The 142696-nt window shown below is 33.5% G+C and overlaps 2 protein-coding genes and 1 long non-coding RNA gene across 6 annotated transcripts; 2 read left to right on the top strand and 1 right to left on the bottom strand.

Annotated features, from left to right (window-relative positions):
* Nucleotides 1–33560: 33560 nt before the first annotated feature.
* On the bottom strand, nt 33561–65408 carry LOC127853186 (protein MFI-like). Of its 3 annotated transcripts, none has more exons than XM_052387450.1 (15): nt 65249–65408; nt 60615–60670; nt 57979–58067; nt 57642–57747; nt 54932–55029; nt 54081–54330; nt 52887–53033; nt 51243–51399; nt 50271–50404; nt 49147–49211; nt 48567–48640; nt 47741–47837; nt 46974–47029; nt 39732–39764; nt 33561–37640 (listed from the first exon to the last, which is right to left on the bottom strand). In XM_052387450.1, the coding sequence occupies exons 1-15, from the start codon at nt 65298–65300 to the stop codon at nt 37492–37494; spliced, it is 1563 nt and encodes a 520-aa protein (XP_052243410.1). In that variant the 5' UTR covers nt 65301–65408; the 3' UTR covers nt 33561–37491. The 3 variants fall into 3 exon arrangements, with proteins under 3 accessions (XP_052243410.1, XP_052243411.1, XP_052243412.1); XM_052387452.1 differs by lacking the exon at nt 39732–39764 and adding an exon at nt 43592–43614 and having other exon boundaries at nt 37598–37640; XM_052387451.1 differs by lacking the exon at nt 39732–39764.
* A 4784-nt stretch (nt 65409–70192) lies between these two features.
* LOC127852433 (uncharacterized) lies at nt 70193–98554 on the top strand. Its single transcript, XM_052386388.1, has 5 exons — nt 70193–70848; nt 79340–79472; nt 85122–85205; nt 87053–87073; nt 98541–98554. The coding sequence occupies exons 1-5, from the start codon at nt 70552–70554 to the stop codon at nt 98552–98554; spliced, it is 549 nt and encodes a 182-aa protein (XP_052242348.1). The 5' UTR covers nt 70193–70551.
* Nucleotides 98555–100791: 2237 nt separating this feature from the next.
* Nucleotides 100792–112816, top strand: LOC127854032 (uncharacterized). 2 transcript variants are annotated; one of them, XR_008036887.1, is made up of 4 exons: nt 100792–104816; nt 105380–105578; nt 107583–107674; nt 108127–112816. It is a non-coding gene; the product is annotated as an uncharacterized LOC127854032 (long non-coding RNA). The 2 variants fall into 2 exon arrangements; XR_008036886.1 differs by having other exon boundaries at nt 100795–104816; nt 105377–105578.
* Nucleotides 112817–142696: the final 29880 nt, after the last annotated feature.

The raw sequence follows: 142696 nt of genomic DNA on the forward strand, positions 1-142696 counted from the left end.
TAGCCGACAACAACCGATTAAGTGTTAAAATTCCCGGTACGTTTTAGTTATTTACACGTACCCAGGGTACGAGCCTTACTAAATGTATTATTATTATATATCACACGACTACAAGGTACCTTTATCTTGTTTTGTTTATCAACTGGAATTTATGATAAAATCCGGCTTTCTTTACTTTATTTTTCATTCATTGGATGATAAGCAATTGTTGACGTATCTCGTGGAAAATTATTTGAATCTTTGGATTTTAATGGCGACAAGCTGGAAGTGTCAATTTATTTTAAAAAACAAAATCTAAGATTTTAAGTTTTGTGTGGTTGTCATGCATAATTCAGTGTTTTCCAAACAAAATTTGAGTAGCCAGTTATATGGCCAGCAACAATGCAGTAAAACTAAAGCATTTGGACATTTTACTTGATATACATGGGGAAAGTAGTTGGCGTCTAGAGTAAATGTAACCGGCGAAATGGCCCGCTGCCGGTCTTACAGAGAACACTGATAATGGTAAACTAAATAAAAAAACTCGCTGCGACTGGATACGGGTTTGTAAAATTGTTTTTGGGTCTAATAATGGTTAGCATTCATAAACAAATGTTATTATAAGTATTGTGGTTTAAAATTCATTTTGAAATAGGATGGAAGAACAGAAAATGAAAGGGTATACAGGGATGAAAATTAGTGGTTTCCCTGAGCCCAGGACAAGTAGTTTTGCCTGGGCGTTCAATTTCCAAAGTTGATAGTCCGGCCGGGCCGGGCAACTTGTTTTTTTTTTAAGCTTAAAAACATTCAGTGCAAAAAATTGAATAACAATTGACCACAATGGATCACTACTAGTTAAATAACATTCATTATTTAGGAATAGGAAATAAAAAATTCAGGCTCATAATAAAACATCAAACATTGAGTAGTGCAATGTCAGCAAATTTATTTAATTATCTATTATTATAAAAGAAAAGTATACACTATACACATTACATATTCTGGGCTCGTTATTCTTTATCTGGGCAACCAAAATACTAAGATGGTTGCCTGTGCGGGCAACCAATAGTAATAATTTAGTTTTAATCAATGAATATCATGTAACTTTATTGTTATAAGCATTGCATTAAAGTTGTGATTGAGGTAAGCTGGTTGTTAATAATATAGTATTTACTTTTTAGCTCGACTATTATATATGAAATATATAAAGTGGAGCTATCCTACTCACCCCGGCATTGGCGTTAGCGTGCAATGTTATAGTTTGCGTACCACCCCAAAATATTTCCTATGTCCCTTGACATATTGCTTCCATATTTGCATATTTCTTAACCAACATGACCCTAACCTAAATACAAGTCTTGGCAGACAACTGTATCACTTGCCTTTATAAGAATTATGACACTTTTCCATGTAGAATATGCATATTATTGATAACTCTACAATGTTCGAAATTCGCACTAGCCTGGAGCTAGTTGATCTTGTTTCGGGCCACTGAATTTCAATGGGTACTAGCCCGATTGGGCTATTGATTTTTCGAACTTTTGAATTAAAAATGCTCAAAATATATTTTCATCCATCGTTTGAACCATACCTTAGAGGGTTATTTAGCTTCGTATCGCATTTCCTCACCCTTCCGATTATGTTGACATGACGAGAGTTTGAATGACATTTTTTTTTTGATACCGTGCAAATAAAATGCGGATCTACCCAGGTTGTTCAATTTGCTGTACTTTCAGAAAACCATACAAGTCTACAAATGTTTTAAATGTCCGCCATCTTGGATTTGTAATGATCTATTGACGAATTAACGCATTGCATATCATATTTTATAGAATATGTCAACCAAATTATATATTGATAGCGTAGTTGCTTGGTTACTTTTTTACTGGTTTCAGTTTTGGCAGTCAAACGTTATGCATATTTTATTCACGTGCAAGGACTTACATTGATTGTTTTTGGACAGTTGTTTCCGGATACGGTATTATCTGTCGATTTTAATTTATTTTCGACATTCTTGATAAAAAAATATCTAGAAATGATGAATACACATGCGATGTTACGGATGGTCTGGTGATAATTTTTCACATTGTACTCACCAGAATTGGACCTAGAAAGACTATAAAAAAAAACAGTAAGCTAGGGGGAGGAGACACTGCCCTCTATTCGCTTTATCATACGGCCTAAGACTTTCGGCTAAATGTTTCGGATTTCAAATTTGGGACAATTGACATCTAAAATTATTTACAGACTGGATATAAACCTTTGCATCTTGACTGCATGTAAGGTATTGATTGACGAATATCGTCATACATAAATATTATAATCGTATTGTGTCATTGAAATATTATAATAACATTTCCAGTTAATTGGGATCAACTGTTAGTTGCAATCCTCATCAATTACACCCTACCTGCATTAAAATCTACCCAGAACCGCAAAAATATAAACTTATTTTAAAAACTTGTGATAAACAGTTCGGGCTAGTAAACTTTGGTTCGGGCTAGTGAAAAATTCCATCTGGTAGCCCGAACGGGCTAGTGGTTTCAAAAGTGAAATTTGCACACTGACTCTTTGTTAAAGTGTGGCGTACCACCCCAAATATTTCCTATATCCCTTGATATATTGCTTTCATATCTTGAATAATGTTAACGTGCATATTTTGTATTAACGTCTTGTTATTGTAGTGTACATATTTTTCGAATTTCGGACAGTCCATTCATTGAGTATTATTGTTGTGGTTTTGTGAGTACTCTTCATGTAAAATACTGCTGTTTAGATGTTCATTTTTAGTCGTATATATATCAGGATTCAATACCTATACCTTAGTGATAATGGCAATCGGAAGAACATTTGTTCATTGTACTAGATAAAAGTAAACATTATATCTATTCATCTTATTGTTTATTGCAGTTTCAGTAATATTCTGTCTAAAAATGATTTCAACATGATATAATTATAAATCATGGCTAGGAAATGTGTATATATGAAGCAAAAATTAAAAATAGATGGTTCATTTTTTCACCATTTACATGTATGTATATTTATCTATGTATACATCTTTTGTTGTAAACAGTTATGCGACATGTTGGGAAACGCCCAGGACAAATATATCGACGTAATGATTTTTTCACTTATGTGGGTGTATGTTGGCTCCACTTCACACGATACAGTCATTGTAGTTTAATTGAAAAATGCATCTTACAATGTGAGATGAGTTCTGGGTTCAAGCCCCAGCAGTGGCCTATCAAGTGTGAAATACGGAGCCATTATGATTAAATATACACAGTTATCTTTTTAAACAATACCATTAAATATAAGGAATAATGTTAAAGGGGAATTGCTGCTTAGCTATTTTTGACATTGAATAACAGGGTTTATATACACCCCAAGGATAAATGCTTCTAAATTTGTAAAAAAAAACAAAAACAAGTCGAAGTGTGCAGAATATTAAACATTTGCAACTTTCTGATGTCTTAAAGTCATCAAATGCCACTTGAAGTTACTCTTTTTTTGTACAAAATACCCATTTTGTGCTGTCCATTATCGGTTAATGTTTTACGCTGTCAGGTCCAGAGCGCTCATTCTGTAGCATGTTTGGACCATAATCTATAATGCGACCAAGTTTCAGCAGATTCAGCCCAGTGGTTCTGATTTATATACGCTGTGCCTAGCTTTTATTGAGTATAAGTACTATTACTCACTGATTTATGCATATGAGCTTGGCTGTTTTCGAACAAAACCTGAGGTTTTGTCATAGCAAGCTCATTGTGTCATGAAGTGTCTTTTCGCCATCCGGCGTCCGCCATGCTAAAAACCTTAACATGAACCCATTGTACCCACATATTTTTTCGTACCCATTTTTTTCGTACCCAATATTTTTCGTAATCAAATGTTTTTCGTACCCAAATTTTTTTGTACCCATTTTTTTCCTACCAAATTTTTTTTTCGTACCCATTTTTTTCGTACCCATTTTTTTCGTACCCAAAATTTTTCGTACCCAATTTTTTTTTCGTACCCATTTATTTCGTACCCAATTTTTTTTCGAACGCAATTTTTTTTCGTACCCAACATGTTTTCGTACCCAAATTTTGTTTCGTACCCTTTTTTTTTTGTACCCCAACTTTTTCGTACCCACTCTTTTTTTACCCAATTTTTTTTCGTAACCCAAATTTTTTTCGTTCCCATTTTTTTACTACCCAAATTTTTCGCTACCCAAATTTTTTCATACCCAATTATTTTTTGGTGCCAATTTTTTCGTACCCAATTTTTTTTCGTAGCCAAACGTTTTTCGTACCCACATTTTTATATTCTTACCCATTTATTTTTTTCGTAATCAAATGTTTTTCGTACCCAATTTTTGGTCGAAATCGGTTTTCAATTTGATTTGATCTCCCCCCTCATTCCATCCCCGCGAAACCCTTAAGGTGTCGCAACTCTGGTACATGTATATACATTCTTCATCCAAATGTTAATATGGAATGAGTGCTGTATTGGACGTCATCATTGATGACGTTCAATCGAACGAATGATTAAAGGGGGCTAAAATTCGTTAAGCTCCAGCGTATAGCAGCGATTTGGGAGTCTTGAAAAACTTGTCTGTAACTTTTGCTGAAATTTGACATGTATATGGACCAGAACTCGATCTACACGATGGCGTATTCGTCATATCTGGGAAAAGTCCAGTTTTGATAAATTACGAAAAAGTGGTGTTTTTTATTGCGCAATCGCTATAAAATGAGTTCTCGCCGGAAGCGTTAATAGCGTTAATAGCAACCCAAACACAATTCAACCCAAGGAGGCAATTCACGCGATAGACACTTCAAATTTGATTTTAATTAATACATATTGCGATTTTATTCCCAAATTAATTAACAAGTTCATATTGTGTTTAACATACATAGCTGAACCCGTTTAGAAAAATATTAACAAAACAAACAAAAACAAACAACAGTTAAATTTCATTGATGTAAATATGGTAACCTGATTACATATCCACTAGCGTACACATGAAAAATAGTTCGCAAGTAAACAACAAACAATCAAATTTAAACGCAAATAAGCGAACAAAATATATAAAATAAATCCGAGAAATCGATACTTAAAACTACAATTTCTGCACTTAAAACATTTTTGAGAGTCATTAAAACACATAATTTCGGAAGTATACAACCAACATTCAAAATGGCTGCCAATGCGTTCGAAAAGAACGCGAGAAAGTATTTACAAAATAACATCATCAAAATAATTAAAGTGAACGCTACTTCGCCGTTTTTTAGATAAGTATACGATCTATTGAAAAACACTAGCATTTGACATAAACACACCCGTGGATATGGAAATAGACATCACGCGGCTCCCGCATTTTGCGCTGTGTACGGTTGTTCAGAAAACTTGGTAAGTGTCATTGTGTTCTTGAATTTGTCCGATGAGTTGAATTTTATATACCATTACCATACAAGAAAGTTTTCAAACACATTTATTTCTTACGAAACTTAACTTGAAAAATAAACAACACAAATATAAGTGGCACGAACTGATAGTGGAACGAAACGGCAATCAACCGTTAAAGTTCAAGGGCATAATTTGAATGGAAATACATGTGTTGAATATTGGATAAATTAATTGTTTTGCCGTTAAAAGGGTGAGTTTTTTTTGGTTTGGTTTGCTTATTTTTGTATCAAACACAAGTTTTATAGTTTGATTTCTGTACAACAGTTCAGTTAACGTTACATCTTGAATTTATAAATATCGAAATAGATGTCGGAGTTTGCACATTTCGGACGTTGCTATGCAAGTTAGTTCTCGATAGAATATACTGTTTTACCTTTTCGCATACAGTTGTGCAGCTGTTTTCCATGTAATGATGCAATGTTTTACGTCTGGAATACCCCCCTCGATGATAATAAATCATTAACTTCTCAAATTATAAGCATCGTCAACTTGACAAGGTTCTGTCAAGATTTAATTTTTTTATTTAATTAATAATTAGTAGAATATGTAAAGCTGAGTAACATTAATTCAGACTGATTTCTGATTAGGGCAGTGGTTCACCTGATTCTCTCATAGGTTGACCACACCACAATTTATAGCAGTACAAAAACAAATAGCTTGTAATTATAATTGATAAATGTGAATGTTTAATTTATTTGTTTGCAACAATTTGGAACCTTTTGGTTTGAGCATTGTAAGCCTAGTGTATAATTGCCCCTTTGTTCAGCACACATGAATTGATATGAAATACAGCTATATCTCGTGTGGCGTATTTTCATTTAAACTCTGGATTTTAATGACTACAAGTCAGTCGTGCAGTTAAATATGTTTTAAAGCATAGAAAGAATCCAAAATTATTTTGGATTTTGTGTTTGCCATGCATAATTTAAATTTTCATAGGAATAAAATAACTTACAGCCACAGGATTACGGCTTTGTTATGCTAAGCATCGTATACAAATGTAATTAAGAATTAGTGTGGTTGTAAATAAATTTTGAGAAATGGAACGCAAAAAAATCACAGAAAATGGAAGTGCGTGCATGTTACTGTATCTTGCAACTTTATTGTTTTTAGAATTGGATTAAAGTTTAAATTTAGGTAAGCGTGTTGCTTATACTAAATTTAGTTCTTTATGTCTCCTTTGCTCTAATATGGTATGAAATGCGTATCTTGTGTAACGTAATTTCATTAAAACTCTGGATTTTAATGACGACAAGTCAGACGTGTTATTTTATTTAACAGTAAAATATTTTTTAAAGCATCAAAAGATTGTAAAATATTTCCGATTGTATTTTTGTCATGCATAATTTAATCTTCCATAAGAATAAATAACTCGCTGCGTAAAGATTTCGGTTTCTTAATCATGTTTTAGGTAAGAATGGTTAGCATTTGATACACAAATTTAAAAAAAATAGTGTGGTTTTTAATAAATTTTGAGAAAGAGAAGGATGACCAAAATTGGAGGTTCATATCTTTGTAACTTTATTGTTTTGAGCAAAGGATTAAAGTTAAAATTGATGTACATGTAAGCGTGTCGTTAATACTAAATTTAGTTTTTTTATGACTCCTTCGCTTCTGTATATACAATGTATACACTACGAGACCCGTGATTGTTGCCTAATTTGCGGAGTCAAGGCGGACAGTTTGCTTTTTGAGTGGAAAATCACCGCGATTTCATGTGATTCGTCACATTTATATCGGTAAATATGTCTGAGAATTTCATTAACACAACCATATGACTACGCCATTTTTCAGAAGTGTAAAGAGTACAGTGCATAATGCGGGACGAGCGTATTTAAAAAGCTTATATCATATTTCTCGTAAATTACCAAATTATTTGTTTTGTCTAAATCAAATACCATGTTTGGCCAAGACTGTATACTGTCTAACTCCCCTTTCGGGTATTATTTGACAGGTAATAGATATGACAGATTACTCTGTAAGTATAATTGTGCACTCGAATTTTTTATGACAAGTTGAATTATTAGTATTGTATATACCATTTCCATGCGATAAATTTTAGAAACCCATTTATTTCTCACAAACTGGGGTTGAAAAGTAAACAACAACGGGGTTTGATTTTACATTCATGAGTTTTTTGGGGTGTTTAATACATGTATAGTCATTCAAATTACTAATGTTTGATAAGGTTTTATTAATTCTGGGTATAGTTAAAAATGTTCTGTCGGTTTAAAACCATGGCCGTTGAGGGCATAGCAGTTTTCTTTATATGGGCCAGTGGCTATAGTAAAATCTTGTTACCACTCTAGAAATCACATTTACTGTGCATCCTTCAAGAAACTTGGTCAGGTCATTTGTTCTAATGATGTCTTGTATAAATTAAATCTCAGCCAAGTTTGACACTGGGTCATTTGAGCTAACAAAATTGGTTAATATATTAAACAAACAAAAAGCATGTTTATACCACAGAAGTCACACTGTTAGTCTAATCTTCATCAACATCGGTATGCATATTTAACTTCAAAACAAATATTGGATCAGCGATTTCAATAGAAGCAGAATCCTGCGATTTGACGCGAGCAAATTAAAAATGACTCATTTTTGACGCAACCCTTTTTTCTGCCGTGCGTCATTTTGACGCATCAAAAATTTAACCCGAGGGTCAGTCAGTTAACATCTCCAGTTCCATGGTAATAAATCCGCCTGTGCTCCTAATCAAAATTAATGTTTCAGTATTTGAAACTCGGTCTATAATCGAGGGAATAGAGGTCTACCCCGGGCGTTGTTTTTTATACTCTCAAGTCATAATACTACACATAAACATTAAGAAAACACATTTTCTCAATTAGATATAAATTATCCGAGTAGAATTAAATTGCTACGTCTTGACCTTTGACATTGTAATTGGCGGACGTATTGTAAATTAACATTAAACCCGCGTTCAATTAAAAAATGGCGATTCAAACAACAACAACAATTCAAATTACAAGTAATGGTGATTCAATAATGGAGATAGCATTAACTGGATTTAACGAACATTAAATAAGGTTTCTTAAACCAGATAACAACAAGGAAATTTTGGATTATTAAAGTTAAACTACTACTGGTAAGGCATTCTTAAGTGTATATATTTCCGACATGTATAGTATTCGGATAAACAGCAATAGATATACATGCATTTAGATTGTGTTTTTGTACAAAAGCTATCATAGGGATGATGATAATATAACAAGGATAAATATGTGATGAAAAGGTGCTACAGGTACATATCTTAAATTACTTAAATGTGTTATGATGAAGTAGATTTTAATGAGCATTTATTGTTTTAACAAATAAACATAGTATACAGTAGTGATAGAAATAATAAAAGTTGTAAAATGAACATGTTTTGTTTTTGAAAAACTTAAAGTCGATATTGTTCGCACAAATTATTGATATTTTGTCCTTATCTTTGCGTACCAATTCATTAAAATATGCTGTGTTATGTATCATGGTATTTTTATTTAATAACGCAGTATAACTTTTTTAGATATTGTGTAACTCTTGGAGCATGTTTTTATCTAAAAAAATTGAATAATACAGACAAAAACACAATTAACGCACTTCAAAATTGACCCCAGAATTTTTCAATTTGACTCCTCAAAATTTCAGTCCAGGGGTCATTGACTCCTGGTTTTTATGGAATGAGTGCTATATTGACGTCATCATTTGATTTTAAATAGAAACAAATTCGTACCCATATTTCGTAACCATATTTTTTTCGTACCTATTTTTTTTTACCCATTTTTTCGTCCTTAAATTTTTTTCGTACCCACATTTTTTTTTCGTACCCATTTTGTTCGTACCCAAATGTTTTTTGTACCCTAATTTGTTCGTACACAATTCTTTTTTTTGTCCCCTTTTTTTTCGAACCCAAATGTTTTTCGTACCCATTTTTTTTTCGTACCCAATTTTTTTTTTGTACCCAAATTTTTTTGGTACCCAATTTTTTTTCGTACCCATTTTTTTTATACCCAAATGTTTTTCGTACCCAAATTTGTTCGTACCCAAAGTTTTTTTCGTACCCAAATTTTTTTCGTACCCATTTTTTCGTACCAAATGTGTCCGTTCCCAATTTTTGTCTTACTCAATTTTTTTTTCGTACCCATTTTTTTGGTTCCCAAATGGTTTTCGTACCCACATTTGTTCGTACCCAAACAATTGTTCGTACCCATCTTTTTCGTACCCAAATGTTTTTTGTACCCAAATTTTTTCGTACCCAAATTTTGTTTCGTACCCATTTTTTTCGTAGCCAAATTTGTTTCGTACCAAAACTTTTATTCGTACCCATTTCTTTTGTACCCAAATAGTTTTTTTCGTACCCTAATTTTTTTCGTTCCCTATATTTTTCGTATTCTAATTTGTTTTCGTAACCAAATTGTTTTTTTTTCCTACCCACATTTTTTTCATACCCATTTTTTTTTCGTACACAAAGTTGTTCGTACCCAAATTTTGTTCGTACCCATTTGTTCGTAGTCAATTTTTTTTCGTACCCGAATTTTTTCGTACCTAATTTTTTATCGAATGAGTGATGTATTGGACGTCATCATTGATGACGTTCAATCGAACGCATGATAAAGGGGGCTAAGTTTCGTTAAGCTGGCGCATATAGTCGCGATTTGGGTCTCTTGAAAACTGGCCGAACACGTTTGCTGAAATTTGACATGTATATGGACAAAAATGTGATCTACCTGTTGGCGTAGGCGTTATACCTGGGAAAAATCTAGTTTTCGAGTATTTTGTGTTTAAATATTTTTTCTGCGAAACACAACGCACGTAGATAAACATTGTGACGTAACGTCATGAAAAGCGCTTAGGCTAGCTTCCATCTTGTTAAGAAACAAAGAAACTAAGTTACGCGGTATTAATTCAATATATATACAGTTAGGCGTTAAATCTATAAACAACGACGTAATAATTGTGTTTAAATATCAATACGAAGTACACAAGCATGTCTTTTGTGCAGATCGAGTGTGGTTGTTTAGATATTCATGACATAAATCTATGTGTTATTGTGTGCGACGAGTTGAAGAAAGGTTTACACGGCGAGGCTTTCCGAGACGTGTCGGATAAATGTAAGTACACACTGGTATTAACATGGTATTCTATTTGTCGGATAATATCTTTAATATACGTGTGTTCTTATAAATATCCAATGTTATTCAAATTACAAATGCCTGATAACGTTTGATGAATTCGTTTTATCAATATGCATTAACATTCAAGGGGAATAATTTTATTGGAACGTGCGATTGAATGTGTGATGTTTGGATAATTAGTTGTTAAGCAATAAAAATGATAAGTATTCAGTTTGCTTTATCTCCTTTTCATTAAAAGCATTGTTTTACTGTTTTTTTTTCCTTAAAGTAAAACAGTTAAGTCGTCATTTTATCTTGACTTTAAGATATTGAAATAGAAGTCGGATATTTTATAATTCGGATGTTGCTACGCAAGTTAGTTGTCGACATAATATACTGATTTATTGTTTTCCTATGCAGTTGTGCAGCTGCATTGTAAGAAATGATGCGCTATTTAATTTATAAAATGTCTGCCTGTTCCTGATAATAATAAGTCTTTAACTTAACAAACCCGAGCAATGTCCATGGCCTGTCAAGATAATAAAAATATGTACAGCGGAGCAATATCAATGTCAGACTGATGTCTGGTTAGCGCAGTGATTTGTCCACCAGATTCTCACATAGGTTATTCCGGTTGTTAACACCACAATTTAACACTACATTTTTTTTATATAGCTGGTAATTACAATTGATAAATTTCATTGTTTTAATTAAATTGTTTGCACAAATTTGGACACTCATCATGTCTGGGATATGCTGGGTAAAATGGCCTTTGAATCAAAACAGACATCTTTAAATCTGCGATATGTAACAGTTTAAGTTTATGACGTGTAAAATACCAGTATATAAATCTGAAAATATCCCACTAAACTAGGATGTACACCCTCAGTAATTTTATACCATACAAGAGAGCGAAGATGTTATGAAATACCTATCTCGTGTGGCGTATTTTCATTTTAACTCTGGATTTTAATGATGACAAGTCGGATGTGCAGTGAGTTGAATATTTTTATACGTATATTGTGTGATGTAATCTCATTAAAACTCTAGATTTTAATAATAACAAGTCCAACACATTACATATAACAGTTAAATATTTTTTAACGAATCAAAAAAATAAAAAAGTTTACTGGTAAATAAAACTCCTAAATTCCGTATAAGGACTGTACGTTACCAGTGATTTTTTCTGCCCATAATTACAGCCTCTTACAGGCCATTTCCTAATGGCAAAAAGTAGCAATTTTTCCCAATCGGACATAAATTTCCCCCAAAATATGCAAAACTTTGCCAATAAACTAAATTATTGGTTTATTGAGTTTATTATACAGCAATTTAATTTCCCAGCACTTTATGATATAAATTTTAGAAATCGTGCATTTATAAATAATTTGTGAACTGTAATTTATAATCATTATCATAATTATAATGTTTACTTTTTCCCAATTGCATGGACTTTCTTGCTTTTTCCCAATCCATAAGGCACAGGCTGTAAAATATAAAGCGAAAAAAATCACTGGTTACAGCAATGTGTGAAACAACGTCATTAAAAACAAAAAAATATGTTTGACCACACTGGTGGGTAATTATGTTTACGAAAAATACAAACAATATAGATTTATGATATTACATGTTAGATTTTTATCACCCATAATCACTCATAAAGCTATTTTAATATTTATGTACAGTCAATCTTGTGGATGCGACCACTTGTATTAAGCGACCTTTGTCTTATGCGACCATTTTGAAATCCCACGGAGTTTTTTCGCTATATTATGATATTATATGAAGCGACTTTTGTCTTACGCGACCAGCGACCGCTAATTTTTGTGTATTTTGATCTTCGAATCTTGAATTAAGCGACCACTAGGAGGTAAAAGTGGTAAATCTATTTATCTTTCAGGAACAAATCCGTGTTAATTGTTTATCTAAGCCGATAAGATGTACTGTTACACCTCTGCTTTGTTTTCACACCAACCATACTGATTATGCTTTTTCTCATTGACTGGTTCTGACCGGTATTTTTGTAGACTGCGTATCAATTTATTGAGTTGAATATAGAGGAACGTATTACGCACAGTCTACAGCTTAAATAGTTAACTATGTGGAAAGTTAAGAGACAACACCGATTTTTCTCGAGTGAAGATAACAGGTGCAGAAACAATGCACTGTACGCGACAAACATTTCCTGAGAAGTGCGGAAAATAACCTATTAATCGGCAACATCTGTCGAAATCCGTACATTACCAATTTGTAATTATGCTAATTAGTAGATATTTGTTAGCCAATCACATTGTTATTTACTTAATAAATTTTCCAATCCTGTTTGTTTTGTTTTCAATTGACATGTTTTAATTTTTTCAGCTCATTATGTATCATAATCGAGTCAGATTTCCTTAAGCGTACATGCAGAAATTAAAATGTCAAAACAAAAAGTGTTAACGTTGAACGAGAAAATTCGGGTTTTGTAATTGTCAAAGAGGAAAAGTGCACGTAAAATCGCTGATGAGTTTGGAGTTGGTAAAACTCAAATTTAGAACATTCTTAAGCATAAAGCCAAGGTGCTTGAAGACGTGGAAAATAATGTGTCAGGTAAAGAAAATGCGAAAAATATTTCCTTTTCTATGTTGTTTTTGCAAATAAATATGTACACACAATTCATTATAATAAATGATAATTTGTAGTAAGTGAAAAAATAAAACACATTATAAGTAAAATATTGTTTATGTTTTGTGTTTATTTTCATTTTGTTATAAAAGTAAACATTCTTCCAGAATGGCCTTTTTTATTTAAAGACCATTTTTTAAGAGACCGCTTTTAATTACTCCCTTGAGTGGTCTCTTAATACAAGATTGACTGTACATGTACATGCTTAGACAGTTTGTTAAAGCCAGTGCCTTTTGGCTTCGGAAAATAAGCATGATAAACCAAAAAAATCAGGAAAAATAGCCTATACACCATACAATTGAGAAAAATGAAGAATAATTAATATGATTACAATAAAAATTGTTTTTAAGTGCATGTTTGAGTGCATTTTTAAATTTATAGTATAAAATGCTGCTTCAATTTCTTCTTACCTTTCATAGGTAAACAATGAAATATCATCTGCTAGTGCCAAATATGAATGGGAAAGCTGATTTATGGTCATATCGTAGCAAAAGTGAAGAAAATATGTGCATTAAATGAATGAATTCAGATTTTGTTATCTGGAATAGTTGTATTTCAAATAGATCCCCAACGGCCCAACCTATTATGGCTTAATAAGGGCTAAATTGCTTTGGGATTTAAAATCAAAAGGCATATTGAATGATCGTTTAGCGTTAATGTGCTACATGATGTCTGAATTCATCGCCAGGGACTCTGTGAGCCATTAACGCAACAATAGCTTGTGCGTATAGCATGATCATTTAAACAGAGCCCCATTCCACCAACATGGAATGGCGGACATATTTACAATATGGACATTGCAGCAGGCATTCAATTAAGCCAGCCTTCATATTTCATAAAATTATAAATATAACAAGCTTTATCGCTTCCTTTTATTCATAAAAAACACTTAAAATACATAAATGAATTTTTTTTTATCTATTTCTATTGGGTATTTTTACTTTTCAGGTAGCAGAATGTCTGCGGCTTATCCGAGGGCCAATTGATAAAAGTTGTTGATGCCAAAACAGGTAATAATAATAAATTATCAGGTACACAAGCAAATAAAAATATTTTTGATGCTAAAGGTGTGGAAGACTGTCAAATTCAGGTTTAGGGTCCCTAAAATCCTTATGGTCTTGTAATTCCTGATGCAGAATGTATTGATAGTGCTGAGTCCTGACACGTAAAGCTTGTGCTTTGTTCGCAGTGTTAGTTTGCTCTGAACAGGTTTACCCTTATTCCTGCCATTAATGCAGTCCCGCTGAGTTGATTTGCTACATGTACTTGTAAACCTACAATTAGCTTATTATCCCCACGCCTTTTAGCTCGTCCGTTGTGCGTTGCGCGGCGTCAACATTAGCCTTTTTAACTCTCCAGATGCCACATTTAATGTCCAATCTACATGAAATTTGGTCAGAAGATTGGTTTCAATGATATCTTGGAAGAGTTCGAAAATGGTTACGTTTGCTTGAAAAACATGGCTGCCAAGGGGCGGGGCATTTTTCCTTATATGGCTATATAAGGCTATAGTAAAATCTTGTTAACACTCTAGAGGCCACATTTATAGTCCGATCTTCATGAAACTCGGTCAGAAGATTCATCCCAAAAATATTTTGGATGAGTTCGAAAATGATGCCGGTTGGTTGAAAAATATGGCCGCCAGGTGGTGGGGCATTTTTTCTAATATGGCTTTAGTAAAACCTTGTTAACACTCTAGTGGCCACATTTACTTCGTATTTTTTTCGTACCCATTTTTTTCGTACTCAAATGTTTTTTGTACCCAAATTTATTTGTGCCCAAATTTTGTTTCGTACCCTTTTTTTTTTCGTACCCAAATTTGTTTCGTACCCAAACGTTTATTTGTACTCATTTTTTAGTACCCAAATAGTTTTTTCGTATCCTAATTTTTTTCGTTCCCTATATTTTTCATACTCTAATTTGTTTTGTAACCAAATTGGTTTTTTTCCTACCCAATTTTTTTCCTACCCATTTTTTTTCGTATACAAATTTGTTTGTACCCAAATTTTGTTCATACCCATTTGCTCGAAGTAAAAAAAATTCGTACCCGAATTTTTTCGTACCTTATTTTTTAATTTGTACCCATTTTTTCGTACCCAAATAGTTTTTCGTACCCTTATTTTTTTCGTACCCTTTTTTTTGTATGGAATGAGTGATGTATTGGACGTCATCATTGATGACGTTCAATCGAACGAATGATAAAGGGGGCTAAGTTTCGTTAAGCTGAGGCAAATCACTGCGATTTGAGTTTCTTGAAAACTGGCCGAACACGTTTGCTAAAATTTGACATGTATATGGACCAGAATGCGATCTACTTGTTGGCGTAGGCGTTATACCTGGCAAAAATCAAGTTTTCGAGTATTTTGTGTTTAAATACTTTTATGGGAAAGGGCACGCGCACAGATAAACATTGTGACGTCACTTCACAAACAGCGTTAGACATCCGCCATCTTGTAACGCGACAAAGAAACTCAGTGTTATTAGTTCAATAAGCACAGAAAATATGATTGTGTTTAATTATCATTAATACAAATGTCTATATTTTGTGCAGCGGATGTTTATTCAGACGGATACGACAGAATTACGTAAGTATCATTGTGTACTTTACAGTAGATTTTACTACGGAAGAAATTTATTATATCTCACTCAGTCACTGACAAAATGAGCTTGACACATAAACAACAACCGGATCGGATTTACATCCACATAATATTGTGCGAATCCGATGCAATTCAAATTACTAATGTTTGATAACGTTTGATGAATTCGTTATATCAATATGCATTAACTTTCAAGGGGAATAATTATAATTGAAATGTGCGATTCAATGACAGTGTTATATTGGGATAATTAGTCGTTTAGCCGTAACAGATAAGTATTTAGTTTGTTGTGTTTCATTTTCAACATAGTTTTACCGTTTTTTACTTAAAGTAAAACAGTTCAGTCGTCATTATATCTTGAATTTTAAATATTGAAATACATGTCGGATATTTCATATTTTCGGACGTTGCTACGTAAGCTAGTTGTCAACATAATTATTAAGATACATATTTACCTTTTACCATACAGTTGTGCAGCTGAAGTCTAATTAATGACGCGCTGTTTAATGTCAATAATGTTTTTCTGCCCGTGATGATAATAAGTCTTTAAATCAACAAACCCCAGCAATGTCAATGGTCTGTCAACATTAGAAAAATATTAGCTAAAGAAACTTCAGCGTACAATTTATATGGTATTGACATACCTGTTCTCTGAGGCCAACTCTGTATCTAAAGTCAACCAGAGTCGTAACATATTTATGTCACGCAATAAATCAAAGAATACTCATTTTCTTGGATACATTTCTACATATATTGGTGAATGAATATAAATTACTGCATCGAGGAATGTTTTAAGGTTTAAATGTTTCAAATGCATCTAACAATAGATGAAAATAACTCTCATCAGTCTGAAATTCACAATTTTGAAGCCATTGTCGCTTTGTCCAAGACTAGTTTTCATTTGGATACTGTCGGATCATCCTTGACATCTTTTGCTAATATTGTAAACATTGCCTTTGTTTTCTGAAATCTATTATTTGTGATTAACAACATACGTCTGGTGGATTATAAAACTGATTTCAGTGTGAATCGGGTAGTTTTAAATATTTACTTTGAGTTTGTATTTACACTACAATTTGTTAACAACACAAGCCAGAATATTCTAAAATACCGGGAAATGTCATTCTGAATTTGAAAACACTTGAGCACATGGTATACAAATAAACAAATACAAATTTTATTTTAAGTCAGTTTGTACATAACAAGTATAACATTAACATCTACATTTTCACAACAATAACACGTATACTGAAAGCGCTTGGACAAAGCGGAAAGAATCCGGGTATTTCGGACGAGGGTATTTCCGGGACAGATTTACTCAATATGCAAAGGAAAAATATGATATGCCTAATCGACAATTTCAATTGGGTTTCGGAACGCATGGTTTTATTTTTCTATGCGTAATCGGCAATTTTACATTGGGTATTTACACAAATGCGCACCTAATCTGTAGCTCTGTTACAGTAATCTGTGAAACAACGTCATTAATAAAACAAAAAATATGTTTGAACACAACGGTGGCTAATAATGTTTAGGAAAAATTACCAACAATATAGATTTATCTATAACATAACATGTTAGAATTTTATCATGCATTTATAATCACTCATAATGAGATTTCAATATACAGTTACATGCATAGACAGCTTTTTTAAGCCAGTGCCTTTTGAATTCAGAAAATAAGCAAGATAAACCATAAAATTGGGAAAAATAGATAGTAAACCATAAAATGGAGAAAAATGAGGCATTATTAATATGATTATAAATAACAGAATCACAATAATATTGTTTTTAAGTGCATGATTTAGTGCATTTTTAAATTTATATTATAAAATGCTGCTTGAATTTCTTTTTACCTTTCATATGTAAAAAAAGAAATATCATCTGCTAGTGCAAAATATGACTGGTCATTTCGTAGCAAAAGAGAAGAAAATAAGTGCATTAAATAAATGAATTAATATTTTTGTATCTGGAATAGTTGTATTTTAAATTGATCCTCCACCCTATTATGGCCGAATAAGGGCTAAATTGCTTTCCAACTTGAAATGAAAAGGCATATTGGTTGATCGTGTAGCGTTTATGTGCAAAATTTGAGGGCCAATTGATAAAGCTTGTTGATGCCAAAACAGGTAATAATAATAATTTATTATCAGGTACATGTACACAAGCAAATAAGTATATTTAACCCTTTCAGTGCGGGAACCGAATTTTAAAGGCCTTTGAAAACAGTTTGGATCCAGATGAGACGCCACACAACGTGGCGTCTCATCAGGATCCAAACTGTTTGCTATTCTGATAGTATTCTTTGATAAAAAATCGAAGAAAATGCTAATTTTAGAAATTCAGCAGACGACATTTTAGCAGACGACAAATTTCCCAGCATGCAAAGGGTTAAGATGCTTAAGGTGTGGAAGACTCATAATCAGGTTTGGTGTCCCTCAAACCCTAAGCGTCTTGTTATTTCTTATGCAGTTTGTATAGATAGTGCCACATCCTGACACGTAAAGCTTGTGCTTTGTTGGCAGCGTTAGTTGGCTGTTAACAGGTTCATTGTGGTTATCTCCACCATCAGTCTGTCCGTCTGTCCTAGCCACTATCTCTTACACCATAAGCACTAGAACCATGAAACTTAAACACATGGTAGCTATGAGCATTATGTGCGACCCTGCACTATTTGGAATTTTGATCTGACCCCTGACCTCGCAAACCAAATAATGTTTCTTTAAAAAAATCTATGGCGGTAAAAAGTTAATGTGCAACGTCGCGGAAAATATTATACTTGACGACGTCATACAATGATGCGACTTTTAACAATTTAAGATTTAAAATTAAATCACATTAATGATTTAACAATGAGTTTTGATAATATAAATGCCATTGAACAGAAAATTGACATAAATGTGACCATATATTAATATTTGTACAAAATAGCCGACAACAACCGATTAAGTGTTAAAATTCCCGGGTACGTTTTAGTATATTTACCGTACCCAGGGTACGAGCCTTACTAAATGTATTATTATTATATCTCACCGACTACAAGGTACCTTTATCTTGTTGTGTTTATCAACCTGGAATTTATGTAAAATCCGGCTTTCTTTACTTTTATTTTTCATTCATTTGATTAAGCAATTGTTGACGTATCTCGTGGAAAATTATTTGAATCTTTGGATTTTAATGGCGACAAGCTGGAAGTGTCAATTTATTTTAAAAACAAATCTAAGATTTTAAGTTTTGTGTGTTTGTCATGCATAATTCAGTGTTTTCCAAACAAATTTGAGTAGCCAGTTATATGGCCAGCAACAATGCAGTAAAACTAAAGCATTTGTGACATTTTACTTGATATACTTGGGGAAAGTAGTTGGCGTCTAGAGTAAATGTAACCGGCGAAATGGCCCGCTGCCGGTCTTACAGAGAACACTGATAATGGTAAACTAAATAAAAAAACTCGCTGCGACTGGATTACGGGTTTGTAAAATTGTTTTTTGGGTCATAATATGGTTAGCATTCAATACAAATGTTATTATAAAGTATTGTGGTTTAAAATTCATTTTGAGAATAGGATGGAAGAACAGAAAATGAAAGGGTATACAGGGATGAAAATTAGTGGTTTCCCGTGAGCCCAGGACAAGTAGTTTTGGCCTGGGCAGTTCAATTTCCAAAGTTGATAGTCCGGCCGGGCAACTTGTTTTTTTTAAGCTTAAAACAATTCAGTGCAATAAAAATTGAATAACAATTGACCACAATGGATCACTACTAGTTAAATAACATTCATTATTTAGGAATAGGAAATAATTAAATTCAGGCTCATAATAAAACATCAAACATTGAGTAGTGCAATGTCAGCAAATTTATTTAATTATCTATTATTTTATTAAAAGAAAGTATAATATACACATATACATATTTCTGGGCTCGTTATTCTTTATCTGGGCAACCAAAATACTAAAGATGGTTGCCTGTGCGGGCAACCAATAGTAATAAGTTAGTTTTAATCAATGAAATATCATTGTAACTTTATTGTTATAAGCATTGCATTAAAGTTGTGATTGAGGTAAGCTTGTTGTTAATAATATAGTATATTTACTTTTTAGCTCGACTATTATATATGAAATATATAAAGTGGAGCTATCCTACTCACCCCGGCATTGGCGTTAGCGTGCAAATGTTATAGTTTGCGTACCACCCCAAATATTTCCTATGTCCCTTGACATATTGCTTCCATATTTTGCATATTTCTTAACCAACATGACCCTAACCTAAATACAAGTCTTGGCAGACAACTGTATCACTTGCATTTTATAAGAATTATGACACTTTTTCCATGTAGAATATGCATATTATTGATAACTCTACAATGTTCGAAATTCGCACTAGCCTGGAGCTAGTTGATCTTGTTTCGGGCCACTGAATTTCAATGGGTACTAGCCCGATTGGGCTATTGATTTTTCGAACTTTTGAAATTAAAAATGCTCAAAAATATTATTTTCATCCATCGTTTGAACCATACCTTAGAGGGTTTATTTAGCTTCGTATCGCGTTTCCTCACCCTTCCGATTATGTTGACATGACGAGAGTTTGAATGACATTTTTTTTTTGATACCGTGCAAATAAAATGCGGATCTACCCAGGTTGTTCAATTTGCTGTACTTTCAGAAAACCATACAAGTCTACAAATGTTTTAAATGTCCGCCATCTTGGATTTGTAATGATCTATTGACGAATTAACGCATTGCAATATCATATTTTAATAGAATATGTCAACCAAATTATATATTGATAGCGTAGTTGCTTGGTTACTTTTTACTGGTTTTCAGTTTTGGCAGTCAAACGTTATGCATATTTTATTTCACGTGCAAGGACTTACATTGATTGTTTTTGGACAGTTGTTTCCGGATACGGTATTATCTGTCGATTTTAATTTATTTTCGACATTCTTGATAAAAAAATATCTAGAATGATGAATACACATGCGATGTTACGGATGGTCTGGTTGATAATTTTTCACATTGTACTCACCAGAATTGGACCTAGAAAGACTATAAAAAAAAACAGTAAGCTAGGGGGAGGAGACACTGCCCTCTATTCGCTTTATCATACGGCCTAAGACTTTCGGCTAAATGTTTCGGATTTCAAATTTGGGACAATTGACATCTAAAATTATTTACAGACTGGATATAAACCTTTGCATCTTGACTGCATGTAAGGTATTGATTGACGAATATCGTCATACATAAATATTATAATCGTATTGTGTCATTGAAATATTATAATAACATTTCCAGTTAATTGGGATCAACTGTTAGTTGCAATCCTCATCAATTACACCCTACCTGCATTAAAATCTACCCAGAACCGCAAAAATATAAACTTATTTTAAAAACTTGTGATAAACAGTTCGGGCTAGTAAACTTTGGTTCGGGCTAGTGAAAAATTCCATCTGGTAGCCCGAACGGGCTAGTGGTTTCAAAAGTGAAATTTGCACACTGACTCTTTGTTAAAGTGTGCGTACCACCCCAAATATTTCCTATATCCCTTGATATATTGCTTTCATATCTTGAATAATGTTAACGTGCATATTTTGTATTAACGTCTTGTTATTGTAGTGTACATATTTTTCGGATTTCGGACAGTCCATTCATTGAGTATTATTGTTGTGGTTTTGTGAGTACTCTTCATGTAAAATACTGCTGTTTAGATGTTCATTTTTAGTCGTATATATATCAGGATTCAATACCTATACCTTAGTGATAATGGCATCGGAAGAACATTTGTTCATTGTACTAGATAAAAGTAAACATTATATCTATTCATCTTATTGTTTATTGCAGTTTCAGTAATATTCTGTCTAAAAATGATTTCAACATGATATAATTATAAATCATGGCTAGGAAATGTGTATATATGAAGCAAAAATTAAAAATAGATGGTTCATTTTTTCACCATTTACATGTATGTATATTTATCTATGTATACATCTTTTGTTGTAAACAGTTATGCGACATGTTGGGAAACGCCCAGGACAAATATATCGACGTAATGATTTTTTCACTTATGTGGGTGTATGTTGGCTCCACTTCACACGATACAGTCATTGTAGTTTAATTGAAAAATGCATCTTACAATGTGAGATGAGTTCTGGGTTCAAGCCCCAGCAGTGGCCTATCAAGTGTGAAATACGGAGCCATTATGATTAAATATACACAGTTATCTTTTTAAACAATACCATTAAATATAAGGAATAATGTTAAAGGGGAATTGCTGCTTAGCTATTTTTGACATTGAATAACAGGGTTTATATACACCCCAAGGATAAATGCTTCTAAATTTGTAAAAAAAAACAAAAAACAAGTCGAAGTGTGCAGAATATTAAACATTTGCAACTTTCTGATGTCTAAAAGTCATCAAATGCCACTTGAAGTTTACTCTTTTTTTGTACAAAATAACCCATTTTGTGCTGTCCATTATCGGTTAATGTTTTACGCTGTCAGGTCCAGAAGCGCTCATTCTGTAGCATGTTTGGACCATAATCTATAATGCGACCAAGTTTCAGCAGATTCAGCCCAGTGGTTCTGATTTTATACGCTGTGCCTAGCTTTTATTGAGTATAAGTACTATTACTCACTGATTTATGCATATGAGCTTGGCTGTTTTCGAACAAAACCTGAGGTTTTGTCATAGCAAGCTCATTGTGTCATGAAGTGTCTTTTCGCCATCCGGCGTCCGCCATGCTAAAACCTTAACATGAACCCATTGTACCCACATATTTTTTCGTACCCATTTTTTTCGTACCCAAATATTTTTCGTAATCAAATGTTTTTCGTACCCAAATTTTTTTTGTACCCATTTTTTTCCTACCAAATTTTTTTTTCGTACCCATTTTTTTCGTAACCATTTTTTTTCGTACCCAAAATTTTTCGTACCCAATTTTTTTTTTCGTACCCATTTATTTCGTACCCAATTTTTTTTCGTACGCAATTTTTTTTCGTACCCACATGTTTTCGTACCCAAATTTTTTTTCGTACCCTTTTTTTTTGTACCCAAACTTTTTCGTACCCACTCTTTTTTTTACCCAATTTTTTTTCGTACCCAAATTTTTTTCGTTCCCATTTTTTTACTACCCAAATTTTTCGTACCCAAATTTTTTCATACCCAATTATTTTTTGGTGCCAATTTTTTTCGTACCCAATTTTTTTTCGTAGCCAAACGTTTTCGTACCCACATTTTTATATTCTTACCCATTTATTTTTTTCGTAATCAAATGTTTTTCGTACCCAATTTTTTGGTCGAAATCGGTTTTCAATTTGATTTGATCTCCCCACTCATTCCATCCCGCGAAACCCTTAAGGTGTCGCAACTCTGGTACCAAATACATGTATTATCCCTACTGGATATGAAACTGACTATTAACGTTACATTTTATTTATTACTTAAAACATTGGTTCTACATTAACAATCACATAAATCAGTGAAATATCTACTTCGTTTCCATCTTATAAGCCTGTCTGCTATAAAGGAGATAGTTGAAACTTGATGAATGAACGTCCTTCCCGCATGTATTTCCATTTTCTTTAAGTTTAATTGATCATTGGAACATACAGTGTTGACAAAAAGTAATTAACCGTTCCTGGACCACCAATGTTGTTGATCATTGCTGAAAAGATAATAAATATGCAGCATTTAAATTTGAATAACCATAATACATAATTTAGGTGATCACACAAAAAGTATATCATTTTCAGAATAGTAATTTTTGCATTTGGGACATAATATACTTTTTTGTTGTTTGTTTGAGGAAAACATCAATACTCGGTCATAAAATTTAAATATTCTGTCCTTGATTTCCATGCATTTACAACACAACTTTTTCCTTACATGGCGCATTTTCGGTATCGGGTCCGTTCGCCTTAGTTACACGTTTGCCCTGGGTCCGTTCGCCCTGGGTTCGTTCGCCCTATATTATCATTTCCATATCAGGGTATGAACACAATTTACACAATATAAAGTGCATCATTTATTATTTTATATATAAGCTGTATATATTAAATTTATAAATTATTTGTAAATTAATATGTGTATTATAATCATTAAGATTATGAGATTTTGAGTGTAACTTCTTGCGTTGTTTATGGTTCTTTCATTCAGCAATATATAACCATCGTCTGTCAGATTGTCTATATTCTTGTAATCTTGTTGATCCCTGCATAGGCAAATACATTCAAAATTCATATAAACATCATTAAATCTCAATAAAAAACATCATCAATATTCGATTTACTAAACTGATCAATTTCCAATAATTCTCGTGTGTATTGCGCTGTGTGAAGTAGCAACTGGCCTTTATTGATCGTTGTCGATTAATTAAGAGATTAAAGAGATAATCAGTCTGTGTTTATTGATTGATTGAGTGTCGTTTTAACCTAATTTAGTTAACATTGAGAACAATTACTAAATCATATAGAAATTAGTTATGTACAATATGATTATTAAGTTGAAACTATTATCCTAAAGAGTATACTAAATATTGATGCATGCATAAATCATGTTTATAAAACAGAACTGTTATTATTATTTTTTTTAGAAATTATCTTTAATATGATTATTAGCGTATGATTAAGTAAATAAACATAAATTATGTAAATGAAACAGAGCGGTATATTTTAAATTGTGTAGAAATTGGCCTCAAAGAAAATGTTCAATTATAATAAATACATTAAGGTATAAGATTATTATTATTTAATTATAAAAATATTAAAATGGTAAGCAGCGCAACTTAAAGGTCAATTTCGTAAATTATGTAAACGGTCTCCAAACGGAGAGATAAAATGTCAATTTATATTATAACCTTAGTGGATTTCGTCCGCCTTTTCAATTAAAAAGACCATTTATTGTATAAGCAAATCAAAAAGACCAATATATATGATAAATAACGTCTTCGGTAATAGGTTTCTCTTCCGCAATGAGGCCTATCATCAGGCCCGACGGAATGATGGTTTGCATTTCATATGCAAACAGTGTGAGGAAAGAAACTGGCCAGAAATCACCGACACCGATGCGGATGAAGATGAAAGAGCACTCACCAACACTGACAAACAATCGATGGGCAACTCAATTTACGAGAACGCTTCATTAATGATTATGAATTTCATAAAATGTGCTTAACTATATTATACTCGATTGCCATGTAAGATAATACACATATTTCCAGAATGCTAACAAGAGTTCCACATTCTGGCGGTGTAGCGTGCGAAGTAAAAAAAAGCGTTGTCACGCGACAGTCCTACAGAAAGGCAGTGACTTCCGTCTATGCTCCAATGCGCACGTGCACCCAGCTGACCCGAAGCTTCTTCTTCGAGCGAAGTCTTCCACCACTGTAAGTTATTGTAAATGAAACGTAATGTTTTAACATATTTAAATTATTCATTAAAACATGGAACGACAATTTCAGTTTTTATGGAATTTTTCGTTTAAATGATGTCTACAGTTAAGTTAAGGCGGAAAGTGTAGTCCCTGATTAGCCCGTGCGAACTGCACAGGCTAATCTGGGACGACACTTTACGCACATGCATAATTCCCAGTAAAGCATTATCGTATTTATGTTTTGTTATAGGTCAAACAGCGTATCAAGGAACAGCCTCATGACCGGGCAATAAAGGTGTAACATAAAGTTTTCTTTAATTATTATAATAAACAATTAGAGAAAATTACTGGTCTTTGACCGCTTTGTTACAAACACGCTTACACGTTAAAGAGCGCCGTCTTAATTTTTCACACATGTTGGCAAGTTTGTAGCCTAAGTTGGCATTTATATATTAAAATGTTTAAAAGATAACAAATTTCGTTATATTTATTGCTTACCTGCTTTGATAATAAAATTTAGGGCGAACGGACCCAGGGCGAACAGGATTTAGGGCGAACAGAAATTATGGCGAACGGACCCGGATTCCACATTTTCTTTTTCAAAATGAAAGCAAATATGAGCCTGATTATGTGGTAAAAATCACTGACAGGGTGCGTTTTTCCTACAAAATCTACTTTACTCCAATTATGAATAATGAAACTGTTATACTTGAAAAAAAAAAGCAAAATCTATGTACCTTCCTGTTCCGAGCTTTGACTTTGTGTTGATAGCAAAAAACGGCATTCCTTTCTTGAAAAGTTGAAGACTTTCTTTACGTGATGGGTTTTGCTGTACGATAACCCGTTCACATGACTACAGTCATCACACAAGCATAAATCCACTTTATCCCCTTTTACTTCTCACCAGCAATATAAAATGTTGTAAGTGACACGGGTTCTAAACGTTATTCTTCATAGTGGTCAAAGTTTTCAAGCGTTTCCAGGAATCGTTTTTTTTTTTTCATAAATATCAACACTGCCATGCATTAGTTGACGTTTATCATTAACTCCAGTCACATTAATATGAACAATAATAACACTTTCATTAATCTTTCTCTTTCAATATAGCAAATTGCTTTTTCTTTAAACGACCAATCTGTCAGGTACAATGTCGGCCATATTTGTTGTCTTTGTATTTAGCGGATGCTACATTTAGAATCTAGTATTTCATAGCGTATTTATAGAATATTAGTAGTTTTCAGCACATTCCCGGATAACGTTCGGATTGACGGATATGTACGAAAGAAGGAGATATTGCACAAAGTTCATTAGAGTGCTAATACCTTAAACAATGTATCAGAAAAAATTCTTCGTACTGTCTCCGTAGACACTCGTATATTTTCGGCCTAGACCGTCAAGTGAGGAACTTATTCTCGCATGAATATGCAAACAATAATAAAAACTATTCCGTACCCAATGTTTAGGAATTTTGCTTCAATAATATTTTTTTACACGTTTTATGACACTGTCATGTTATATAGTGATGTTCTGTATTCACAATGCGGGTTATTGAGAACTTCTTTGCAGGGACCTATTTGTTTGTAATCAAAGTCCCTCTTCTTTGATTGCGCATGAATGACCGCCAAGTGGTAAATCGGACTTTTCCAAATTCATTCATTCCTGGTTGTTTTGGCAGCCAGCCAAGTCAGCTTATCTCAAAAAACGGTCTAAGTACTATGGCCTAGGGGCTTCGCCCCAGGCCAAAAAGCAATTAAATGACAACCGTACGAGTTAGGTTTACGATCAATGGATAAAAGGGCACGATTTTGATTGATCCCAAATAATCCTGACTGGGTAGGACACTTGTTTGCTATTATGTCGCAAAACATTCATTGGTGCAAGTGTGTGGGTGAACGTGCAATGTCACTTCATGTTCATGCTTCGTATTTTCTTAAACATCTGTTCGTTGAGCATTTTAAGTTTTTATTTGTTTTGCAACTCAGGACTTGTATTCGACACTAATTGAAAAAAAGGAAGTATAATAAATGAAATGACCCCTCTCTCACAGAATATGTACGCCGCTGACTTCCTAAAACATCATAATCATCAGCGTCACCACCATCACCACAAAGGCCAGTATCATCGTTTAATATAGACTCTTTTACAATAATTGTTATTGTCACCAGGTTTATATAGAGAGATTTAAGTTTTATCAGTGTGTTGTTTAACATAACAGCCATAGTATGCAGCTTTGTTCTGAATTTTATAGTACAAGTATACATGAATCATACAATTAAGAAATTAATTAAACAAAATACATGTACATATAATACAAAACACTTGTATATAGCAAACAACTCATACATCTTAAAAGTTTTTATTCATTTTATCTAATAGCGTATGGGTAAGAGAATATACGTACATTTAACAAAATGCATGTGCATTGTGCACTTGCGTCAAACTGCGTACCTTTCATCTTACAGCCACATGTTCCCTTTTGAAGAACGGCGGTCCCTGCGTTTTCAGCGGAAATGTCTCATTGTTGACCTTCAATGCTATCAGTGCCTTTTTATGTATAGTTTATTAAGTGTTGATTTTAAACGATTCGCCTTCAAAATGAAAAATATTGCAAAACTAAACAATATTAAGAATACAAATTTAAAGATGAACGTTGTGTTTTAATATGTAAATTTCAACATCAAGTTATAAAGATGCCAGTAACAAATCGATGTTGATAAAGATCTACATCGAATTCATTATATAAACTTGAAATGTGGTCATTGCTAACACAAGACGGTTAACGAAAAGCCAACTACTGTTGCTGTTGTTGTTGTGTTTTTTTAACAAAATATTTACATTTATTGACTCTCGTTTAGTTAACTGTGCTTGTATGCTATGTACAGATACACGCTAGTTCAGCACAATAATACCATGCTTACTGAAGCTATTTTCTTTTTTTAGTAGCAGTGACCTTGACCATAAATGACATGATTGGTATTCAAATGTAATATGACCTGCGTCTTGCAAAATAGGTCTTATACCATATGTGACCATCGTAGCCTCAGACCAGCATGCGCATCCGCTCAATCAGGTCAGAAGATACGATGTCCGCTTTAAAGTCAAGCAAAGTTTAGAGGACATGATAGCTTAAGACCAGACTGCGTGGATGATTCTCTGGCTTCATATTTTATGGGGCACATTTTGACGGAGGTTATATATTAAACGACATGCGAAATTGTATTTATGTTAATTGCTTAAATCCTTCTGCGATGACATATAAGCATTGTCAATGTTGTTACAGTTGCTCCTCAATTCGCCTATGGCATTGTCTTCAAAGGTGTTTGTTTGTTTAACGATGGCATGTGGCGTTATGCTATGCACTTTAACTTGGCATCTTGCACCGAGGTATTGCGCAACATGCGCTTCTTGTGAGTCGAAGTCATCAACAACGCCGTAGGTAGTGACGTTGAGACTTATTACGTTAGGTTTGATTAAATGGTTGTTTGCATATATATGTTGCAAGTTGCTGGTGGCGAGGAAATACACATCACAGATATGCGAATGAAACATGGTGGTCGTATATAAGACTGACTGTGACACGGGTTGTTAAAATAATGAGTCTTTATGGTTTCACTGATCTTAAACCAGTTTGACTTTTTTTTCTAAACCCTTATGTACGAAGTTCATGGCGGGGCATACTGGAAACGGGGCATACTGGACGTCTGTCCGTCCGTCCTTCTGCCCGCCCGTCCATCGCAGACTATGCCCGAATGATAAAAAAAGAGCAAACGGCCCGGGGATGACAAGAGAGACATGTATAGCACAATAAAATTTTTATGGGTTAACACTAGTCAAAGAAATTTAATATTCGGTATGTACCATCGCAGTTTCGACTGCACAAAATTGAATCCAATCAAGTTATTGACTAAAAGATGACAGGATAAAACTGATAACGAAGTAGGTGTCACGAAGTTAACATTGAATTGTATAACCAATAACTTAGATAATAAATTTCATCCGAAACTTCTTGACCCAGAGGTTCAATATTTGGTTAGTAACATCACACTGCGGTGCGTCATAACATTCATGGAAATCATGTCTTGATAGTCAAAAGTAGCCGCAACCTTGGGGATCTAATGATTTATATACACTTGCATATAAAAGTTACTGTAAAATATCGAATTGCTCTGAAATTACAGTGTACTATTTGCTATGCAACATTGTAAATGGGGTCACGTACAAAGTGTTTACAAACCATGCTCCAGTTTCCAACACTGGCTAAGCCCAGAGGACAAGAGTTATTGCTAATGTCAACTTGGAACAAACTTCGACACGTTTCGTCGGAGGTTTTTTGTCATTATTGTGACAATCTCTGGTGTTTAATATATTCTGAAAAAGTAAAATATCTAGTCCTCAGCTGCTAATCGCATTATATATTCCTTATATTTTTTCGTTTTTTCATTTTTGTTTATTTTTTTTACTGGGACGGCTTTTCCAACACATATGGACCTCAAGCGGTAAAGGGGCGCTCCCGGAGGAACTTGTTAAGGAGACTTATGATGAGAGCTAAGATCTAGACAACAACGTTATTAGCGGTCACTTTCTAAGCCATGCCATTTGACTGATAATTAAGTGTACAGTTTCACTTTTCTCCGTGGCAGGAGTTCGGGTTGTCTATTGAAAACTGAAGGATTATTTAAAAAAAGAGATGTAAGGTACACGTTACGTTGTTGTTCGATGACGGCAGTATCAGATAAATATACATGTATAACAGTGTTCTATAATATACTTCTTTATTGCGTTTTGTTTCAGTGCCAGTGACAGTCCATTGTATTATTTGTAATCACGTGTTATTCCATAATATCTTACATTCACAATATATAAACATAAATACATGCTTACTCAATGGATCTCGGATTAAAGTAAAACCAACTCATTGCGATGAAATATGCGATATCGTGTTTTATATTTGATGTATACATTATTTCTTTTAAGTTTTTCAATTTGCATCTGAACGTTTATGCCTCGTGTAGATATGGTCAACTTGAGCATGTTATCGCACAAAACTGATACCGATTTGATCTGTTATTAAATATACCACGATAAATGAACGCAAAATGAATTTTGTTTTGGAATACACAACGGTAATCTTTTATTTTTAGCAAAATTTACACTTGAAAGGAAAAAAAGCTTAAATGCACGTTTGTCAATCATTGTTAAATTTTTCATTGAACCGTTAGTAGAGTAAACATTGATTTCGTCAGTGCGATGTGATTGATGTCTTACGAATTACTATTGCGGTTTGGTTTAAATTGAACAATATCCTCGTTCGATCGGTAAGCGAGATTTAAATGTGTGTTTTGCATAACAAAGCAATAAAACATAATCATCATTACAATTATTTAAAATTGTCTGACATTAACAAGAACAAATGTTGAAATTTTTCATTTATAATGATCAATTAATCATATAAATGGTTGACGTACGTAATAGACAAGACTTTGTGTCAGAAAATATTAAACGAATGCATTAATAAACCACGTTGAAAAAAGTATGTTCATTTGTTAAACATAGTAAGAAATAAGTTTAAGCATTTTGAAACTTAATGGTTATATAGAAAAGACATACTATACTGATGAATTTAATGTTATGGTTTAGGAAAGCTCGGCTGCGAAAGCTTGTGTGATTTTTGTTAGAGGTAACAGTGACCTTGACCTTTGACCTAGTGACCCAAAAATGGGTGTAGCGTGTAGAACTCATCAAGGTGCATCTACATATGAAGTTTCAAAGTTGTAGGTGGAAGTACTTTGATGTTACAGGAAAATGTCAAGGTTTTAGCACGGCGGACGCCGGACGACGAGCTGGTTATGACAATGCCTCGGGTTTTCTCCGAAAACAGCCGAGCTAAAAATTAAAGATATCGACTGCGTTACTGTTGATGTGTGTTTTAAAATTCAACGCGAACATATGCAATATTTCACAATCTATAAAGACAAAAACTAAAATCTGGAAATAAAACCTTATATTAATTAAAAAATCGCCACCCAACCTTGCTTTTTTTGTTAAAGGAATTTTCTCCGGTTTTTGGCCACATTATATAAAACATACAAATTGCAGAAATGTACAATTGTCAATATTGTTTGACAATTTTACAAGATTTGCATTTGATCACCCTATCGTACTGTGAATTGCATGCATGTATTGTCAATATAAACAAATATGTTTTAAAATATTGTTTTACGAATATAATTCTTTTAAAACACAATATATAACGTATGGCTACACATACGTATATGATGTCAATATACAACCAAAATAGGAACAACATGTTCGTGATATCTTATGTCAAATACCGTTTGTGAGTCGGGATTTAACGTTAATAAAAAATAGTGTTGTGCATTTGTGATTAAGCGTGATTACATGTATACGTGCCTCTGAACAGTAAAACTTGGTACGACATTCGAAGAGTGTTGTTTAGGATCACATATACATCGCTTTGCAAGATTGATACATTTCGTTTACATAGTAAAGTTTGTAAAGTAAGTGTACGCCTTGTATGAGTTTGGTATACAAGCATTACTGACAGCTTTCAACAGCGAAAAAAAAAGCTTTTGATTCATTTTCATTACCTTTTAATTTTAAAACAATATCACAAAATAATTGTGCAAACGACGAATATTTGCAAAAGCTATAAATAAATGGATAATGGTGGCAAAAGTAACGTTGAGTCGATGTTCTTGTTCTATGAATCTTTTACGTATCGCCTTCAAGTATTCCTTCTGTTACGATGACAATATAAACGTCAAATGTATGCATCTTTAATTACTTAAGAGTCCGTTGATTGATAGATGACACATATTCGCTTTATTGAAAATGATTAAACGAAATTTTAGAAAAATTAACCTTTTGTCGAAAATGCTTAAGTATGCAATTTGAGTTGAGCTTCAATACAACGCGAACTTACAAATATACATAAGCACGACCAAGTCGTTTAGAGCCTACAGAACTGGTCAAAAAGTAGTACACACGTTCTTGTAGTTAAAACACCCTAAAAGGTCCACACAAGGGCATGGATGAATTGTTCGTATCTATGTTGGATATTAGAAGAACAAAGGGTGAGATAATTCCTGTAACACTTCAATTAATCACCACGTCAGTGACTTCCATCAGCAGCTGTGTCAGCACAACCGTCAGCTTCCGCAACCTTCAAAACATGTGCACCAACGGACGGAACCACAATCCCCAGCACCATTATTATAACTACCTCATCCATAAACACCACTGCCACAACCACAGTCACCGATACTGAAAACGAGTATTTATTTTAGCATAATCGATGTCATTAAGAAAGTGTTCAACATTATGCCAATTATACATGAAAGTAAAATGTAAACTTGTTTATGAAACGTGATTAATGATCAATTATTAATAATTAATTTTAAAATAAAAGCAGCATCTAAATTTATAGGTTTTTAGAAGGCGCAACATTTAAATTCAAAAGTAGCTTAAATTACACAATCATACCGGAAACAATTATATTCGTATATTTGATTTATATATAAATAATTTAAAACAAATGGCATAACCACTAGGTCTACAAGAATTAGTAATTGATCAATCTGGTGTTGACGATTTGTTACGGAAGTAAACATAATGAATGTTTCAGGAAACAGTTCATTTAAGAATTGCATCATATTGCAAAGTTGAGTCTACTGTTTTTGTTTTTGCTATATTTTCAAGCACGTAGGCGTTCATTTTTTAGTAAATAATTGGAAAAGTACACAAACATCTGCATTTAGTAAAATATACACGTATCAAACAATTGTGTTTTTTTTTCAGAATATGTGGTAACATATGGGAAAAACATGTAAAGCGCCTTTTAACGCACCCGCGAGTATGAAAAGGGCGCTATATAAATGTGGTATAAAAAAATGTCAACTAAGAAACGTTTTTCAGTTTAAAAACCCCACTCAGTATCACGAGATTAGCGGAACTACATGCTGCACGCAGAAAACACACGAACAGACGGACATTAACTTCTGGCTCTAAATAATGTACGAAGAGTTTGAATGTGTTGAGGCCATTTACCACATCGATACGTTCTTAAAGCTTTAACCGAACAGAACATAATAGTTCATTCAGACTGAATCATGACAAGCTCTTTGTCACCGACACACGTGTTAGAAGCTATTCAAACGTGTGTGTTGAAAAAACAACAACACACATTCAAAGTTGTATCCGATGAAGAAATATATAGCCGCATACAAAATCTTTGTATTGCCATGCAAATTCATAAAATGTATATGTACACATGTTATCCCGGAATTTACTCAGATTACATTTTCCTTCGCGGGCGGGAAGGCAGGCATAAAAACTTAGTAGTACGTGACTATAAAAAAACAACAAAAAATATTCAACGATCGATATATTTAACAGAAATTCTTTAAACAACTCAATTCACATATATAACCAATTGCGAGTGAGCAAACACAATTTCAATGTCTATAAATTGTCGGAAATGCGTTTTTTAACAGTAAAAACACCCAAGTTATTCGAAGCGCAATATAAAACATAGGAAAACTATTTTTTTGATGACACGGGATCCAATTTGTATAATTTCTTGCTAATTGGCTTTTATTGCTATAGTATAGTATGATGATCCAAAAGTCATACTTGACATTATTAATAATTTTGTTTTGTTTCGGAGTTTCCGCCGTTTTTATATGAATGTCATTCGTATCAAGGCGGCCAGCTATTCCTCCCACGCCTTACCTCAGTATAACGTTTTCATTCTTATACTTTTGTACAAATTAAAAAATATCACAACCTTTCAATATAATTACATAAATGCTGAATTTCTATGACATACATGCTGGCCCTAATATACATAGCACACAATACTGAAATTATACAAAATAACGCTGTCTAGATTAACATATCAATAACTTATTATAACCTTCAAATTGCAATATCAGGGTACAGGATCACGTGACTTTGTTGGGTTCCCAATCAAACGTTAATGGATGTAAACAGCCCATAAATGCTGCTTTTTCCAAATAACTTTTATACAATTTTTCTTAAGAATTTCAACTGGTGCATACAAGGCAGATTTTTATGCTGCTTGTGGCAATGAGAAATACATCAGAATTACTTTATTTAACAAGCCTGTGTTCTTGTTAAAAAATCCCATGTAAACTGCACGATTATGCTTCACGCAACATGAAATTTTGTCACCATTTTCAGACGTATTCAATGATTCATTCTTATACCTGAAGATATCGGCATAAACTGCAATAAAAACTGTCTTTTATGCACCGAAGAGTTTTGAAAGTCTTTCAATAACTTGAGATTTTTACAAAAATAAAGTTCTTAACGGTGTTTTTACATTCTTACACACATCCAGCACTTGTGTTAATACCTGAAAACGCCGTTGATTCTGCACCCTGAATACGCGGTGCTACCCGTATACATTAAGAAGTAAAACTAACATTAAACCTTTTATAAATTCAGTTTAGAATAAAGAAACCCATAATTGAATTAACGTTAATGATTGGGAAAGAACAACATACAACGTAATCTTCTTACTGATCAGGGTCCTATACAAACAGTTTGTATCAGTCTATGTACTGATATAACAAAAACTCACTCATGATTATTTTAAACCAAGCTGCATTTTATATGCCACAATTCTAAACATTAACACCTGTTATTAAGACCCATGCCATATCTCTACATACTTCAACTATACATGTCTCACATACGCTGATGCCCATACAACACTTGTTTGACTTAGACCAATCCTCTATATATATTCTACAGTTGACAAACACACAAAGGGCCGTAATTTAGCCGAAATTATGATTGGTCGCAATCAAAATTCCGTTCTTTACAATCAAATACACTTTTTGAGGTCATTAAACTGTGGAAATACGAGGGAAATGCACCCAGAAGTTAAGGAGGGATTTAAAACACAACATTTTAAGTTGATTTATGTTCTACGGTGGACAAACAAACAAAGGTCCATAATTTTGCCAAAACTCGTCGTTGACTGGACACAAAAAAGGAAGATCGAACTTTGACCTTTAAGTATGACATATATCTTGAGTAAGCATTACTACTCAAGCCTTTTACACATCTGTTTAATTAACTTTGCCAAGTTTTACGAACATCCTTCAAAGAGAATTATGCAGCGGAAACAAAAATGGGACATTTGAAATTTAATTGTGACCTTGACTTGACCTAAAGTGACTCATGCCTTCTGCACATTGCTTTCTATGCCACACACGTTGAGGCAAGTTTGATGAAACCCCTAAAAGATAATAGAAGGCATGGAGAAAATGAAAATTGTTATGGAAAAAATTGTGACTGACTAACGGCTGTGCGAAGGGGGAAAAACATTAACTTAGATTAACTCCATTTCGATATAAATTAATGAAAGGATCATTTCACAGTTTCAAATTGGATTTCAAAATGGCACACCAAATATAATGATTGGTCCTCCAGCTGATTTTCTTTCGGGAGCAAAATCACAAAACAAATGGGCCTGAAAGGCCCAAAGTCGCTCACCTGAGATAACAAGATATTATTGGGACAAATCTTCTGACCAAGTTTCATGAAGATCGGAAAATAAATGTGGCCTCTAGAGTGTTAACAAAGTTTAACTATAGCAATATAAGGAAAAATGCCCCGCCCTCTGGCAGCTATGTTTTTCAACCAACCCGGCATCATTTTTGAACTCGTCCAAGATATCATTGGGACAAATCTTCTGAGCAAGTTTCATGAACATCGGACAGTAAATGTGGCCTCTAGAGTGTTAACAAGATTTTACTATAGCCATGTAAGGAAAATTGCCCCGCCCCTTGGAAGCCATGTTTTTCAAGCAAACATAATTATTTTCAAACTAATCCAAGATATCATTGAGAACAATCTTCTGACCAAATTTCATGAAGACTGGACAATAAATGTGGCTTCTAGAGTGTTAACAAGGTTTTCCTATAGCCATATATTGCCATATAAAATAAGGAAAAATGCCCCGCCCCCTGGTGGCCATGTTTTTAAAGCAACCAACAAAACCATTTTCGAACTCATCGAAGATATCATTGGGACAAATCTTCTTATTAAGTTTCATGATGATCGGAAAATAAATGTGACCTCTAGAGTGTTAACAAGTTTTTACTATAGCCATATAAGGAAAAATGCCCCGCCCCTGTGGTGGCCATGTTTTTCAACCAACCGGCATCATTTTTAAACTCGTCCAAGATATTATTGGGATGAATCTTCTGACCGAGTTTTATGAAGATCGGACTACAAATGTGGCCTCTAGAGTGTTAACAAGATTTTACTATAGCCATATAAGGAAAATGCCCCGCCCCTTGGCAGCCATGTTTTTCAATCAAACGTAGCCATTTTCGAACTCATCCAAAATATCAATAAGACAAATCTTCTGACCAAATTTCATAAAGATTGGACAATAAATGTGGCCTCTAGAGTGTAAACAAGGTTTTACTATAGCCATATAAGGAAAAATGCCCTGCCCCCTGGTGGCCATGTTTTTCAACCAACCAGCATCATTTTCGAACTCGTCCAAGATATTATTGAGATAAATCTTCTGACCAAGTTTCATGAAGATTGGACAATAAATGTGGCCTCTAGAATGTTAACAAGATTTTATTACAGCCATATATAGCCATATAAGGAAAAATGCCCCGCCCCTTGGCAGCCATGTTTTTCAAGCAAATGTTACCATTTTTGAACTCATCCAAGATATCATTTGGACAAATCTTCTGAGCAAGTTTCATGAAGATCGGAAAATAAATGTGGCCTCTAGAGTGTTACCAAGTTTTACTATTGCCATATAAGGAAAAATGCCCCGCCCCTGGTGGCCATGTTTTTCAACCAACCAGCATCATTTTCAAACTAATCCAAGATATTATTGGGATGGGTCTTCTGACCTAGTTTCATGAAGATCAAACAATAAATGTGGCCTCTAGAGTGTTAACAAGATTTTACTATAGCCATATATAGCCATATTAAGAAAAATGCCCCGCCCCTTGGCAGCCATGTTTTTCAAGCAAACGTTTCCATTTTCGAACTCATCCAAGATATCATTGAGACCAATCTTCTGACAAAATTTCATGAAGATTGGACAATAAATGTGCCCTTTAGAGAGTTAACAAGGCAAATGTTGACGCCGCACAATGCACAACGGACGACGGAAAAAGGCGATCACAAAAGCTCACCATGAGCACGTTGTGAGCTAAAAACATGACTGATATCTCTCATGGAGACACACAAAATATAAAGATTGGTTCCCAGCAATATTTTCCATTAAATGTCCCTTATCAGCTGACAGGCTGAAGCCGGGCACCAGTGCTGCTGATGCTGGAAACCGGAGTGTTCCGAGACTGCTGTGTGGACTGGTACCGGGATGCACCAGACAGAGAAAACTCGTACGGGTCTGCAGTGCTCGTCAGCAATCTCAGCTTGTCCTCTGTGGACATAGGAAAAGGGATGGCAATGAGAAGCTCATTCTGGGAAAACTGGGCTTAATGCATATGCATAAAATGTTGCCATAGATTAGATTGTGCAGAATGAACAGGCTAATCAGGGACGACACTTTACCCATTAAGGGATTTTTTTGTTTAAAGAAAGTCTTTTCATAGCTTATACTGGATATTCGCAAAGAAGGTACTTCCCTTAAACTTAAAATACCATAAAAGCAGAAAGTTTCGTCCCAGAACAGCCTGTGCAGACTGCACATGCTAATCTGGGACAACACTTACAGCACATGCATTTTAAGCCTGGTTTTCCCAGAAAAAGACCTCATTGGTTCTTCTTCAAATGTAGCATATGGCAAACAATTCTATGGTAATTACTTTTCTAATGTAGCATGTACCATTTGTTATGAAATAAGTAATTTTGTTATAAAGTGAAAATGTACACAATGTTTTGAAATACTTCCTGTTCAAATGAAGTATGTGAGAATATATTTTGAATAAGTACTTTTTATTGTAGTATTTAACAATATGTTTTGTTATAGTTCTTTTTTATTGTAGGATGTTTCGATATGTTTTGAAATAGTATCTTTTTATAAAGTATGCAACATTTTATTCCCAAAAAAGTCCTTTTCTAATGAAGTGTGACATTATCTTTTGAAATAGTTCCTTGTCTAATGAAGAATGTGAACACATTTAATTATATAGAAGAAAACATATAAGAATCTTATAAGATATTTTTTTATGTATACTTTCATAGAAAGCAAACCTGACATGATACAAATAATGCAAGATAATCTAAGGAAAAAAATCTTCCTTAACAAAAAGCATACTGTTTAGGTAATTTATTATCAAACAATAAACTTGATAATTAAACATTCTTAACACCTATTGTAATCCATATGTTCCATTACAGCAGCATACACATTCAAACACACACATTACTACAAGAAGTGCAGTTGATGAACACACGAAATGGTGTAGATACAAGAAAATCTACAAAGCATGTGAAACTGCTGCAAGACTCTACACTCATTGTATGTTTGAATTGCTGTTAAACTTGTGATTATTTTAAGAATGCACAAACAGTACATGACTAAACTGTTAAAAAAGTAATTCCATTTAGACTGTAAAAAATGTTGAGTGAATATAGAAAACTATACTTTATACATATAGACTTAATTTCGATGGAAAATGTTAGTGCATAAAAACACATTTCACATACAATTGATGCCAACAGCAAAGACATGTACACATGAAGTCAGAGCAGTTTCCTCTTTTATGTTCTTTTTTTTTTAAATATAAAATTTTTATGATCATTTATTTGTATTTATATCATAACATTGTAATCATTTACATATATCTCTTTTGTTATCCAACTCGTGCTGCAATTAAGAGAGAAATTATCAAGCAAGTGTAATACTCAGATACAAACAAGTTACTTCCCCTACTTTGTTAGTTACAGATTATTCGGCATTTAAGTGTTTCAACGAAGTCACTTAACTATAAATACCCAATTTGCTTACACAGCAGCCTGCGTATTTGTAAACTAACACAGAAAAGTATGTTAACTACAGCATAAGTAAAGACACTGGCAACACAATTAATTCAAACATGTACATTTATTTCATGCCATATTTCTGTACTTTATTGGCTCACAATGAACCTCCATCAAAACAATCTGTATATTACTTTTTACATAAAACATACCACAAACATGTTCAATGAAACAAGTAAAGATTCAAAGGTATGGATTTCTTTTTTTAAAACTTAATTTGAAACCTTATATCTATGCTACTAAAATATAGACAAAACAGCTGGTCATACCATTTTATTTTCATGACATAAACTTTGTTATTTAACAGATAATTATTTACTTAGTTTTTTCATTTAATTTTAATTCAAACAACTAAAGAAATATAAAAGTGAAACATATGCAAAATAGTCGTTGAAAATTGAATGTACATAAACATTTTTGTTTGCACAAAACAAACCTTGGCATGACCTGGCTTAAGAGATGTTTAAACAGGTATTGAGTGTTACATAATACCATTGCCCAACGTTGACTAACATAGTGTATTACAAACCTGTGACCACAGTGTACGATCGCTGGAAGAAACCTTTGAAAACACAACGATATTGTCACAAATAATACTTAGGGAGTTTTTTTGTATAAGAACATTATTCCATGAGTTCATATAAAATATGATCATTATGTTGATACAATTTAGAATTCCAGAGTCCAGAGCATTGAACAAAGAGTAAAAGACCATGATGTGTTTAATTAACTCATATGCCCATGGTGAAAGTCATGTCAGAATTAATTCATTGAACCATTTGAATAAGTCCAAGGGTAGGTCTATGTAAAGGTAAAAATGAGGTCAGGGGGTGAATATATGCTGATTGCTGAATTAAAAGATCAATGCTTTTAAGGAAAGAAGTATTGATGTCAAGCAAACGAGTACTTTTAAATAACCAATACTCTTGACCCTCTGAATAAGTTGAAGGTCAAAAGAAGGTCAATGTCAAAATCAAATTGAGGTAAGGTGAGTGTGTTGAGTGTTTATAGATGACATCCATCCAAGCATCAAGGCTTTGAAGTGAGGGATATTGATGTAAGACGAAACACGTCATGTGGGTTTACCAAAAATTTTGATCTTCTGTTTAGAAGGTCAATTTCAAGATCAAATTGACTTAAGATGACATGGATGTATTGATAGTGTTCAACGACATCATCCATTCAAGTATTAAAGATTTGTCGAAAGCATTTTTTAGTTCAAATGAAAAGTGTCACTTTGTGTTAACCTCGTAAAAACAGACATGACAAAAGGTAAAAAATGCATTGCCTGTCAAATGGCTATATGCCTTTTGGCATTACTAGATGCATAGGGGAATAAAAATGCATTTTGATATAATAAAAAGGTAGTGTAAGAATAATTATTTACATGTCTAAAATGTTTTCTGCTTAATCCAAATGGATTGAAAAAAGTCAAAATAGATGCCAATAAATCCACTTTTGTCTTAAAACTCCGCTCACATCACAAACAAGCTGTTCATGGCCATATTTGACTTTTGACCTTTACAGGTGACCTTGACCTTTCACACTATGAGGCAGGTGATACATGCAACTCTCAGTCTCATCATGGGAGTCATAATACTGAGGTTTAGACAGGTTTTGCTTACTCGCTATGGTGATCATGAGTAGTAAATTATTTTAAAACAGTATGATACCGGTAAATAACAAATTTCAGTCGAGACAAACTATTTAAGGAAAATATGACATTTCTACTTAAAGAGTGCAACCTTGACCTTTGAGGCTGGGAGACAAGTACTGCATGCGACAAGTAGTCTTATAATATTTAACATCTATGCAAAGTTGTTTCAAAATCCATAAATACATGGTAAATCTATGGCCGAAAACTTCAAACAGATGTACAGACAGACTGATAAACAAAGACAGACAGACGGACAGACAGTGTGACTGCAATATGCTGCCTTCTTCAAAAGGGGGTAAAAAAAAACATTAGAATTTAAAATATGGCGGCGAAGAAAACAAAAACATAGCATGACAAACATCATTTACAGTCTTCGAATTAGCCTATAAGCCCGAAGCCCGAGTCGATTCTTGGGCCGGTCGGTCGATCCTAAATGCTAATAAAATAGCCCGATCGGTCGATTAAATATTTGAGCGTCATATCAATAACCTGATTTATACGCGTTTTTAAGAAGCACGTTTAAATTTGCTATTTAAATGCCTAAAATGACGTTTTAAAGCATGCGGCCGCCATTTTTCTAAACTGTCGTGTAAGCATCCGGGTATGTTGCTATTTAAAGTAATGATGCAATTGACGCCCAACCAAGATGAGGTTATTCAAACTGAACATGTGTAGATCACGTTCCGGGATGTTCGCGCATCGGGCACTTCGTAATGTTTTAAAATAATGACCAATCTAGAAGCGTATTTAATTTGAGAAGCGTTTTCCGAAAATGTATTTATAATTCATGAAAAATGGACAAGTAATTTTTTCAATAAAAATTAAAGAGTCTGTAAGGGATATTGTACGCATTGGGTTAAAACAAATTGATACTTATTACAGGTAGGTTTCCATGTGTTTTAATCAATTATTTTTGCGCATTAGAATAAGTTTTTTTAATGTATTATTAATAATTGTAGTACTTTCGTTTATTCTGTAATCTCGTTCTGCTACGTGACCTATTTTGCTACTTATAATCTGTTTACAAATATACAATACTTTTCACGGTTGACACATGCTTATCAAAACATCGGGAGTAAATTAAAGAAGCAGACATTGTCACTTGTAGATTGGGCAATTAACACACCCAGTGGCCTTTTGTTCTGAAGTCACATGCCGACAATTCAGAAATTCACCGGCGATTGTCCTAGTAATAATACGATAATAATCTGTTATTTTAATAGGCTGATGTATTTTTGAAGTTTTTCGGATATTTTTTAAACATGATAATAATTCGCTTTAAAATAAAACAAAACACCGGTCAAACTGATTAATGGAATCATTGAATGAGAACATGTGTAATAATAAAGTTACAATAAACAGCATAATTATCTGGTGCATTTTGTATAAAATGCATTTCAAAAGGAAACATTATACCCTTTATTACTGTAATCACATGCATCTGTTTTTACTAATGGAAGTAGATTTTCTGATTGTTAATAACTATTTTGGTGTTCCTGGCCAAAAAAGTCATAAGATTTAAATTGACCTCCTCGGGCTATTGAACATGTCTTCGGGCTATTCAAAATTCCATCGTATTAGCCCGAAGGGCTATTTGGCTAAAATATTTAGCGTGAAGACTGATCATTTAGACTGTGTAACAGTAAGCAGCCAAAAACATAGCATGACAAACATCATTTAGACTGTGTAACAGTAAGCAGCCAATTCAAGACAGTCTGCTATATGCAGCATTCTGTAAACACAATGCACGGCCTCAAACCTCCCATTGGTGTTGTAGAGTCAGAGGCCGTATGCAGCCTATCCCATAGCTTGGTGTGAGGCATTGCTGGGTATATAACAATACAGATTTGTGTAGAGGCATTGCTAGGCATATAACAAGATAGATTTGTGTATCTCGGCTTCCTATGATGTATGTGCATTGTCACAAGTCAAATTTATCAAGATTTTGATTTTAAGAGAAAAAAAATATTAATACTTGAAGTATTTGTTTAATCTGATATTGAACATTAATATTTCTTTGCTCAATGAAATTTTAACATACAAATTATCATGAAAATGATCAACTTGATATTTATTTTGTGTAATATCTAAAATGGTGAAAGATCAAAAATAGAATAAACTACCAGTAACCATCTTGCAAGTAAGAAACCAAAGGTGTAATTTGGTGCTGAAAAGAATATTTCCATAATTATAAAAATGTTAACATTATAGGGGCAAAACTTTCCCACTATTTGGAAATTGAAAACAGAAAAAGTTACATCCCCTTTTCAGAGTAGCATTTGATTTTAATGTTCATACAAAATACTTAACTCAAGATCAAGAAAACTGAAAAAAGGTGGTTTGCAAATACAAATGAGCCACGCTCTGTGAAAATGGGGCTTCCTGCATGTGGAGACTGCACAGGCTTATCTGTGAAGACACATAATTCACATGCAAAGCCCTGTTTTCCCAGAGCACAGCTCATATGTAATGTAGGAATATGATTTGCAAATATATAATGAATTAAATAAATATTATAAAATCAGAAAATACTACAAACCCAGATACAAAAATATTTACTTTGACAAACAATTTAAATTCTTCATACTAATAACATAAATAAAACCCAGTGAGCTGTCAAAATCTTAAAATAAAATATTTGAAAATGACAAAATAATTCGTTTACAAACTGTGATGAAACAAATCATATCTACAAAATATTATGGCTACAAATAAGTTCTTTTTAAAAATACCTTTTAAAAGACAGTATATAAATCTGCAATAAAGCCTTCGATAATAAGTCATACTTCAATAACAAGATGTTTTTATGGGTATTATCTGAGAGCTACAGTTTCTACCACAAGTAAAAACACTCTTTGAATTTCATTTTTTTTCCCAACCATGCTGCAAGCGAACATTAATGAAGAAAGTATTCATTATTAACTTGTCTTACATTACTACGAACATTTTTTAATGAATGTTTCTTAACATATACAAGTAGCAAATTAATTTGTTTACAAAATAGTGAAACTCATGTCATTTTACAACAAAACATGTTACGCAAATTTTAATGAACTGTAAATATAGTGATGATTATGCAAATACAAATCGTATTTCCAACATTAAATGGGAAAAATATGTGCCTTGCTCTGGGGAAATTGGCTTACAGCAAGTGTTTAAAGTGTCGTCCCAGATAAGCTTATGCAGTCAGCACAGGCTAATCAGGGACAACTCTTTCTTTTTTTATAATAAAAATCCAGATTAGACTGAAAAAGTTGTCCTGTATTAGCTAGAGCAGACTGCTCTGGCTAAACTGGGACGACACGTTACGCACACGTATTTAACTCAGTTTTCCCAGAACAATGCTCATATAAACTTACAAACTTACAAAGACTAACAAAAGGTAAGGTAATCAAGTATGTTTGTCAAGGTGGGTGGGGTATGTAAGAAAAGTTCTAGAGACAAGAAACAGTATACTGCAGTAAGTAATTGCATAACACATTCCACGCGCATTTTTAAAAGAAATCTTTATTTTATATACCTTTTATAAGATAAGAGATAATAAAATAAAGCTTTTTTCCACCATCCTGATTATAAAAAAATAATATTTACATTGTTGGCTATACCACTCATAAACATATTGAGTCCTCTTATCACTAGCAAATGATAATTGACAATCAAATCAATCTTTGTTATGAAGTTATCTTATTATGATTCATTTCTAAAATTCAACCTACTATATGGTTCAGTCTGACAGACAGCACTATGTTTATTAATGTATAACCTCTTATTCCGATTTTTAATCTAGAATATTAAAACTATGACATGTTTGGACATGGTCTGCAATATGTGAGGATAGTGAATAAAATAAGTCAACTGATTTCCTTTTAAACATTTCAGATAAAATAATCCATTAACGATGGTAAACATACATTTGTTTCTGCTTCAACATCAACCTCCCCTAGCTCCCAATTTGTTGCCACTTTAAGAATTGACAGCTCCTATTTCTTATCTGACTCTAGATCTTTCCTTTATATGAGCCTTTTAAGAATTGACAACTCCTATTTCTTATCTGACTCTAGATCTTTCCTTTATATGAGCCTTTTAAGAATTGACAGCTCCTATTTCTTATCTGACTCTAGATCTTTCCTTTATATGAGCCTTTTAAGAATTGACAGCTCCTATTTCTTATCTGACTCTGGATCTTTCCTTTATATGAGCCTTTTAAGAATTGACAGCTCCTATTTCTTATCTGACTCTAGATCTTTCTTTTATATGAGCCGCGCTCTGGGAAAACTGAGCTTAATGGATGTGCATAATGTGTCATCAAAGATTAGCCTGACTTGAAAGGCTAATCAGCAGCAACCCTTTCCATCTACAGACTTGACAGGCATATCAGGGACAACACTTTCCATCTACAGACTTGACAGGCATATCAGGGACAACACTTTCCATCTACAGACTTGACAGGCATATCAGGGACAACACTTTCCATCTACAGACTTGACAGGCATATCAGGGACAACACTTTCCATCTACAGACTTGACAGGCATATCAGGGACAACACTTTCCATCTACAGACTTGACAGGCATATCAGGGACAACACTTTCCATCTACAGACTTGACAGGCATATCAGGGACAACACTTTCCATCTACAGACTTGACAGGCATATCAGGGACAACACTTTCCATCTACAGACTTGACAGGCATATCAGGGACAACACTTTCCATCTACAGACTTGACAGGCATATCAGGGACAACACTTTCCATCTACAGACTTGACAGGCATATCAGGGACAACACTTTCCATCTACAGACTTGACAGGCATATCAGGGACAACACTTTCCATCTACAGACTTGACAGGCATATCAGGGACAACACTTTCCATCTACAGACTTGACAGGCATATCAGGGACAACACTTTCCATCTACAGACTTGACAGGCATATCAGGGACAACACTTTCCATCTACAGACTTGACAGGCATATCAGGGACAACACTTTCCATCTACAGACTTGACAGGCATATCAGGGACAACACTTTCCATCTACAGACTTGACAGGCATATCAGGGACAACACTTTCCATCTACAGACTTGACAGGCATATCAGGGACAACACTTTCCATCTACAGACTTGACAGGCATATCAGGGACAACACTTTCCATCTACAGACTTGACAGGCATATCAGGGACAACACTTTCCATCTACAGACTTGACAGGCATATCAGGGACAACACTTTCCATCTACAGACTTGACAGGCATATCAGGGACAACACTTTCCATCTACAGACTTGACAGGCATATCAGGGACAACACTTTCCATCTACAGACTTGACAGGCATATCAGGGACAACACTTTCCATCTACAGACTTGACAGGCATATCAGGGACAAACACTTTCCATCTACAGACTTGACAGGCATATCAGGGACAACACTTTCCATCTACAGACTTGACAGGCATATCAGGGACAACACTTTCCATCTACAGACTTGACAGGCATATCAGGGACAACACTTTCCATCTACAGACTTGACAGGCATATCAGGGACAACACTTTCCATCTACAGACTTGACAGGCATATCAGGGACAACACTTTCCATCTACAGACTTGACAGGCATATCAGGGACAACACTTTCCATCTACAGACTTGACAGGCATATCAGGGACAACACTTTCCATCTACAGACTTGACAGGCATATCAGGGACAACACTTTCCATCTACAGACTTGACAGGCATATCAGGGACAACACTTTCCATCTACAGACTTGACAGGCATATCAGGGACAACACTTTCCATCTACAGACTTGACAGGCATATCAGGGACAACACTTTCCATCTACAGACTTGACAGGCATATCAGGGACAACACTTTCCATCTACAGACTTGACAGGCATATCAGGGACAACACTTTCCATCTACACTGGATTTTTGTTTAGAAGAGACCTCTTTTACACCAAAAAATTTCATAAAAGCAGCAAGTATCGTCCCTGAAAAGCTTGTGCATTCAGTACAAGCCAATCAGGGAGGACACTTTAAGCACAAGCATTAAACGCAATTTTCTTTAAGTGCGGCTCATATTATCTATGAAGGTCAAGGAAACATGAGGCAACCTACCGATTTGTTTCTCTGAGTGTGCACTTGTGGCCAGTTCCTTCCATCCACTCTGGTAGCTTCAAGGGACAAAAAATCATGGCTATCAACATGCGAAACAAAAATTGGGGGTCAGAAAGAAGTATATTTATAATGGCAAAGAAGGATGATTTTTAAAGAACCTTCTGGCCTTCAAAGAATGATTTGTCAATAAAAATTGATTCATGGTTGTAGATTTTTTCCTTTATGAAACAGCATTTCAGATTTATCACAGGCAGCCATTTAACTAACTAACACTTGTACGGGTATAGCTGCTTTTCTAATACTATGTGCAAATATTTATGCTATTAACTGACAGCTGCTATACTTGAGTACGAGATAGGGGGAGAATGGCTGTCTATATGAGAATACTTGCATGACAGCGCCAAGAGGCAGGGTTAAGAATCTGACCGCAAACATATTTGTAGTCAAGCGCTTTACAAACTAGCCAGTGCCACATTTACAATATGAGACGCATTCTGAGAAAACTGGGCTATATGCATGAGCGTTAAGCGTTGCCCCATATCAGCCTGTGCAGTTTGCACAAGCTTATCAGGGACAACACTTTCTGATTTTATGGAACTATTTGTTGGAAACAAGGCTCTTCTTAGCAAAAATCCATTGTATGCAAAAAGTGTTGTCCATGATTAGTCTGTGCAGACTGCACTATAGGCTAACCTGGGATGATACTTTATGCACATGCATTAAGCCCCATTTTGTTATAACGCTGCTGACATTTCATAAGAACATACTCATCAAAGTTAAGACTTGTGGTCCAATCCAGTAACTCATCCACCTCCCAGTCTTCCAGTGCATCTGGGCCATAGTTCTCCACAGTGGCAACCATACCTGGAAAAGGGGAGAGAAATAGACAAAATGTGTGGACATTTTGATTAAAGCTGTGGCAACCATACCTGGCAAACAGAGAAATAGAAGAAATCAGTGGACATTTTGATTAAAGGATTTCTGTTTATTACTTGGTAAGTGATAACATTTATATCACTCACTCAGTTTCTTTGAATATTCTTTTTTTTGCTTACAGAACTACTAAGATAAAATATCAATCATGCAGTCAGTGCATTGTCCCACCAAAAAGAAACTCAAATTAAACTACTTAACCTGGATTTTATTTAGTGATGTAACTTTTAATAAAAAGGAAAAGAAAATGGATTAACAGAAACTCACTATTATCGTAAACATCATATCTCTTTACCTCAAATAGAACAATATGTGTTTGTGAAACAATATGTCCCCCCCATATATTTTACCTTTGAAGGATGACCTTGACCTTTGTACACTCAAAATGTGCAGCTCCATGAGGCACATATGCATGCCAAATATCAAGTTGCTATCTTCAATATTGCAAAAGTTATGGCCAATGTTAAAGTTTGACGCAAACAAACCAACAAACACAGGGCAAGAACAAAATGTCCCCCAGTATAGACTGGGGGACATAAAAATACTACATGCATTTTTCTAAAATGTGGACTGATAAAACCCCACAAGTTTCACTTAGTCTTAGATAACCCATTTGTACTGAAACTATTCCCAAACATCCCTGGTATTTGTGTATGCTACCTGCTGCGGCGCCCTCTATAAGCTGTATAGTCTCCTTGTCATCAGACTTGGCCTTCAACATGCCGTCCTTGTACCTGAAATGTACCCAAGTTTACGAGCCTCGCTCTGGAAAAACAGGGCTTAATGCATATGTATAAAGTATTGTCCCAGGCTGTCGGCACAGGCTAATCAGTGATGACACTTCCCGCTTTTTTTTGTATTTTTTTTTTAAAAGAAGTCTCTTCTTAGTAAAAATCCAGCTTAGACAGAAAGTGTCTTTCCTGCTTTGCCTATTTTGGGACGACACTTTATGCATAATTATGCAATTAAACCCATTTTCCCAGAGCAAAAGTTACATAGTACAATTGTAATGTATGTTGAATACCGGGTGCTAGTTCAATCAAGTTGTTTTTATCTTTGTGGATTTAAAGGAAAAAAAAGGATGTATCATTTACAATTGTGTAAATTAAAATTTCCTATGCTACAACAATTATTTGTTTCAAACACTGAAACTAAATGAGAATTGTGCTATTAGATTAAACACCTGTGGATATACTATATTAATGGCAATTCAATTTTGAGCTAGTGAATATCTTCTCACATTTTCTTCATCCAGTCAATTTTCTTTTTCTTCTTTCGCTTCTCCACATCTTGTTTTCTGACTAGCTGTAATACCATAATCATGACATGAATTAACCGTTGCAAACAAACATATTATAAAACCTAGCATATATTTCATTTCAAGGGAAAAAAATACAACTAGTATCTACAAAGTTTGATATAAGTATTTTTTTTAATTTGACTGAGTGTGTGAGTGAATATACAATGAATGTGTTCTTGTGTATGAATGATCACAGACAACCGGATCAGTGACAGAGTGTATGGTGTATGGTGGTACTATACATATGGTATAACATGTTATCGACAACATGAAGACTTACTTATTCACTTGACTTCACTGTGAAAACAAATAACTAATATGATGCACAGTTATATATACCAGTTTATATATGAGCCACTCACTGGGAAAACAGGGTTTAATGCATGTGCGTTAAGTGTCATACATGATTAGCCTGTGCAGTCATTATACGAAAAATTCCATAAAAGCAGAAAGTGTGGTCCCTTATAAGCCTATAGGATAATACTTTAAGCACATGCATTAAGCCCAGTTTTCCCAGAACGAGGCTCATATATGAATTAATTATGTCAAAACTACTATCAAAAACTCTGGATATTCTGCAGGAACTGATTTTTCTTTTAACTGCTCTTTTGTTTTCAACATTATAACATAATTTTTTTATACAATATTGGACCTACATAAACTATTTCTTAATAAGATGCTGATTTTTGAAACCAAAAAGCCATGAATAAATAGATTTAAGCTTTCACACTTGTTTTTCAGCCAGGTAACCAATGTAAAATGCTTTTTGGCTGTAACAAACCTTGTCAAGATCATACTGATTTTAGTCAATAAATTAACCTAAAAATGTCTCAACATGCCTGTTTAATTCAACACTTGCAAGCCAAACTGTATAGAGATTTAATCCAGTGATAACCTTGTCTACACAGATAATAAACATCAGAACCTGGTATCAACATAAAAAAACTGACAATCGTAACATATATTTTACTAACAAAGAAACAGTTTATTCTATCGGTTTGTTAATTGTATAAGAACTTTGATAAAGCATTTCTGGAAGTAGTTGAGCCTGGTGAACTGCATACCTTATCGTGATGGTACTGGTACTTCTTGTGTGACGTCTCCCAGGTGACGGGGTCTGCCATGATGTGGTGGATCAGACGGTCCGACACCAGACGCCAACCGTTATTGTCCATACGCTGGTACCAACCGGTTGTATCTGGCAGATATATATAGTATCAATCTTAATATTGTTAATATTTGAGCTGCTCTCGGGGAAAAAAAGGATTAATACATGCATAAAGTCTCGCCTAAGATTAGCTTGTGAAGTTTGCACAGGCTAATCAGGGACAGCACTTTCTGCTTATGGAATTTTTGAGGGATTGAGTCATTTCTATATAAAGAAAATCCAGTGTAAGCGGAAAATGATGTCCCTGATTAGCCTGTGCGCACGTGCACTAAGCCCGGTCTTTCCAGAACATGGCTAATTTAACCATCAGACAAGCATTCAGACGAATTCATTCAGACTTCCTGTTTGTCTTAGATTATCTTGTTTAAAGCTTCTTACGTTTGCTTGATCGCATAACACATAATTTGCTTATAGAGACACTCTTGAAACCGTTTCCTGCAAAGCACCAGTACTTGGTGTCTATTGAATAATTCTTGGAATCAAACCATGGTTTTTCCACAACTGGAATAAACTTACAGAATTTTTTTCTCTCTAATTTACCTGCAATTGCCATTTAGTATGATGGTCTTAAACCTGTTCATTGATGGAGGATGGAGGCTGATGTAAGAATCTATTATAATTACTTTTTCTGTGTTCATAAAGGGTCAACTGTTGTTTTTTTTCCATAGCAGAGAAAGTTACTGAGTCCATAACTCTCATCTGAATTTGATACTTCTATTGAGCATTAACTAAACAATATATTTTCAATTCATATGTTTATTTTTTTCATAGTTACTGTTGCCATAGCTCATGTCTAATTTTAGGTCTTGAATTTGACAGTATTTTACCAAATGTATTCCAAATGTTTATACCATTCTCAAATGTATACCTTTGGTATTGACCTCCAGTCGCCCTCTGTTATGCTGGTCTTTGGCCATTTTCAGTTTCACACCTGGACTTGTGTAATCTTTAGGGCTATTAGCACACAGGTCTTGTATAGGCCGATGGGTATAGATTTTGTAGTAAATATTTGGTGGAAATCGTTCCTGAAACAACAGGTAATATTTAGTGGAAATTAATCCTAAGGTAACATTTAATATTTTATGAAAATTGTTCCTTACACGACAGTATATACAGTTGAAACCTGATGGCTCGAACTCCCTTGGCTCGAATTTCCGGTTGGCTCAAACTCTCATCAAAGCACCAATTTTTTATTGCTATATATTCATATGAAGTTTTGTCGGATGGCTCGAATTCACGAGGCTCGAAGTATCGGATGGCTCAAACAGTTTTCACAGTCCTAGTGACAATTTTCACGTGTTCTTTTGTGCAGATGGCTCAAACTCGCTTCAGGTCGCATAAACTGTTAATCGATTAGGAGTACCCACCGATTAGGACCGCTTGAATCAAGGCACTCAATAATTGATTTTACACCGGTTGCAAACATGTCATCGACTTAATCATTATTTGATTTGAGTAAAAGACGACATTTTGTAATAATGTAATCAGAAATTATATCGAGGAGCGTGAAAACTCACAGCATGTTCATTCTCAACTGAATGTAATAGAAGGCTTTGTTTCTAGACGACAGCTAAGAAACGCAACACAGACCTACATAATGTTATTCTTCAAATAATAAAATAAATAAATCAATAAATGTAGTACTGTCTCATATGTAAATGATGTGTATTTAGTGCGGATGCATGTTTTGTTCCTAAGTGCTGTGTGTTACCAGAAAATGTGCTGATATAATTTACTATATGATATTTGTTTGGTTGTATTTGTAACTGTTTTAAAATATTGGTAAATACAAGTATTAAGTATATATTCGGTTCTTATTAATTCAAAAGCAGAAAGTAGTAGGAAGTAAAAGAGTTTGAGCAATATGTGTACTCTTCAACTGGAGGTGAAAATGAACTTCATACTTGTTCATAAACAGTTTATTAGAAATCAAATGGCTGGAATTCCGGATGGCTCGAATTTTTGTCATCGGGTTTCGACTGTATATGTATATATATATATATATATATATATATGTTGATCACTGGGCGTGAAAAAAGTGTATTGCACAATTTTTCTTCATGGTGATGGCATGTTTTCAGTTTCCATCCAAATGGTTTTAAAATATAGAGATTTTCTCCACAAACTAAGCATTTTTTTATATACTTAATATACTCCCACAGTCAATCTTCATTGGCCTGGTCTAATGAAAGAAAATGACTGATTTCACAGAGAGTAATTTTGTTTGGAAAAATATAAAAATAGCATTTGATTATGTCTATGTTCATAAGCAATTGGAGTGAATGGAAAATATACTTGACTGTAAGCATCATTGTTTGCTAACTTGATTTACCCAAAAAGCATCACACACATGAATAGAAACTACACAATTAAAAGTTTCCATATGTTTATCATTTCCATAACTTCAATCTATTTCTGTGTGTTTTTGTTGTAAGATTTCGGTAAAAAAACATCTGCAAAGTATATCTTACAATTTGTGTACTGGGCCTTAAACACTTATACTTGCACATACTCCTGCTAGCCTGAATTTCACGTGTATGCCCGAGGCAGCGTCCAGCATCTTAGCCTCCTGGGGGTTAATACATCGCAACATGAGGGACGGGTTGCCACGGGATTTGAAGTTGATCAGATCTCGGTAGTAACGATACACCTGAATGTCCTGAAATGAAGAGATTACCACTCAGATATGTTCAAGTTTTGATCCATTTGTAGTCCTGTAGAAAATCAATTTAAATTATACACTTTTTTTAAAGATTCAAGTTTAAAAGACTTTATTTCCAGCCGTAAGATAAAAATGAGCAGCAAATAGCATACAACCTGAAGCCTGCAAGCTACTCACGGGCTGTCCTGGTTTAATGCTGGTTTCATATAGCCATTTTAACTTTCCTTCTGAGCAGTAAAGGGTTAACAGTGTACATAATGAGGATAAAGAAGTGCATGATTTAAAAGGAATTGTTTACAGTCCTTTTTTTTAACAAATGTCCTTCAGTGTATGAAATATGCCTCACACATTATGTACTTAAGGCAGTGGAGGTGATCTAACAATACAGTTTTGTGCTCGTCAAATGGAACTTAGGGTGAGAGAGAGGCCAGAACAAGTTTTTTTCTGCAAATGACATACAGCAAAATTCAGTTTGATGCAACTTTGTTTTTTCTCAAGATGTTTGAAATTGTATTACTCTTAGAACCAAAAAATTAAAAGACTGCAATGCAAATTTGATAAACCAAAAATAAAGCACACCTTAATTTTTTTTTTCACAATATGCACAATATTCTCTATAGATGAACCCAAGTTTGTACTACAGAATGCCTCCCTTCGCTTATAACCAATTTTTATACATGTAGAAATCATAATAAGTCACAATATGTTAGGGAGTTTATAGCAAGACCTATTTTGTAAGAAAAACCATTGCAGGAAAAAAAGTTGTACAAGACATGGCCATTTAACTAAATTATTTATCTTTTTTAAATGATGAAACACATTTTCAAACCAATTCTGTTGAACAAAAAATTCATATAAGCTGCGCTCTATGAAAACAGGGCATAATGCATGTGCGATAAGTCCCCCTAGACTGAATTTTTATTTAGACAAGACTTCCTTTAAAGAAAATATTGTATAAACAGCGCACAGGCTAATCTGAGATGGCACTTAAAGCACAAGCATTTAGCATGGTAATATCACAGCTCCTCGTATAAAACCACTCACTATATGTCTTCTCCAGGCCTTCTGTATCTTGGAGGCTGCCTCCTGAAGACTTAATGGCCGCGAGATCCTCTTAGGTATCACAACCTCAGATTTAACTCTGGGCTCTGTCCGCTCTGCTTGTTGCTGCTGTTGCTGCTGCTGATACTGTTGCTCTATGATCAGCTGCCTACGCTCCTGTTGGAGTTGACGACGCGCCATTCGTATGTCCCGCCACCAGTCTTGGATGTATGTGGCACAAAAGTCTTTAAAGCTTGAAGAAGAAAGAATGAATTTCGATATTAAATAATTCAATGTTGTGGTAATTGCAACCCCAAAGTATCGTTACCAATGGGACTTATTCTTTTCAGCCATATTCAAAGGCAAATAATTCAGGAATGTGAGCATTTTTGAGGTTGAAAATTGTCTTTCATGTATTTATTGTGATGTAAGATTACAACTTAAGATGGGAAGTTTGCTGATTGACAAATTAATAACTAGACAGAGTGACTCAAATATACCTTCTGACAAACTTTTTTTATTGCTGTATAAAAATATTCTTTATTCCAAATATGAAAATAAATATATATTAAGGCTATTTCCCCAGGGTCTGAACAGTAACACCTCTAACAAGTTTCGATATCAGGGGTACCCCTGTACCTGAACTTCCAAAAGTAATTTAATAGTATTTTTATATTACATGTATCTCAATAATCCTAAGCCTTTTGATGTTATTGCACTTAAGTAAACAGTGTTGCACTAACTTGAACATTAAAATAATGTTTAATACGATGAAATTTCGCCAAAGTGCATCGTTAAAGATTTAGGAAATGGTTTAAACAATTGAATGACATTCAAAAACAAACAAATCTCACCTGGGTATGATTGTGGGTCTGTCTGGAAGACTCAAAAGATGACTTCTGAACTCTTGGTAATAGTTCTCCAAACGTACGCGGCCTGGCTTCTTAGCACTCTGAGATTCATATAACAAACTTTTGAGCCGCGCTCTGTGAAAAGGGGGTTTAATGCATATGCGTTAAGTGTCGTCCCAGATTAGCTCGTGCAGTCCACACAAACTAATCAGGGACCACACTTTCCGCTTTTATGATATTTTGTGTTTAAAGAAAGTTTCTTCTTAGCAAAAAATCCAGAAAAGGTGAAAAGTGTCGTCCCTGATGAGCCTGTGCAGACTGCACAGGCTTATCTGGGACGACACTATACGCACATGCATTAAACCCTCAGAGCAGGGCCCATTTGTAATTGCAGCATAGATATCACAAAAATGGTTCTTGAACAAGAGCACCGCCTTGCGGGTGCAGACCGCTCATCTATTTTCTTTTTAAAGGTGAAGGGACTCTCATTTTCAATCACAAAGGAGGGAGGGGTGGAGTGAAGAGGGGTGCATTGTGTGGGGGTGTGGACATTTATTACATTATCTTCCAACAATGCAAAAAAAGGAAAAACAAAATCGGGGGGGTTGGGGGTGGGGGGGGTGGGGGGTGGGAAGGGGGGTGGGGATTCTTGGGTGCGATGGTTGGACGGTATTTCAAACATAAAATAATAAAAATAAATATTTGTGTTTTTTAACCGTTTCAAAAAAAAAATGGGGGCAGATGAGGTCGGGGGGGGGGGGGGTAAAGTGTGAGGGTGTGGCAGTAATTTGTGAGATGATCTTAAAAAAAAAAAAATTTAGGGGGGGGGGGATTCGGGTGGGGTGGGGGGTGGGGGGGGATTCTTGGGTGCGATGGTTGGACGGTATTTCAAACATAAAATAATCAAAATAAATAGTTTTGTTTTTTAACCGTTTAAAAAAAAATTTGGGGTGGGGGTGGTGTGGGGGTGGGGGGTATAGTGTGAGGGTGTGGTGGTCATTTGTGAGATGATCTTAAAAAAAAAATAAAAAAAAAATAGGGGGGGGGGGGTTTCGGGGGGGGGGGGGGGGGGGCACGGGCGATGGTTTAGGTGGAGTCTATTGTGGTATGTCAGGTAAGAGTAGTTTTGTCAAAGTATCAATCTAATCATAAATAAAAAAGTTATGGCAATTTTAGTAAAATTTAATAATTTGACCTTGAGAGTCAAGGTCATTCAAAGGTCAAGGTAAAATTCAACTTGCCAGGTACAGTAACCTCATGATAGCATGAAAGTATTTGAAGTTTGAAAGCAATAGCCTTGATACTTAAGAAGTAAAGTGGATCGAAACACAAAATTTAACCATATATTCAAAGTTACTAAGTCAAAAAAGGGCCATAATTCCGTAAAAATGACATCCAGAGTTATGCAACTTGTCCTTTTACTGTACCCTTATGATAGTTTGCGAGTGTTCCAAGTATGAAAGCAATATCTATGATACTTTAGGGGCAAAGTGGACCAAAACACAAAACTTAACCAAACTTTCAATTTTCTAAGTATAAAGGGCCCATAATTCCGTCCAAATGCCAGTCAGAGTTACATAACTTTGCCTGCACAGTCCCTTTACGATAGTGTAATAAGTGTTGCAAGTATGAAAGCAATAGCTTTGATACTGTAGGAATAAAGTGGACCTAAACACAAAACATAACCAAATTTTCAATTTTCTAAGTATAAAAAGGGCACATAATTCTGTCAAAATGCCAGTCAGAGTTACATTACTTTGCCTGCACAGTCCCCTTATGATAGTTAGTAAGTGTTGCAAGTATGAAAGCAATAGCTTTGATACTTAAGGAATAAAATGGACCTAAACACAAAACTTAACCAAAATTTTCAATTTTCTAAGTATAAAAAGGGCACATAATTCTGTCAAAATGCACGCCAGAGTTATCTAACTTTGCCTGCCCAGTCCCCTCATGATAGTAAGTAAGTGTACCAAGTTTGAATGCAATAGCATTGATACTTTCTGAAAAAAGTGGACCTAAACGCAAAACTTAACCAAAATTTTCAATTTTCTAAGTATAAAAAGGGCACATAATTCAGTCAAAATGCACGCCAGAGTTATCTAACTTTGCCTGCCCAGTCCCCTCATGATAGTAAGTAAGTGTACCAAGTTTGAATGCAATAGCATTGATACTTTCTGAGAAAAGTGGACCTAAACGCAAAACTTAACCGGACGCTGACGCCGACGCCGACGCCAAGGTGATGACAATAGCTCATAATTTAAAAAAAAAAATAGATGAGCTAAAAATGAAAGCGGCTGCAAAACAGCACTTTTCTACTGAAATTAGTAAATACTCTTATTTTCTGTAATTCTATAGAACTGGCATTCAACAAAGAAAACATGTTCTTTTGCCTTGTAAGTTTGCTAGCTAATATCTAATTTTATTAGTCCATAATTGACATATGAGCCTCATTCTGGGAAAACTGGGCTTAATGCATTTAGGTAACAGTCGTCACAGATTTGCCTGTGAAGTCCCACAGGCTAATCACTGATGACACTTCACATTTTTATGATATAATATTTTGTTACAAGGAAGTCTCTTCTTCACAAAAATCCAGTTTAGGCGGAAAGTGTCGTCCCTGATTAGCCTGTGCAGATTGCAGAGGCTAATCTGGGACAACACTTTACGCACATGCATTTTCCAAGTTTTCCCAGAACGTGGCTAATATGTATACCTGGGTAAGGCCTCTGAAGTCATCCTGTCGCACGATGGCATGTTTACTGCCACTGTATACAGCAGTTTTGCTTGTCCCCGGCTGGACTTTCTCAAACAGATTGGATCTGTAAGAAAAATTGTGTTGTTTTCATAACAATATATCTTTTAAAGAGATTTCTTTAAATCTATATTATTATTATAAAATTTATCCTTATAAAGGTAATACTGTGTATGGAACATTTGCGGAAATAATAACCTTTTCCTTGTACCGTAATTGTTATGCCTAATTTAAACTTCACAAAATGGTGTGATTTAAGGTATAACAACAATGCAGTCCCTTGACATCAAGAAAATACCTTGCTAAATAACCCCGCCAGACCCGCTGTATTTCAATGGCTGCTGACACCCTTCTCTCATCTCCGCCTCCTTTGGTGTGTATCAGCTCCTACCAACATTATATCTTGTGTTATTGACATAAAAAACATTAAATTCTGTAACAAATTAATAAAGTATTTTTCCCCACTTAATTTTCCAAACAATTAATGCTATTATAGTCAACACCACTTAACAACCACCCAACTATAGTGGGCACTTCCATTTTTAAGGGTTACAAAATATAATCATTTATACTGGCATATAGGCATGTAGGTATTCCATAATACAACCTCTGAGAATTTAATTTATAACCTTATTTTGCCCATTTTATGGTCACTATCTATTTCATCACTCAAAAATTGAGATGAACATGTAAGAGATCTAAATGAAACAAATTTTTTTGCTAATTGCCTATTATAAAATGATGAGAACACGTTGTTTTCTGTTACATTATAAATAAATTATCAAATTCAAAATATTCACAATTAATCCATATCTAAGTAAACAAATATAAGGTAGTTAAACAGATTGAAACACAATAATGCAGTCCTTTCTTCATGCTTTTTATTATGTGCAACTCATTCTTTAAAAACAGAAATTTACAAGAAAGATGACTTATTGATCAATAAATAAAAATATTACACCTTACACAATTATTCTTCTTTCAGGTGTCAAATGTCTGTTATTGAGGTTTGTTTGCAATTACCGGTATTTAAGAGAGCCCATAAAATAGTATAGTAATGTGGACTGCACAGGCTAATCTGGGACAACACTTTACGCACATGCATTAAACCCCTTCTTCACAGAGCAAGGCTCAAATGTTTGTATGACATCATCATATCAGCATTAACACAACAATAGCCCATGTGATAAATTGTGATGTATACACAACACACACAGTACAGTGACATCCTTTATTTCAATGATGTCATTTGATGATATAGTGATGTTTGCAGCAAATTCTTTTGTTTAGTTTCAAAATGAAGACAGCAAAAATGCATGAATGAAGCGATAAATGGAATACAAAGTTAAGTGTTGAACACAGATAAGCTTAATAATGTGCTCAGCAAGAAAACCAGCAACACTCTTCACTAGTTCTCATTGGTTTATGTTTTCTAAGTCTCACCATATAAATTTTTCTGTATTTCGCACTAACCTACCATAATTATTTAAAGTTTTGGGACACTTACAATTTATTTTTTTTTAATTTAGAGAAAAAAATATATTTAAAAAATACAGGTGTCCAAAAATAACAAAACTTAAAGAAAATGTTTGAAAGTATAGAGACACTTTAAAATATTGCATTGACAATCTGATACAGGCATGCAATGCGTGAAGGGTTTCAAAGAATACAAAGGCTGTTTGTAAAACATGCATGCCCCCCATATGGGCTGTCCGTTGTAGTGGCAGCCATTGTGTGAATACGTTTTTGTCACTGTGACCTTGACCTTTGACCTAGTGACCTGAAAATCAATAGGGGTCATCTGCGAGTCACGATCAATGAACCTATGAAGTGTCATGATCCTAGGCGTATGCGTTCTTGAGTTATCATCCAAAAACAATTTTACTATTTCGAGTCACCGTGACCTTGACCTTTGACCTAGTGACCTCAAAATCAATAGGGGTCATCTGCGAGTCATGATCAATCTACCCATGAAGTTTCATGATCCTAGGCGTATGCTTTCTTGAGTTATCATCCGCAAACCATTTTACTTTTTCGGATCACCGTGACCTTGACCTTTGACCTAGTGACCTCAAAATCAATAGGGGTCATTTGCGAGACATGATCAATCTACCCATGAAGTTTCATGATCCTAGGCATATGCGTTCTTGAGTTATCATCCGGAAACCATTTTACTATTTTGGGTCACCGTGACCTTGACCTTTGACCTAGTGACCTCAAAATCAATAGGGGTCATCTGCGAGTCATGATCAATGTACCTATGAAGTTTCATGATCCTAGGCCCAAGCGTTCTTGAGTTATCATCTGACAACCACCTGGTGGACAGACCGACCTACAGACCGACCGACATGAGCAAAGCAATATACCCCCTCTTCTTCGAAGGGGGGCATAAAAAGTATGTGCTTGAAAAATGTCCATGCCGTATAATATAAATTACTTTTATATATGTTTCACTTTCAGCTGTTAAGTGAAGAAATTGTCTATTACCGGTATACATAGTCATAAACCCAATAATACAAATGTAAAGGTCCATTGCCCAAAGGCATTTATCTGCCAGGTTTTATTACCCCAATCTAGTTGTGTCTGCATTAGCAAAATGCCATCAGAAATGAGAAACAGGGCAGATTTAAGGTAAAATAGCATAAGATAAACTATCAGAAAATTTAGAGTCATTAGTTCTGTGCAACTACGCGTAAATCCGAAAAGTTAAAGTCCAGAAAAATATTTATTTTTGTTTAAAACAGGGGAGTCCAAAAAAGAAGATCTTCAGAAAACTTAGAATAATTACGGTAGATTTCTCTATGTATCTTATACAGAAATCTTAAGCAGGCTATGATACACACTCAACCCTTAATACAGCATTTTTGGATAGATTGATATGGACAGTATCTAATCCTACAAATATTATAGCCTTATTCAAGCAAAAATTCTTACCTGGCGGAGTAACTTTGGGGCACATGCCAACTTTTTACTCAATACATTCAGATTTTCTGAAACATATAACAACAAAGCTTTAAAACACATGACAGATCGGCTCCCAATATTGGTTATTCAAGATATTATACAATAGGATACAGGGCTCTCGCTGGGTAAACATTTTCTTTAGCCACCCATTTTTGCAATTTTGATTTTTTGGCCACATTTAAAACATAAGAGTCATTTTGTAACCATTCTTAAATCATAGTCTTCAATGCAATACTATGCGTTAATTCTTTGTTTCGTTAGTAAAAAGCAATATTACACTAGTCCTTACTTAAATGTCCAGTTTTAATCTGTATTCATGGCACAATAAATGTACACTGTAACTCCAATATAAGCCACAAACCTGTGTAATTATAATGAACTGCTTTATAAAGTTCTATGCTCATAATGTTATATTACCATGTTGTGCCGCTATCGTTTAATTTGCCAAAACCCCTCATTACAACATATCCATCATCATTAATAGGAAACAACTCATGTTGGGCAGATTGGGGGAAGCATAATTGAATATGAACAAACATATATTAATGGGGCTTTTTCACAGATTTTGGCATGTATTGAAGTTTGTCATTAAATGCTTTATATTGATAAATGGAAACATTGGATCTAAAAAGCTCCAGTAAAAATACAAGAGTAAAATAAAAGAAAGAAAAAAAAGTAACCCCCAATTGGGCTCAAACCAGTGACCCCTGGAGTAAAAGTCTGACGCTTACACCATTCGGCTAACCGTGCTCATACAGTGAGCGATGCATTTTATACTCTATATAAGCAATCCTAGAAGTATCACAAAATATAACGACAACAACAGAACTATCCAAATTATTCAATAATTTCGCGTTGCAATCCTTGATAATTTTCAGGTTTTTAAATCGTCAAAAGATGCATATATATATATAATGGATATTTTAGAGCATGGTAAATGTTCAGTATTACTGTTTCCTCACAAATATCATAACTTCAACGAAAATTTGCGAATGTGAAACATTTTTTTTTAATTTTGTCAATTAACCAAAACTTGAAAAGGCCCCTTTAATAGAGGCTGAAATGGGTGGTCAAATTCAAAAGACTGCATTTCAATTATTATAAGACATAAGTAAACAAAAGCTTTTTTGTCGTTGATTGCAGATCATTATAATGGTACTTACATTTTTTTTTTACCTGTACAGGTGCATTTACTTAACAAAATTGTGATTATACCAGTTATGTTAGCTATCTTTTTACCGGTACTTCCTTATAAATTTTAAGCAATTTAACATTGGAACAAAGATACATTTTGTAACAAACATTTGTTTTTAATTTAAAACATTCCTTTAAAATCTCATGCAACAGCAGAGATTCCAAATCTGACCTGTAAACAAGCACCTTATTTATTTCCAGTGCCTGAAAAACTTTTATTTCATCTGAAGTTACCTCTTCCCAATTTCTGATTCTTGAGTGTTGTTTTAATGGACCATTTAACTTTGAAGAATAATAGTTAAAAACGAACAAGGCAAATCATCAAAACATCATCTATGAACAATTTCAAGAAGTCTTTTGGTTCCTGACTGTCCATTTCAATGTTCAACATTGCTTGACCTGTAAAAAGGGCAACTTATCTGGTACAATACTTTACGCACAGTTTTCCTAGAACGATGGTCATATCTCAAAAAAGTTTTTGTTATAGAAATTAAACCTCATAAATACATTTTACCAGCTTTAAACAAAAAACAAGAGATGTGTTTGTCAGAAACACAATGCCGACTATTGCGCCGCTTTGAAGACATAAATTTGACCATTGACCTTGAAGGATGACCTTGATCTTTCACCGCTAAAAAATGTGCAGCTCCATGAGATACACATGCATGCCAAATATAAAGTTGCTATCTTCAATATTGCAAAAGTTAACCAAGGTTAAATTTTTGACGCCGCTTTGAAGCCATATATTTGACATTTGACCTTGAAGGATGACCTTGACCTTTCACCAGTCAAAATGTGCAGCTCCATGAGATACACATGCATGCCAAATATAAAGTTGCTATCTTCAATATTGCAAAAGTTATTCAATATTGCAAAACTTTAACCAAGATAAATGTTTTCCACAGAATGACTGACAGACAGGCCAAAAACAATATACCCCTGATCAATTGATCTGGGGGCATAATTATTGTAACAAATACTTGTTTACTAGGTAGTGTCAGAATCATTTGCAGGAAAAAAAAGAAAAACTCATTTTTGTCAATTGATGTTAGTCATGAGATGATTTACAAGAAAATGTTTAAACACAAAAGCTAGATCTGGGCTGCTTTTTAATTGGCTTACATTTTCTTCACATACAAAAAAGAACAAACTGGTTTTGAAATTCAGATAAAGAATAAGGTTCTTGTAAGCAAGTCAGTGCATTTCAGATTGCGCGATTCAGATTCCAAAGATCAAGCCCATTTTCAGCATGTGTGTAAGAAAATTAATGCGCTTGTTATCTAGAAATAATTTTTAGATGATCACAGCTATATGGACTTTTCCGGAAATTTTGCAAGCCGATTGACCATTGTCTGTCAATAACATGTATCTCTTTAGCCAACTAAAGGAGGAGCGTCATAGTGTTTAGAAATCGATATTGGACAATAAGAGCGCACACTTTGGATCATAGGTACTTGAATTTTTTTCTCTTATTATATAATTATATATATGAAAGGACCAAAAAAAAGTTTTTCGTACCTGTGCTTTGGATAAGAGAAAGCACTCGTAGGCAGACAATACCTATAATCAAGTCATGCAGACAACATTTGATGAAATTGCCATTAGTATGTGGTTCTTTGGAAGTTTGTTGGCTTCCCTTTATCTACCACCATAATCAGACCAAACGGTGTACACCTCCACGATGAAATTTTGGTCAGTTTCTTAAAAATACTGATGATGGCAACCGGATATTATCCTCGTGGAAATTGTGCATTTCAATGACATGCATAATATTGTAAAAATTTGACACGTAAAACGTTTTAAAGAATAATCATTGAACTCTTGATACGCAACATTACTGTTAACTTTGTTGAATTCTCATATGTTACATTGGTTTTCCGAAAAAAACTTCTGAATTTTTTATTGTAACACGACTTTTACAAATTCTAGCTTCAAATGAAATATGCTCATGTATTTATTGTCTTGATAAAATTACACAAAAGTCATGCTGCATGTACAGCGTCACGTCATCCGCATGGATAGTGTGCATGTATCTATTGTTGAGCCCTGAGTATAATCATATGCATGCAAATCAGTAGATGTTTACTTTTATCATTTGAAATCAAACAGAAATATGTGATAACATATTTTAGGTTTTTAGTCTAGGCAGAGCAATACTATGTTGTTTTATTAAAAGGCAGTTACCATTGTAGTTACTAACTTGATGGTATGTGATAATGTAAAAACAATTACATATTAAAACTAGCATGTATAAAAATTGAATTTGGTAATGCCTCAGTCACAAATAATCCGGTTGCCGGCCGATGTGTCCAATCACCAGGCATCAAAAAGACTGGACATATAGGAGCCGTCTTTCGTCAGATGAGTGACACAGTTTCATACCTCAGTCACAAATAGAGACCGATAACCGTTCTATCAGCAGACAACATATTTTTCCGCTCATCAGGCTGGTGCCCGGCTGATGATTGCACGGACACCGGGTCATTTTGCAGCATAGGGCAGCGTCCAGATTAATTTAAGTTTCACTTAAATTTTTTCCTGACAAGGAATAGAGTTAGGATCAGGCAATCAACGCACGGTTATCTCCAGACATCGGATGCGTTATATGTGTATCATGAGTAGCTCCTTGGGAAATACTTGGATTTATGCCGATACAAGTACAATCAATCCGATGTCAGGCAATTGCCAGGCCATCTTTTTTTGTATGGCACGTAGGTACAAATAAGTATGATTAAACATAATTGCTGAAATAAAATAATACTAATCTGAATTATTTGAAAGCATTCAAGGCTTCTTTTGTTGTGCATTTGTTTACGTATACAAACTGACATAAATATGTTTATGTTTGTATGGCAGTATGATCAATTAGTTGATAGTGGCCATAATATGGTAGAAGTAGAAATATATGCAACAGCTTTTGGTATTTTCTTGATAAGACGGAATGCTTTATATATGCCAAGAGAAACATTATCAAACATTGCAATGATCTATTCACCATTTGCATAGATCATAATTTGAATCACATCAAAACTAAAAAAGTGGAAATAAACCAATAATTTACTCCTCTATTGCTTTTTATTGTAAATACTAAATATATATTTCATGAAATATTAAAACCTACAAGTTTGAAATATGCAGGGGTCAACTAGCCATAAGTTCTTAACATTTTGAGCTGGGCCCTAAGAACTTTCTGAAAATTGATAAAAAAAACACCTTAATTTTGTTTGTTTGATTAAATAAAAAGTAATAGCGCTGGTAACCACGGTCAAATGATATATTTTTAGCAATGTTACCGAACAAATCGACAACTGAAATCGATATCGCGAAAATACATTTCATATAACACAAAATGCAAAACAACTATCAAATATCACTATGCATAAAAGCAAAACTTTAAATAGTAAGGTTACCACTCAATTCCGACTGAAATACAATGTGTTGGGCTTCTCTATCGGTCAACATGATATGAAAGTGCACAAGAAGAAGTAACAAATTTGGTTGTCAATTTCAACAAACATGGCCGACACAGTAACCACCCATTCTATCCGAAAGATAAAATGGTCCAAAGAAGCAAATTGAAGAAAGCAAGATCACGGCGCAGTCTGTGCTTCTTCCCCGAAAGTTCTGAAACCAGGTAAAAACATGGGACGAAAAGTCGACCTTTTACGAGGAGCTATGATACAGAAACGGGGCCACCCAGAAACGCAAGACAGAAGCACCATACCAAGGAAATAGACACAATTGATGCATATGTAAGCACAGGTGGTTAGCGTGTGGCTATGATATTAATTAGTGAAAACATCATTTTGAATGATAAATATTCATATTATAACGAAAAATTAAATTTTATGAAGAAAAAAATTCACTATCAAATATATATATATAACAAGGTATGCAACTCAAAATCACCCCAAAACGGGGTGCATCACTTTGGACAGCCATATCTTCATCAATTGTGCAGCGATTTTCACGATCTCGGTCTTATTCAATGCAGAAATGAATTTCCTTTCTGGTAATGTATACTTCTTGCAATATTTTTACAAATGCTGGTTCAACTTTAAAGAAATATCACGATACACAACTCGCATGACCCAGTTGACAATGATCATGCAGTCTTTAAGACTGAAATCTTCACGGAGTAAAGGGCACCTTCCCTACAATTAAAGTTCATGTACCTCGATACCATAATTCAATAAAACGTATGAAAAAACATTAATACCGTTTTTGTCGTTACATTATGCATCAAGACTAACTGTCCAGCGCCGTTTGAAACCTTTGTTTACATACATTTCAACTAACTGACATTTTAAACACACGAGTGATTTCATTGGTCCAATGCGGAGGTGTGTCTTTACAACTGGAGATTTCCTTCATAAAGATTGCACTATCATTGTCAACTGGGTCATGCGAGTTGTGTATCGTGTTATTTCTTAAAAGTTGATCCAGCATTTGTAAAAATATTGCAAGACATATACATTTCCAGAAAGGAAATTCATTTCTGCGTTGAATAAGACCGAGATCGTGAAAATCGCTGCACAATCGATGAAGATATGGCTGTCCAAAGCGATGCACCCCGTTTTGGGGTGATTTTGAGTTGCATACCTTGTTATATATAGATATTTGATAGTGAATTTTATTTTTTCAGAAAAGTTATTTTTTCGTTATAATATGATTATTTATCATTCAAAATGATGTTTTCACTAATTAATATCATAGCAACACGCTAACCACCTGTGTACGTAAGGTGTAAGCTATATTTTTAGATATATTGAGGCTTTTTGTTTGCATCTATTGGACAATGTGTATTTTCGTTCAATTTAGTGTTGTATGAACTTTAGGAATGTTGATTGTGCATATTTATATGACATTATTTTGTAACATGGAAACATTTTTTTTTCTTAGAAAAGTAACACCATCTCAAAAAGTTATTCAAGGGAAAGATGATGATTATGTGGTCATGTTTCTAGGTCGACTGGTGGAAAACTATTATTTTAAATAAAAAATCCCCCGTTTATTTGAAGCTTTATTTGGTTTGAATGAATCGGAGAATAATCATGTTCGCATACTAAACACATTTGATTCAAATCATGTTGTATGTACAAAATGGCCGCTTATGGTTCTCTTATAAATCTCCGTACGTGGGCGTAAAACCAAAGACCTCTCTGGTAAAACGTGAGTATTTGAGTGGCAGATGAATATGGGGAAATTCCTATTAAAATATATTCTTAAACTAGTACTCTGATACCGTAATCAAGTACTATTTTTCAGTGTCCACAAACTCGGAGTAAATAAGGAATGTGAGACTTTTGAATTCTTAATACAGCTATAGATACGCGTGACGTACGATAGTTTTCTATCAAACGATAAGGAATACATTTTACTTTAAAATATGTTTTGCTAGTTGCTTTTGTTTTGCTGTATGCATTTTATGAGTCACGTTTTCATGTGATTGATTAAGAAAAGTTGTTCAGGTTATCTGATAACGTCGTATTTATTGTTGAAGCATGAACATTTTAACTAATGTTAACTATTATACAGAGAACTATGAGGCTGTCTGAGACGGCCCTTGGCTGCTTACGCCGCCGGGACATCTAGTAATACTGGATATGCGAATCATAAGATATATAGTTTTTGAATGTTTTCATACTTGTTTCATACTGTTCATCTTTTATAAACAAAGAAAGGATTTTACTGGCATGAAATGGTATTTTACAACATATTTTGCGATTTGTGAAATTTTCACTCTTCTTTTTACTAAGCGTTAATTACCCACTGATTACTTAAATATTTGCAGCATTTCCTATTGCATACACTAGTCTATTGATATTCTGTCTACTAAGGGATACTACGGCGTCAAACTGCTTGAATCTTGTAAATGCACTGACTTCGTCCTTTGATAATGCTTATAGGCTACACGAGCTCTGATCTGTTACCTTTGCGACTGACTGATGGCTGCTGGACTCATAACAGTCTATTGATCTGTTGTCTAAGGGATACTACAGCGTCACACTTCTTGAATCTTGTTAACGCTCATTGTTCTTTCATCTTTCTAACTGGCTGTATGAGCGCTGAACTGTAACCTTCGCGCTTGACTGATGGCTGTTGGACGCACTCTGCAAGACTGCCAGACTCTAAAGTTGTTAACTTAATATATCACATTACGAGACTGTCGGATGGCTTACTTTATGCAGCCGGACTGCTAGGCTGCTGCACTGCTGATTTCGCCCTTCAAAACCGTTAAGCGCTGCTGTTTGCTGACTTTACACTGCACAGGCAACTAAATTGCTTGACTGCTTATGTCATGGTACCAGCCGGATAGGCGACTGAACTCGAAGCTTAATGCTGCCTGACTGCTAAGCTGCCGGACTGCTGAGTTCACGATGTCCGTCTGCCGCATTGCTTTCTTTGTGCTGCCAGACCGTAAGGCTGGTGGTTGCTTACTTACTTTGCTTACTTGCACTGCAACTAAATTGCTGGACTGCTGATTTTATGCCACCGGATTGCTAAGTTGCTGGAAACCCGAGTTAACTCTACCAAACTGCTAAGCAGCTGGGCTACTTGGTTCACGCTGCACACGCAATACAATTGCTTGACTGCTGATTTCGTGCTGCCAGATTAATAGGCTGTTGGAAATCTGAGTTCACGTTGCCAGACTACAAACCTTCTTGACTGCTTGTTCTACGCTTACAATATTCCATTATGCTGACTTCGCGCTTCCAGACGATTGCTTTCTTTACGAAGCCCAGACAACTAAACTGTTTGACTGCTTATTTCATTCTACCAGACTGCTAAGCTGCTGGGCTTCTAACTTCACGCTTCCCAGACTGCTAAATTATTGGACTGTGACTTCACAAACAAGTTAAGAAGGAATCATACCCATAATCTCCTTCAAAATGCATCAATATCATGCGAACGCACAATGTTATGGCAAACATATTAAAATAAAAACAGCGACCCTTGTCGTCGCAAGGCCGTATTTGCAGGAAAAAAAGGAATACAAAGATATATAAATGGGTGGATTGATGGATAGATTGATTGCTGGATTAATGGACGGATGTGTGGGATTGTGAAGCTTGATGGATGGATGGACTGATTGATGGATGGATGGATGATGGATGGTTGAATGAATGGATGGATGGATCGATGGGTTGATGGATTAATTGATCGATGCATGGATAAATGACTGGGTGAACGGATGAACGGGTGGGTGAATAGTATGATAAGTGTTTTTCGGTAGGTGTGGATGGATGGATGAATGGCTGGTTGGATGAATGGCTGGTTGTATGAATGGATGAATTGATTAATGGATTGGTATATGGATTGATTGATTGATGGATGGATTGATCGATCGATTGATTGGATGATTAATTGATAAATCAGAAACGTACGTTTAACCAAAGATGCTTGAAAGTGAAAATGATATGCTCGGTGTAAACTATGTATGCCCATAGGTCGCCCGATTCCGCGCCATGTACTCTTCGCAAATAAGTGATAGTGGTAAGTGAAGGTACACACCTGTAGGTTTGCATGTTAGCGCAGTGGTTCACTGTAGTTGACAACAATATCATTTAAAAACCATTGGTAAAAAATAAATAGCTTGATATTGCTTTATTTCAAAATGTATCCCAACTTTCATAGAAAATAAATTTGGTATGAGTGCAAGAAACATCGGATCAACACGTAATGCATTTCACGCACGATTGGACCTATACAACCAAGAGATGCAGACGCAAACACGAGCCCTAACACGCATACATCCTAATACACAGTTGAAATCAATCTCCACGCAGAGTTGTCGTTCCTTGCTCTCACATACAACTCTGCGAAAGGCTCAGCATGCCATATTGCCCAGAAACTGGGTAAAACCGAACAAACGCATTCAAAGTATCTTTGATTTGAATTTTTTAGGATCAGAGGCGTAAAATAATGAAATTGGAATTTTAAATTTACGTTACATCGAGCAAAAACTTGCGAGTTTTAATGCAACTCTTTGGAACTATTTTATTGCCCATTTACGCAGATGAAATCATTCCACGCACTTCATAAAGATAAACAATTGAACATAATTTTTATTGAGTGACGTTAGGCATTGCTTCGACGTATGTATGTATGTAGGTTTGTTAACATCAAGAAAACCATATCAATTTTGTAATTATGAATTAAGAATGATATAAGATATTATGGTAAGAGATGGTTTTCTTCAATGCAGTGAATATAATGTAACCGTCGTGCAGGAGATTGTTTAGTATACTGTAACCTCCACGATGAACGCTTGGAATGATGATGACATGAATGAGGCGCTTTCATAAATATAGTCCGTTTTGGGCCCATCACAGAGGTGAATGTAATGTAACCGTCGTGCAAGAGATTGAGTTGCAATATTTAAAAATGTACACCGCAGTGGTTTATCTTAAGTTGTTTCGCTACACAATGTTTAACATATCTCTGTAAACATCGTGCTTAGTCAAGCAAGTCAATAAGACGAGGGAAATATCCACACTTAACATTACACCTGTTAATAATACATAGCGTGTGAATGTTTAGCCGTATGTATCCAGTTACTGAATAATCTTTAACTTGTGGTGTGATTACTGAAGCACTGAACAGTAAACATTCGATCGCATGTATATATAAAGTGTTTGAAAACATAAGAATATGCATAGATTAAGTTGAACAACCTTATTACAACATTACAAAGGTGACATTTCGCACGATGGATAAGTTGAAAAGTCTTTTTGAAATATCGTCGTTTGAGAAGAAAAAGGACGTTCAAATATCTAAGTCAGCTGATTCGAATTTGGCTGGTTGTCCAGAGGAATATGCCGAGCTTCCTGTTTGTGCGCTGGAGATGAAGACGCAACTAAAGCTGGCAGAGTATTTAGATAAAAAAGGCAAACTGTTGAAGGTTGAAATCGACAATATTCCCTTGGACGTTTTGAATGACATCACTGGTCTTGCAAAATTGTCAGGTCAAGAAGACTGTCTTGATAATGATACCGTTGAATCTGAGGTAGGCAATTACTGTTCTGATATCAGTAGCGTTATGTCTGTTACCGTAACAGGATACATTGATGAATTCTTGTACTTAAAGATGGAAATTGGTTATTTTCAATGATTTTCAGTTTTAAAATATACTAAAAGAATCATTAGGTCACATGTTTAAAACAGTAATTGACATACTTTGTATACATCGCCATTTAAGTTTGTGTTACATTAATTAAATGAAAATGAAATGTGATAAATTTAATTCTCACCTATTTTTTAAAAAGTAGTTTGTAAAGGTTTTGAACATTCTAATAGATTATTGCAACATCTTTTTACAGAAAAATGATACATATTTTGTCACAAATTGATAGCAATTTTTATCACTCAATCACATGTACTATGCATTTAATATAGTTCATTGAGCCAGGTTAACAAAGAAAACGAATACACGTCAATTGTTTTGCGTTGGTTAAATCTTAAATAAACTCCTGTTCAAATGATGACATCTGTCTAACCACAATTACTTATCAGTGTGTGTATGCGCGCGTTTTCTTTGTTTTATTTCGCTTATTGTTATAGATTGTTCCTTAAAAAATCAACAATGACATAAACTATAACTATAATTATATCAATCGGTGAATAGGTCTTTTAAAGATTGTCTTGCAATTGTCTTAGGGGCTATTCATTCTTAGTACTATTGATTATCCATGATTTTTTAAAGTTAAGTTATGTCATAGAACTTCAAAGCGTTGATCCCAGATATATATATATATATATATATATATATATATATATATATATATATATATATATATATATATATATATATATATATATATATAAATAAGTGCTTGCCATAAATAGTTCAATGATCACGTCAATACATATTAAATATCACATTACAAGATAACTGGTTCTTAATGAATAAAAGTTCAAATTCAGAAAATGTGTGCACACTTTTTGAAACTGTATTTCACGGTATGTTATTATGTTAAGCCCCAGGATAAAAGGAATGTTAACATATTCGTGGGTTATTTTGCAACATTTTATATTACGACATAGTTTACTAAAATAAAATAATTATAGAAATCATTAAAAAAGGGTAGCCATGTATGACATTTGAATGCAAATTGGTGATTTTATTTTTCATAATCAACCCAATATTAATAGCCAGTTGAGGCATGATATATGATAGTGACTAGATGATACAATTTAGAATACGATGGAAAAAGTTGCAACTGCTGGAGTGCCTATACATGCCAGAAAGCATTATTATTCAATATAACGTCTCTGATGCTTTTGTAGTATTTACACATCCGCACGTTTTAACCCCCCCCCCCCCCAATCACCGTTTTAATTCATACACCCTCGACACTTGAATGTCGGTTGACTCTATCCAAGTCTTTATTAGCTCGGCTGTTTTCGGAGAAAACCCGAGGTATTGTCATAGCCAGCTCGTCGTGTCGTGTCGTGTCCGTCGTCGTGTCTTCCGCGCCGTGCTAAAACCTTACCATTTTGTCAAGGTTTTGAACATTGGCTCTAAAATCAAAGTGCTTCAACCTACAACTTTTAAACTTCATATGTAGCTGCACCTTGATGAGTTATACATGCCACACCCATTTTCGGCTCACAAGGTCAAAGGTCAAGGTCACTGTGACCTTAAAAAAAAATTCTGTCAAGCTTTCATTTTTTCAATACTGCACCCGCAGCCGAGCGTGGCACCCGTTATGCGGTGCTCTTGTTTATTCCGTTCTCACAAATTGAGTCGGTAAGTTGAGAGAACAAGTTACGATTCCGCGCTTACTAGAAGGAACGACACTGCTTTCTCGTTGGAACGACTAAATAACGCAAGGAAACAAGAAAACTAACTCGAGTTACCGACATAATCAACCAATCTTAACACACGCGCGAATCTGTCAAATTGAAATCGTGCAAAATAAATAATATCCTAAACTGTGTTACTTTTTAGCTCACCTGAGCACAACTTGCTCATGTTGAGCTTTTGTGATCGCCTTTTGTCCGTCGTGCGTCGTGCGCCGTCAACATTTGCCTTGTTAACTCTCTAGAGGCCACATTTATTGTCCAATCTTCTTGAAATTTGGTCAGAAGATTGGTCTCAATGATATCTTGGATGAGTTAGAAAATGGTAACGTTTGCTTGAAAAACATGGCTGCCAAGGGGCGGGGCATTTTTCCGTATATGGCTATATTTGGCTATAGTAAAATCTTGTTAACACTCTAGAGGCCACATTTATTGTCCGATCTTCGTGAAACTTGGCCAGAAGATTCATCCTAATAATATCTTGGACTAGTTTGAAAATGATGCCGGTTGGTTGAAAAACATGGCTGCCAGGAGGCGGGGCATTTTTCCTTATATGGCTATAGTAAAACCTTGTTAACACTCTAGAGGCCACATGTATTGTCCGATTATCATAAAACTTGGTTAGAAGATATGTCTTAATAATATCTTGGATGAGTTCGAAAATGGCTCCGGTTGGTTGAAAAACATGGACACCAGGGGGCGGGGTATATGGCTATAGTAAAACCTTGTTAACACTCTAGTTAATTGGAAATATAATTGCAAGGTGAGTCTGAAAATAGTTCATGTTTGTTTAAAAACAAGGATGTCAGGGGGGGGGGGTGGAAGTTTTTTTGTATGTCTAAAGTTGTGTGGTAAAATTTAGCTTTAGCTGATTATCATTACATTATACTTATTTTATTTAATCATTTTTCACAAGAATCTGATATAAAGCCATGCTGTAAAAGAAAGATAACCTGTACATACTTTCTAATAGTTAACTCCCTTGCTTAACCTGCTGACTCAGATTCCCTAATCTATTTTAGTTCACCTCTGGAATTTGTTATACTCCTTGGTTTCAAAACGCTTAAAGGGTAAATACTTTAAAATGCATATTTTTCTAGTATAATGACATTTTTGAAGTTGTAATTTATTGTTTAAATCTGTACTTATTGTTTTGTTACATTTGTTATCAGTTTGTTGCAAATTAATCTATAATGGAAACTATTACTGATAAGCCATCTTTGAGAAAACCCATACAGAGTACAATTTGCAGGTAATTAATGTAATTGATAACCCCACTGCCTGTCTTCTCTGGTCTGGTCTGGTCAATATTTATTGCAGATCAAGTACACAGTTGTTACATGGTTTCCTCTTAGATAAGGATCAGTAGTAACAATATATTTCCATAATGTTTATTTCAAAGACATTATTCACCTTACAATTTATATGGAAACACAACCTGCATACACATATCTATAGTGATTCTGATATTTTTTTAATTTTTTAATACACCGTGTTTTAGTATTACATTTACATGCTGATATTGAGACATTTAAAAAGAAAAAATGTTCATGAGACTTGTGAGAAGGTTAGTCTTTTCGTTATTTATATAATCAAAATCTAAGTATGCTGTGTTTTTATTAATGTAATGTTACATGCTCTTCTCTATAAAAGCTACTATGACTGGATATTTATCTTCTTATTTTAACTATTTTGAAGTGTTTGTTTGATATTATATCATTCATAAGGCTCTATAATATTTACATGCATATCTATATTCAAGATTATTTATATGTTTAGTAATCTATGATTTTCAAACACAATGACCTGTTAAGGAAATTCTGTACGTTTGGTGTCATTTCTTTTTTTTCAAAATTGAGTCTTTATAATTGTGCAATTTACAAGAAAATTTGATTAGTCAGATATTTTCCCTTCTTTGTCCATATATAACAAAAGAAATCACATTTGAATGCACATTATCAATAAAGGATGTGTCTTTAAATATTCTATAAAATGAATCATTAAATGTCACAATCAAATATCAATCAGCAATATTATCGCTCAATTAATTTATAAATTGTATTTCAGGACGTGCTGGATTTGCCATAATGCAGTTTTTGCAACATTTTCATGTCTTTAAAGACGACGAGAGCAATTCCGACCACTTTATTAAATTGGAAGAATTTGTTTCGGCGCTTAAGAAAAAGATACAATTTGAACGCATCCAATGTCAAAAGAACATTTAACAACTACAAACGATGGATAAAACTTATAAACGGAACAGAATCTGTGCCTGTGTTGTCAGTGTTACGTTATTGTCATCAGTTCAGTGATTTTTCTCATGGATGTAAACTGTTTTCAAAATTAATTCAATGTAACCTACTGTATGGAAAAAAATGAAATCACACATTACATCATCATATGAAATGTATCGGCTGATATCAAAGACAACCTTCAGTGACGTCACAACTCTGTTTGATAGAGTACACATCGATGAGAATAATATTAAAACTCTTGTAATAGAACATAAGATTCATTTCAGTTCGGATGAATGGAGGAAAATAGTTTGGTTTGAGAGCTACTTTTAAAAATCTATTGAACATTTAGCTGGTACTATTGAGTATGAAGATGTTCTTGCCTATAAATACAGCAAGTTTCAGTCAATTCTGTCTTTTAATGAGTGCAGTGGAGCTTGGAGTAAAGTCTCAACTAAACAAATATGGGAAAAAAACGGTATGAAGCAGCATAAACAATTAGCCAGGTGGACAATGTCGCTGCTGCTAGTCATTTTCCAACAGGTATAGACAATTATATAAAGTCTGCTCTTCAAAATTTAATTCCAAGGCAAATTAACTTTGTTACGTGTTTTGATGTTAACAATTCGTTGAAGGACAAATCAATACAATTAGTATTAGGATTATAGTGACCAAATTCATGCTGAAAAGTATGATATATGTCAACGTATTTTCTATGTCATTAATGGCAGGCATAATGTCAACATAGAAAGAATCTACTTTTACAATGAAAAGAGTTTGAAACAGTTTGTAAATGACGAGACAGTCTCTTGATTTCACCTACGAGATGAAGTGGAAAATAGAACAATAAAAGATGCGGATTATGTTTGGTGTGGACAGTCCTTGTGTAATGAAACTGAGACTAACAGGCAATTAAGTTCTTGTAACATTTGTCACAGAGTTGTGGAAAAACCATTGACACATGACCGTTTTGATATTCTACAAGAATGGTTCTTAGAAACGCAGATTGAGACCCAGTTAGTGCTTGACAATTTCCTGAATTCAGAGAGCGTTCGTAAGTCTGAACAACCGGAAAAGTATAATCAAAATAAAATAGAGTAATTGTACAGTGCTTTTATGTTTCATGTGCATTAATTTAAGCATTTATAGTGTGTTAAGGTACATTCATTTTGATATTATTTGTAACCTTTTGTATGCTTATTTAGATTACAATTTTGTGCAAACAAATGAGTTTTGACTTTAAAAGAAAAACCTCTGTTGTTCAGGTATTAACAGTGCTGTTCTATATAAATTATATTAATTATAGCTAATTATTTTCATACGCTTTTTCATCGAAATGAAAGAGCATCTTTTTTGATTATGATGTATGCATCAGCTAGTGTAAATAGAGCATTGAAAATATAAATGAAATTGTTCATGAGAATATTATGCTGTTTTTTTTATATTGATATTAAATTGGATTATAACATAAACAGTTACTAGTATTCTGTGTTCAAAATACACTGTAATGTTTTTCTTCACCGAAATCTTATCAGCATGATTAAATGGGTACTTGCTGCCCACCTCTTATAGTGGTGTGTAACACCTGTATCATGTATCAGTGTAGCACAGCTTCTGTAATTAATGGTGCCATTTCATGCTGAGAATCTATCAGTACTTGGGAGATCAAATAGGATAAAAAATGAGCAGATATCCCGGGCACACTCCTAAAACTCCTTAGTCGAAGTTGTTGGTTATGTTCAATTTAAATAATAGTGTTGATTTGAGTGTTTTTATTATGTTTTTAGTCTATGCGTAGATATTATATTTTTAAGCAATCAAAATGTCTTTAAATGGACTGTTCTGATGGAAAATAGACTGTTCTGCTAGTGCTCTCAGAACTGTATAAAATAAGCTGTTTTGGCTGATACAGTCTATTCGTGATGCTTTCTTGAAAAGGTAAAAACTCTTGAAAAGGTGGGAATTTTGAAATTATTAAACTCTTAATTATTGTAATACCGGCATCAAGACATTTTGGCATTATTTTCCAAATTATTCTCATTATTTTGCTTATTTTATTTGGCATTTTCTTAATTAGAAAGACTTTATTGATTGAAATGACTTTTATAAATTCTTCTTAGTTTTTACATTTGAGTCACTGGAGTTTTCCACTCTCTATAAATTGTGTTCTTTAGATTATTAGATTAAGTTAGGCATATTTTATAAACTTAATTTTTGAAGCAACTTCTAGACTAACAGTAATTAATATTTATATCAGTTTTTTTGACGATTTGTGAACTTCCTTTTACATTCATTAAGATATATGCTGTATGTGTCCATTTTTAACGATGTATAGATTCTTTAGACTTGGCTTGTACCTGCTCTGTCATTGTTCTTCATTTTCCTAGTTCTTATAATAAAAGTTAGTTATTTTCCTTAAAGCTGCTTTGGTTTTCACTTATAGATTAATTAATTGAGTGTATTCAGGCGTATCTGACTGGACGCCTTTAGTTAATTGAATGACAACCAGTCAGTGGTGTCATCCGGACCGGAAATAAGCGTTCTTTAATTTGACTCTATACATATTTCCGTATTACATAAGTGCTCACAAAGTTACATAACTCGTAACCGTCCCTTGACCGGTTCATTTGCGTGAGCGAACGAGACTGCACTACCACAGTTATTTATAGTGAAACATTGTGAATACTTTTAGTCACATTTTTAGTTTAATCTGAATGACACTTGCTGATCTTCACACATGGTTCCAATCTTTATGAGCATAATATTTTTTGCTCATGGTGAAAATTTGTGATCCCCTTTTGTCCATTGTCTGTCATCCGTTGTGCGTCATGAATATTTGCCTTGTTAACGCTGTAGAGGCCAAATTTATTGTTGGATCTTCATGAAACTTTGTCAGAAAATTTGTCCAAATAATATCTTGGACTTATTCAAAAAATGATTCCAGTCTGTTGAAAAAAAAATGACGCCAGGGGGCCATTTGTTGTTCATTCTTCATGAAACTTTGATCGAACATTTGTTCTAGTGATATCTTCGCCTGCACAGAACAGGTCATTTCTTTTATCTCAGGTGAGCGACTTTGGGCCTTTTGGGCCCTCTTGTTTTAAATTTGTGTTTAACAGCTTTTTGACTATAAAATAACCATACGTAAGTTGGCTTGATTTTGTTTGTTACTAAGTGAGATGAACAGGTTTAGTAAGGTAGGCCATTCTTACGAGTTAATAAGTCGTTCCCACTACTTTCAAGCGTGTTATCGTGCGTTTCGTAGAGTTCCTAAGACAACTTGGTAACTTATGGAATAATTGCGACTGATATGATCGTTTCCCCAAAAAGCAGATTTTTGTTCTTTCTGAAGATCATGATGATCATATGATGATGCTGCTGATGATGATCATACTGTTTCTGCTGCTGCTGATAATAATAAGTATCATTGCTTGGTGATTAACAGCAAAATACATAGTTTATGCATCTGAATAATCTTTATTAAAACTGTCATATTGTTATATTTATTTTCAGAAAATAACTTAGTAGAGAAACAACTGTTTAAAGCTTGACTCGTGTTTGACCTCCAATCATGGCTTGTAAGGTAACCACTCTAATATCTCCAAATCAGCCATGTCAACCACCTGCATAGCAGCTAAATCAATAAATATCTCTGAGTAAACAGTGTGTGTTTGTTTTTAGATTAGCAGCTTATTAATACTGAATTCTCAAAGCTTTCATTGTTCTGATACAGTGGTATTCATTGATACCTTTTGAAATGACAATTTGATGATTGTGTAACAGGCTTGCAGCTTAACCTTTCTTTAACCCTAGAATATTTCCACTGTTGGGAATAAGGTGTCAGACTGACACATTTGATAAAAGAAGATTACAGCTTGCAATTTTTTGAGGCACACAGTTTATTAATGAGGTCGGTAGTTTTGGTGTGATTCACACAGATCTAAGTTTTAAACGGGGTTTATTGTTTGTTATTGGATATATCATTGCAATGTGAGTCTGAAAATTGTTTCAGTTTGTTTAAAAGCAAGACCCTCAAGGTGGTGGAAGTTTTCTTTAAATGGCAATAATGAAACATTGTAAGCACTCTTTGCGTCGCATTTTCGTTTCGATGCTCTAAACAACGTTATCGCCAGGGGCGACTACATTTCCTCGTATGTATCTTATTATTCAATTTATAGTTCATATAGTTCTTTTATTATTCTGAGCTCTACCTTTGCAGAAAAGTTTGTTCCTTCGGGTCAGAGGTGAGCCCCGTAGGGCACATGGCGATTTCGTTTGTCTTATTTTTATCATAGACGTTTCTAACGAAAGTTATTTTTTTGCCACAAAAAAAACCGGCCTTTTACAGGCTGTTTCCCAATACACAATGTAACATTTTCCACCACTGAACAACGGGTTTTGCTGACTTTTTGATGAAACAAATTATTGTCATCATAAATACAATGTTGTTCATTGTTTTAGAATCAAGTGAAAAGTCCGACTATGATGTGGCTTGATCGATGGAATTACCACGGCTTCACAATTGGTAGATTATGGGAATACCTGCTCACTCTGCAACGTTATGACGTCATTCATGATTGCAGAAGAAACATAAGTAAGCATCACTACATTCCCGTCATACACGCACATGTAATGCACAATATAGGCGATTGTGTGCATGTGTTTTATTTTGTTGCATTGTATTTTCAGTTTGAGTATATTTGTGTCATTTGAGAATTATGTATAGCAGTTTTTCAACTTGATTATAATGAAAAGCATGTACTGATACTTGATAATTTATATGACGATGCATTCATGGACGAGTCTTAATCAGTCGTACACCGCTTGTATTTACACATTTGAGCGCTTTTTTAGATGGAACCCTTTATTTACTTGTCGGATAGAATTAAACACCGGTACAGCCAGTTTTCCTTTAACTTGAAAACATTTCAAAGGCATATTTTTAATTCAAACTCACAAACATTTCAATAACTGTTAAAATATTTGAAATGTCAGGGGGAAAAAAGTGTTATGTTCTTGAAATATGAAACAAAATAAATTTAGTATCATGCGTATGTTTTTCTTGTGTGCCAGACAGTGGTTTCCCTCAACATGAGGTCAAGCTGAATTTCAGTACGAATTGTTCAACACATACTTTGTATTAATGTTCATGTTAAGCTATAAGTAAAGATTTCCAAAATGGCATATAAAGTAATGAGTTCTTAGTTTATGACCAATGTAATCATTTGTCAATTGAGTTACTATTATGTATTGTAGGCTACACCAACTTATCATTTTGTGGATGGGTGTCGGGTCTTAGATTATGCACTTGTCAATTTAGTCAGACGTGAGAATGACGCGCAGCATAAATAATATTTGATCGATTTCCACGAAAAGCATTTAGATCTTTATATATTTATCTTTATATATTGTCCATTGTAATGTCTTCAACCATCTAATCCGGTTTTCCTCATATTAGTGACACACACTCTTATTTTTTGTTAATGTTTGTTTTTGTTGTATATCATAAACAGTAAAATAAGCGGATGCTATAGTTCAGCACTCAGTTTTGTCATTATGTCATAATTACTGACCGGAGGACTATATTCAACAATGTCACCCGATTAACCAAAGCCCTTATCTTTAGCGTGTTCATATAACTCTCAGTAAATTGTAGGATATTTTTTTTACATTGTCATTTTTGTCCACTTCATGCCGTGTTTATTCGGTCCATTTAACAAATCCAAATGTCAAAAGTATCCTCGCTCTAATTGCCTTGAAATAGCAAGACAGAGTAACATACGTAACATAACATGACGAGTAGGTCACGCGAATTGTGTATCGTGTTAGTTTTTTTAGCTCACCTGAGCACAACCTGCTCATGGTAAGCTTTTGTGATCGCATTTTAACCGTCGTCCGTCGTGCGTCGTCCGTCGTCAACATTTTGCCTTGTGAACACTCCAGAGGCCACATTTATTGTCTGATCTTCATGAAACTTGGTCAGAACATTTGTCCCATTGATACCTCGACTGAGTTCGAAAATGGGTTATGCTGGGACAAAAAAAAAGGTCATTAGGTAAAAAAAAGAAAAACCTTGTGAACACTGTAGGAGGCACATTTGATGCCCAATCTTCATGTAACTTTGTCAAAATGTTTGTCTAAATGATATGTTGGTTGAGTTCAAAAATGGTTCCGGTCCATTCAAAAACATGGCCGCCAGGGGGCGGGACGTATTCCATATATGGCTATAGAGAAACTTGTCAAAACATTGGTTTCATTGATATCTCGGACGAGTTCGAAAATGGTCTAGATCGGTGAAAAAACATGGCCGCCAAGAGGCGGGGCAGTTTTCTCTATATGAATATAGTGAAAACATGTGAACACTTTAGAAGTCACATATTTTGGTCAAATCTTCATGAAATTTGGTCAGAACATGTGTTTGCTGGATATGACGGTTGTGTTTGAAAATGGTTCGAATCGGTAAAAAACATGGCCGCCAGAGGGAAGGTCATTTTCCTTATACTTATATAGTAAAAAAAGCTTGTGAACACCCTAGAAGTCTTCACATTATTTGCCTAGTCATCATAAAAAATATAAACATCGATTTTATAGATATCTCGGACGAGTTCGAAAATGGTCATTATGGGTGGAAAAACATGGCCGCCGGGGGATGGGGCAGTTTTCTCTATATGTAAATAGTGAAAACATTTGAACAGAATATAAAACACATTTTTTGCCCAATCTTCATGAGATGTGGTCAGAACATTTCTTTTTACTGTGTGGTAAAGTTTGGTTTTATTATGTCATTATTATGTAACATTAACTGTATTATGTAATTTTTCATAACACAGAATTGTCATAATTAACATAACTGTTTTGGTCATTAGCACTTATAATAAGCCTATCAACTAAGAGATAGCTGAAAGAAAGACAACATGTACATAATTTTACAGTATTTATCTCCCTTGTTTAACCTGGTTCAGTAATCTATTTTTAGTTCTGCTCTGGAATTTGGGAATATATTGATCATTGATAAATGGACTGTTCTAAGGGAAAATAGACTCTTCTGCCAGTGCTCTATAAATTGTATAAAATAAGCTGTTTTGGCTGATTCTCTTAATTATTCTTACACCAGCATCAAGACATGTTGGCATTATTTTCCAAATTATTCTTATTATTTAGATTATTTTTATTTGGTATTTTCTAAATTAGAAATACTCTATTTTATTTCAAAAACTTTAGTAAATTCTTCTTATTTTTACATTTGATTCACTGAATTTCCTAATCTCCATAAATTGTGTTCTTTAGATTAAGTTAGACCTATTTTCTAAACTAGATTTTTGAAGCAACTTCTAGACTTACAGTAACTAATATTTATATCAGTTTTTTTTACAGATTGTGAACTTCTTTTTAAGTTCATTAAGGTATTTGCTGTATTTTGTTCATTTTTGTAACGATGCTTAGATTCTTTAGACTTTGCTTGTACCTGTTCTCAATTCTATGTCATTGTTCTTCATCTTCCTAGTTCTTGGAATAAAAGTTAGTTATTTTCGTTAAAGCTGCTTTGGTTTTCACAACTGACCGGAAATAAGTGTTCGTGGAATAAATATTTCCGCATTACATAAATGCTCACAAAGTTACATTACTCGTAACCCTCCCGAGACTGGTTCACTTGCGTAAGCAAAGGAGACCGCACTACCATACCTGGATACGGCAGTTGAAATCGAAAATGGTTTGGATCGGTAAAAAACATGGCCGCCAGGGGGGGGGGGGTCTTTTTCCTTATATTTATATAGTAAAAAAGCTTGTGAACATTCTAGAAGTCACATTTTTTGCCTAATTATCATGAAATTTTGTCAAAACATTAGCTATGTGGATGTCTCGGAAGAGTTTGAAAATGGTCGAGATCAGTGTAAAAACATGGCCGCCAGGGGGTGGAGCAGTTTTCTTTATATGTATATAGTAAAAAGATGTGAACAGTCTAAAAGACACATTGTTTGCCCAATCTTCATGAAATTTGGACTGAAAAAAGCTTGACTTAACACTCTAGTTTCCTGATTTTCTGGCAGTTTTGTCTGAGCTTTCCTCTTCTTTCCTGTTGGTTTACTTCTTCCAGACATTTTGTGATGCTTTTGTTATATAGCTAAGAAACCTCTACAGATTAATGTAGATTTTTTTAATTTCGATCTTTTTCTGTAGGTTCAAGCATTGGAATCCAATGCCAGAAAGGAAGTGATCTTATAACTTTATATTTATAGAAAGGGCAGTAACTCCTTATCCGGAATTTGAAAGAACTCTTTATTCATCAACATACTAGTATGCTCAAGATACTCTCTCTTGAAGGGTTCACATTTCTGCTAAAAAAACTGTGTTTTATTGTTTAATACAATAACCAACATTATCAAATATTTGTGTTTTTAAACAGATGTATTGATTTTTTAATTGGAAATATAATTGCAAGGTGAGTCTGAAAATAGTTTATGTTTGTTTATAAACAAGGCTCTCAGTGGATGGTAGTTTTTTTTAATGTCTACGGTTGTTTATAGTGAAACATTATGAACACTTTTAGTCACATTTTTAATTCAATTTGAATGACACTTCCTGAGTGTAAATGTTGTTATCATATCTTGATTTAGTTTACTCAATTAGTTTTAATAATATCATCTTCAAACATGGTGACAATCTTTATGAGAATAATACTTTTTGCTCATGGTGAAGTTTTGGGATCACCTTTGGTCAATTGTCTGTCTTCCGTTGAGCGTCATGAATATTTGCCTAGTTAACACTGTAGCGGCCACATTTATTGTCGGATCTTCACGAAACTTTGTCAGAAGATTTGTCCCAATGATATCTTGGACGAGTCCAAAAATAGTTCAGGTCTGTTGAAAAACATGGCCTCAAGGGGGCTATTTGTTGTTTATTCTTCATGAAACTTGGTTAGAACATTTGTCCCATTGATATCTCTGGATGCAAAAAACAGGTCATTTCTTTTAATCTCAGGTGAGCGACTTTGGGCCTTTTAGGCCCTCTTGTTTTAATTTGACCCAGCATTTGTACAAGTATTGTACATTTTCAGAAAGGTAATTCGTTTCTCCGTTTAATAGCTGCGCACTGGATCAAGTAATGTCTGTTCAAAGCGATGCACCATGTTTTCGGGTCATTTTGTGTTGAATACCTTGTTATATATATATATATATATATATATATATATATATATATATATATATATATATATATATATATATAAATATATATAGCTATATGATAGTGATTTTATTCAGAGAAATCGATTTGCCGATCTAATTTGAATATTTTTACTTAACAATTATGTTTTTACCAATTAATATCACAGCCGCGCGCTAACCACCTGTGGTTCCAATTACGTGACCTACCCTGATTTAATATGACGACTCTTATTGCTGTGGTATTCAAGGTAGAGTTTTCGCTAATTGTTTGCTACAATCGATAACATGCGCTGTACTCAATTCAATAATAGAGAACTAATGTTCAAAATAAAATAATTCAGATTATGGAAATTTCTGTCCTCGAACATCATTAAATAAGTATAACAAAATCGTGTTTGGTAAGAAAAATAACACAAATGTTTGACCTTCTTACCTATATACCCTAATACATGTAATAGTGTTTACAGTTGTTGAGTGGAAAGGAACAGCCTCTATTTCTCGCGTTACAAAAGCATAATGTTTGTTGTGTAAAATATTTTTTGTCATTATATTCACATCGACTAGAACGGACCGGGCACGGTCTACTGATAAAAATTTTCACATTGACCTTCTTCATTGGTTTCACAGTGAAGGATGCACAATCTACGCGAAAGGTGAAGCAAAAACGTCACCTGTTTCCACTAACATCGCCGAAAAATAGGATTACAAAAATAATCCTATTATTTACAAATACTTATTAAAATGCAGAATTCTTTCAAATATCTATGTTTAGATCTTTATTACGTCTATTTCAGTGAATTGAACGTTAATTGAGCTTTTATGGTTGAATATAGCAAGCCACATAGATTGCAAACATATTAGTGGTTTAAGTGACTATATAAAAATGGTCAAACACTCAACCTGAAATGCAGAAAAAGTAGGGTCGGTACATTTTTTACGCCAAATATGAATTCTAATTTAGATAGTTTAACACGCCGCAAACATTTCAGCTGTATTTCGTTATATTTAAAAAAAGCGACCGATTCCGCCTCACTTTTTTTCCTTCTTATATTAGAATAAGCTTATTGAATTCTTTGCAGTGAGTGATTGCAAGACATTTTTAAACAAAACGAAGAATTCTACCATGACTTGGAAGAAATTTAGGATGGATGATGGAGTATGTGGTGAGTAACTGTTTGTGTACGGATTATACAGGGGATAAAAGACAAAAGTATGAGTGTACGGTTTCTTAACCTTTTTAAGAAATTTTATGGTATCTATGTCGACACTTTTGAAAGGTCAGCCGATGTTCAGCGATATCAGACAATATAGACACCAGAGCATAATGGTATTTCTGCACACAAGAGTTACATAATTTTCAAAAGTAAAAATTATTATACACATCGACATAATGTTTTTGAATATGATTTATGCTTAAACAAAGAATATTCCTGGGTAAACATTCAAATCTATCATTGCAATTATATCGCAACATCATAAGTGTTAGTTAAAATCCAAAGTTAGTTGATGAAATGAAGAAAGATCGTCAATGCTTCTTTTGTCATGTGTTTACTTTACATAAGTAATTTCCTACTTACATAAGGAAGTTCAATCACAAAAGTAACAAGTGGAAATCTAGTTGACAATTGTATTTTTTAATATCATCGTGGTTAAAATTCTATTTCTATGCTGTATCTTAACCATAGAATATTTTAACTACAATGCAATTGAATTATATATAATTAAATAACGTTTAATCAATATAAATTTAGGTGCATTGAACTTCAAGGTAATGTTTTTAACAGGCGATGACGTGCAATAAAATGTGTCCTCAAATAGGCGACTTAAAACTAGCGTGGATCTAAAAAAAGATCTACGCAGGCGTATTAAATGCCATATCTGTTAGAGAAACAATTGATACTGGGAAGTGTACAATTTATCATGTTTTCTATTATTTGACAAACAAATGCCATATCATTATATTACGCAATTGAGTATGTGAAATGTTAAGTTAATATCGTTAAGTTATTTAAAGATAAATGACGTGGAAAATATACGCTTTGACGTGAATACCATCCTGAACTATTCCAAACAAAACAATAAGACATATTGAAATAAAATAAAGTGTTTCAAGTAGATAACACTTGAAATAGCCCTAAATATATGTTTACGTAAGACAAAGTTTCATATATTTTTTTACTAACAAGTACATTTAAATTGTGTCTCCATTTCGGACTGATATCAAGCACTTTAAATTTACTAACTACATCTATTGCAATACATTTAACCAATATCTCTGAGAGGAGTTGTATCAAATATGATAATGCAATGCTTACTAGGGGCGCTTTTATGAATTACAATGTAACATATATACATTAAAATTGTTGATTTGCCTCACACTATGGCTTGCATGCAATATTATATAAACAATATTATATTTTGTTGGTACAAATCAACATATAAAGGTAGTGTTTAAAGCGGTTTAGGATTTAATATAATGAACTTTTCAAAGTTCTTATGTATTTACTACGGCATGCTACATTCTGATAAAGAATCACTCTGTCCCTTATGTGAATTTCTGTCCATAAACGATGTTCTCTTTTTACTTTTTTTACCACATTTATAAAGCGCCCTTTTCATACTCGAGATTTGCGTTCAAAGGCGCTTTACAATGTTTTCCCTGATCACTGGGTCAGAAGTCGTCCGTTAACATCTTGGCACGACACATTAACTTAATTCCCTCACAGGTACCCATGTATTCACCTGGGTGGAGAGGAGCATATGTGGGATAAGTTTCTTGCTCTAGGAAATTCCAGTGGTCAGGGCGGGATTCGAACCCGGGATCTCTTGATCCATCAGCCAGCGTCCTGCCATTAGACCACTGCTCCCACTTATAAATAACATACTGTGTTAGTCCTGGAAGACTCCTTTTTATAGTTACCACGTTAGGCATGTTCAACCTGTCATTTAAATTACCTAAAGTATATTATGTGTCTTAGCACATCGTAATACTTCTTATTTTCAATTTTAGATCCTTCTGGTTTGCCTTTTGGTAAGTATTTCATACATGCCGCATGGTATTTCTTTGACAATGACTGTTTATACAAAGACTTGTATATAGTACAATAACTAACATCATAGCTTTATTAAATGATTACTGTTTAGACGTCCATGTTTATAATTTCAATTGTTAACATATACATGTGTATAATCAAATTGTGACAAAACTATTAATAATATATAAATTTGTCACATACATTGTATAAACGCCACCACAAATTTAAACCATTGAGTTCCTATTTTGCGAAATAAAATTTATAAGAGAATCAAAAGCCATATTAAATGAACGTCAAAAGCGCACGAATCTGCACATAATAGTATTCTTTCTTTAAAGATTGGTATAAATATACAATATAAGAAACAATATACCATTGACTTATTAGTTGTGTACTATTGACAAACATTGTAACTGCCTGTGCTTATAACACTTATTGTTGCATTTTAATGAATAAATTTTCGAAATTTATAAAATGTATTACTTATAATGGCACTATCTAATATCGCATATCTTTATTTTCAGAGGAAGAAAGTAAGTATTTTAAAAAGTTTTAGCATGCCACATTATATATTCCTTAAAGAGTTCAATACAAATACAGTTATGGGCTTGTGATTAAGTACCAGTATAGTAGATTTAAGTATTTTGTTTACTCGAACTATTATTGTATTATATATGACTTATTAGTTGTGTACTATTGACAAACATTGTAACTGCCTGTGCTTATAACACTTATTGTTGCATTATAATGAATAAATTTTCGAAATTTATAAAATGTATTACTTATAATGGCACTATCTTATATCGCATATCTTTATTTTCAGCGGAAGAAAGTAAGTATTTTAAACAGTTTTAGCATGCCACATTATATTCCTTAAAGAGTTCAATACAAATACAGTTATGGGCTTGTGATTAAGTATCAGTATAGTAGATTAAAGTATTTCGTTTACTCGAACTATGATTGTATTATATATGTCTGTTTTTCTAAATATAGCATTATTATTATAAACCCCCAACAGATCCATGTATGTCAGAGTCGCAAATACCGACGCTTATGTAGCGTAAGTGATAAGATTAATGGTAATAAAACGTGTTTAAATATGGATAGATGTTTCCTGTTATCATGATTAATAGGAAAGGTAAAATATGCATTATTCTTCTTTTATACTTCTTTTGTCATGTTTTTTCTGTACACAAGTAATTTTCCACTTAGATAAGGAATTTCAAGACCAAAAGTAACAAGCGGAAATCTAGCTGACAATTGTATTTATATAATAATATAAAACATTGAATAATAAATATGAAATATATAAAACAAAATTATATATAATTATAAAAAAATTCTCAATATAAATGGAAGTGTCGCGAGGATTATGTTTTTAAAAGGCGATGACGTACAAAACAATGTGTTCTTAAATGAATCTGCCTTAAAAACTATCAATCCATTCTATTAAGTTTGTTTTGCCTAATCTGTACGGTACATGTCATGTCGATATAGATAATTTTAAAATGTTACATTTCGCAGAATACTGTTGAACTAGACAGTTCTTGCAATTAATTGTCAACGAGTAAACTTTCAATGGCGACAAATATAAACCTATGTTATATTATGCAACATATTAGAATGTAATTGTTAAATTACCCCAAAGAAAAACAGGGCATGTACAAGATGTCGAAATGGACGTATACCTCTAGAAATCCTACTTTCGGTTTGAAAAGCTGTACCGTTTGAAAAATAATAAATTACTTGCTAACTAGGCTATCTTTTTAATTGTATCTATGCCATTTAGAATATATCTGGTGAGTACAAGGTAGAAATCCGTCTTTTTTGCGCTTTACAACTTAAAAATAATCGCGTTTGTCGAAATGAATTGACGTATACGTCTAGAAATCCTACTTTCGGTTTTAACAGCAGTACCGTTTCATTCATAATAAATTACTTACTAACTAGGCTACAGATTTAATGACAATGTTGCACACTTTCAAATTGTATCTATATGTATTGATTAACATGTATTTCATTTCAAAGTCAGAAGCAAGGTGTGGCTTTAGTGGAAAACAACTAAAGATTATTTGAAACAAACACACCTTAATGTCAGTTTCACTTCAGCCGTTTGATTATGATAAATCGGCTTGCTGTACCATCGCTAGGCGTGTAAAATAATCATGACATACGACATTACTATTGTTTTAATCACATTTGGCGACATGTGTAACAAGCTGGTTAATGTTTGATGTCATAACAGTCAATGTTTTGCTCAACATTAATACAAAAAACACAAACGTGATATTGCCGTTTCTTGATGCACTCACAATAAAGTACTTATTTCAATGACAAATACTGTTGATATCAACGGCACGAGTTGTAAGTATGAACTTTCCATATTTTTGTGTGTTTTAATACGTGTTCCTGTATGTTAACAAAACACACTTGTTAAAGACGTTAATTAACACGAAACTTAATTATAACGTTGGCGCAAAATACATTAACGCATCCGACGATATTTCCTGTCTTGGAAAAATAAATCAATACCGGTTTCATGTCAGTTTAAGACATCATGTATAAAAGCGACTTACATCACCCCAGATGTTTGCGTGATTATATGGATTATATAAAAGCAGACATGTATTATCGGCGTCCATATTTCAGTCTCTATATCCGGTAGTTCTGTATCAATTTTGATGCATTGGGGTGCGTCATTGGTTGCTGATGTAACGTGTAACATTTGGTGCTAGTCACGGAAGGCCAATATTAATTAGTGAACAAGCGTTTCGAGAAATGTTCAATAGATTATTTAAGGTGTATAAAATCTATTACTTATGTTGGCACCAGCCCATATCCTATAATTTTATTTTCAGACCCAAACCGTATTTTAAACAGTTTAAAAATGTAACATGATATTCCTTAAATATTCCAATATAAATAAAGTTATTGGCGCGTGATTAATTTTCACGATAGTAGATTTGATTCTCTGTTTATTCGAGCTATTATTGGATTGTATATGGCTGGTTTCCTTAATGAAACATTATACTCTTACCGTCTTATGTATGCTTGAGTCGCAAATACCAGCGCTCATGTAGAGTATGTATTAAAATTAATTGTAATACAAATCGTGGTAAAATATAGATAGATAATGTCTAGAAACAAAATCAGGTGATAATGTATTGTTATTTATTAAGTCGTTTATTTAAGACAAGAAATCAATTTTCTAAAGAACATAGGGTTATGTATATATGATTATTATTTAACAACTAAAAACCGGGGCCACCGTATGTGCGAGTGAAAAGGTGATCTAACAGGTTTAACGACATGCGGAACCTTATCAAACACATGATCAAGTGTGTATATAAACTTCTATAATAAAATACTAGAGCTTAATATGTTTTCTTTTATGATGAATCAAAGGACAGCTTAAAATATGTGCAGAATTCCACTTTATTATATAATGGTTGATAGTTAGCACTGTGATATACACGTAAATTGAGCTAAACAACTAAAATGAAATGAACAATGTGTTGTTGAGTTTGAGGCATTGCTAAAAGGCGACCGTAAGGAATCATATCAACAACATCTGTTCAACAGATTTTCCAAATCTGATCCAATGTATTTCTTCGTTCGGCATAATTTAATATAATTTATTACCTATTTTCATTTAGAGAGTCATTGTGTTAGTACTTTTAACATTTTAAACATGTAACATGATCTTCCTTTAACATTTTATTTCAAATCAAAGGCATTAATTTATTGTGTTTTATTATTTTATTTTATTCTATTGGGTATGAGTATTTTACATGAAGTGCTTTAAAATCGTGTCTTGCGTCTTTCCGTCCTTCAGTCCACCCCATGTTTGTCTCGCGTTATTGCTAGATAAATAAATCGTTGCAACCATATCAAACATAATGTGAACTTCAACACAGCAACTGGGGTAATGCCGTCTGCAGGATTTTGCGAAAACTCGAGTTATTAATACTAAATTGCGTATGCGTCTCGCGTTACTAACAACCGAAAGCCGAAAAGCCAAATAAAGAGACCTTCAAAAATGCTCTTAAAATGAAAATTATATTGAAATAGCAAATTTCTTTTATCAAATGTAAAAAATATAGATATAATAAAACAATGGCACCACTTTACAATAACTCATTAAAAGAATCTTGCGAATATCGCCTACATCTTAGGATGTTCCTTTTTATTCTTGTGTATTTATCTCTCCCCACTCTTCTTTTATTTGTTGTGTTAAAACAAATTTTGTAATAAAAGTAAAACCTCTATCTCATGATTTATTTTATCTTTTTTTAAATATTTACAAATCCTCCCTATCTCCTATTATTTTACCTAGCTTCTACCCGCTCTCTTTCACTCTTTACAAAATTACTATAGCACCTTCTCAAACATATATTTTCTAGTAACAATATGAAGCAAAACCATTTTAATACTTAAGCAAATAACATGTTTATGTTAACACATACCTAAATAGCATGTTAAAATAAATATATAAAAATATACTTTAGTTAATATAACAGACCAAAACAGTAGTGTTGCTTCATATGTCTAATGTCTAATCATGTGTTTTTAGATGTATGTTGACAATCAATAAAAAAATCTACATAATTCCATATTTCTGTCTGAAAGATTCCCCAAATCAAGTTATTTTTGGATGATTGTGTTCCAAAATTGCTTTATATGCATGTTAACCAATTAAAGGAGCACCAACACTGAAGATGTTAAACTTAAATGCATGTTAATGAATTTTTGAATTGATTTGTGAAATTGTTAACTTAGATTAAGTGCTTGCACTTTCATGTGTTATCCTTGACCGCAAGGTCAAAAGAAATACATACAGACGGAGGTTTCTGCTTAACAGCAACACATTCTTTGCAATTGAAACGATCTCGACTTTCAATTATTTTCTGTTACTAATTCCTCTGAATTTTTTTTTTACAATTGTGTATTTAACAAGGTTAAACATGTTTTAACAAACGCTAAAAAGAGTATATATACTCTATTTAAAATTAAATAAAGGCAAACATGACAAGCGCAATGTATGGTGCGTTAAGCCTGATCCTTCGAAATATTTTCTAATAAAGCTCTCTGGTCCCATACGACTAAAAAATCACCATAACGTGTGAATAACAGACTTAAAGCATTACATGTTTCCTTTTTATTGATTTGTAATAATCTTCATTTGATAATAGTTATTTTACTTCTATTTATTTGTACAGTTTGTTTATGATTTATATTGATGATATTTGACAAGATATACATCCGAAAAAACATTATTTGATTAATTGTTTCAAACAATTATCTTCTGAGAAATGAAGAAAATTAAGGGCCCAAAAGGTGTTCTCTTTCTCTTACACTAAGCCTTAATAAATATCAAATTTTAAATAATTATTGCATGACTTTTTGATATGTTGGTTTAGATTTGAGAAAGGTATATTATTATATACATTTCGGTTTATCATTTTGCACATTGTAATCCACTTTATTTGTATAAATCGTGCAGCTTCACCAAAAGAAAGAATCTGAATGCTTGTTCCGCAATTGTTGGTTGAGAACGAATGCCTCGTCTTTTTGTTACTTAGTATACATACAGTCAACTCGCCAATAGGGGGTCACACCAATAGGGGGTCACTATCGTGGATTTAAAAAAAGTATAATCAAATAAGAAACAAATGTTGCATATTGTTCCCCTTGGATAAATGTACAATTTTACACATTTGTGAAACGATGCTCCAACTGTTGATCTGACAGGGTAGATAATGCTGTTAACAGTGATCCTTTATTGGCGGTAGTGAGTGCTTTTGTGTACATCATATTATTATAGGTCATGTTTATTAATTTTCAATGAAACCTGTTTTAATCTGAAATATGGTTAAATAACATCGTTATAAACTGTTTATTTTATAGTTTGTGTGATCATATGATATTTTTTCATTGTCGTACTTTCATTGGTCATTTTTGCAAAAAAAATCAGAAGAATACTGCAGCAAAATAATAATACAGAAAAATGATATGAAAACATTTATTTTTACATCTTGTCATATATACACAAAAAGCCAAAAAGACAAAATTCTAATTCAAATATTTAATATTTTGGCATGGGATTCTCTATTGGCAAGTTTAGAGTAGATAGACATAGAAGAAAAAAAAACCCGTGCACACCTGCTTTCCAAGCTTTAAAATCGTATTTGAAATCTCGCTTAGAGGGTAACAATACTTGTCTTACAATCCGCCCCATGTTCGGTATTTATTCATGTAACAAAAATACATGTATTCCACAAATATGATCTGAATTCACGTTAAATATTTATGGTTTATACGTATGGTGTCTGTTGTGTTTGGGTAAACAAACGAAGTGTAACGCATATAATTTAAGTAGGTAATTAATTATCATTCAACGATAGAAGCAATCAATGCCTAACAACTAACTAACCAGGATCAGAGGTCAACATGCAGTTATATAGAACTTCGGGGCTGAGCTTTGCTACGCTATGCGTGTCGTAGAGGCATAATTTTTTACAAACAGTAAAAAAGATTGTATATACTCTTTTTAAAATTCAATAAAGACAAACATAACATTTTTCCTTTGAAGTAGGTCTGAAATCTCGCGCTTAGACACGTTGGCCTTATTCGAATTCGCGAACTTTTCTTTTGTCAGCAATTGACAATTGCATCCGACCATTAGTGACTCGTTCGTGTGTTGGAAGAAGAGAAAGACATGCTATCGGTTGTTTCCTTTTTTCACAAGGTTGATCACTTAAACGTTTTCCTCCATATACCTCACCGACTTAAGCTTCTTACGCATAATATTTATATGTCCATTTGCCTTACAGTGGTACAGACTGCATCCTTAAGTCTGCATTTCTCGGAGGGGTGGTTGGTTTTCCCAAAATTGATTCGACATTGCTGTCATATTTGTAAATGTTCCCAATTAGGGTCGTTGCCATTTTATGTTTATATCCAGAATTTCACGCACAATTTCATTAAACGGTTAAAATTCCCTTAATATAATCCACAAAATTTTATCCTCGTCGTCAGTGTATTGTGTTTGGGTAAACAAACGAAGTAAAACGCAGTGATAATTTCAGTGGCTACTTTATTATCATACAACGATAGAAGCAATCAATGCCTTACAACTAATTAACCACGATCAGAGGTAAACATGCAGTTATATGTATGTAAGAGTAGCAAATACCGACGCTCATGTAGAGTAAGTATTAACATTATTGGTAATAAAAACGTGGTTAAATATCGATAGATGTTCCCTTTGATTATGAATAAAAGGAAAGGTAAAATGTGTACAAGTTTCCAGCTCATTATATAATGTGTTATAGGCTGTATTAGTTAATCAGATTATGAAAATTTCAATCTCTACATTTATCAATCACAAAGAGAATCGCGGCCGTTCAACGAGGCCACTTTTTCAAAGTTTTACTTATTCTTAAAAAGTAGCGAAACTTACTTTGCCTATGGAATTATGCATATTCGCTATCTACACACATTAATGTTTAGCGTGAAACGTCCATCCAATATACTCGAAAGATAGAGCTTTTAACTTGATATACATTTTTATAGATGACGAAATATTGAACTTGACGTTACTTGACCCCAAATGCACTTTTAAGACGGGTCTGCATGTATGCTACATACACACTTAATCAGCACACTTCTCCATCCGAAGTCTTGTTATTGAGCGGCTAGCGTTTTTCATTTTCATAAACAGAGAACATGATCCGACTATTCCAATTCAATCGTACAAATAAGCCTCATTTACACAACTTAAACACACGATTTCCACCCTTGCTCAGCATAATCATTATCTATTTTTGACTTTTCACTTTGACCTGGATATTCCCAAATGCGACCGGAATGCGTGCCGACCGTGACGCAATTCAGACATACAGGCATTGTACCACTTTAATAGAAACATATCATAATGTCATTGCCATATATGAAATTTAAGCCGAGTTGTTTGTGTCCTTCTTGTGGATATACGAGGGCTTTACCGAAACTAATAAAGAAATGCTTAAGAAGCAAGAAATCTAACGCTAAGGCTTTTTTTTCGCATTTATAAGTTACACTGTATCTTCTTTATTAAATAGCAAGCGTCAAATGTAATCAGAAACACTGTTTTTTAATTAAAATTGATATTATTGATACATAGATTTCAATACCCGACGTACGTTAAATTATAAACAAATAGATTTTGTTCCACTTTATATTTCGACATAAACGTCTGTTAATATTGTTACGTTATCGTCGGCAATTTCAACATGATGATCAAAAAATATACTGGACAGAAGCAAACACAATCAGTCAGTTAATGTACTTTTTTAATTTAAGAACATTCGCGGAAGTTATTTGTTGCTGCACTGATCTTGGAATGATACGAGTCGAAATTGTAAAACAACTACGTTGAACAGAACAGTTGAAATATGTTTTGTTGGCGTTATTTAACAAGTGGCATGGCAGCAAAAACGATTTTTAAAAATGTACAATTGAGAAAAATTGTATTAAAGTGCGCAATATTTAGTAGACATGATTGCAAATACCACTGGAGGCAAGTGTAGAATAATTCATATAAGCATGCTAAATATTTTTCGTCATGAATTTCTTAGGAACAGTAGTATACAAAATTATTTTTACGCGTAATATTACGGAATATTTTTTGTGTTAATAATAAATGCCTTTACTCTATAAAGAGAAATAATACCATTTATATGCACATTTATCAAAAATGAGTCCTTTGCTTCATCGATTAGGTATGTGAATACCAATATAAAACGCACAATTATATGGAAATAGATATTACACATGTTATAGGTTTAAATTTCAGCGCAGCACACTTTCGAAATATACTTCTATGAACATTAAACTTTAATTAGTATAAATATAATTTTAATTGGCGACACACAAAACTCATTTTATGTTATGCATAATTATGTAATAAATTGCTAAATTCCATCTAAAAATAACACATGTATGAAATCACATATCATTGTGGATTTTCTCAGTCTGAACAAATCATGTCATCCCCTTCAAATCAAAACGTACCATAACCTGGCCTAGAAACAAGTATGGGTACACTTTGACAATATGGACTTGTCTACTCTCAATAATCAGTAATCAGTTAGCAATCTTAGACAATATTGCATCTCTTTTAAAGAAATAAGAACGCTAATTTGTATTATTGAGAAATCAATGTAGCTAAATATTCCGCATGCGAAACGATTTCTGTGGTGTTCATGATGAACGGGTTTCAGAGAGTGTCACTCAACGTTGATACTTTCCGCCGGTTAATTATAAAGTTAAGGGTTATTTATATGAATTCGTCGCGAAATACACGTGTCTGTGCCATCTCTTGGCGCACTTACCTTAAAGTTTATAAGTTAATGGCAAATACTGTTTATATCAACAACAAGAGTTTTTAAAATGACCAATCTACGTTCCTTGTTTAATACATGTCACTGCAGGTAAACGAATCATGCTGTATGATTAACACACATGCATATCTGATTCAGAGATTGTTTTTTGTGGTTGAACGTTTTGTATTTTTTCTAACATGATATTGTTTTTTGGAAACAATTCGCACTATTGAGAAACATAATTTTCAAAAAGCTTTAACATACTATTCTTTTTCGCAAATTATGAAAGTGGTTTTCATAATTCATCTTAAAAAGCTTTTTGAAAATTTAGGGTAAAAACGTGCTAATACACTCTCTAGAGGAAAATTGCATGTTTGTAAATTAAGTTTATGCCAACACTAAATACCCAGGGCAGTGAGTGCTTACAAAGTATGAGTCATTTTGTAACGATGCAATATAAAATTGTCGTGATAGAACACAATAAGTAGCTAATGAATTATGTTTCATACCACAATATGTAATTGTGCTAGTTAAGTACTATTATATTTGCACATATGTTCACATGCTTTTAACTATAAGAAAGATCGAGTGTTAAAGGATTAGTACCTTAAATAAGATCAATATTGATTTTCTAGTAGATATAACCATACTCATTTACATCTTCTTTAACCGACTTCGATATACATGTATCATAACAAGGCAACATTTTGGTTGTTTTTTATTATGCAAACACTATTTAATGAACACTCTATCTGTTGAAAACTACAGCTGTGTTCGATATTGCAGGCTGTTCTTGCAAAAACAAGTTTTAACTTGTCATACCCTAAAACATCCAAAGATGCTGAGATTCCGACCTGGTGATCTAAAAGCCAGACAACAATAAATGGCGAAAGAACTTTCTTCCTCTTTTGCTGATTATTAAATTATTAATATACTGTCATCATATTACTGTTATCTAAACTATAGCTTTATCACCACGGGTAACACATGTCTATCTTTAAGCACATCAACGCAAATTATAAAAAACACAACAACTTACGACGCATATTTTTATCATCTGCCGAACCAACAAACCCTTTCTTTTCACAAAACAACAATAATATCCCATGCTTAACGTAAATACTACACAGGTGACCGACCAGGGCCCACATTACCTTCTTGTTTTTATATATCCGTTCGACAGGAAGTGTTCATGTAAGTCACTATTTGGAGGTAGTTCATATGACCCGGCATACATGTATATATTACGTAATCATTTATGTTGAAACAAAAGAGTCAAATTAAAACACGCGATTTGATTGCAAGACTTAATATATTTTAACAACACAAACTAACAAACACATACAAAAAAGATTTAATACATATTAAGTGCAACTGCTGATGATGTTATTATTAGCACCTCAAACGTGACCAAATCATGTTCATTCCCGCTAAAAATCAAGCGTCGTAGCGATAGTATTTCGTTTTTATACATAAAATGACGGACGAAAATGTATGATACACCGAAAAATATTATTAATGTTATTGCCTGATAGTTTGTAATTTTTCAGGCTTGGTATGATTCAAATAACGGCTCAACAAGCCTCGCCGTTATTTTATTCTAAGTCTCGTCGGATATTTTTTTTTAACTATCAGGCAGTAACCTGTTATTCTCTATGTAACTGGAACACGCTGCATAAAAACATAACACATATTACAATTTAAAAGGAAATCATTCAAATTAAGATGTTTTTGTTGTTGATGGCTATGGTTGATATAAACCGATTATATGAACGTATGTGTGGTTTGGAGAAGTTCGAAAATCAAATGATGAACTTAGATTCAGTCAATACATACGCGACCAGTACACAATAAGAATTACCAATTGGTTTTAGCTATATATATTTGTAGTCACAATTTCGAAAACCTGTAAGATGTTATGCTATATTTCATTTCACGTAATGAGCCATTTAGTTATAATGTTTGAATAATTATACAAAGACGGTTAATGGCAAAGAAACATTACTCAATATATATAACTATTACTTACGCAGCTATATTACATGATTCAATGTTTTTTTTTTGCATTTTATAACAGTTGTTTTTTGTTTTGTTTCAGATATATGTAAGTGAAGTCGAGTACGTAAGTAAATTGAAGAGAGAAAACTATAATAAGACAATTAATGTATTTATATCAATTATGAATTGAGGACAGTGTATTCTTACCTAAATGAAAGTATTAGTTATAGAACACACATTGTTAACAATCGATTACGTATCAAATCATCGTTGTTTATTCGTTTGTATATACATGTAAACAGCGTCACATACTCGACACAAGTTGTCACGATAGTCACGATTGTGCAGTTGTTTAAAGCGATGTCTACTATCTACTGTTATTTTTTCGTATTACTTGTAAGTTATGAGCTTGATATAAATTACGTAAACGTTTTGCTTATTTGTCTCTATTAAAGTTCACATTTTGTATAAGCCATCTTCATTACAAATACAAATTAACCCACACGAACGACAAAAATCATGCCTATACTACATAGTAACATTGTCATTCTTTTTGTCTTTCTTATTGGTCAATTTTTCCCAATGGGGAATTTTTATGTTTGTCAGCCCGAAAGACGAAATAAGTAACGACAAAAATGCCCACGAAAACGAAAAGGGCGCTAATAATTGTTAGATTATGATATTTGTCCACCGTTTTGCCTTAATGTTGGCGTATTTGCGACTTCTTAAAAGCAATCCACTATTTATTGCAGAATTCAGCCACAAAAAAATAGTTGCAAACATACATTCAAGCTCATCTTAACGTGTACCTCGGTCAATAAGTGCGAATTGATTTCAAACAATCGATAATTAACCTTGCTTATTTATATCTCATTTTGGCTTATACAATGTGATTTATAGCGTTCTGTTCCTCTGCATACTGTTCTATAAGTGGTCAGGCTTTAAAATATGATTTAAATGTGTAGTTGGAATACTCTTCTTCTTTAAAACTTCAAGGCTGAATGGTTAAATACGAGTTATGTTACTTCGTATTTTGATCCTCTGCAACAATTATTAAAATCATGTCACGTAGAGTCAAAACTGGCCACGCAGCAAGGGAAACATGACTTATTTAGTTGTAGCAAATCACTTTTACAATTACCCATAAAATAAATTTCCAAGCGCTGGAAAAGTTCGTAAGTGTTATCATTAGTTTTCTAGATCAACGTTTATTTTTCAAATCATCGGTCAAGGATAATAACACTCCTCTGTTTGAATAGATCTTATACAGTTGTAAGGAAACGTGTATTTTATTAAATACACGGTCTAGATGTGAAAATAGTAAATCTGCTCTCTAATTAGTTTTTTTATTCAGGCATTTGGGGTCAAATGAGACAATGCGGGATACAATTATTTACACATGTGTATTGACACAGAGGGGAATAATATTAACGTCTGCTACGAACGTCCTCACTACTTGTTCATTGTGGTTTAATATAGCTCTCTTTTTATTTTTACAATCTAAGTCAATCATAATTGTTCTATTTATAAAATGTTGTTACTGTGATACTTTTCGTCGGCGCGTAAAAATAAGAACTATAAGCATTATTGTAATGAATGAAATGCCATAACGTAGTACGTGTTTTCTCTGCGATATTTAAAATACTACTGGAGGCGGGTAAAATAGAAACATTGTTTGGAACGCATTTGAACAGTATTATGCTTAATAAATATATTACATGTTTTATATGAATGTATTTCTGTACAACCCAAATGGTGGGAGCTGACATTGTTATTAAATAGTAAACAATTACACATAGAACTGAATGTAAATGATATTGTTTTTTTTTGGAACTAAAACATGAGGCACTTATAATCAAGTGATAAACTATATAATTATCCTTATGAAGTCTTACATATTTATTACCAATCAAAAGAGGAAAAGACAAATATTGAGACCTTCACAAATGCTCTAAGAATCAAAACTATCTCAGAAAAGAAATTGCTTTTTTAGACGATATAATAGATCACCATAATAAGAAAACTTTGCAACAACTCATTACAAGAATCTTGCCTATATCCGTTACATCATATGATGTTTCATTTTAATCTTATTATTAATCTCTTTCAACCGTTTTCTTATTTTCGGACATATATCAAATCAGTCAAACATTTCGGGCCTTTTGATTATTTTTTTATCAAACCTACCACTCTCTTATTATTAAACCTAGCGTCTCCACTCTTGTTTTCACTCTTTGCAAAATAACATAGCAGTGTGTCAAAAAATAAATAAATAAATAAATATATATATATTCGACACCTTGTTTCGGAAACACAACAATATCATTTAAGATAAATAATAAATGCATGTATAATTTACAAACAATCGTATTCTATTAATTCAAGGTGTCATTTTTGCAGCACTCATAATTTATATAAAAATTTAAGGAATTCGCAATTTTAAGGTATATAGAATTGAGGGCAAAACTTTAAATGTTTATTGAAGCACTATTGAAAAACTCATGGCATATCAGTACATTTAGTTAACCTTTGTATGCATAGCCATTCCCTAGGTCGGCGTTTTGTTAACAATAGTCAATAAATAACTATGTTACAACAGTATATTACAAGATAAGTATATTATAACAACAAATAATCATTATAATATAATGATTCTTGTATTTAGCACACATTGATGTGTGGTATTTTTTAAAGTTATGTTTAAGTCTGTGATGATTTAAACAGAACGTTACAGTATCGACATTTCCCAACCTCTTTGTTTGCATTAAATTACACTGATACATTCGTAATCCCGTAAATGAGATACACCAGTAGGACAATTAAGTGCATGCTTTCATAGTGCAAGCATTCAATAACCACCAGTTGCATTAAAAACGGAAAACTGTATATAACAAATAAAACAAACGAGATCGGTACAGATAGAGACTAATTTATGATACATGTGGATACTGCATACCGATAGGGCAGGTAACCGATGAGTTGTTTGACAGATTTCAAAGTGTCAAAAGGTGGCATGATTTAAATTGTTTAGAAAAGGTTAATTGTTTCAAATAAGGGTTTACAGTTCGGCAACAAGGGAATTTGTTTTTATAATAAAACAAGCTTCATAATACTCCTGAATAAAGCAATGTGAAAAAAGTATTGCCTTTCATTGATAATCATCAATTGAAATCGTAAAGAATATAAAGTAGTTGTACGTTTTATATCGATACTTTAGCACAAACAAGCAAAGCCGACCTATTGTTTTGACTACGTAACAGTTTCAAAAGCCTGCCTTGAGTTGTGTTATTAAGTTGGCTCTTGGTTCTAGAATCACGCACATGTGTTCATAATAGTTGAATGCTATTTATCCTTGTTATCATCATATTTTCCATTACTCCACATATTCCAATTTGGATTACAACTTGATTAAATGATTTCTACAAGGCATACGAACATTTGTTAACATGTCTCTGGTGAGAAGTCTCAACCATTTCAGATTTAGAATCCCCAATATAGTTAAGATTTGGAATCCCCAATACACTTGTTTGTTTTTTTGAAGTCTGAAATGTCAGACCCGTTATGTAATATCGCATTACCATTAAGTTCAATTGCCTTAATTTTTCTCATGGTTGCCTGCAAATATATTATTACGCAAAAGATATTCTTACAGCGGCACAGCAGCGGACATCCGTGTAATCATATATACTTTTATTGGTATGAGTAACCGCTTATATTATGTTGGAATGTGTTTTGCTGCTGTTGAATTTGAAGGGTATGTGTCTGTTCGTCGTTATGTTGTCCGTCAATCGGCTCGTCTGTATTGGGTAAGCCCTTGTTTATATTGCTGATCTTAGTTTGCAGATCAAGTTTCATCCGTTTACTAATGATTTATCCATTGTGGTTTATAACATAATACAATTAAACTTGCATTAAGCGGTTTTGTAAGAGCATTTGTAAAATAATACAATGTCACACAATCCATAGATTCCAAAGGTGTCATTATAATTTTGGTAAAAAACTTATGTACCTGATTGCCTAACCAACTTATGTACTTAATTGCTTGGCAAAAGCAATATAAAACGATCTTAAAACAGCGTACTTACACAGTGAGGTTTCTTCAAACGGTACCAACTAAACTAAGATGCAGAAAGATCTAAGTGCTTTGTTATTACCAAATTATAAGTGTTGGTTATATGATAGCTATTGTAGTTATAAGCAACGATTTGTAGTTCCTATGCGCAGGAATAAAACCATGAAGTTGAGAACAAAACACAGTTGGCTTATATCCAAATAACCAACACTTATCCAAACAAATGTTTGATTTTACTATACGTTTATAGTTATTTGGTTCTATATCATTACACTTATTTAAATTTATACTAATTCTGCTCCTGTTTCAAAAACAACGCGCGTTTCTGTGTCGTCTACACCTGAAAACAATTTAAAATGACGTCGCTTTTATTAATAAATACTTAGTGAATTATTAGTGTGGGTTCTTCCTTCTTGCTTAATGCGATTAAAAGCAAAAATGCTCGCCGATATGTACGGTAGTCTTACATAGCGAGCTGTTCACGTGCACTGCTGGCGTAAAGTCCCCTAATTGAATTTACTTAAATTTAACTCACTTCCCAATATAAAGATTGACAGTGTGCAATCACCAGCGTATTCGATTTAGAATAGTACACCAAAATGCATAACAAACGAGATAATGTGACGAAAACGATGCCCATCTCCATTTTCAACTGGCGATGAAACATTTCCGTGAACAATGTTGTGACGCTAATAAAGTGATCAGTCAATTGAGGACTGCTGTTCGTATTTAACAGCTGCCCACGTTAACATATTTTGGTATCAAATGAAACTTCCACACAGTGTTCCAATTAAAGATGTTTTATTTTAATTTTTTTGTTTTACTTTAATAAATTTCCGGAAGCTAATTGTGACATGCTCTTAAATGCAGAACTAATCGAACTATTTAACTTCGGCATGGGCCTCAAGCCAGTCTGCACAACATCTCCGAAAAGTATTTGCAATTAACGTCTTCGACATCATAAAGTGCATAAGTATAAACTCCAAACAAGGTTATTAAGTATCATAGAAAACAAGTCCCATGAAGCATTTATGTTTTTGTGAAGACCGATTTTCATATGCGGAGTGGGATATACATCGTAAGTGTTAATCAACAAAGATACATCAACCTTATAAATACATTTTGTAATGAAACTGGTTGGCAACTTAACACCAAAAAATCAAAAGTCATGGTGAACATAAACTGTCGCCCTTTTCGTCAATATGAACAAGAAAGTTTTACGTTACCAGATATAGTTTTCTTCATCTTATATGGATAAATATATTTTACGTCTACACTTTGTAGGACATAGACGCAGACAAAACATGCCAAACTCGCCTCGCAAGTTAATCTTACGGAGCTGAAATAAGAGAATAACGGAACACTAAGATAAAATGCAACATACAAATTTCTGCCGACGTAATGTTTGAGTAAAACTGTATCCCATAACTAAATGTCATCGTATTGAACTGGTAAGAATTAAAATGACAAGTGTTATTATTGCGGTACCCTTGCTGATGGAGAGTAGTTACGCACGTTCTTATTGTATCATATACATTAAAAACTAATAATTTTTATTTTGAAAGAAATCGTTTCTCATATCTAACCTAAAACGTAAACATACAGTAATGAAATGTCAGACTATATTGTCGTTACAAAGCTACGACAAAGAAAAGACGCCACTCCTAAAATATATAAATATATACTACTATTATTGTGTAAATTATATTGCGCATTTAATTTGAGAACGAACACAATTTTTTCCTCGAGATGATTGGTAGAACTTTAAATATATACCATTTCATTATTCGAACTTATGAGTGCTAGTACAAAATGAACGTATCAAAGTTTAGTGACATAGCTTTTGCCGTGAAAACACTGCATATAATGAGCCCTTTAATTCGAAATACGATGAAACGGCAGTCTCTGTAAATGTCTTTCACCCTACGAGCCAAGCCAGTAAAAGAGGGAGATCAAGAATACTGGCCTTCTTATAGGTAAACATAGCGAGCGTCAAACCTTTCTGTTTGACTGGACGGTTATTAACAATGTTGGGAAAGTATTAATTTTGAATTTACCAGACCCTGTAGACAGTATTTGTTTTGGAACGAGTATACAGCAATGATTTAAAACTGTAGACTTAACCCGCTTAAGTAATCGATTTAATAATGCAACTTGTCTAATATAAATAAATAAAATTATTGTATGTATACTGAGTATGTACTCAAATTAATATTACTTACATAATTTGGAATGTTTATATGAGCTTATCTTAAATCACATTCTGTGTTAAAGGGGATAACAGTTTGCCGTACAGCCCTGAAGGTAAGTTCCCTAGGTGACTGGGAAATAACAATAATAAAAATCTCAAAATTCGTAACAATTGCTGTAGTGTAAAACTGAAAGGGAATAATATAATTTAGAGGTTGACTTTCTATAATACATGTCGGTCCGTTATGACTGACGATTATCCTGAAAAAGTGAGAAGGCATAGCCATATTTGTCAAATATTTAGCAAAAAAACAGAAATGATTTACCGCTGTTAAGTTTCCATTTGATGTATTGAATACATCGACGTGTCTAGATAGTTCACAAATGTCAAACTTCATTAAGTACAATCAATGAGTTGTATCATTAATTGACGTTGATAGACGCACGTATCAGATTTATGAAAGAAAGTTTTTTATTTTATAGCAATGTTGCTTAATATGGCATATGTTTGTTGTGCGTCAGTTATAATATAAAAAACGTAGTTCACCATCTGCTTTGAGCCATAAAACAGTAAGATTATGTATTTCAATATACCATTGTGGTGTTAACAAGAACAACTTATTTGAAGTATTTAAACTGTTCACCTATAATAATATGTCATATTTTCCAAAAAGAAGATGATGCTGACTGCAGTCAGAATTTTGAGTACGACGCTTTTGTGTGTCACAATCAAGACGACCGCGAGGACACGCGGTTCGTACAAGACCTGATTGAGGAGCTAGAAGTTAGGAGAGGACTTCGACTCTATGTCCCTGGTCGCGATGATCCAACGGGTGCATACGAATACATCACCATTGCTGGCGAAATTGAGAGAAGGTGGGGACACATAACGGAGAGTTGTTCTTTCAGTTGTATTCATTGTTAAGATACACACATTCATATGAGTCAGAATAACGCCATTCAAATGCTGCACATCAGTACGAGATTAAGTTGTATTTATTGTATTGCATTGTTGTATTTATTCAAGCCGATATATTCACGCTGTTTTACAAATTGACAGTTTTATGTATGTTTTCGTGATTATAGAATATGTAAGACATATCGAAAATAAAACATCATTTGAAAAAAAAACTGTATTAAATCATGATTACTAAATCTAACACAATTTCAAATACGTAAACTATTTCCTCACACATTTGAGCATTGTTATTATCAATGACACGGTCCATGCCGTCATCGCTTAAAAACCCGGTTCTAATATGATACGCATTGAAATATGAGGTCGACTGAAATATTTTTGTCGAAAGATGCAACATTTTTAATGAATTTTCTGCGTTTTTTTAATAAACAAAAATGAAGTAATAAACCGTTAAAAATTGTATGTATAAGCCATATATTGTAATCGAATCATTCAATAGAGTAACATATCATTTATCATGAACTAGTGAACACTTAAATTTAGGGCGAAAAGTAAAGTATTAATCGAAAAGAAAAACACACTTTAATACAGATACGTGTCGCCGTTTGGAGGTTTTCAGTAATGCACTGGAATCTTAGACTTCTCGAAAACAAAATGCGAATGCTCTAACGGGTAAGTTAATGTGGCTTCTTATACAAAACGTCAACGGACAAACGTTTTAAGTCGGTTCGAAACGTTCCCTCAAGCAAGTTAAGTTCGTTCTCGAATTCAAGTCACATTTTAAAGTCTATCACGACAAGGTCACAGTCTTTTGGGACATGCAAGTGCCAAAGTCCCACGTTTGCTGCTATACAGAAGAGGGCTAGACATTGTGCAGCGAGTCTGAGACTCAAACCATGGAAATCTCGCTATCGGGAAGAGTGGTCCTTTGATTAAGCTGCCGTGCCGCACACAAAATCTTCCTTTTTTGCCCTTACATAAATATACCGTTTAAAAAACCCTTGCATAAAACGATTTGTCAAATCATGGTCCTCGCGTTATCAGAACGAGTGGTCTCCAAACAAACTCTTATCGTATACATTGCATCGTATTCATTTCTCGTAAATGATGACGAGTCCAGGTAATTATTGTTGCAGATGTATTTGAAACATAGCTTGTCTGATATTATCAGAAGACATCTTTTATAAAAACAATCAGCTGAAAATAAATTAAATATTAATAAAAAGGGTATATTATCAAGGTCAATTTATTCGGAAATAAAACAAGACAGCAAAAAAGAGCTACCTGAGGCTCGAAAGAACTTAACCGTTCCGAACAGTTTCACAACCTTTTACAATTTCCGCAATCGAGGTAAAGGCTACCCATTCCCTTGCGACTAGAGATTTCAATATAACTGAAACTTTCTTGAAATCGGATGATACTTCATGAGAACGAATGAAATTAAAAGATTAAGATTTATCCAATAGAATATTTGAAAATGATCACACAGGTTAATAAAAGAATACTGGCCCATGTTGCAGCTATGTGTTTAAACGAACAGAAATCATTTTATAACAAGACTACTATTTAAATGTTTCAGAAGAGATGCGTAGTATGAAACTCAAATTAATTATTTCAAAATTTACTTTGGTAATAAATCTGGAGCAAGTTATCAATTGGACGTTTTTAAAGTTGCTGACAAAAGTATTATGTATGTTTTCAATGTCATATGTATACAAAATATTGCATAATTAATGTCCAACAATATTTGCAGTTACATATCCTTTTCTTGAATTGTGATGCGACTGATCACGCCCTGTTTTAAACTTCTGACCCATGCATTGATATGTATATTTTTGAAATATGGATAAATATTCTTATATTGCGAAAACATGAGAAACAAAATTGGAACGTAAATCACAATAATTATGCAAATCTGCAAAAACAAATTATGTTGTGTTTTTCTCGTTTTTCGTTTTCAGTTGCCGAAGAGTGATTGTAGTGCTATCAAGGACGTTTCTTCAAAGCAGATTTTTCGTCTTCATAGAACGGTTTGCACAAGGATTTTCAACAGGTTTAAATATTGCTAGATGTTTTGTGATATTGATAGATAAGAATGAATTGTCAATTTTATGTGCTGTGTTTTCGCGTTCCATAACCAAATAGGTATTGTTTTTAAAAAAATGGATGCATGTGATTATCACACTTTATCAAATGCTTAATGTTTTCAAGATAACATTAAACCTATAGTAGTGGGGGACATATTGTTTTTGCCCTGCCTGATGGTTTGTTGGTTTGCTGCTTTGTTTGTTGGTTTGCGTCAAACTTTAACATTTGCCATAACGTTTGCAATATTGAAGATAGCAACTTCATATTTGGCATGCATGTGTATCTCATCGAGCTGCACATTTGGAGTGGTAAAAGGTCAAGGTCAAGTTCATCCTTCAAGGTCAATGGTCATATATATGGGGGATTTTTCACCAACACATCTTGTTTATTTTAATTTTTCCAAATACAATTTTTCAGACGTCGAAAGACGTGCACGAATGATTACAGTCATCAGTGAGAAAGGCGCCGTCGTGCCTAGTACACTTAATGACGGTTATATTATCGACTGTAACGACGTCATCAATTGGGTCCTCTTAACATTATTTATCAAAGAAATGATATCACAAAAAACTTACAGAAAATTTCAAAGAAATAGAAACAGACAAGCTCTGCTTGTGCCGTACCCAGAAGGCGCAAATGAAAACACAGCTCTTAAAGAGGTAACGCCTGCTCAAAATAGTCAGTCTCATGCGGACCCCATGGCATCATCCGCTCCAATATCATCAGAAAATACTGGGACTCAATGGCAAGCCGACGTAAATGAAAATGCAGCTCCCCAAGAGGTAACACCTACTCAGAATGTTCAGACTCCTGTAGCACCAGCGATCCGGACTGACTTACAACTACTTCAAAAAGAAAAGGATAAACAATAATCATTCCAGAAAGGCGACGAAATAAATAAACCTTCACACATCACGCATAGCGAAACAACACTGCTGAACAAAGGCGAAACTCTCTTGTCAGATGAAAACATCGTTTCTATGAGTCATGTACACTTAGAATACCAGAGCCAACAGACAGCTGTGATACAAAGACACAAAAATACCCGTAATACACTTCTACCGCAAAATCCGATATACAGGAAGCCAGACGAATAAACTACCGACCGGACACTCCAACAGCTTGCAGGCCAGACATCAAGAATGACTCTTTCGCAGCAGCTGATATCTGAGCCATCAACAGTAGATCAGCAAACCGAAACCTCGGATTCAACACGCGTCAAACCTAAAGAACATAACGAGAAAACAATTAAGACATATCACAGTAAAGTGTCCTTGAACAGTAGAACGAATCACGAACTGAAGAATCGATTACTTGTGTGGACCATATACGTAAAACATGTCCCTACTAATTAAACAAATATAAAGTGCCAGTTTAAACAACCGAAATTAAACATTTTTAAAATGGGACCATGTTTAATCATTTTTATATGCCTTGAACAGTAAATAACTGTCATGTGAGTGCCACGATTTAAATAAAAAAATGGCGACTTTATAATTTACTTGACATGTTATATTGTTTTATGTACATACTTTATTACACCTGCAAAAATTACATCAACCTTTTTAATAAGGCTATTGTTACACACTTTATATGAGACAAACTCATTATGATCATAAGCAGATACATATCTTTTAAAGGGTGTAATTGTTCATGTGTTTGTATATATATTCTTTACAATTTTGTAATATTTGTTGCTTCAAAATAATATTGTGTTGTTTTAACTGTTGCACATTTATTTTTGCATTTTGTAAAGTATTGCCAGTGAGTTTGGTTTCTTTGCTATACTTAAAATTTTGCAGTGACATATATTTGTAAATCGTGTTTAAAGTAAACAACTGTTTACTATCTAAAATATTTGGCTGATATAGAAGTCAACTTTTTTTTATTCAATATAAAATCTATTATGTAAACATGTGCATAAGCTATAATAGCAAGGAGCTATAACAATGTCAAACATATTTTACAAGATACGCTAGAATTTATATATTTTTTAACTTTGTGTTTTTCTTTAGATTAAAATGGTATTGGTTTGTGGGTTTTTTGCTTTTTTTGTTTGTGATAGATGTTGTTTCTGTTTTTTAAATATATAAAATAATTAAACAAACTATAGATGCGTTGCATTAAGTGAGGTCAATAAACAAATGGACTAGATTATGAAAGTTTCATGTGTTTCCCTTTTTGTTCAACAATATGAAGTGTATCCTCGTTTAGGGCTATTTCTTTTTCAATATGGATCTTTAGTTGAATAATTTATAAAACAGTTGAAAGTAGGTGTTTTTTTCATGCTGAAAATGAAATATTTCATTAATATAATAATGTAGTCACAGTGTTATTAATTTCTGGTATTTTAAAAGTATTTACACCGAAAACTGATATTTAAGAGAGACAATTTTACTTGTAATTGTTGTTTCTCTAGAACTGTTGTCAATTGGTTCCATACAGTTTGAATATGTTTACACACCCAGAAAAGGTGTTCTATTGTTTCAATATGTTTGCCGCATATATCACATACAATTTGCGTTGGATAGGTTGCATTCAAAATTTATTTGTAGCTATGATTCTGTACACATATTTATATTGAACAATTTTCAGTGTGCTATTTATAGTTGTTTTATATGGCATGATACATATTTGTATCCAATTAAATTTTTGTTCTCGAAGAAGGATTTGCCATTTATTTAGATTTTGGGAGTTTTCTACAGGTTTTTTAATTTGTAGTTTGCAAAATATTTTGTTCGTTCTGTTTTGTTTTGAAAGTATGTTTTCTACGAATGATGTTTGAGTACATGGTGTGTTATTTGTATTGGTTATATATTTAATATGTATGGGTATGCTTTTAGAACATAGAAGTAAACTTACTAATTTTACGTCGGTAAAATGAAATTCATCAAAACGCAATTTTTTAATATGCATACATGTACTGCGTTTAATTGGTGATGTGTGATGTAACTGATATTAAAATGCTTTAATACAGATGAAAAATAACCTATTTGTTTTACGGATGAACTTGTATTACTGGTTATAGTAAGTTTTAACGCAAGTACAAAATAAGCAGTTGTAACAAATAAGTACATGCTGCGTTATTGAACACATAATAAAAATCAAATCAGTTATGTTTTGTTCTAGTATTTTTGCTCAAATAGTAATTGCGTATTATTCGTAGATATTTTCAAAAATGTATTTGGAAAATATTATTTTTACCTGAACGCATGTGTGTATTGTTTTTATAATCACTTCATTAGAACTTCCTTTATTGACTTGTGAGTTGTATACATGTTGTTGATATTGCTTTTGGTTTCCCGTTTGAAAACGTTTTTGTGAGAAAATGCATGTTTGTATTGCGATTACTAAAATTATTTTTCACAGGCGTCGTTTGGTTTCTTTAATTATCATAATCATGCACTGAATAGAAGCCAGGTATGAATATAATTTCCAATATAAAAGTACACCTTGCGTTTCTGTTCATTGTCATATCTAATGTTTTCTCATTGTGATATGTATCTTGTCGTCCATTCTGCTTTCCGTCTGTCCGATCTTAGATAGTATGTATCTGCTAAGTATTGTCTACATTGTTCGAGTATTCTATGTGTTATAATTTATTTCTGGCCTTACAGAAGGCAGTTTGTTTGTTAACGTTATCAGTCAAGCCCATCTTGGACACGCAATACAAATTTGTTGAAGATATTGTACCACTAACATAAGTTGATTTGATGTTTCGACTCAGAATGTATAGTCACGCCCTCTTACAAGGATTTATTGTGGATCAGGAAAACGCATAGGTTTGAGACAAATTGTGAATTCAGTTTGTTGATTGTGTATGTAACGTCAAATTGTATACGATTCTACACAAGTAGTTTCATAGGGAGATATAATGTTTCTTTGGATTAAACTATGTCTTTTGGAAACTTCAAATGTTTACAGTCCTAGAGAATATATTGAAAACGGGGCCGAAAATCGGCCCAAAGTTGTACAGCTATAAACTTAACATAATTTATCCACATACCAATTTTACTGTTTATTTTAATTTCAATTTAACAGCTGCGCGTTGATTTTGTTTTTTGATATATAACTTACTTAATGAGAAGTATGGCAAGTGTTTGTCAGAGCATTTAACTTAAATTATGTAGATAATTGAATGTTTTAATATTGAACAGCAATATAAAGAAGTGAAACTCCAGCTGCTGGAGCAGTATTGAATTCTCATTGAAAACAATTAGCTGGTCCTTTATTTAAGGCAAGTGACCGATTGCCAAAACAGTACAAAACAGTACAATACAGCACAATACAAACCATCATAAACACAAAATATAAATAAAGCTGGGGTCACCGCCTTGGAACGGTCAATGCAAAGCATTGGGGGTTTAAACCGGTTATAGAGCGCTCAACCTCACACTTGGCCCAGCAATATTCATAATACATTTAAGTGTAAATAATATTTAACGTCATAGCATTGTAACTTAAATAAAACAATAATAAAAGGGAATTAAAACGCATTCAATTTAATTACAATTTAATTACTCAATGGTATTGAAGATACCAGAGCAACAGAGTTACAACTTTTTGACGAACGATAAAATGAAACTACAAACAAGTGTCAACTACATTCCTTCTTTATAGAAAAAGATTTAAGAATAAAGCGTCATTAAGTTAATATTTCAGATAATCATCGCGCAAAAACAGGAAGAAGCAGCAATAATGGGTGTAAAAATTCCATATTAAATTGCTTGGTTGTTTATGTGACTGCTAAAAATTAAATTAATAATAATTAAATCAAAAAAGAAACGCCTATCAGAGAGAAAATATAAATAAAATTGAACGTTATAAACCCAATGACCTATGCATGTAGCTTACAACTGGAAAGTTGATCGTATGACGTCAAAAAATCCATGTACCAAGGAAAAGAGAAAGAGTTATGACGTAATTGACAAGCGAATACACAATGACGTGAACAAAATCCAGGGGCAGTACTGTAAAGTAATAATAAAACTATTAATGGGAGGCTACTGCAAAATTGTACTAAAGACTTAGATCATGTTAATAATTAAATGGTTTAATACTAGACAGCACTGGTGTATTACGCATTTTATTTTACACTTAACTTCAATACCAGTCACTATAAATGAATTTATATAGTATGGCTTAATGTATATATAAAATCTGTAGTATGCACAAATAGTATATATTGAAACAAAGAATTTATTTTGAAAGAAAAAAATGCATATACTAAAACTGCACATTCATAAAACTATATTGTGTAGAATTTATATATTTATCATTATTTAAATGTTCGTTCTTATGGTGTCTTTTCTCTCAGTTTGTTTTATGTTGTAAATGTATTCTTGATAATAAAATCTCTTTATGTTAAGTACAAAAGCATCCTCGCATCACTTAATTAAAATGATTTTGCTGCTTGAAATTCTATCTGCATTTCATATTTTGTCAAATATGTGTCTTTATGTTTTTATTTAAATGCCTTAAGAAGAAATTTAATATTACCTTATGCAAACACTCAGATGATAGATATTTTAAATACATGCATTATCAGGTATATAATTAATCTTGTTTGTCTTTTTGTTTACGTATTTCGCGAAGTTTAAAATCCTGATTCAAAGATTGTGGTATGGTGATCGGGCGGGCGTGTTCGAGATTTTTTTTGTTTTTGAATTACAAATTTTACTGACGTTTGATCTGTCGGTAGCTAACATGAAAGGAAAGTTTGTTATTGATTTAGGGCCAGTTGGATACATGTTATATTTTATTAATATGCAAAAACAGCAAATGTTTGCTTTCTGATCCATATCTTAAGATTGCATTGACAAATGAAGCTTTGTTATAATTGTATGCGGATGTGCTTCGGATAAATGTCAAGGTCAATGTTATACAAAATATAATAATGGAATACTCCCTATAGCTTCAGTTTGGATAGAGGTATTTCATTCATTTCGGTAGGTAGTGTACATGCCGACAAAGTTTTGAATTTTATGTTGGGCTATACAGGTGAAGAGCAAGTTATCTGTACACAAAACAAGAAACAAATAGTCAGCGAATAAATAAGTTTGGAAGAAGGTCTTGCATTAACATTTTGTGTAAAGGTTGCTTTAATGCATTCTTAGCTTGGGATTGAATTTTGGGGACAGTTGGATCAAAGTAATGGTCATAGTTAGCTAAAATAACAATAAAAGTGTTATTCGCATACAACATTAGTTCGGACAAACCTGTTAAAATATCAAATATCATGTATTTGCTTATTTGTATTGATTGATGTATTAATGGCATGTTCGTCAATAAAGCACATTGACGACTGTCATTTACATCATACACTAAGAAGCGTGTCTGTATTTGAATACTGTGATTTACGACTGCCATTTATATCATACACTAAGACGCTTGTCTGTATTTGAATAGTTCAACAACAACTTTGATTGTTCATAGATAATATGTTAACAAGTGTATCTTTTTCATTTAATGTGTACGTGTAACCTAACCAATCTGTGAATGCAATAACACTTTAGTTATTGATGACTGATGATTTTCCATTTTCTTAGGCTACTGATAAAATATTAACTAATTTTGCTAAATTGTCCATGAATCCATGGGCGAGCTATTTTAATGCGCTTTAAGGTGGTGACTTTCTGATGCTTGGAAATTATATATTTAGTGTGGCTGTCTTATCGGATACGAATAAACTAATATTTCTATTTAGGCTAGAAGCACGTTTGCTGAATACCTGATCGGCTGTGTACTCTTTCGCTTTTGAAAACTGCCATAATTGAAATTGAAATAAAATTATGTTATAACAATTTTATGGTTCTTAATGTTTTATTATTTTGTTATTTTTTTTTATAAAACTTTTACTTCGTTTGGAAACAAGTTTGAAAATATTAAAATCGATCAAACGCTGCACAATAATATTGAAATTAATCAGTAGTAAAATGTTGTTTTTAACAACCCATATTTTAGCAAAGTCTGGACATTTTTACATTTCTTCAACTCGCTAAATAATCACAAGTGCATACGAAAACTCACCTAATATTCTCTATATATGAACGCTTTATACGCCATCTTTATTCAATTCAACATTTATATTGCATTTCGTGCTATTCAGAAAGCACGTTCACGTTCAATGGTTTATTGTTATTTGATTCAATATTTGTCACAAATATGATGCTCGTACATGTATTTATGCTGAATCGACTTCAAAGTATAAGCATTCGTTATATCTGTACTAAATGAAATACTTTTTTTCGTTTACTCTACAGTATAAGAGTAAATCGATGATCAAGCTGGTGCATAGAGGACTTGGAGCAGTAAAACTTCTTGCATAGATGCAAGCTAAAAGATTAGTACTACATCGGAACATAAACAATCATCTAAATCAAAATCAGTTTTATCCACACCAACAATTTTTTTATGATTATGACTTCACGTTCAAAGAGATTGGCATATACCTGTGCCTTTTTGTGATTTATATTGAAAAACGTAACATTAGTTCAAGATGCGATATCACGTGGTAAACTAATTAAAATGGTTATACGATAATATGGCTAATCAATGAATTGAAAGATTTTTTTCCAGTTATAAACCCTTAGTTATTCTAGTGTGTCAGTGTGTTTTCTATATAATCGATTTTTTTAGGTAATTTGCTGTAGACGAATAGAGCTCTGTTTCGAATAGGTAAGTTACAATGGTTGATTGGAGGACAGCACTTATTATTTTAAATTATGGTCTAAGGACTTAATTTTGGTTGCTTGTTTCATGGTAAAAATCGCGAAAGAAAATCATTGTTCATTTTATATCATAGAAAAGAACATGATGTAATGAATATGTATATATTAATGATAGTTTTTATGATTATGAAATACAAGTTTCACACGTGAATAATGATCGTGACAGAATAATACATTTGCTGACACAATCATGCCATTTAAGGTTTTACTTATAAGCAATATAAACTGTCAAATGGTTATATAGTGATGTTTTGCTTCTAAAGCCTTTTGAATGTCTGTACGGATGTTTGTATAGCGGGTGGATGAGTAGATTGATGGTATAATTTAAATAATTGTACATACTTACATGTAACTAGTATTTTTAACCAACGATGATCTTAAAACGGTATGTTCCGGTTGAGATCTAACATATAACGTGTATCGCAAAATGGCGAAACTATTGTCGTAATAAACGAAATAAGTCATCGAGATATGAATAATCTATTGGATCGATTATATTCTATTGGATAATTTATTTGGAATGGGTGACGGTTCAGGCATACTAACGAGCATAGGAGGTACATGTTGTTGCACATGTAATCAGGGTCATCGTTTAAACTGTAACATAAAATAAAGATAATAAGATCATAAATGTATACATTCGTTTTTTTGCGGTTAATTACATAAGGTTGCCAGAAGTTCGAAAGACGCCAATCTTAGACCAGCATGAACTGTACTGTTTTGTGCAGGTTGTATCAAAACTCTTTTACCGTAAGAATTTAAGAACAAAAGCAAGACACGTATTTATTGAGACCGGTATTGAACGTAGAAAAATCATCTAAGAAAGATGTTTTGTTATTGAACTCAGCATGAGTTTTCACTAGTGAACATCGTAAACATGTTTAGAAAATTACCACACCCCCTCCCCATCATTGTCAGCCATGTTTTGTCACAGATTTGAAAGAATTTTGATACAGATTAGTATACACTGAATGCGACACAAAAGCTTTTTCGTAAATGTTAACCAAATATTATCGTATATCAATTTCAATGCTAGGCACTTTGTAATATTGGCACACATATGTCTATACATGTAATATTATTGTCTGGACAGATGCGAAGAAAAAAGCAAGGGCGGGAGACGCTCTTAAGTCTTGGCCGGCAAGTCTTCTATGGAAGTCGGAAAAAACCCACTGCTGAAGACGGATGCACTAGGCCGAAGTGCGCATTGCGACGGTGTGATGTTTTTACCTCCAATGATGGACAACACTGGATATTTGCGTGTTGGTGCACTGCCTGTGGAGTCTCCAGTAGAGTGCAGGACCTCATATCTCGAAGGTGTCAAACCCAAGCTTTATAACGATGATTTTATTTTCAAATTTGTTGATTGAGCCTGTACGTTTTGAAATACAGGTATGTTAAACAAAGTATTTAGGAAATACTGCAATGATTTGTTTCAACTTAAAATTGTGTGATCAATAAGAAAAGAGAACGTTTACAGATGTGAGCGCTTTCGTTAATGCATGTTTGTTTAAATTGAATGTATGAAGAGAATGCTAACCTCATAGACTCTGTTAATTGAACGTTCATTCGACCTATCATGATCAATAACAACTTTTCAACGATTGGATATAGGTACCTTAAGATCTAAAAATATATTTTAAACGTAATTATAGGGCTTATCAGCTCCTTTTAAATACAGAAATAAACTTGCGAACAATTTGTTAAATATAAATTTGTTTAATATCAGTCATTACTGATACATTATTTGCTCTTTATACTAAACACTTGTCCGGCAAAGTTGCTTTAACTTTTTATACCAACTACTTAAGTGAGCTTTGTTGGCGTGTTGTGTTTACAACTTATCGTGCGAGGTAGAAGTCGCAAATGTTTAACTTTAATCATCTTAATGCAATACAATGGTACACTTTATATGTGCCTATTTCGTATTATATAAAATCTGATTGAACATAACGTTAAGTCATTCATAAAAGTAAAATCTAACGAAGCTAACACCCACATTTCTAGATAAACACATCACAATTTTGGTACATGTTCATTTTTAATGTTTACATTTTGACGCGCATTTTAATCGTGCAGCTCATTCTAAACATGTATCTATCCTTGCAATAATAGATATATGTCCCTTTTTGACGATGCTGCGAAGCATCGTCTAAGTTATCATATCATGAAAAAATTCTTCACATTGGCAACCTATGTAAAAGACAGAGCCAGTCTTTTTACCTCGCTGATTATCATTGATAAAGGTATAGGAAGCTCAGCTATAAATAGGACAGCTTATTCTGGGAAAAGATTCAATAATAGTTTGAAAACGTTAATTTTAAATCAGTTATATTCAATCCATTATATGTTTACAGATAAATGAAACAACTATGCATTTTTTGTATTGTATTTGACATTTGTCTTGATTCAGTAAATAAATTGCAAATTAAAACGTGTATAATTAACTTTCAACGCGATTATGAGTGTAAAGAAAACGAATCATTTCGAACTTGCCATTTGTAAACGTTGTAGCGACTATGGTATATAAACAGCATAATAGCAATAGCATATCTGTAATACTCGCTCTTCTGCGTGCTTTCTCATTTTGCATATTTAATAAACTTTTCAAGCATAAATTACAGAGCCACATCAGTGCACATGCTTTGTTTGACAATTCATTCGTTTGTTGGATATTGTTTGCTGTTTTAAACACATATTAGGTCATATCGCGGAGATTTAGTTAACCTTACCATGTGTTTATGGGCGAACTCACGTATTCAAGTGCTCTTACGACTATGTGGTCATACACACTTTCGATCGGGAATCATCATGAAATTAGTGCCGTACTAAACGAACAAACATGCCTAAGCTTATTGAATAAGAGAAAATAAAATAATCAAAAGAGAAAAATTATACGTTCATGCACATGGAGTTAAGAAATCACGTCCGTACACAAAGCATCATTAACTTAGGAAAGAAAACAACGAAATATAAAGTTTGGTATGATATACATGTGAAATTAAAGAGCATGGTGTAATTAAAGAGCATGTCCAGTTTTGAATTTATATGCTAAAACGTAATGTTATTACCCACAAACGTTTTACTGTAACAGACAGTTTATTGAGATAAGTGGTACAGAAAATACACGTCGAATACCTTGTAAAAGATATTTCTTGTTATATTTGATCGAGAATGTAACCCGCCTCCCAGTTTCGCTGAAAGGATCAAGTTCCCCACGGGTACTACTTCCCCGTTCCCCCAAATTTTTTTCGTACCCTACACTTTTCGTACATTTTTACGTTCTTAATTTTTTTTAAAGATAAATGTTGTACCCAAAATTGTCGTACCCATTTTTTTCCTACCCAAAATTTTCGTACCCACATACACAAGTGTGGTGATGTAGATAAACTTAAATAGATGCTTTTATATCAATCCTCTTCAAAAGCATCGTCACACCAGTACTGTAAGTACTGTGATTGCAATTCGACTGAATAACGATATTGTTATTGATTACTATTTTATTATTTAATCAAACAATATTTTGTAATACTTCGTTACTCCTAAAATAAAGCGCGTGACATGATTGAGGTATAATCACTTCATTTATAGCATTAATACTGAAAGAAAGGAGGGCATCGAATTTGTGTGTTATAAGAAGAATGTTTTTCTAAGACATTTTTTGAAGACATTATATTTGGTATTCATAAACATTTTTTTAAATATTTTTATTTTATTTTGCTTTAACAAGACATTCAGAAAAAAAGAAATGAAAAAAACACAACAAATATTCACGATCATTCATGGAAATAGCCGATGTAACCGGAAATGGTATTTCGCTGCGCAGATCGAGCGCGCAAATCGAGCGCGAAAAGTTCTACGTGAGACAAAATACACAATCTGTACACCGTTCTTTATCAGGGAGAGTAGATTTCCTTTTGTATACACATTACAAAGAAAGTATGAGTGTTTTCCGGATCTGCTAATTATGTAATAAAAAGCTATTTTAGGCTATTGAAAGTAATTTATTTGACGCCAACAATTACCTTTTTGCGGCCATGTTGTTGTTGTTGTTGTTGTTGTATATCTTCACCGCCTATGTAGACGAACCTCTATCAGATCTGTAGTGTTGAACAAAAGGTTATTGTTCTTACCACCAGTATCGTGTGGTCCTTCAACGCCTATGTACACTGTAGTATATACACAAATATTGTCTTTTCTTACAATCTCTGAGCTTCTGCACTCAACCGCTAGGGTCAATCCGTATAAATTCGGACAAAGGGTGAAATTCGGACTTTTCATCCTAAATGCATTTTATGTCACACAAAATCTAGCCCCAGGCCTTCAGCGCATACAGCGCTTTGATTCATATAAAGTAAACGCTAAATATTTATGGTTAAATTGTAATTCAAGTTGATTTTAAAGTTGCATATCGTAGGCTTATACTGTATAATATAAAAAATAAGATTATATTTTAAGTATTCAGTCGAGCTAACTGTTTGCTAAATACATTAAAAAGTGAACATCGCGTTGTTTAGAGATCAATAAAATTAATTGTATTATTATTATGAAAAATTGTCCCCGGGATACTTTAAGCAGACGCGTTAATCTTAATCGTAAAGTCGTTGATTGAGTTGCACATGAAGTACCTGTCGATAACTGTCCTGTAGTTTAATACACTTCTCATTAAAGTATGCGATTAATGATTGCCTGAGTTTGAAGTCCACTCAAGGCATAATCGAAAAAAAAGTAGCTGACACTTCGAACATATTTTCTAAAGATTGTATCAATATAACATTGATAGTAGATATATTCAAAACAGGGAATGTGAATTGTTTTCATAAATGTATACGTTAGGGAAAGTACCATTGATGTGGCTCTTTACAAGCAACAGCAATGCTGCTATAATTTGGACCAACATGCATTTGTAACCAATCTAATGAGGCAAACAGGAATTTTTATAGGGAGATATTACAAGCATGAACACACATTTATACAAATTTTTTGTCAGTGAAATGCAAAAAACTTAATGCCATAAATGCCAAAATACGTTTACATAAAATTATTATGATAGCATATGAGTTCGACATAAAAGTCAATTAATTTCAAAAACCTTGCACAGCATATTGTTGGGGACGTCTAAAACTGTGTTACACTAATAACTGTATAATTTCATTATTAGCAACTCTTTAACCGTAGAGGAGATTTCATAGGACAAAATAAGAATACTTATTAAAGTATCTATTAACAATGACAATATTGCTCTAACGTGCGTCTCGATAAGAAATGTTGAAAAGAAATCGCGCTGAATTGAACGTGTCATAATATCACAGTGAGCTTTTTTAAAACTGTTTGAATTTTTATTTCAGGTACGACAAAAATATGTGTTTTCGGAAAATAAGGACGTAATAACAACGCGTACGAGATTTGTATTATTTATATCATAAGCATTTTTTAAATATATGATGATATTACAAATATGAAGTTTAATAAATGTTTTTCTTTTATTGGACATGTCAATATGTATCACAATATTCCTTCGATTACGTTTTACTTTAAAATATGTGACGAAATGAACTTGTTACTGACGAAAACAAGTACAGACATAGTCACTCATATACATAAGAACTGATATTTTTGAATTAAAATATCACTGAATTAAATACTAGGTAACGAGGGTTACATACTCGTGTACCAGGTGTAAATATTAGCAAGCTATACGTACACAAACGAGAAAGCATTTTCGAAATGTAAACAAAAACAATTCTTTAAATAAACAACAGTCAAACTTTATTCAGAATCTTACATACACATGTATTTCACCGCGAATCAACGTGGCCGCGGTGATTCACCGCGATCGCGGTTGTCCACCGTGATATCGGTTTCCCGATCTATCACGATGGGAACACCTTCATATCACGCTGATTGTCCACGCTGTCGAAAAATTGTCCACGGTTGGACTGTGTTTTAGACCCACCTTGTATATGTTATTTCTCACTTGTTTTAATGTGAATACTTTCTGTTAAAGCGAACATGATTTTGAAATGAGTGTATTTAAAAGTGTTTTTCTAATGGAACTATACGCAATTATTTTCAGGCATGCAATAAACTATCCATTATATTAAATATAACTTCTGCATTAAAATGGCTTGTTAACAATTGCTTGTATTTCTGCAAAAAAGAGCTATTTTCTGCGTTTAATAACGCAATTGTAATAAATTGAGTATTGTTTAATATTAATTAAAAAGACATTCACCAATATTGTTTCCCTCGTCGAGATTCGAACCCGGGTGCTTTTCAAGCTACATTTTACGCGAAAACTCTCGGCATACAGGCTTAAAGAGTTGATGGTGTATTTTCAATACTATGTGCTCAATACCCGTTTTTTAATAAAAATATCTATTATGAGCGTTACAGAAGCTTATGATGTTATCTGTTTCGCTTGATAAACATCCAGTTCTGCTGTAAATTAATTGTTAGCGCAGTTAGATTTAATATTTAGGCGTTTTAGACAGAATAGTTTATCAATGCCTTTGCGCTGAAATTATTTAACAAGATATGTGTATAATTATTTTAAGTTTATATAGAATATGATAGACTTTCATGTGTTGATGCTTTAAACGATTGGACACTAAAAATGAAATAAAAGAATCTAAACTTACTTAAGCAAGTTATTCACACATCAGCATATCATATTTATGGGCAAATCAGTCAATTAACAATAGTTTACTGATTACATAATCTCACATTTAATTTGACTTGTGGAAACACACTATTTTAAAACTGTCCAGAGTGCACATTAGTGCTGTGACGGAGAAAGTTGTGATGCTTGGACTTAACCAAGGACGAAATAGAAAACTGACTCATTTTGCTCAGTCTTCGATCATCTATTAATTGCAGGATTTGAGCATATATACACTTGGGCAAATATTAATGTCTACATTAAAGTTAGACTTAAATTAACTACTGCAATACTCAAAATGGAACAAAGAAACTCCAGGCATGAGTTTGCAATTTTCAATATAAAACTTATTACATATTATGATCCCCCCATTTCATTCAAATATAGAACTCTATTATCAATTCAAAATAATGTAAGCTTCATTTATAAACATGTAGAACAAAACCATTTTGACGCAACACCTGTTGATATTCAGTGCAAAAATATGCATACAAGTGTGTGTGTTGGAAATCACTAACATTTTAGTTAGAATCCTGTTTTATTGCACTGCACAATGTAAAAATGGTTTGATTGATACACTTTTTACTTTTGCGCTGAACGTTACGGAATATATTTTTAAACCAAAGAAAAAAAACGCCATAAGGATCTGACTTTTACTTGTCAGAGAATAACCAATGGTTTATTACCGCTTGTATGTATTGTGCTCGTGGTGTAATTCATCGAGTAGTCAGTGATTTTACTTTCAAAATATGACTTGCCATCGTTTCTAAGATTGTCAATTTAGTTGACCCTAATAACCCTTCATAAAAGACAGCGTAATCTTGTCACAATGCTGTAACATATGTTTTACGCACAATTATAGCTTAACGTGTCGCTTAGTACACATGGTTTTGTCACGAAATCGTGTTATCGGAAAGTACTTACAAATTATAAGCGCTTCGTCATTTCACATTTTCCGATTTATTATTGTTCTGTGCGGGTATGGATTGGTAATTAAACAATATCATGACAATCCTTGCCGTTGTGCGGCATTGGAGCAGTGACACATAATAAATTATATTGATCTGTTACACATGTATTTCTGTAGAAAGTAACTTAATTGAACTGCATCACAATTCAGCTAGACAGGTGCACGGTAAAAATAGTATACATTGTATACATTATTGCTTTGTATTACTATGATTTAATTTCACCGTTTTGTATGGGAATATGACCGCTTGCTTAAATTCAAGGACGTTGAGATTTGGTTAATGAGGTACGCCTCGTACTAAGGCTTTATAATTCGTTCTGTTTAAACGTTGCTGCTAATAAAATGTCGACATTATATACTTTAAAACTTTGCCTTTATTCATAAGTTCTGTCAACATATCTAAATATAACATTGTATAAATTACACTTTTTTATTTGGCCTGACGAAGACGTCGGTTGCTATTGTTTAAATGTATTTTCTTAAAAAAATATATATTATTAGATTTACGTGCCGACCGTACAAGCTCGCGTATCACAATGCTCATATAGTAGGCTTAATACTTAATACTGACTTAATAGGAATAAATAAGAAAAGAAACAGCAACATGTGTCTACTTAGAAAAGGCCATTTGTAATAGGATGGTTGATTGACACATAATACGATTAAGATCGGTGCATACAGATCGTTTATGTGTTTCTTTGTTTTGAGCAGTTATGAACTTTATAATGTTTCATATTGCGCCATCTGTGGTAGAAATAAAGCAAGCTAAGATGTTAATTTTTGCAGTATTTAAACGCAGAGTTTTTCAGTTTCGCGTGATTTTTTTTTCCGAAGTGCACTTCATATATTCACATTAATTATACGTTAACACACACGTACAGAAGTAAATGCATTGCTTTTGTGAAGTTTACGGAATAATTATACAGTATATATTCAATTATCAATTAGTGTCTTATGACGATATACACGTGTGCATAATTATTGCGTTTTTTTCATTTTTTAACGCGAACTTGCGACATATTTAATCAAGCGCATTGTGTTTAGAATTATGTTTTTGTTTATGTGGATCATAGCTATTTGTGTTGCAGGTAAAAGAGAGGACGCGCTATAACGTCACTTCAATAACGATATCATCTACATCCATTAGGGCATTAATAAACGATGTTATAAAATGAAAAGTAATTTTAACTGGTAGATAGCAATAATCAAGTATAAATACATTTAAAACCTAATACAAATGAAAATGGGTACCGCATTTAAAAGGATTTCACTGTTGCTAAATGCTAATATTATTTGATCGTAGTATAACATTACTTTTGTGCCGGTGGACATGTCATTTATACAGCTCTGTCGTAATGATTCTTTTAAAAGTAATGTATGTATGTTAATTTTTACTTACACTTTGTTTACTTATATAGAAAATGTACTATACGCGTATTTAACTCTGATTAAAACACACATTAAGTCGATTTTTACATAAATTATACGTATTTAAGGCATTTATAGGATTTTTTAGTCAAATGTAACCATCGCCCACACATCTATCCTTGTGTTATTTTCATTTTGTTGTTTATTCTACTTTAAAAATAGTATATTGATTAAAGATGTTGGCAGTAAAAGCCTGAAAGATAAAAGAGTCCAGACATGTTCGTGTTCCCTGTCCTGGGACCCGGTATGCGGAGTAAACGGACTAACCTACGGGAACCAATGTGAACTGGATTGTACGTAAGTGTCATCGCACAGTAGGCTATTCTCGAGAAATAAGGATAAGCAAGTGGAAAATACATGCACATAAAAAAACGAGTTTGTAAATGAGAATGTTAACAATTCAAGCACTGAAGGTACTTTTTTTCTAAATTAAATAATCGCATTTTAAATCGCAAGTTAAAAATAGACACAACTCATTCATTTGTATTGAGGGAGTGTCTTAGCAGAAATGTCGAGATGTGTGTGCACTGTTTAGCATCATATGAATGTTAAAGATATAACTTAGATAACACGACAACCGGCCCTTTTTTAAACTTCCTGAAAATATAGCAAATATAACGACAATAGATAATAAGAACAACTTACTATAGAATAAAATTACATCGATAACCTTTTGTACTACGAATGGATTTTCATAATGGAAAATCACTTACACAATATGTGTGTTTTAATACCGAAAATTGTTAAATATACAATAAGATAATTAATGGCAAGAAATAAAACTTCGAGGATAACTTTTTTTCTCACGAATTAGATAGACATAAAGACAGTTGACTGGTTGTTCGTAAAAGCTAGTGCATTTCAGAAACGTATATTGCCCCCGATAAAATCTGCCATGAATACGATATAATTCGAGCGACCAGTGTGTTGTTAATGCGTTCATCAGAAATTTTATTTTTTTATTCAGTGGTGTCCTAAAACTAATCGACGGTGAGTGTTGGCGGTATTATGCGCAATGCGTGTGTTCCGAAGAATACAAGCCGGTGTGCGGGATCGATGGACAAACTTACACAAACCACTGCAAGATGACGTGCAAGTAAGAAAACCTTTTTTTACACATATTGACACTTGAACTCTAAGAAACACTTGACCACATATTGATAGTTTGTATCGGGCAGTTTTATGGCTTGACAACCCCCAGGCGTCCAGTCCAGATTATTTTTAAAAAAATACAATTAATTCGACGGTATCTAAGATGACTATTTCAAGCGCATTTCTTTACTTAAATAAACATGTGCAAATTAATCACAAGAAAACATAACTAACGTGTATGAATATATAGGGGCTATTTGTTGGATTTGGTGGAATATCGATTTAAATTCACGAGTGATCATAGAAAATGATATTTACATCAAGAGTGGCGCAGCCACAAGTGAAAACAAAATATTATCACGAGTGAAAAAAAATCGATATTCAACTAAATCCAACACATTATCTTTTTATTATATGCTTACAAATGATAACTTGTGTATGTTTGCCAGTCCGGACAATATAATACCCCGTTGGCCGCCCCGAAAGGTTATTACATGTATGTTCAAAAGAGGCAAATCTGTATATTTTTATAAACATTCAATACAGAGTATTCACCCTTGGTAAAATAAGGGGGTCACAATGGGGAAACCAAAGATCTCTAGCAATTCTTCCGGTAAAACAATGACAATTATCGATAATTTTCACTGCTATATATTGACTATTTGAAATCAGTGAAATATTAGTTTTAATTCACTGATATTTCCATATAAACCATCGGAAAGCATAAAATAAAAGATGCGTAAATACAAATAAATAAGCCAGAATATCATGTTTATTTAACACTTTTTGCGACAATATCAGATTTTTAGCATTATGTTAAGAGCATATCTGACATATATTTTATTTTTAAATGGATGCTGTATTTTTGAAACACTTCGTATCCTATTAGTTTTATGTCATGCTTAGTATTCACTTTTATTTCAGGGGAATATCGCTAGCAAAGGCTGGAGCGTGTGACAGCATTATTTACGTGTAAATACAGTTCATGTACACTTGTTTTTTATATATACTTACTATTTTATGAACGTGAGTCCTTTATGTCGTTAAAAATGTATTAATACTCACCGATCTGCTTAAGTGATAAAAGATGTTGCGAATAAACAAAACCAAATAGTTGATACGGTGTTTAAAGGAGTTTGTGCTTAACATCCCTAATTTTCAACATTAATTCTTCGAAAAGCAACTTTCTGTGGAACGCAATTTTGTTTGATAGCTGAGATTAATTTTGTCACTATTCAGAACATAGCATATGATTGGTATAAAACTTATCTTTTGCAAAACGTATAATAAAACACGTTTATTATGCACTGCTTCGAAGAATAGGGGTTATATTGTTTCGATGTCTGTCTGTCTGTCTGTCTGTCTGTCTGTCTGTCTGTCTGTCTGTCTGTCTGTCTGTCTGTCTGTCTGTCTGTCTGTCTGTCTGTCTGTCTGTCTGTCTGTCTGTCTGTCTGTCTGTCTGTCTGTTCTCACGAATGATACATTGTGCAACATTTTTATGCCTAGATATACATTGTGTGTTTTAATTTCATTGTGCGACTAGTCGCACAATTCATTTGCCCAAAGTTCGTCAAATTGTGTCTTGTGCGCCTTCCAACTTATCCGGAGAAGTCGCACAACGTTTTTGTCCAAAGTGTGTCCAAAGGATGTCCATGTAAAACTGTCTATGCGATGGACGAGAGCGTAACATTTATTTTTGCAAGTGTTGGTGACAGTTTGAGCGTCTATATCTGAGGCAATCAGAAGCCTTTTTATTAAAAAAAGACGAGCCAATGAACACCAGGCTTTCTAATCGACGCATGCGCGTGTATCTGCGTGTTGGACATGTGGCTTTTGTGTGCAGTGGGACTGTCGAACGTCGCAGAACCCATCATAACGGATAACGGATTTATATTTTATAGAACCATATGTGAGGTAAGTTTCGTATGTTTTTTTTTCTATTTCTATAATTCATTTAGATGTTATTTTCTGTTTGTGAATAACTTATGGCACCCAATTTAAACAATGCAAACAGGAATAAATAAGGTCATTTTTAAATCTGTTTCATTGGCCACACAATGATCGGGAAATGCAATATTTAAATTTTGTCCAATAGTTTTTACATCGAATATGCCATAAGCACAACTAACTTTAAAAGAGTAAACGCACATTGCTTTCAATAGTTGTTAATAATTTCGCTGTTTTTTCACGCGCACCTGCTCGTCGTTAGCAACGTTAAAAAGACGCCGCCATTTTGTTTGTTAACAACTTTGCTGCAGCAAATTTTTTTATATGGAAAAAAAAGTAAAGCGGCGGTGTGGGGCGGCAGCCACCATAATGAGATTTTAATTAGATTAGACAAACTGTAAATGTCGAACTGGTCAAACCCGAGTGCCAAAGTGGAATTTAATTACGATGCCGAAGTAACCAGGTGCCGAAGAAACTAGCTACTTGTCAGTTGTAACCAGCAAATAAATGTGTATTGCTCAAGCAAAAACGTTGATCAATACACTGTTTTCAATGAAACATATTATAGGGTTTTCTTATTTTCTTTAAAAGATGCATTGGCGATTATAAAGTGTGCTAAAAATTTGAAGTTGGATATCTATTATTTGAACATCATTAATTCAACATAAAGCTAAAACAATTTTCCCTTTTTTTCAAAACGATGTTAAATTCCCCTACATGAGGGCCCCGGCCCCAGTCCCTTAAAATGTAATTAGGGCCGTGTTATGATATCTAGGTTAAGTTTAAATCTGGGTAAAGTTTGTTACCAGATTAACTATTAAAAAATTCTGAGTTTATAAAACGAGAGGAACAGCACTGTTTAGTTTTCTATGACAGTGTTCATTTTGTTTTGATGTGAGTACCTGGTGCATTGCTGCTATATACTTTGCAGTTGAAAGTTATTACTTAAATAAATATACATGTTAATATAAATTTTATATTCAACACGAACACACAAGGTACTTGCATGTTCATTTTGTTTGTAAATAATTCTGAGGTGAATGCAGAGCTTTTTTCAGCCAATTTTACAGCCTTGATGGTCGGCCAATGAAAATACTAGAAGAGAAAATATTATAGATATTGTGTTTATAAAATGTTTAACTTTTATTGGAATATATAATGCTGGTCTAGTTTTTGTGTATGTTCACACTATGATCAATGTAGAAAATTAAGATGGTGCAAATTGATAAATATAAGACTGAGTGAACTGTATTTTTTCCTAAGGAAATAAAATTATCAGTTGGAAAGTAAAGCAGTCTTGTTGCTTCCTACAAATCAATGTGTGTTGATAATCCCACAGGATTGCAAATACGAACAATTCTTTCAACTACAGATATTGAGCTGATTTTTAGCTCGGTTTTTTTCTGAGAAATACCGAGATATTGTCATAGCCAGCTCTTCGTCCGCCGTCTGCCGTCCGCGTGGTGCTTAAACCTTGATATTTGTCTCTAAAATCAAAGTGCTTCCACCTACAACTTTGAAACTTCATATGTAGGTGCACCTTGAAGAGTTCTACACGCAACACCCATGTTTAGGGTCACTAGGTCAGAGGTCAAGGTCACTGTGACCTCTTAAAAAAACAATTCTGACAATCTTTTATTCAAAACTGCACCCGCAGCCGAGCGTTGGCACCCGTTATGCGTTGCGCTTGTTTTAATTCCAGTGGTATGGGTAGTTATACATTCTGTTAAAAAAAGCCCTGAAATACTTTTATTGTTGGATTATTTATTCTTTATGTATTAGGTTTGTTTGTTTTGTGCGTTTGGGTAGAGCTACCAACCTTCTGCAAGTTATCTGGATTCCCGGTCTGGAGTTCACATTATTACGTTCAGCATTATTCAAATATTGAAGGGAGGTGTATAGGAGTTGGCTTTAGATTGTTCGTGTTAAGTTTCCAAAATGTACAATGGCGTCTGATCTTATTTTACACTTATACTCTTGATTTCAGAAATAACTCACTTGATGATCAGTACAGTCACACACGTCATGGACATGACAGTTACTTAGATTATTAAAAATAAAGTCACACAATTTATGGACATGACAGTCACTTAGGTTATGGACGTTAAAGTCACACACCTGTGTTATAGACATGACAGTTACCTAGTTTAATAAAATTAAAGTCACACAATTAATGGACATAAAAGTCACTTAGGTTGTGGACGTTGAAGTCACACACGTTATGGACATGACAGTTTAATAAAATTAAAGTCACACAATTTATGGACATGACAGTCACACAACTTACGGACATCACAGTAACTTAGATTATTAACATTAAAGTCACACAATTAATGGACATGACATTCACTTAGGTTATGGACGTTAAAGTTACACAAGTTATAGACATAACAGTTACTTAGTTCAATAAAATTAAAGTCACACAATTTATGGACACGACAGTCCCTTAGGTTATGGACAATCAAGTCACACAACTAACGGACATAAGTGACACAACTTAACGGTCATTACAGTTAGTTAGATAATTAAAATTACATGCAAACAATTTATGGACATGACAGTCACTTAGGTTATGGACAATTAAGTCACACAACTTACGGAAATTACAGTGACACAACTAACGGTCGTTACAGTTACTTAGATTATTAACATTAAAGTAACACAATTTATGTACATGACAGTCACTTAGGTTATGTACGTTAAAGTCACACAAATTATGGACCTGCCAGTTACATAGTTTAATAAAGTTTAAGTCACACAATTTATGGACATGGCAGCCACTTAGGTTATGGACAATTAAGTCACACAATTTACGGACATTACAGGCACACAAGTTAGGGAAATGTCAGTTACTTAGTTTATAAATATTAAAGTCACACAATTTATGGACATGACAGTCACTTAGGTTATGAACGTTAAAGTCACACAAGTTATGGACATGACAGTTTCATAGTTTAAAAAAAATTAAAGTCTCGCAATTTATAGACATGACAGTCACTTATGTTATGGAAAAATAAGTCACACAACTTACGGACATGACAGTCACACAAGTTATGGACATTCCAGTTAATTAGATTATTAGCATTCAAGTCACACAATTTATGGACATGATAGTCACTTAGATTATGGACAATTAAGTCACACAACTTATCGACATTACAGTCACACAAGTTATGGACATGTCAGTTACTTAGTTTACTAATATTAGTGTCACTCAATTTATGGACATGACAGTCACTTAGGTTATGGATGTAAAGTCACACAAGTTATGGACATTTCACTTTCATAGTTTAATAAAATTAAAGTCACGCAATTTATGGACATGACAGTCGCTTATGTCATGGAAAAATGAGTCACACAACTTACGGCCATGACAGTCACACAAGTTAAGGACATTCCAGTTAATTAGATTATTAACATTAAAGCCACACACTGTAAGGACATGACAGTCACTTAGATTATGGACAATTAAGTCACACATCTTACGGACATGACAGTCACACAAGCTTTGGACATGACAGTTACTTAGATTATTAACATTAAAGTCTCACAATTTATGGACTTGGGAGTCACTTAGGTTATGGACAGTTAATTCACACAACTTTCGGACATTATAGTCACACAAGTTATGGACATGACAGTTGTACCTGATCAGCTAATCAAATTATTTCAAATGCAGGCTGTATATCTATATTCCTTTTCGACCCATAGTTGCCCTGTTTTAATGTAGACTTTTGTTTTATTGTACATGGCAGATGCTTGATTATGAAATTGATGAAAAGCTGATAAACATGTAGGCGCATTTTCTGTTAACAGTACACTTTGTAAATAGTTGATGAATGTTTTCAGACATTTTGACATCTGGTCCAGAGACATGTGGTAATGAAAATGGAGCAGAGGTTAAGCAGAAGTCGATGCTGAGTGCACAAGTCTTGAAGGTCAAGCAGAAGTCGATGCTGAGCACACAAGTCTTGATGCCCCAAATGGCTTTGGGTAAGTTAAATTAAAAAAAAAAGAAACAATGTACTTTAATATCCCCATTGGAGATCACTGTTTTTTAGCCGAATTGCGCTTTCCAGTGTTTTTACTTTTCTTACTTTTTCGAATGGATTACTAATATCTCACCACTACATTTCAGCTCACCTGATTACAAAATGCTCACTGTGAGCATAGAGAAAACACCTTTTCTGATAGAGCAAGAACTAGGGCTTAGATATTTTATGTGAATCTTGTCTATTAGAAAATCGGTTGCTTTTTGGTCATGTTTTAGAAATGTATGCTGAACAAGCTCATCTGAGAAGACCATAATAGCAGAATCCTCGGTGTCCTATTGATTTAATTATCGCCACTGCAGTGTGTGTTGTCAGAAATAAGGACTATATACTTTGTAATAAGTTTTGAATTATTGCTGCTTGCTTCTTTTTGAACAATATTCTTTGTAACTTTTTCAGAAGCATGGACGAAGATGACCACACTATAACAGATGAGGATGAAAAGGAATTTTTGGGAAAGAGAAAAAAGAAGCCCCCAAAAAAGGCTGCAAATTCACAGAGGTAGAAAAAAAGGAAATAAAACCTTACTTTAGTGAATATCTAAAAAGTGGAATTTGTCCGCGGAAATAGCAGGTTGAAGATGCCAAACAGAAAAGTCGTAAGAAAAATGGGCAAATTTGGAAAAGGTCATACGACAAGATAATTACGAAAATTAGTGCAATGAATCATAAGAAAAAATAAAAACATGTTGTTTACTACCGGTACTCGGATGAAACATTATAAGAATACCTTCGAGAGACATTGAAAAGTTCATGCGACAGTGACTTGGCAAATATGAGTGATGATTGTATGCAAGTGGTAATTTTTTCGTGAGAATTTTTTTTTGTTGAATTGAAACTTAACTATGTATATGTCTAAAGGTGGAAAAGAATCTGGTATATTATCAAACGTTAAAAACGCTGATACAAAAGCTTAGATACAATATTTTTCCTTTTTGCCTCATCGATGCTTTTGGAATGTACCTTATTTATTTTCTTATATACCTGATTTCAGTTTACAAATAATATAAGTAAAGTTTAAGGTATAGAACAAAAACACATGTTATGAACATAAGATCACAAATGAATTTTAGAAGCAAGCTCTATTTGTCACTACTTAGGAAGAAACATTTTTCAAAATATTTTTGTTTCTCCTGTTTTTTTTCTTAGATTCACAACTTTTGATATTAAAAAAAAAGATTGTGTGTCCTTTCCAAAAATCGCTAATAATATGTAATTTAAGCTGCCATATGTACGGTCCAAACTTGAAGAAAATGTTTTTGCAAGACCATTATGGAATCTGGGTCATGTGGGTCCCAAAGCTAGAATGTGTGCAAAAATTTACAAAAATAATTGTTAATATGCTTGAAGACACATGTTTGATCCATTTTGTGTTCATGATTATATTAAGTTTGACAAATCTTAAGGAAACTTTGTAGAAGTTGTCTAGACATTTTTAGTTTGAAATTGTTAGTACAAAATACATATGCACACACCCTAAGCATGTTTTTTGTTTTACAGTTACCGGTTTGTAATATTAAAAAAGGACGAGGCAGTTGAATAAAACACTGACAATTAGTTTTTTTCTGATGGGAATGTTTACCAGTATGATTGGAATAATTTTTGTCATGCCGCTGGCTGTGAGCTCGATATAGTTGCCACAATGGCACTTGAGTGTCTGTATGTTAGTTGGTTTAGGTTTTTCGGTCAGGATTGCTTCTCCAGGCTGTATCGCCCTTATGCATTGACACTTTTTTTTAAAACTTGGCATAATTGATACACATCTTGAGCCGGTGTGCAACACGAAAGATCCTGGTCTCTAGCTCAAAGGTCAAAGTCACACTTCAAATATCGTCAAATATAAATCCGTTGTATGTGTTCTGCGAGTTTGACAGTCCCACTACACAAAAAAGCCACATATCCAACACGCGGGTGTACGCAAATGCGTCGATTAGAAAGCCTGGTGTTTAATGGCTCGTCGTTTTCATAAACAGGCTTCTGATTGCCTCAGATATAGTCGCTCAAGTCGATATAAGAGTTCAAAGGTCAAAAATTAGCATTATACACCTTTTCCGGTCTGTATCTCCTTTATGCATTGACACTTTTTAGCTCGAGTAATATATATGAAATATATATAGTGGAGCTATCCTACTCACCCCGGCGTCGGCGTTTCCGTTAGCGTTAGCGTTAGCGTGCAAATGTTAAAGTGTTCGTACTACCCCTATTATTTTCATTTTCCCTTGACATATTGCTTTCATATTTTGCATACTTGTTTACCAACATGACCCCAACCTATAAACAAGAGCAGACAACTCTATCAAGCATTTTGTTATAATTATGGCCCCTTTTCTACTTAGAATATGCAGCAAATGTTTTCTTACTACTCCATTTATTTTCATTGTCCCTTTACATATTGCTTTCATATTGTGCATACTTGTTAACCAACATCACCCCAACCTATTAACAAGAGCAGACAACTTTATCAAGCATTTTGTCATAATAATTGCCCCTTTTATACTTAGACTATGCATATTATTGATAAATCTATGTTAAAGTTTGCGTACTACCCCAAATACTTCCTATATCATTTGACATATTGCTTTTATATGTTGCATACTTGTTTACCAACATGACCCCAACCTATAAACAAGAGCAGACCACTGTATCAAGCATTTTGACATAATTATGGCCCCTTTTACACTTAGATAATTGAACATTTTGCTTAGATTGCCATAACTTCTTTATTTATGATCACATTTTATTATTACCTAGACAAAACAACACTTACCTGAATACCACAATGGATTCCAACCAAACAATACCCAACGCCCCTACCCAAAATCCCTCCACCAACCGCCCCCCTCCCATTTTTTTTAAACATCATCTCATAAATTACCACAACCCACATTATATCCCCCTCTCACCCCCACCCCCTACCCCTTCTACCCCCCATTTTTTTAAACATCATTTAACAAATTACCCCACCCCACATTATACCCCCTCTCACCCCCAAAACCCCCTACCCCCGAAAAACAAATTGTTTTTCCTTTTTTATATTTTTGAAAGATCATCTAATAAATGACCACACCCCACATTATACCCCCTCTCAACCCCCCCCCCCCAAAAAAAAATAATTTTTTTTTTCCTTTTTTTATTTTTTAAAGATCGTCTAATAAATTATTGAATATGAACAATTCCACAATGATGGCTTACGTTATACTGTCAAGCACTCGAATAGTCGAGCGCGCTGTCCTCTGACAGCTCTTGTTTTAAATAACTTTGCATAATTGTTAAACACCATGAGCTGGTGTGCAACACGAAAGATCCTGGTCTCAAGCTCAAAGGTCAAGGTCACCTTTCAAATATCGTCAAATATAAATCCGTTGTATGTGTTCTGCGAGTTTGACAGTCCCACTACATAAAAAATTAGCATTATACACCTTGTCCGGTCTGTATCTCCCTTATGCATTGACACTTTTTTTAAACAAATATTTCTTGTTGGTTTTTGTCAGGTTTTTTTTTATATATTAATTGTGTCTGTGTCCAAACAGAAAACCAACTTTGCCTTATTGACATTGGGCTCGACAGGCATCTAGTTCTGAAGTTTATGTCACGCGTGTGTTTAGGTAAATGGAGATATATGTTATACATATTAACTGTCTATACATGTTGTAAATAGGATTTATACTGAGTCTGTAGAAGAATACGACATTCAATTTCAATATTTGTTTGACTTTCCCTAGGTGTTGTTTAGCTCATCTTTTCAAAGAAAATGAGAGCTATTGTACCCACCGCGGCATTTGCTGTGGTCCAATTTTTTATAAATCACAAATAACTTTTGAAAAATATTTGTATTTGTCAATGTTAGTTTTTCATTACAAAAGCTTAAATTACAAAACTTCAACGTACTGAAAAGTAAGTGTGATCTGAGATTATACTCTGTAATAGCTTGACCCTATTGAAAATTAACATGTTATCTGAGCAAATATGTGACAAGTATTCAGAAAAGTTGACAAGCACTGTCCTCTGACAGCCCTCGTTTTTAATTGTTTTATTTTGTTCCATTTTGTTCTACTGCAGTAAAATCCATTTGCAAACATATTTAAATCTGATATTTACTAATCTTTACACTCTGCCTACAGAGACGGATATTTTAGTTTAAGAATAAGGTCATATTTTTTTCAGTAACATTTTCATTATATCTTTCTTTGATGACCCACAATAATTGATATTAGGTTCATATTAGTGACATCCCACAACCATTTTTTTAATCTTATGCTATTAAAGTTTGTCCAGTATGCCTGCATTTTGTCATTTACTGGTTTGCAACATTGTTTTGAATAGACCAATGATGCTTATTACTGTTGAGCATTTTATCTTGCATGCAAAATATCCACTATATGTCTCTACATACACCTCTGAAAAATGAAAAATGTGTAGTTTTAAGTAATGTTGTGTAAATGTACCTGAATGTTTCTTGAATTGGTGGGTAACCATGGTCTTGGTGTGTGATGCTTTATGTGGTTTTGTATGGCTGAAGTGAGAAAGAGAAGAAATGACATTATGAAATGTTGCCATTTTTAATGTGTGAATCCAGTTAGTTGTGGTTAAGCGCAATTTGATGTACAATGCGGATCATTTCTTTTATAATATTTTTGAACATGATAAAGGAAACTTATGTCAATATTCCTTTTGCTAAAGTTTTGGGGAAAGTGATTACAATTGTTGAACTTTTCTACATTCAAAGAATAAGTGTTGTTTTTTTTTCTTGAGTGCACTAGCATAGATTGCAAATACTTGATTGTTTTAGTTTACATTTATAAAAGTATGCATTCGTGACAGTTATTTGATACAATATATTTTTTGAACATTTCTAACATATGTGTCATTTGTTGGTATTTGTGTTAAACAAATAAGTTTCCAGTGGAGGTGTAGCTCTTTATTTGACATAATATGATCCCACAATTTATTTGGATGAAAAGACACACAGTGAAATAGACACAGTAGTCTGAAAAACACACAATGTATTTTCTTTAGAAACAAAAATGAAAAGACCCACAATACGATTTTGATAGTCCCACAAAATATTAGACACACAATGTATCATTCGTGGGTCCGTCCGTCTGTCGGTCTGTCTGTGTGTCTGTCTGTCTGTATGTGTGTCTGTCTGTGTGTTTGTCTGTCTGCCTGTCTGTCTGTCGTTAGACCAGGTCGCTTCCGTTCAATAACTCGTCAACGATTTGACCGATTAGCTTGATACTTCATATGTTGATTGGCCTCGGACAGTAGACGACTCCTGTTGAAAGTTTAGTTTCATAAATGTAGTTTATGTTTGAGGCATCGTTGCTGTGCTTGGATCCTCAACGCAATATTTAAATTAGGTGAATACTGTTATTCAATTCAAAGGCATGTGCACATAAAAGAGAACACTTGTGAAATAGCAATTACATTTGAAGGAGAAACAGACTACCGTACAACCATAATCATTAATTCTGTTAAAACTAAATTCACTTATACGTGCCTTAAAGGGGTCTTTTCATGTTTAAGTGCATTGACAAAATTAAAAAGAATGGTTCCGTTTCGAAAACGTTTTTTGTAGTTACGATATTTGTGAGGAAACATTTATACTGAACATTTACAATCCTTTAAAGTATCCATTAAATGCTTCTTTTGACGATTTAAAAACCTTAAAATTATCAAGCGTTGCAACGCGAAACGATTGACTAATATGGATAGTTGTGATGTTGTCGTTATATTTTGTGAAACTACGAGGATTGCTTATATAAATTATAAAATACATTACTCAAGTACGAGCACGGATGGCCGAATGGTCTAAGAGTCAAACTATTACTCCAGGGGTCAGTGGTTCGAGGCCAGATGAGGGTTACTTTTTTCTTTAATTTTATTCTTGTTTCTTACTGAGGCTATTTAGATCCAATGTTTACATTTATCAATATCAAGCATTTAATGATACACTTCAATACATGGCAAAATATGTGAAAAGTTCACCTTAACATAAATATGCTGCAAAAATATTTTTAGATGAATAACGACAAGACAGTGAGCAAATTTTATTGCATAATATTCGTCGGATTTATTTCGACATAATTGCATAATTTAAAGGTGCATACAGCAATTTGTTAGCCATACTGTTATAATTATGTTGTTGCCAAATGAATCAAAGAATGTGTTTTATGTATTGCACTGTGTAAATGTAGGCGGCATATGTGCTGACCAAGGTCAACCGAACAGTGGTATAAAGTAGGACATCGTCGAGAAGGCCAATCTACGCTGTGCGTTACTGAATATTCAGGGTCTGTGTACGCGTAGATCAAACAAACTCCACTCTCAAGAACTTAATGACATTTTTCACTGTCATGATATTGTTTTATTAACTGAAACATGGGCAAATGAGTTTTCGGATCTTGATTTCGTTGGATTTGAGCATTTTAAACTTAACAGAACCGAAAATTTGAAAACAAGTAAACGTGCGTCAGGTGGTCTTATTGTATACATTAGAAATGACTATGTAAACAAAAATACTTTAGTTTTTCAATCTCATGATGATATTATTTGTATAAAAATTGAGTCATCGAAAGTCAATCTAACTAATGATTTGTATATATGTCTGTGCTATGTGGTACCCGCGAGTAGCTCCCGCCAAGCCTTAGTTGAATCGCATACATTAGATCGATTATTAGAGTTCATTATAGATCTTGATTCCAAAAATGTCAATGGTTTTAATTTAATTGTTTGTGGTAACATGAATGCACATACGTCTAATCTACAAGATTTTGTCCAGCACGAAGATTGTAAACACATCGATTTTTTACCTGATGATTATATACCTGATGATTGTAAATTGCGCTGTTCTAAAGATATTGGGCGTTTAAATAGTAACGGAATGTGTCTATTGGATTTGTGTAAACAAACCGGTCTTCGTATTTTAAACGGTAGAGTGGGCAGCGATGTAGAGGGTAATTATACGTATGTTGGCAAGTCAGGCTCCAGCGTAGTTGATTATGTTTTAGCAACACCAATGTTATTTGAACATATTAGTACATTTAGTGTCCATGAACCGAATATTTTATCCGACCATTGTTTGATAGATTTTTCTTTGACGTTTAATGCAAATAGTCGAACTGATATAAATTGCAGCAATAAAACGGATCATACATGTTCTTATGTTTGGAAATGTGAACATAAAGATACATATAATGAACTTTTATCGTCTGAAGCATTTACTGGCAAATTGAATGCATGGGTTAATGATTTGAATACATGAAGTACAGCAAATGACATTGATGCATGCATAGGGCAATTCAGTGATTCATTTGACGCATTAATCTCTCCTCTATTTAAACGGAAAATGAAAGTACAGAGACCGTTAACTAATGTGTATACTAACAAAGATTGGTTTAACGCGGAATGTGCAGAAAAGAGAAACAACTTTTACAGACTTTTAAACATGTTTAGGAATGATAAAACCGATGAAAATAAACGTAACTTTATAGATGCCAGAACGCAATTTAAAAAGTGTCTAAGAAAATCCAAACTTGATCATGATCGTGGGCAAACTAAAAAGCTATTAGAGGCTAAATTTAAAAATGCTAAATTATACTGGAAATTGTTAAAACAATCTACAGTGTCAGATAAATCCAATATAACAATAGATGCATTTAAACATTACTTTCAGAGCATTAACAACCCAAAAAGCACATTTTTTACTCCAGATGAAGATGTTATACTTTTTTTTAGAGAGATATGAAAATGATGAATTTAAAATAATGTTTGAAGAATTAATATTCCTATATCTACACATGAAATTAATAAGGCTCTTCAACACACTTCTTCTGGCAAGAGTGCTGGACCCGATATGTTTCTAAACGAATTTTTTATCCATGGTATAGACGTTCTTATGCCGTTTCTTTATTCCCTTTTCAATAAGATTTTTTCATTAGGGTGCTTTCCGGCATCATGGACTGAGGGTCACGTAATACCGCTACATAAAAAGGGTAGTTTAAATGATGTTAATAACTTCAGAGGTGTCACATTGTTAAGTACTCTCGGTAAACTTTTCACAAAAATTTAAATAACAGATTGTCCGATTGGGCAGAAGATTATTATGTATATGTTGAAGCGCAGGCGGGTTTTCGATCGCATATGAGTACAGTCGATAATATATTTGTTTTACACGGTTTATTATCGCATGTTTTAAATCAAGGCAAACAGTTATATTGTGCTTTTATAGATTTCACTAAAGCATTTGATTATGTAGTAAGAGACAATTTATGGTACAAGCTAATTAAACTAGGCATACGTGGTAATATACTCGATGTAATAGAATCAATGTATAACTCCATCAAATCAAAAGTTAAATATAGTAACACTTTAAGTGATAGCTTTGAATGCATGCTAGGGGTCAGGCAAGGTGAGTGTTTGTCGCCATTTTTATTTTCCATGTATCTAAACGACATAGAACAGGAATTTCAGATGAATGGGTTAACTGGAATTGATATTAGCTGTTTTAAAATGTTTTCTACTGCTTTACGCGGATGAAATAATTATTTTTGCTAATAATGCAGATGAACTCCAAAGGGGTCTAGATGTATTACACGAGTATTGCAACACATGGAAGCTAGTAGTAAATACAGATAAATCTAAAATAATGATATTTCGCAAAGGCGGGTCGCAATTCAAACATTTCTTTTCGTTATAACAACAAAACTATAGATATCGTCAGCCGTTTTAATTATCTCGGTGTTGTTTTACGTCTGGCGGGTCATTTTGCGACGCAACAAACACACTAGCTGGACAAGCACTTAAAGCAATTTTTAAACTGAAAAAGTATTTATACAAATTTACGGAAATTCCAGTAGGTAACAAACTTGAGCTTTTCGATAAACTTATAACCCCAATATTGAATTACGGTAGCGAGGTATGGGGCTTTTTTAAGGCTTTACCAATAGAAAGGGTTCATATGCAATTTTGCAAACAATTATTGGGTGTAAAAAAATGCACACAAAATGATTTTGTTTATGGTGAGGTTGGACGTATTAATTATCAATCCAGAAGATATTTAAATATTATTAAATACTGGGTAAAACTTTTAAGAACCCCAGACAATAAATTTATTAAGAAAAATATATTTAACTCTTTTAAATGATAGCATCGTCTATCCTTCAAAGAAAAATTGGTTTACACTATTTAAGGATTTGTTAAGAAATTTGGGATTTTATGACGCTGGCTTTTTCCAAGATGTTGGTAATGTAAACATTTTTATATCTGCCTTAAGGACAACGGCTGAGCGACACGTTTATCCAACTAACTGGAATAATAGGCTTGAAAACTCCAGCAGAGCTAACTTATATAAACACATTGCAATATTTCGTTTTCAACCGTACCTAAATTATTGTCAAATAAGTAAATTTCGAATAAGTTTTTCTAAATTACGGCTGGCATCACATAGGCTGCACATTGAAAGCGGCAGATGGGCACGACCCACTCCTATTCCACGGAAGAAAGAAAATGTAACGTATGTAATAAAATTAAAGATGCGTTTCATTTTGTACTTGAGTGCATTTTATACTCAGAACTAAGAAAACAACATTCCATCATATTTCGACCAAATATGCATAAATTTGTAGCACTTATTACTTCAGAAAAAATTAGTAATTAAAAAATGGTGCATTTACATTGTTTAACGCTTTTCAAGTTCGTACAAAACACATATGTAATGTCAAACTAATTCATTAAAAGATTACAATATTGTGTTTTATTTCATGAAAGTGTCAATTAAGCAAACAATATTCATGTGTACTTCCCCTATGTTTTTAATATTTATAATTATGTAAAATTCATATAACTTTTTGATACGATTTATCATTTCCAAAATATTATCGGTTATGATCCATTTGTGTTAAGTGGGATATCACACTCATACGCCATGTATATCAAACTCTCACAATAAACTGTTTATTTTGTTATATTTTTTTGACGCTCAGAATTGTTTGATTTCAAGGCAGCTGCCTTTGTATTAGAAAGGAATATTTAATGTTCTTTCGATCATTATTATAATTTTGTTATCATTTATTTAAACATTTTCAAGCCTTATGGCTATCTATTTTTCGATCTCGAATAGGTAGCCAAGACAAGGAGTTAGAAAAAAGTATAGTTTCAGTTATGTCAATATGAAAGTTATATTCATTATTGTTTAGGTTTCATAACTACTTATTGTTTCTCTTTTTCGAATAAGTAGTCGTGAGTCTATGCTAGTATTTAATAGTAACTTTTTGTACATTCTTTAGTAGAGCTTTTTTTACAATAGATATGTATAATACATAAAAATTATACATCATGCTTGTATTACTCTATGTGTAATTAGGAAGAATCATAGTTATTTGTATTTGTTATATAACCTGATTTCACAAATTCGGTGCATTATTATCATTATTACAATATTACACGTTTGCTTTTTGCAGTTTGAGGTGTGTTTAACCAACAATTTTGAGTTGCATGTTATGTAAATTTAATGATATACCTTGCACCATTTTAGTAGAAAATATGTGTATTATTATTATTATTATATTATCATTATATCATTATATTATTATATATTTGTATTAGTATAGTATGTATTAAATAATATTATTATTATTATGTATTATTAAGTTTAGTATTAGTATATAGTTTCAAGTAGTTTATGTTTCAACTGTAATATTGATTTCCTTATATATGCACATTGTAAACACTGTATGCATAATCTGTCCCTTGGGCTGTTATTGCCTCTGGATCCGATACGAATAAACAAAAATGTATTAATTTAGGTACATGCTTCTTGTCGTGATATATTTATTATTTCTCAGTATAATTCACGGTGATGTGTTTTTTAATCAAGTTTTTAATCTCTCTCGTCAATCATTTCGCTATGTAGGTTTATATAGTTTTATAAATCTGGAACATGTCTGTTATTTATTATCTGGGCGTTTAGTGGAGAATTTTTTACTTTAAATTGTTTCAAAAATTATATAAGTTCCGAATTTCGGTAGCTACAATGCATTAAGATTTTCCAGAAATTTTCAACAACATAATTTAGATCATTTAATGGGTTAAATGAATACCAGTCACGA

The sequence above is a fragment of the Dreissena polymorpha genome, chromosome 12, assembly GCF_020536995.1.
Source record: "Dreissena polymorpha isolate Duluth1 chromosome 12, UMN_Dpol_1.0, whole genome shotgun sequence".
Taxonomy (NCBI): domain Eukaryota; kingdom Metazoa; phylum Mollusca; class Bivalvia; order Myida; family Dreissenidae; genus Dreissena; species Dreissena polymorpha.

What these genes read in the sequence shown, in the direction of transcription:
- LOC127853186 (XM_052387450.1), bottom strand. Translation starts at nt 65,300, where the DNA reads ATGTTGACCGATAGAGAAGCCCAACACATTGTATTTCAGTCGGAATTG. An exon ending in TGGCGGGGTTATTTAGCAAG is followed by an intron (nt 57,748 to 57,978) that starts GTATTTTCTTGA and finishes TTTTTCTTACAG; the next exon opens with ATCCAATCTGTTTGAGAAAG. An exon ending in ATCGTACACTGTGGTCACAG is followed by an intron (nt 37,641 to 39,731) that starts GTTTGTAATACA and finishes CTATGTCCACAG; the next exon opens with AGGACAAGCTGAGATTGCTG.
- LOC127852433 (XM_052386388.1), top strand. Translation starts at nt 70,552, where the DNA reads ATGGATAAGTTGAAAAGTCTTTTTGAAATATCGTCGTTTGAGAAGAAA. An exon ending in TGATTGCAGAAGAAACATAA is followed by an intron (nt 79,473 to 85,121) that starts GTAAGCATCACT and finishes AATTCTTTGCAG; the next exon opens with TGAGTGATTGCAAGACATTT. An exon ending in GATGGATGATGGAGTATGTG is followed by an intron (nt 85,206 to 87,052) that starts GTGAGTAACTGT and finishes TTTCAATTTTAG; the next exon opens with ATCCTTCTGGTTTGCCTTTT.